Genomic DNA, 127,919 nt, shown 5'->3' with positions numbered 1-127,919 from the left:
CTTACTCCATCACAATTTCTATATATTGCAGGTTGACGTAAGAAATTAAATGAGAATTTGAGGGGAGTTTTGTGGAAGCTGCAAATGACACACAAAAAAGTTTAGAAACTCAGAAATGCATAAATGTATGGAGAGTATTATATAATGTCAACATATTTTATCTTTTGATATGCAAAATATACAAAATTTCTTTTTTAAAGTTAAAATAAGCTAAAAGTTAAGTTTGTGAAAAGAATGAGGAAATTAGGAGACAACACACAAAGGCTAGAAATGTAGAGATATCTTTAAAAGTTTAGTAACTCATAAATGCATATAAGATATTGTTAATACCTCATAAAAGAAAAAGAAAAGATTCAATCTTCTCCAGTACCAAGGGAAGGTTGAAAATATTTACTCATAATTTTTAGATCTCGGAGCACTCCACCCCTAACACCTCAATGTAGAAGGGATACTTGTAGTCTCTGCCTTAGTCCTTGGCAGAGATGATACATCTTCCCTTTTAGAGGTAAAATAGTCTCTATCCTCCCTCTTTTACATTACATCCCAGAGACTTCAGCTTCATTTCTTTTAGGAAAGTAAGCCTATATAAACCCCATATTTTATATCTTTATAAATCTTTTATTAACCCAAATTTTATATATCATACATTAATCTAGGGACAAAAACCTAACTTCCACCTCCTTTGGGGGGGGGGGGGGGAGGAGCCATTCATTCCTAGAGGTTTAATGCTAGCTTTACCCCCCTCAGAACAAAAGCTATCATTGGTAGGGGCCAACCTCCTTTGGTATACAAAATAGCAAATAGCCAGTCAAGCAGATCTTATAGACATTAAGCTTTCTTCAAACTTAATGCTTTCTGCTAGGAGAAAACACACCTTGGTTCCAGGCCTCCATCTGATTTGGTATTAAAAAATCCTAGTAAACTTCATCTAATTCCTTAATGTGAATCCTGTCGCCTCAAAGCCCCATTCAGAAGACACCGTTAAGGAAACACCACAAAGTCATGTATGAGGTAGTCTGGATTGTATTTATTTTTGCAATATCCTACCCCTCCTTCCCCAAGATAGATAGCATTGAAAGTTATGTTGACTCAGTGACCCATTTTTGCCAGACCTGCTTGCACTCAGGGTGGGGGAAGGTAACACAAAATTTGCAGCTTTTTTTTTTATTACCTGTTCTTTGTCCAATATCCTATCTATGGTGTTTGTACCCTTATCTGCAAATTGTCCTACACACTTGCTTCCTTGGAGAGGAACTGAGATGCAAGGGCCCAACCTCTTTTGTTCTATATGAATTGTCTTTATCTCTTTAGAAAGTTAGCCATGAAAGTTGGTCACTTGGAAGCTATTTGCTGATCTCTAGTTGTTGTCCTATAAACGCTTTGCTCCCTTGATCTGCTTATAATAAATTCCTTTTAGTGATTTTTTTGCCTAGAGTTTTGCCTAAGTAACATAGGCAAAAGCCTAAACAAAGAATTTTCCTTTCACCAATAAAGATTTATTGAGTATTTGCTATTTACTAGGCACTGGGGTAAGCACTGAGAACACAAATACAAACTAGGACAATTCCTATCCTCCAGGTGCTTGCATGTTTTTTTTTTTTAACCCTTACCTTCTGCCTTGGAGTATTGGCTCCAAGGCAGAAGAGGGGTAAGGGCTAGGCAATGGGGGTCAAGTGACTTGCCCAGGGTCACACAGCTGGGAAGTGTCTGAGGCCAAATTTGAACCTAGGACCTCCCTTCTCAATCCTGACTCTCAATCCACTGAGCTACCCAGCTTCCCCCGTGATGCTGATTCTTGACAATATTCTAGTGTATATTTGATGAACATTGACAAAAATAAATATAGATATTGTTTCTATCATGCAGCTTATAAGTTCTCTCATCCACTTTTGTGTCCTTGACAAATTTGATTAGCATAATATTTATGCCTTTATCCTTTCTTTATGGAATTTGAGTTTTTGCATAGTTGTAAAGAAATCTATTTTGGAATCACAGAAATGTCCATTTTCTAGGTATTTCTTTTTTTCTAGTTACTAGTTCCTTTGTTATAGAACTGTATGATTTGGTTTATGGGGCAGCTAGGTGTTATAGTGGATAGAGTGGTGGGCCTGGAGTCAGAAAGACCTTAGTTCAACTATGGCTGTAAAAACTTGCTAGCACTGTGACCCTGCACAAGTTACTTAATCCTGTTGGCTTCAGTTTCCTCATCTATAAAATGAGATAGAGAAGGACCATTCCAGTATATTTGCCAAGAAAAGCCCAAATGGGATCATGGAGAGTCAGACATGACTAAACATGATTGCTTTATCTTTGTTGAAGGCTAAGTTTTATTTTATTTCATAACATTTTATATTACACTGAAATCTGCATTGATTTCACTCATTTCCAGTTAGGTGGAAAAAAAATATTGTTGAAACTAACCACATCTTTTGATTTAATGATTCTCTTGCCAGAATTTTGTTCCATGTCTTTTAGAATCATTTGGAGTTAAAAAGTCTTGGGTTTGAGTTTATTTACTAGTTGCATGATCCCAGGCAAGTGACTTAAAAACTGAAAAACTTGTGGAAGAGGTGACACTTCAGAGGCAGAGATGAGGGAACACATTACAGGTATGGTACAGGTATGGTAAAGAGAGCTCTGGGCCTGGAGTCAGGAAGAACTGAATCCAAATCTAGCCTTAGGCACTTACTAGCTGTGTGATCTTGGTTAGGTCACTTAATCCTATTTGTTTCAGTTTTTTCATCTGTCAAATGAGCTGGAGAAGGAAATGGCAAACTACTCTAGTATCTTTGCTGAGAAAGTCACAAATGAGGTCTTGATGAGTCAATTATAAATGAAAAAACAAACAAACCAAAAACAAGAGAACAGCAACTGAATAGGTGGATGAGATAGCATGTTGAGTTCTGGGAACAACAAGTATTATGTTTTAGCTGGAAGGGAAGTGTTTGTGAAAGGCAGTAATTGTTTCAAGTAAGTTTGATCGAAGCTATATTGTTATATTCTTAAATAATAAGTCAAGAGTAAATATTCTCCTAAATTTTTTTTTCAAGTGGGGTGGGATGTGCTCTGACCTGTATATATTAATATAATATTGGGATATATGAATATAAAAAAGAGATGGAAACCCCTGAAACTGTATATATGTAGTAATAGCAGGAGTGATAGGGAATTTGATCTGAGGCACCTTTAATAAGCTGGTCATGTCCTCTGAGCCACCTTTATTTTTAAGGTATCAAATTTTACTTTATCTTCCCCCCCAATTACATGTAAAAAGTTTCTAACATTTTCCAAAGAATATTGTGTCTCAGATTCTCTCCCTCCCATTCTCTACTTCAAGCTCCTACTCCCATTGAGATGGCAAGCAATTTCATATAGATTTTACATGTACAATCATATAAAACATTTCCCCATATTAATCTTTTTGTGGAAGGAAACTCAAGTAGAAAATTAAGAAAGTGAAAAAAGTTTTCTTTGGTTTGGATTCAGACTCAGTTCTTTTTCTCTGGAAGTAAATAGCATATCATGAATCCATTGGAATAGTTTTAAATCATTTTGTTGCTGAGAATGGCTGTAATTCATAATTGTTCATTGTAAATTATTCCTGTCATTGTGTACAATGTTCTTCTGGTTCTGCTTATTTTACTCTGCTTCAGTTTGTCTTATCAGGTTTTTCTGATTTCTTTCTTGTCATTTCTTAAAACACAATAGTATTCCATCACAATCATATACTATAACTTAATCAGTCATTCCCCAATTGATGGCTATCTCCTCACTTTCCAAATCTTTGCTCCCCTTAAAAGAGTTGCTTTAAGTATTTTTGTATATATAGGTCCTTCCTGTGAATTTTAGATTTACTCCACTCTGCTTATTCTTTAGAATTCTAGCAATCAGGAATGTATACACCCCCACTTAAGGATTAACTGTAGGGGAGGATAGCCTATGACTGGCATGTGCTAGCAAGTGACAAATCAGAAAACAACTGATTGACCCTCTGAGTTGGCCTAAGCCAAGCTTAAACCACCATTGGTACATGTGAGACACATGAAGTGATGTAAAGAACTGCCTTTATATTTCTGGTCACTTCCTGTGAGAGGGGGCTTTTGGCAGCTTTTGGTGTCCTTTGAGGCTTTGGCAGACTTTGGCGGTGGAATTGACTGGGAGGAGCTCTGAATTGTGGTTCTAGGTGAGACTACTTCCCTGACCAGCCACATGGGGAGTGATAAGACTGTCTCCCCTTTCCCTTGACACTTCTGAAGGTTCCAGCCTCCAAGGAGGCCCCTCTTCTTGGAGGAGGCCTCCTAGCTGGAAGTCAAGCTAGATTTAATCTTCTGGGAAGGCCCCTTGGTTGAGGCCTCTGAACTCCCCCTGGATCAGGCCAGGCTAGAGCAGATCTTCTACCCCTTCCCTCTTTCTCCATCATTCTTAATTTTCTTCTTTCTATTGTAAATAAATCACCATAAAATTCTATTCTGACTTGAGTAATTCATTGAGATTTAGAATTTAATCCCTGGCAACCACTAATATAATATATCCAGTTTCAACCCTAAATGTTATCCTTAACATTCCCCCCTCCTTTTTTTTATCTCTTTGGGATACAAACCTAGTAATGATATTGCTGGATCAAAGAGTAAGTACTATTTTATAGCCCTTTGGGCATAGGTCCAAATTGTTTTCCTTAATGACTGAATCGGTTCACCACCCCCCCAACAGTGCACCATCTTTTCCATATCCCCTCCAAGTTTTGCCATTTTCTTTTTTTGTCATAATAGCTAATCTGATGGTACCTCAGAGTTGTTTTAAATTGCATTTCTCTAAGTAATAGTGAATTCTAGCATTTTTGCATAACTTTAGAGAGTTTTAATTGTTTTGTTTGAGGACTTCATATTCTTTGACTATTTATCAATTGGAGAATGATTTGTATTCTTATATATTCAACTCATTTCTTTATGTTTTTGAGAAATGAGATCTTTATTAGACACATAAAAAATTTGCTCCATTATGATTACTTTGTATAACTTTCCATCCTATTTGCCCCTGTTTAGTTTTGATACCTACCTCTTCCAATTTCCCCTCTTTTCTATTAGCCCTTCTCTTCTCTTATTCTGATGCTTATCCCCTTCTCCGATTTTTCTCTAGGGTAAATAGCTTTGCATTAGTTGTTAGCTTGGTGACTTCCTTCAATGGACAGATTTTCTCACCGTCATTAGCAGCCTGGTTCACATTTCCACTGCCACCTTCAGTTTTCTGAGGTGCATTCTCTGATTGCCCATTGTTCTTGCCCAAAACTAGATCTAGACCTATTTCCTTACTGAGTTGTTCAAACACTGCCTTAATCATCTTGTCTAAGTTGTTGTCAATGGCCATATGTCAATGGCCATAACCTTCTCTGCCTTAAGGGGAACCATGAATCTAAATATTTTCCTCACTTGGGTTAGAGTCTGCAGCCATAAAGATTATGTATACTTGTGCCAGGACTTGCCAGAGAACTAGTTCATTTTGAAATGGCAATTGTAAAACAGCCATTGTCAAGTTTCCTACATAATCCACAGACTCCACTACCATTTGAGTCAGTTTGCTGTAAAGAATATAGTAAACCCAAAAGCAAGCAATGGCTGCAATGATTACCACACCAAAAACTAATTGTTTGAACATATTTACTATCTTTCCTGCCTGTGGGATTGATGGGTACAGTCAGACTAAGGGTGCCAATTGAAATAGAAAATATGTAAACTGATGAAAACTGTTTCTTGTTGCAATGACTACTCTGGTTTATGACTAGAGAGAACTGCTAAGGGAATGAGAAATGCTGAGGGATACTGATACACAGAGATGCTGGTACACAGGGGACTGCTCTGGGGACTGCTCTGGGGTTCTGTCTACTGATCCCTATTGATGGCAGATGGATCAGTCTCTTTCCTAATCTCCTCCCCTCTTCACTCCCTCCCTTTTCCAACCCTCTCCTTCTTGCCTCCCTCACCTTCCAGTTCTTGAAGCCTTTGGCTTCTTCCCTCCCCCTGAGTGAACTACAAAGATGCTCTTTTCCTTTCCTCTTTCAAGTCAAGGAGTTTATTAGGATAACAGAATGGGAAACTGAGGTGAGAGGGATGAGGATGTTCCTAATCTAAAATGAGGAAGAATTTGAAGGTTTGAGAAAGTAGTCCAGTTAAAAACTGTGATTCTAAGACAGAGAAATGAAGGACAACAGCTGTTTAAAATCTTCTTTCTTCTTCTTCACAGTCAGCAAGGTCTCTCAGCTTAACTTCAGAGAAAAACAAAGTTCCAAGTCTCTCCTTCAGCCTGGTTTTCCTCCAACCCTTGATCAGTCAAATCTCAGAGAAAACAGAGGTTTCCCCTTGATCAGAGAACCCCCAAACCAAGTCAGCCCCACAAGGGTCTTTCAGCCAGGTTCAACCATCCCCTCCCCCTGGTCAGCTCAACTGCCAACTCCTGGGAACATTCCTTTGGAACCTTCTTCTTGATTGACAGGCAGGTCCCCAGCTTTGGTTCTTGTATCTTGGCTTACAAGTCCTCTCTCTCTCTCCATGCCTCTAACACAATACTCAATATGTATTCTTCCCACATTGAGCCAATTCTGATGAGAGTAAGGTTCTTTGGCATTACAGGAACCATCTCCCCATGTAGGGATCTGCACAATTTAACCTTGTTGAAGGTCTTTTGATTTCTCTTTCCAGATTTCCTTTTCATGTTCTTGAGTCTTATATTTAAGAGTCAAATTGTCCATTCAGCTTGTCTTTTCATCAGGAATATTTCAAAGTCTTTTGTTTCATTGAATATTCATTTTTTCCTCCTGAAGAATTATGCTCAGTTTTGCTAGGTAAGTGATTCTTGGTTGAAGTCCTAGCTCTTTTGTCCTCTGGAATATCATATTCTATGCTCTCTGCTCCTTTAATGTAGAAACTGCTAAGTCTTGTATTATCCTGACTGTGGCTCCATGATATTTGAATTGATTTTTCTTTTGGCTGCTTGCAATATTTTCTCCTTGACTTGGGGGTTCTGGAATTTGGCTGTAATATTCCTGGGAGTTATCCTTTTGGGATCTCTTTTATGAGGTGATTAGTGGAGTCTTTTAATTTCTGATTTGTTCTCTGATTCTAGAACATAAGGTCAGTTTTCCTTGATTTCTTGAAAGAAGATATCTAAGCTCTTTTTTTGATCTTTGCTTTCAGTTAGTTCAATAATTCTTACAGTTTTTCTCTTAGATTTATTTTTCCCATTAGGTCTGTCTGTCTTTCTTTCTTTCTTTCTTTCTTTCTTTCTTTCTTTCTTTCTTTCTTTCTTTCTTTCTTTCTTTCTTTCTTTCTTTCTTTCTTTCTTTCTTTCTTTCTTCCTTCCTTCCTTCCTTCCTTCCTTCCTTCCTTCCTTCCTTCCTTCCTTCCTTCCTTCCTTCCTTCCTTCCTTCCTTCCTTCCTTCCTTCCTTCCTTCCTTCCTTCCTTCTCCTCCTCCTCCTCCTCCTTGAATGAGCTTTTGTACCTCATTTTCTATTTGGCCAATTTTACTTTGTGAAAAGTTCTTTTCATTAGTAAAATTTTGTACTTCTTTCCCCAACGGGCCAATTCTATCTTTCAAGAGATTTTTCTTTTCAGTGCATTTTTGTAGACCCCACTGCCCCCCAACATTTGGACAATTCTGCTTTTTCAGAAGTTCTTCTCTTCTTTGGATTTTTGTAACTCCTTTACCAATAGATCTATTATTTTTTTAAGATCTTAATTTCTTCAGTATTTTGGGGGGCTTCCTGTATCATACTCATTTCTTTCCCCAATTTTTCTCCTACCTCTCTTATTTGAGTTTTAAAATCCTTTTAAAGCTCCTCTGTTAATTCTTTCTAGGCTTGAGAGCAATTTCTATTTTTCTTGGATGTAGTAATTTTTACTTTGTTGCATTCTTCTAAGTTTGTCTACCCTGTCACCAAAGTAATTGTGTATTTTGAGGGTTTTTTTTTTTGTAGTTGTTTGCCCATTTCCCTGCCTTTTTATTTTCTTTTAGTTTAGAACAAAAATTATTAAAGTTGGGCTCTATAAATATGGTGAAGGGAGTTGTTCCAAGCTCCACGTTCTTTGTGCAGCTGCCTTTAGAGCCTTCTATGAGGATCTATTTGCTTTCTCCCCCCCTCCCCCCCCCCCCACCATCTGTGGCTGAGGGTTCCTGAAAACTTCGGTGCTGCTTTGGCTATGACAGAAACTGTTGTCTTGATGGGCTCTGCCCTAATGCTTTCTTCCATCCCCACCCTGATGCACTAGATACTTTGTGGTGACCTCCTAAGTTGTTTAGGGCTGAAAAAATACTTCATTTTGTCTTTTTTGGGGGGGGTTATGCTACTTCAGAATTCATTTTGAGTACTTATAGCTTTTTGGAGGTAATTTTTTTTAAAACCCTTACCTTCTGCTTTGGCTCCAAGGCAGAAGAGGGGTAAGGGCTAGGAAATGGGGGTTAAGTGACTTGCCCAGGGTCACACAGCTGGGAAGTGTCTGAGGCCAAATTTGAACCTAGGACCTCCCTTCTCAATCCTGACTCTCAATCCACTGAGCTACCCAGCTGCCCTTGGAGGGTAATTTGGTAGAAATTAGATGGGTTCCTATACTTTCTCCACCATCTTGGCTCCACTCCCTGTCAAAAATCTATTTATTTAAAAATATATTTTATTTCCCAATTACATGTAATAACATTAAATATACATTTTAAGTTATAAGATCCAACTTGTTTCTTTCCTCTCCCCTCTATGAGATATTAAGCAATTGGGTTATACATATATGATCATGCAAAAAAGCCCAAACCCCAAAATAAAAGCATACAAAATAAAGTGAACAATAGTATGTTTCCATCTGGATTCAGACTCCTTCAGTTCATTCCTTGGGAGTGAATAATGTTCTTTGTCATAAGTCTGTCAAGATTGCCTTCCTCATTTATTTTTAATAGTAACTCTTCAACCTCTGGTTCCCAACAACCTATTCATTCTGGGATTGTAGGATGACTAAATTTACTGATGCATATTAATTCGAAATTAAGGTGCGGCATAGCTGCAGCCACCTTCGGCTGCAGGGTGGGGGCGCCCGCATGCGCACGGGGCCGGTGCGCGCGCTATCCGCACCGCTAGCGTGTGGGAAGGCGGAAGTACACGGTGACTTCTGGGTGAGCCTTGTGTAATTGGATCTGGTTCTAGGAGTATGGAGGAGGCCGAGCTCACTATGGCAGCTGACGCTGGAGGCGTTTCTCCTGCAGTCCCGTCGCTGGTGGATCGCTACTTCACCCGCTGGTACAAGGCTGGTAAGCCACTGAGGCTGGTGTGGGAGAGGTGCTTTGGCCTTCGAATCAAAGCGTTGGCCAGGGAGGAATAAGTTTTCTACCCGCGGTGCAAAGCGCAACAGATACCCAGATGCCAGGACCGGGCTCTCCCTGAAGTGGGCGGTGTTTTTACCGCCCCCGGAGCAATCACTCCACGCCTCAGATTTCAAGTCAAATACTGACCCCAAGAAGGATTTCCTCATTAAAAGTCATCCTACCTGGCAAAAGTCGCTATGGGTCTGGGGTGGGAACACCCTGCCTAATCTAGCTGCCGGGATGGTAGATGGGTCTAGGTGGCTTGTTTAAAACACTTGCAACCTTGACTGCATTTACTCCTTTCTCTAAGGCTGCCGCAAGCCCAGGTGGGCTTGAGAATGGCAGGGAAAGCCGCGGACTTTTCTATCCAGTCTCTCCCATCTTTGGTGGGAAAATGGTTTTATCAGAGCCATCGGATAACCTTCTATATGATACCTTATGTAAACATAAGGCTTACTGCTGCCTGCCTTCCAACTAGATAAGACAACAATCATCATGGGTTCTCTCCCAATCCAGCACCCTGTAGTAGGTGGGGGCCAGTCGAATGCCTAACTTGTAATGTGTGAGCATTTCTCTTCTGTGGAGTTAGCCACCATGTGGGGAGAATGAAAGAACATTTCCACCCCAGTCCGTAATATTCTTTATGAGAAGCATTTACTTTTTTAATATAAAGATTTTATTTTTTATTGTATTTTGGGAAGTTGGGAAGAGTAAGATATTCTACTATGCAGAATAGAAAATTTTATAGTGAAACCTGTTAACTTACCGGTTAACTTACGTGGGTTTTAAGATTGCCAGTTAAAATGATCACTTGTCTTTGAAACTATAGTTGGTTTCTCTAAGCAGACTTTAATATAATAGCAAGTATTAATTTAGCAACTATGTTTATGTGATAATACATGTATAACCCAGATCCAATTGCTTGCCAGCAACAAGATGGGGTAGGGAATCGGGGGAGGGAGGTAAGTTCGATCACATAACTTAGTAAAACTTATGTGGAAAGTTATTACATGTAATTAGTCAAAATAAAAAAAAAGGAAAAAATTAGCAATTGTGGATAAACTTATTTATTCTTCTGTACTTCCCAGATGTTAAGGGAAAGCCGGGTGAGGATCACTGTATTTTGCAGCACTCTAACAGGCAAGTGAATCTGAATTAAGTTATTTTAGTTACTGAAAAAATTTTATTACTTGAAAATAAGAATAATATTTATTTGTTTGTATTTATGTATTCTTTTAAGATTTACTAAATGTTCTTCTCAGAAAAACTTTTTGAAGCAAGCAGTACAATAGAATTCTTATTTTATAGTGGAGTAAAGTCAAGTGTCATGTTCAAGATGCCATGGGAGACCTAATATGTTTATGATCATTTTATTTCTATGTAGCATCATTCATTAATACCTCATCCAACTTGAAGCTTTTGAGTAAATAATTGCTCCACAAATCCCTAAATTATTGTAAAAGCCTTCAAGCAATTAACTTTGAATGCACAAAATTTACTTTCTTGGGAAATGATAAAAAAAAACAAATTCATTGAAAATAATCAAGCTTTTATTATACTACTTTTTGCCAGGCACTAGGCTATGCAAGGACTAGGTAAACTAGGATTTCCCTCAACTAATTTACATTATAATACAGAAGATATAAATATACATAGTATATAAAAAAAGAATACGAAGTATTTTGGAGACTTGCATATGGGGTGATCAGAAAAGAATTCTGTAGAAGGTGGTAGTTTAGCTGAGTCTTAAAGGAAAGTGGATTCTAAGAGAAGGTGAGGAGAGATGCTGGAAAAAGTGATATATTATTATTCTCTAGCTTTCCCTTTCCTAGTTTTAAAGCAAATTACTCTTCCTTCATATTAGTTATTTTATCTCCTACCCTATCTTAAATGTAGCCTATGACATTATTATAGTTTCCATGTAGGGATACAAAGACCAGTAAGAGCAGGATAGGGGCTTGTTGGTAGGTTTCTCAGGCATTGACACAAGCCTTGATATAGCTAGCATTTAGATTTCTCTTTCTGGGGCATTTCAGGGGAAGAATTCAGCTCAGTTCAAGTGCCTACATAAATCTTTTCCTGATATCTAGCAGCTAGTACGTTCTGCCCTACCAAAATATCTTGTAATTTATTTTGTTACTCCAGGTAGAATATAAGCTCTTTAAGGGTAGCAGCTTTTTAAAAATTAGTCTCTGTATCCCTATGGCAACTGCAACAAAGTCATAGGCTATATTTAAGATAGGGTAGGAGATGAAGTAACTAATATGAAGAAGAAAAAAGAATATATCACCTTTTCCAGCATTGTCCAGTAGTGAGAGGTCTCAGGAGAAGAAAATGGCAAACCACTGTAGGATCCTTGCCAAGAAAACTCCCATGGATAGCTCTGCAGTCACAAAGAGTTGGATACAGCTGAATGACTGAATAACAACAACCTGGTTATTTAAACAACTATCATGAAAATGGAGAAGTCAGTTAAAAAGCATTTATTAAAGCCCTTCTTATGTGCTACGTATTGGACTTAGTTCTAAGAATACAAAGAAATGCATGACAGTCCCTACTGTCAAGGAGCATTCCAATGGGAAGGTATATAAGTAACCAGGTACATACAAGCTATATAGAGTAGATGACAATAACTTAAAAGGGGAAAGTATTAACAGCTGGGGGAACATAAATGATTTTGAATTTGGACTTTGAGTTCATTCTTGAAGGAAGCTAAGACGTGGAAGTGAAGGAGGCAGAACATTCCAGGCATGGAAGTGAGCCAGTTGCATAGGGATAGAGGTGGAGTATCATGTTAGAGGAACTCCAAGTAGGCAAGTGTTGCTATTAGACTGGAGTTGCTATTAGACATGGAGTAGTGCATGGTGGGAAGTAAGATATAAGAAAAGTGGAAAAGTAGGAAGGATTCAGGTTTTGAAGAGCTTTACATGATAATCAGAAGAGTTTGCATTTGATCTCATAGGTAATAGAGAGGCACTGCAGCGCAATAAGCAAGTTAATATTGTCAGACCTATACTTCAGAAAAATCACCTTGTCAAGAACCTGAGGAGAAGAATTTTAAAGTAGGCAAGAAGGGAGCTTAGCAGTACCAGATTTCAAGCTATCCGCAGTAATCATCAAAATGATTTGGTACTGGTTAAAAAATAGAGGTCAGTCAGTGAAACAGATTTGATACAAAACACACAGAGCCCATTAGCCTACTGTTTGAAAAACCCAAAGATCACAGATAAAGATTAACTATTTGACAAAAACTGCTGAGAAAACTGGAAAGTAATCAGGTAGAAATTAGGTATAGGCTACTTTCTTCAAACATATATGACTTAGGCATGAAGGCTGATACCATAAACAAATTAGAGGATAAAGAAATTAACCTTTCAGATTTGTGGATAGGGAAAGAATGACCAAACAAGGGATAGAGAATATCACAGAGGATAAAACAAATACTTTTTATTGTATAAAATTGACAAGTCTATACACAAAACCAGTACAGTTAAAATGACTAATGCAGGTTAACTGGGAGGAAAATTTTTATAGCAAGTTTCTCTGATAAAGCTGTCATATCAAGCTATGCCCACTATATAAAGAATTGATTAGAACTTATTGCTCCCTGGTAGATAAATTTATGGTCAAAGGATATGAACATGTAGTTTTCAAAGGAAGAAATTCAGTTGGTGAACTTTAAAAAATACTCCAAATCTCTGAATTCAAATAAACTCTTTGGTTCTATATCATATATTAGATTGATAAGGATTATGAAAAAGGAAAATGACAGTTGTTGAAGGAGCTGTGTGGAAATAAATATATTATTGCACTTTTGGTAGAGCTTAGAATTGGTATAGCCATTCTGGAAAACAATTTGAAGCTATGCCCACAGAGTCACATCAGAATTGAGAAAAAGCCATTAAAGTCAGTAATTAAGAACTCATTGGGATCTTAGGAGAGAGCAGTTGCAATTGAATGATAAAACTGGAAGCAAGATTTCAGAGAACTTAGAAGAGAAAGGTAGGTAGTTTATCAGGCTACTGTATAAATACCCTTAAAATATCCAATTCCCTTTGCTTTAATTGTATTCATACATTTTTTGGTCAGGCAGTACCCTATATAGAGAATTGTGTTTTTTTTTGTTTTTAATTTTTTTTTAAACCCTTACCTTCTGTCTTGGAATCAATACTGTGTATTGGTTCCAAGGCAGAAGGGTGGTAAGGGCTAGGCATTGGGGATCAAGTGACTTGCCCAGGGTCACACAGCTAGGAAGTGTCTGAGGCTAGATTTGAACCTAGGACTTCCCGTCCCTAGGCCTGACACTCAAACCATTGAGCCACCCAGCTGCCCCCACCTATGTAGAGAATTGTTAACAAAATTAACAAATATTTTTCTAATTAATCCTTCAGTTTCTGTAAAAATGATGGTAAGAAGGGGCAGCTTGTTGACTCAGTGGCCCAGTGATGGAAAGTCCTGGGTTCAAATGTGTCCTCAGACACTTTCTACTTTTGTGACCCTGGGCAAGTCACTTCACCCTCATTGCCGAGTCCTTATCACTCTTCTCCCTTAAATCCAATACACAATATTGATTCTAAGATGGAAGGTAAGGTTTTGTTTTTTAATGATGCTAAGAGTGACTCAAGGTAAAAAAAAAGTGTATGTGTATTTCTGTTGTCATAGATCTGAGTGTATCATCATTTATAATAAGGAGATATTTGTATTACCTTGTTTTGTGAGAAATAGATGAGATACTATATATCAAACAATTTGTAAAAGTGTCATATATCAACTGTTATTATTTTACTTTCTCCCTTCTATCTTTTAGTAACCCTGTCCTCTCTGGTCCTATTCTATTAGCTATCGGGATTTAATCTGTTTTCTAACATTTTTGTATTGTCTTAGGAGCAGCAGTTTTCAATTTTGTTCGAAACATATTAATTTTACCTTCTTTTCCTTCACTCAGCAATAACCACAGGGGAATAGAAATCATTGCTTCTGGACCAAGTGTGTTGAGTAGATACAATGAAAACTCAGAGAAAATGTACTTGAAATGGTATTGGGTCATGGATGAGATTAACAAATTAAATAATTAACAATATTTCTTTATTATAGAATTTGTGTAATCACATTGGCAGAATCTCACCCACTTCTTCAAAATGGAAAAACAATTAAGAGTATTAACTACCAAATTAGTGCCAACTGTAGCCGACTTCAGAACAAAGTTTCTGGGAAGTTTAAGCGGGTATGGATACTTGTTCTTATAATTATCTATTTACCTTCTTACCATAATAGTAATATAAAAGTAAGTAGGTTTTGAGAGTAGATAGGGTTAAATGATAGATATCAAAAAACCCTTTCTGATAATATCAGGAAAATATTATCTGTACCAGTGTCATTCTTAGAGTATTGTCTATGGCTAACCCAAAATTATTTTTGTAAATGTCATAAAGTAGTATTTCTTGATGCCCTAGAATTTATAATTTAGTGGTATGCCTTTGGATTTAGAAATGAATAACTGGGGTTAGGGGGATAGGGAGAGAGGCATTAGGACTGGAGAGCATATTTCCAATCACGGCTAGTCAATATTCCTAGTTTTCCCATATAATCTTTGTGATTAGGGGGTGAATGCTTTTAGTGCTATATGGTGGGGTGATGTAGTACAACGTGCTAGCCAGCACCTTCAAGTCTTGCTGGGTTAGGCAGATTATCATTGCTTTGCTTATTTAACCAATTCTTGCAGTATTTATAAGATTTAGGCAACTTCTCTTGGGAATATTTTATAATTTGAGCAAAATCAATTTGTTTCCAGATTTTTAATACCACATTTTAAAAGCATTTATTAAACTTTTATTGTCACATACTTGTGAACTTAGTGGGCACACTGAGGAGTCAGTTACCCATGTTCATCCCTTCATTGTTTATTCATCTACCAGTCTAGCCAACTATGAACCCAATAAGCAATTTTTTCTAATCATATTTCATATATACAGGTATATGTACCTCAACTGCTTCCCTGGTTATATTTCATAATCCTGCTGAAAAATTCTCCAAGGATTGCTTCATGATACATTGAAGTATCTTAGCACAATAATTATGTTTCATGTGATATTTTGATGTTACTCATTTTAAAACAATTTCTAAATGATTGTAATTCAACAAAATATTTTTTAAAGGATGACAAGCATACATACATGGATGAGTTTCTCAAAAAGCTATATGACCTCAGGTCTTCCTCAAAGTTTGCTGAGGAAGCCCTTCTAAACTGTGACAGTTACAGTCTTCACTTTCTGATTTGTTTTAGTAAGAAAAAAGTTGAAACTAGGAAGCAAAATAAAAAAAAAATTTGTATAGTGTTATAAAACCCATCATGTCAAATTTCATATTTCACAGTAACTTTGATTTTTGTTCACTTTGAAAAATTTTTACTACAGAGTAGGCAGTGTTATAGTTCAGTTCACAAACATTAGAGATCTTTTAGGAGGCACTGTGCTAAGTGCTAAGGACAAAAAAGATGAAAAAACACAAGTATGGCATTTTATTGAAAAGTTAGGTATTAGGCTCTTGATCAGGGACTTAATCTTTATAACATTAAAAAAGAATGAAAATAAGATTTAATTTTTATTCCCTGCTCAGAGACCTTGAGTAGTTTCCTTTTGCCTGAAGGAGCCTAGGAATATGCCTTTGTTTCCAACCTTATTTTACAGGTACTCTTTCATACCCAGTATATACTCTAGCCAAACTGATCACTCACCATTTTTACATTTTTATCTTTCCCTTCCCCACTTCAGTATATTGGTCCCCTTCCTCAGTCTTGTCCTTTTTTTTTTTTAGTGGCTAGCTTCAGTCATTTCTTCCATAAATGCTGTAACTTCTAAAGATTAAGGTGCTGGCCAGTAGTCACATAATCAGCAGAGCCCAGATTAAAATTCAGGTACTTTGATGCCAAGACAATTGTGTATAAATATATTATCCTTCTCTTATTAGGTTGTAAACTCCTTGAGGGAAGAGACTCTAAAATTTCATCTTTGTGTATTTCTACCACCTAGTACAGTGCCTCACACATAGAAATCCTCAATAATTATTTATTAAATTGAATGATTTTCATTTACTGCTCTTAAGTTTTTCTAAGAATGTTATCTAGTCACAAATAAATAATATTTACATATTTTATCATATAAATAATTCACATTTATATACTTTAAGATTTACAAAGTTCTTAGTTTTAAATATCAGGACTGTTGGGGATAACTGGGTAGTTCAGTAGATTGAGAGCCAGGCCTAGAGACAGGAGGTCCTGGGTTCAAATTTGATCTCAGATATTTCCCAGCTCTGTGACCCTGGGCAAGTCACTTAACCCCCATTGCCTAGCCCTTCCCACTCTTCTGCCTTGGAACCAACACTCAGCATTGATTCTAAGACGGAAAGGGCCTAAAAACAAGTAAATAAATATCAAGACTGTTTATATGTTAAAGAAAGCTTAAAATATAAATAAAACTTTTTCTTTCTTTTATATCCAGGGGGCACAATTTCTAACAGAACTTGCACCTCTTTGTAGGATATCCTGTTCAGATGGAGAAGAATATACTGTGTCAAGGTCAGTTGTTTTGAAATAGAACTTGGGTTGGAAAAGGAAAGGAGGCAATTTTCAGTTAAAATCATCTTTTTTTTTTTTAACAGCTGTGTAAGAGGACGGTTGATGGAAGTAAATGAAAATATTCTAGATAAGCCATCCATTTTGCAGGAAAAGGTAGAAAAAGAAAGCTTTATTTGAAAATTTTGGTGGGGGCAGGGATTGTCATGTCTGCAACATCAGATTTTGGATTTGTTTTCTAGCCATCCACTGAGGGATATATTGCTGTTGTGCTGCCCAAATTTGAAGAAAGCAAGAGCATTACTGAGGGATTGTTGACACAAAAAGAATATGAAGAAATTGTCATGAAACGAATTAATAACAAATCAGAAACCTCTTGAAGACAAATGAAATCAAAAGAAACACATCTATATCTGTTAAAGTAACAACTGTGGTAGAGTACATGACTGAACAAGAAAGTATTGACAGGAATAACCCTCTTTTGACTGTGGGATGGCTCTGCTTCAGTTCCTGGCCATTTCAGTATTGGTGAACTTTGCTGGTCCATCTTTGATATATAATGCTTAGCTCATCTCCCCTCCTCCCTCTCCCAAGATGTTCTCTGCCCGGGTATGCTCCGTTTCTCCCTAGCTCTTCTCATTTACTTAAACACAACATAAACAATGGGGAAGCTGCAAATATTTCCCCCCAAATATTTTGTTCTTATTTGGGGTTCGCTTTGGTGGAACAAAAGACCCTTTTAGGCCTCTTCTTTTACCAATTTCATGAGAACATTTATATAAGGTAGTATACTTTGCCCAAGGACACTTTTTGACTTCCTGAGGAGTAGAGATTGAAAGTGAGAGGAGGCAGAAACTAGGCCCATGTTGGTGAACCTATGGAACGTGTGCTGGAGGGGGCTGCTCCCTTCTCTCTCCACCATACTTGAGGACGTTTTTCATATCACCCACCTCTCTGCCCAGCAGTCCAATGGGAGCACTTTCTCCCTCCTGTCTGGGGTAAGGGGGTGACTCACATGTGGCATGAGGGTGCAGTTTGGGCACTCGGTCTATAAAAGGTTCACAATCACTGAACGAGGCTGTCTTATCTTCATTTATTTTTTTTTGTTCAGACCTGTTATTTCATCAGTGTGAGAAGCTCTTGGTAAGGATCTTCTAAGAAAGCCACTTGGGGTTCCAAGAGATTTTAAGATTCCTTCCCAAGGGAAAATTGTATCAGAGACAGGACTTGAACTCTGGTCTTCCTGCTCCACGACTAACTCTTTGTTCAACATGCTGTTTCCTTTGTCATCTGATCTTCATTAAAGTTTTTTGTACCTCCTTCCCTCCCTTGTTTCTATTCTCCATTATGGCCAAGAGCTGAGGCACTCAGATTTGTGACTGCGAAAATGTGGGTTTGTTTCAATACTGTGAATTGCCAAAACTGTAAAGATAATTTTAGTGTCTTGATTTTTATCAAAAATAAGTGGACACCATGGGAAAAATTCCCAAATATGAAATACCCAAGTCAGCTGGGTTTTATGGAGATTTTAATTAATATGAATGAAGGAATTAAGGGAAGGGAGAGAGACAGAGTAAGAGAAAATAGTAGTTAAGAGAGACTAGTCAGTCTTTTATCCACTCACCACAAGATTTTGTCCCAAGCAAAATTCCAACTAAGTTCAGAGAGCTAGCTCCTCCACACTAACTCTAACACTCCAACTAAGAACTCCAACTCCAACTCCGAACTCTAATTCCCTCCAATTCAATAAGTCCCTTTCTTTTAAAGAAATTTTCTCGTGTCGCCTCCCCTAAATTTTCACATCTACCAATCATAGTAGATGGTTTCCCCAGGACTGACCATTCGTAGTTCACATCTTTTGTTATCACCTTCTCTGAGTAGACTAAAACTTCACACCTCTTGCCTTTTGTAAGTTGCTTGACCTTTTAGTGATTAACCTTTATAGGTACTTGGTACCCTTTTGTATTAGATCAAAAAATAGACCTAGCTTAAGGTTTTAGCTTCACTATGAGTTGGGGACTTTTCATTGTTCAGTAAGGAATTTTACAACTTTATCTTCTCCATAGGCACTGTCTGAGTATGGGTGGAGTTAAAATTCCCAATACATTCCTGATCAAGTACCTCCATTTGTTACAATAAGGGGATAGCTTAACCAAATCTTCTACGGTAGAGTCTGAGCAGTTTTTAAGATTCACAGATTCAAATATGTGAATTCTCAAATTGGTAGCAAAGGAGTGTTAGTGTAAATGAAAGTATTACGAAAAGTAAAAAGTGCTATCCAACATAGAATGTTTGATTATTTTTGAGGGTTCTTAACTGATGCCATTGGTTGAAGAAACTCCTTTTACAAATGCAGATCTGGAAGTAATTCTGCAGCCTAGAGTCCTAAAGTTCTTAAAGCGCCCTGAGAAGTTAAGTTATTTGCCTGGGGTTACAAAGCCTGTATTTGTTGATTTTGGTAACTTGAAACTAGTTCCCTATTCCACTCTGCTATGCTGCTTCTCACAGGTAAAAGAGAATAATTCAACATTTGAGCATTGATTGTATGGCTGCTATTTAAGGAGTGTAAAGCTCAGCTCTAGGCACACTAAGGTTTTTTAAAACACATATCCTGAGTAAATTTTTAGGGGAGAATATGTTATGAAATGAATTTAGTGAACTACATAATTTTAGAGCTTGGGAGGGGGCCTTAAAAATTATCTTCATCTGTAAAAGGTCATCTTCACAGAGGTCTTTCTTCATCTTTAGGCTTTTGGTTTCTTTTAAACAGATGAACATGAGGTTCAGATGGAAGAAATGACTTGTCCAAGATTATACAGTTGTCATATCTAGGACTAGCACTCAGATCCCTTGATTCTCTATAGTACCTTTTCTAGTGTATAGTAGAGGGAAGGTATGATGTTGAAATTGCTACACATTTTAGAAACACCTAAAGAGATTGGTGAGTGCTGGGAGCTGAGTTTGGGACTTGTTATATATGGAGGCATGGAAGAAAATCTAGAGTCTGGAAAAAGATGGTTGTAGGTATAGGTGAAGATGCTGTAGTTTGTAGAGTATTACAAAAATGACACAGCACTACAATACCCAGAATATAGATCTGGCTCCCATATCTGACATTTTTTGTTAGTTGCCAAATTTATTTTTTAATGGATTTTCTCTACAGAAGTGTATCTCCAGCTATAAAATGAAGGGCTCAGGCTATGAGGGAAAACATTTCACTTTACAACAAGTTCAGTTGGAACACATTTATTCCATTAAGTGATACCCGTAAACAATGATTTAATAATAACATAGGCATATTCCAAAATAAATGATTTCTAGAGATTTAAGGTATTGCAAAGCAGTAAGGAGTTTCCCAGAAATGAAACTGTTGCAAAAACATTTATGTATGGTACTAAAAACTGCAAACGTAAGCAGAACATCAAGTAGTATGTCAGAGGTAAGATCATCTTCAGAGCTGTTTCTTTGGATTGAACATTAAGACATTCTGAATAAATGGTTTTGATTCTTAAATAAACATTAGCAGTGATATGCATGCCCATTACAAAATCACACTGCAGTTAAAGTTTTGAAAACTACCATGACATTTATTAGATGCTAAGAATTACCACAAGTTTGATAATCTGAAATCTTTATGGGAAGAAAAAAAAAACCCAAACAAGTAGAAAGCGCCTAATTAATTTTCTCATAGCACTGAAGAATTTGAGGATTATTTGCTCTCTAAAAATGTCAGGTTTGCTATGTTATGTTCTAGAGATCTAACCCCGAAAGCTTCTACAGTTTTTTCATCCATACTGTCTTTAGTTGTAACTGTTTGCCATCTGCTTTCCATCCAGGGTTGAAGAGAATTTATACAATCATTTTCTGATTTGCACTGTAAAAGCAATTTTATAAAGTTAAATGTGGCATTTTTTGGAGTACAGTCAGTTCTGCTATAACACTTGTTTTGAAAATTCCAATTTGTTCCAATGCAATTGATATATTAGGGAAAAAACAATTTGAGCTCAACCCAAATTTTAAGTTTGCTTATATATGATTTCATCTTTGAGAAATGATGAGAACTCAAATAACTGCAACACTCACGACAGCATACAAAGCTGCAGCTCTTTGAACACCCATTTCCACAAACTTCTGGTCTTTGTCAAGATAAAGTACCATATTATATATATTCTAGTACTGTCAGAGCACCAATCACGCACCCTCTTATCCGATCCCCACCTCCTTCATGGCCAGAGCTTCCGTTCCTGGCATTAGATCCCATCCAGGTTGCCCCCTCACCTGTAGTTGTCTCATCTTTACTACAAGTCCAGCCCCCATGGGAATCCAGGGGGCATGCTGAGCAGCAGCCTGAGGCTACAGACACTTCTAATGTTTATTGTAGTATTTACCTATTTAACAGGTATATAATAATAATAAACTGTGCTACTGTTGGTAGTAGGCTTCTGTTTCCAATCTCCCCCATATGTCACTGATGAGGTTTTGGGGTGTGTTTCCCTTACCCCATTTTTCCTGGTTGCCCTGTGGTTTTGCATGATATGGTGATGTTTAGAACACATGTTACTTTACAGCAGAACTGACTATATTCTTTCTTTGAGTACAAAGATAAAGGTTACGGAAGAACCAACTCACCTTGTGCATCAGTTTATAGCAAACTGGGAGAAGTTGGGTCAATGTAGCCATGACAAATCTTGTTTTTAGAATACATTTGTCAACCTGTATTACAGAAAGACTCAATTTAATTTCCACACAGTTACATTTCTACATTAAGGAAATCATTATCTAAGGCAGGTAGAGGTAATGGGTGTGGGTACTTGACTAGAAAAGTTATTTGAACTCCATAGGCACTTTGATCCTAAATTCTAGATTCTAAAGAGCCTAGGGCAGCTCCTTTGCCCATAACATGAATTACATAGTTCTACAGTGACAGCAAAACTCTCTCTTCATTGAGGTATTAAGGTAATCTAGAGAACAGGACTCTCTCTTTTTTTAAACCCTTACCTTCCATCTTACAATCAATACTGTGTATTGGTTCCAAGGCAGAAGTGTGGTAAGGGCTAGGCAATGGGGGTTAAGTGACTTGCCCAGGGTCACACAGTTGGGAAGTGTCAGGCCATATCTGAACCCAGGACCTCCCCTCTCTGGGCCTGGTAATCAATTTACTGAGCCACCCAGGTGCCTCCTCTCCCTGCCTCCTCTCTTGAAATCTCTTCAAGATAATGAGCCTAGTTTTGATTGGGCAAATAACAGTAGGAGGACAATCTGGAAAGTGGCTAAATCGGAGCAGTTCCTTATTAATCTGAGTCAATCTGCTATAGCTTTTTTGTCATCAGTTATAACAAGAGAAAAGTTATTCTGGCAGCTGAGCCTTGGAGAAGAGAGGAATTGCCCTTCTGTGTGAAACCACAGAGGACTGTGCAGTCTATACTAATATAAACAGAAGAAAAAAAAACTATTCTATCTTTCTAGCTGAATAACCTAGCCCTTTTACCTTTGTAAATATTTTATTTTGAATGGGGGCCTTGGCTGTGAGTTGAAGCTGCTGACACAGAGGAATCAGCTTGTTTATTTCCAGTAGAAGCAAAAGCTTGTCATCATCTTTCAGCTGAAATGCAAATTAGGAAGTTAGAATAATCTCAATAAATGTTTCAATTTTTATACCTAATGCTGTATCTTCAAAATTTGGGGTATAAGTTATAATCTTCAGCAGACATTTACCTGTTTTGAGAAAGCCTGGAGAACTGAAGAAAGTTTTAAGCCCTCTGTAGCAAAAACCTGATGAAAGATGGAAAGATTATTTATTTTAAATCTCTTAACATATGTACTTAAGAACATTTTCCAATGAATAAATTATATTTAAATTCTCATAGTCTCAAAGTTTTAAAATTGTTGTAAATGACTAGGCACTACTATTTTTCCTATTAAAAACAGAAATAAGTAACAAAGAAGGTTAACCAATAACGTGAACATCTATTATTTTTTTTAATCACTTCTGAACACAATACGTTAGTTTGGATTATCAGTAGTTAATTGCATATTCAAAATCCACAGCAATACAGGCAGACCTTATAAAACTGTTTCAAAATAATATCGTTACATATTCTACCAAACCTCACCATATTTTTACAAAATCCTGGGGGAATATCATTTAACTGATTAACACAAAAAACATGATCAGAAATGATACTTGAATCCCAGGAGCACTAAACTGCTGGTATTTGTTTGCTTACCATTTGTAAAATGGTTCCTATTAAGCTAATTGCTCTTCTATAACATTTTATTGCCTGATTTTTGCAGAGAATCAGTGATAAGGTAAGCCTGCATAATAATATTGCCCTATTAATAAAAATAATACTATTGATCTATACAGAGGGCTTACAATTTGAATATATTTGTTATGATAGATTGGTATGTATTGCCCTTCCACCTTCCTATGGCAAATTATATAAAGGCTCACCAATGCATGGGCATGGCACAGAGAAAAGCTCCCTGGACCATATGGAGACCAGACAGCCTCATTTCCAACATGCTCTTAATAGTATTATAGAAAACTATATACACTGCTTCTGTGATTAAGTGTGACTGCAGAGGGTAGTAGTATCCATCTCAATGCTGTATCTTCAATGGATCTTTTAATTATTAACATTTTCTATTAAATGTTATAAAGTCTGCTTTTCATTGTCTTCCAAACCAGTCTGAACCACTTGAGTGGCCCAAAATAGGCCTAGCCTACTTGGAACAAGGGTGAACTCTGACCAACATTTAGTCTATAGGTTGCAGGAAATCCCAAGTAGCTAGCATGAAGAAATATTTATACTCTCTGGTACAGTATGTTCTTTCTCCTCATGTAGAGTTTTAAAGTGATTTAACTTTTCAGTTCTTCAAAAGAAAATGTTTTCTTAAGGAGAGGAACAAAGAGATTGTTTAAGGACTCTGTGTGGATTTCCTGTTTACCAACTCAAGGACCAGGGAAAGAGACCAATTTAGGATTTGGTGATCTTAGAAAAGAAGGGAATCTCTACCTCCTTAAGCTCCTTCGTTAACTAGGGTAATCCTAAAATGTAGATCAGAAACCTCCCTGCTAGATATTAAACTATACTGACTATGTAGCCAAGCTATGTATGATGACAATTAAGGACAACTGGAGGATAGTCTGATCATTACAGGACTGTTAAAATAACCAAAAAACCTAGTTACTAATGGGCTTTTCATCATTCTCCTTCATGTCTGTGTCACTGAGGCTGTTGATTATCTGTATTCCTTTTGTTTACTTTCCCTCTCAAATGTTACTTGGCTTTTGTGACATGCTACTCTGTTTGTTGTTTTTTTCCTTGACTACCTCCATGGCTGTCAGCCTCCTGCAGGCATTTGTTTACCTTGATCACTGCCATCTGATTTTCTCAAAAGACCCTTTTGATGCCACTTGCTTATTCAGAGCCCTTCCACAATTAACCGCTGAGTCAAGACTTTTTAGTAGTTAAGGCTCTTCATAATTTTGCTTCTTCAGTTTGACTTTCAAGCCTTATTTCTCCCTACTTTATGTGAACCTTATTTTCCAACCTTGATAAAAATAGCCTTGTTACTCCCAAGTATACTTGTGCTTTTCTCATTTCTGTGTCTTTGTTAATGACTGTTTCTTCCTACTGGAATGTTCTCACTTCCTATATCAACCTTTTAAAATCTCATCAATTCTCTGAGGTACAGTTCACAAACCACCTCTATGAAGTCTTCTCTGGTCATTTCGGTTGAATGCGATCTTAGATTGTAAGCTCTTTGATGACAGATGATGGTGGCTGTGTCTTAGTAACACCCACTTACAAAGAGCAATTTAAGAAATATTTGATGATCAAGTGGCTAAGCTGATATCAATGGGAAGCATGGTTCAAATAACTTAAATTTGTGGGGATATGGCTCAATGGTAATTCCATTTTTTATAAGGAATATTTTATGAACTATAGCTATAGTCATTGTGATCTTAATTGAGAATGGAGGACAATTTCCTCAAGAGAGCAAGACTTTTTAAGAGAAAGAAAAGATGAAGACTTCATCTTTCTCTTCAGGGAGCCTCTTAAAGGCAATCCCTATGTCAAGTTTGCCAGTCATTTTGACAGCAGAACCCCATCCAGATAAAGTGCTGAAGGGAAGATGGTTATTTAAGTTTAAAGGAAAGATAAGCTAGCAACTGAGGTGGAAATCTGATGTGCAAGCAAAAGGGGAGGAGGTTGGGTTCACTTGAAGTCCTCTTTGAGAATCTTAACACTACCCCTGCCCCCATCTCATTAGACAGTGGGCTAACTTTTTAGTTGATTGGGAAGTAGAAGTTTGAAATATTAATCAAAATAAGGCCAGGCTAGTCAAATGACAGGATCATCAAGAATTTTAGGAGGTTAGTATTAACCTTTCTCTGGTCTAATCTGTCATTCAGTCCACTCACTTCCTTTCCAAGACTATACTTTTTGCCCATTCTCTCCATTCTTTCTGCTATTACTTCAGCCAAGACCTTGACTCCTAGATGACTTCAAAAGACTGATTCTTTTTGGCTCTATTCTCTACTCATTCTAATTCATTTTATATGCTGCCTCCAGGACAATCTTTGTAAAACAGTGTATGCCTATCCAAACTTGTTCAGTACTCCCCAAATGTACTCCCTCTGTTAAGGCATTCCTTTTTCTTCCAAACCTCTTTCAAGTCTTTTCTCATACTATTTATTTCTTAATCTGTTTAAGACTCATCCATTCTACAAGGTTTATTTGCATCCTCACCTATCCAAGGAAGCGACTGGCATTAACTATTCTAATCCACAAATATTTCTGAACTCCAACAGTACTATTTTGCATTCTTTAGCACACTAATGGGAGCACAGAAAATGCTCAACCAACTAATGTATCTGCACATTATAGTTAGTGAAGTCTTCCTGGTGGGTATTTCTGTTGTTAGTTTTTTAAGATCTTAATAATGAGGGGAAGGCTAGGTAGTTCAGTGGATTGAGAGCCAGGCCTAGAGACAGGAAGTCCTGGTTCAAATCTGGCCTCAGACACTTTCAAGCTGTGTGACCCTGGGCAAGTCTTTCAACCCCTTTGAGAAGTCTTACTACTTTTCTACTATAGAATGAATGCATAGTATTTATTCCAAGATGGAAGGTGAGATTTCTTTAAATTAAAAAAAAAATCCCACTAGATAAGATCTGCACTTTCAGATAGATTATAAATTGTTTAATGAGGACTGTGTACAAAGAAGGAAAAGACTCGCTTTTGAATAAGCTTATGAAAAGCTCTGGATATGGGTAGTTGAAGAGGTAAAAATAGCATACATGTAAAATAGCTGCTCCCATTTGGGGATATAGGACCATAGATTGAGAGTAGGAAGGGACCTCAGAAGTCATCTAATCCAACTCTCATTTTCTGTAGATGAGGAGACTAAGTTTGCCTAGAGTTTAAGTGACTTGACCAAAGTTACCCAGGTAGGTAAGTATCAGAGCTGAAATTTGAAATAAAGATCTTTGGCTCCAAATCCAAGAGTCTTTGCATTGTGCTGTGAAGGATCAGGATCCCGTTTGCCATTGTAAATAATTTGGAGCTTTTAGGGAACTTGTAAATTCAGAAGTAAAGGAAGGGAAGAAGTTATGGAAAGCAAAACTACTTAGAGCACATGTTCTTAGCATGGTTTATGTGCAATGGACTCCTCTGGCTATCTGATGAAGCTTAAGGACCCCTCTCTGAATGTTTTAAAATGCATAAGATAAAATACATGGAATTACAAAAGAAACCAATTAGAGTGAAATTGTAATTTTTTTCCCCCCATCAAAATTCAAGCACTGCCTGGTTTAGAAAAATGGACTGTGGCAGGCATGGGAATATGGTAGTCTTGGCCTGCTTATGTGGCAGCCTCAGTTCCCCCCACTCTCCCTCCCCCACAAAAATCTTTTCACCACTGCCTAAAATTCATTTTGTTTTGCTGCCTGAATACCAATTAATATTCATGTATTAAAAAGCATTCTCTTGTTTCAAAAAATAAACTTCTGGAAGATAACTGAAGACCTGACTTAGCACTTAGAATAATATTAGTATTATAGATTAGATATATTATAGGTAAAAAAAAAATCTATACCCTATTTTATACACTCAAGAACAAAGTTTCTCTTGGCAAATATGCCCCAAATTCAAAAAATCTGACTTACAGCCCCTGGAACAAAACTTATTTGTAAATTAGGGGCTTACCTGTATAAATGCACGGGATTCTAAATGACAAGGAACACAGACAGATAAGTGCATTTGGATATCAAGTGAGGGAAAGAAAACGGGGGCACAATGATTAGTGTAGATTTGTGACAGAGAAGGGACTTGAAACATGGGCAGGGTTTGGACAGGTGGAGAAGGGAAGGCATTCTAGATGGGGAAAAGATGCGAACAAAAGTGTGAAGAATAAGTAGCGTGTTTGGGAAATAGTGAGTAGATTGGTCTGGATTCAGTTTGCATTTATTAAGTATGTGCTCTGTGCTAGACACTGTGCTTGGAAACAGCCTCAGCTCAGAGTTTTTGCATTCTGTTAGGGGTGTGTATACAAATAAGTACAGAAGAAACCAACTCATGTAGGAATTTGCTCTTAAGCAGAGGGTTCAAACTGGGCAGTGCTATAGATCAAAATAAAATGGGATAGGGTGGGTTAGGACAACATTAGCGAATGACTTGGCAGAGGTGTAATGAACACACTAAAAGACTAGAGGAAGGAAACTTGCCTGGAAATGTTTGTATCACTGAAAATCAAAGAAAAGGCCAAGTCTATCATGGAAAAATGGAAGGGGACTTTCTTGAGGAGTGATTAAGGAAAATCAATACATTTGGTTTTGGATGTGTTGGGTTTGAAGTGATAGAGAAGGACTTTTTAGGTAGAAATGTTGGATTAATAGTATTAGAATTTGGCAAAACCCTAAAGAAAACTCTGATAGAACTAGAGATTTGAGGGTCTTTGCTGTAGAGGAGCTAGTCAAAGCAGGATATAGATAAAAATCCCATTTAAGGAGGTATGGGTTGATCAAACTGAAGATAAATTCATACCAGAAGGCAATGTGAAATTATAATAAGAGATTAGGAGCTCTTTTTGTAGCTCTGCTACTAAAATATATACACTATGAAGTAAGTAGTTCAGTACCACCCGTTTTAAAGAAATGGAAACTGGGACTTAGTCTAACTGGCTTGCTCAGGGACGTACAGGTATGAAAAGTCAGAGCTGGGATTCAAAGTCAGGTTCTTCACAAAACTATTCTGCCTCTAACAAGTTGTGTCCATGAGCAAGCCACTCTACTTCTAGGACCTTCAGCTCCAAAATAATGAGCTGATGAAAAGTTTAGGCCCATACTCTAGGAAACTGCTTATTTGGGCCAGAGAAGGATAAATTTGCTGTTAAGGATTAGAATTAACTCCTTTTCTCTGATGTTTTATCAGAATGTTGAATATTGCAGAAAGGGGAAGAGCTAGGTTAGATAAAACAATAAAGCAATAAAGTCAGGTAGGAGGGCAGCCAACCTTACTGGGCAATTGCTTTGCCAAGAGGTATCAAGCACAAGTGGGGAAGATTTTATAATTTTCTTTAAAGGAAAACCAGATGAAATTCAACTATAATTGGATACAGCAGCAGTTCTTTACCTCTCATCGAGAGCGTTTCTAGAGTACCTGCTGGGCTTTCTTAGGCTTAACCGTTTGCATGAACAATCATGTATATATAGTTCTAAATCAAGTACATGATAACATTTAAGCTCTAAATGTATTTGAAGCTTATCTGATAAAATTCCAATTATAAAAATCAAGGTGTTAGGAGAATGAATCTTAAAGCAAGGATCAGAAACTTTATTATCAGGCCTTCTAGTGATAAAGTCCTTTATGCTATATGGTTGGTCTAAAAAACCATATGCATTAGAAATGGACAAGGCATCATTTGTCATAGATGCAAGAAGCCAATTGGCAGCCCATCATCTAGCATGAAAAACAGACAGATGATACTTTGTGGCATGACAGTATGACAGTACCTTTAACCCAGTCCAAAACTTCAGGACTAATAGAAAGTTGGGTCTAGTTCAAAGGAAACAACTTCTATGTAGCCTATTTTAAAAGTCAAGTCTAAAAGGGTTTATTTTCATTCTTCTGACTTTGTCAGTAGCTACCCCTCACTTCTTCAACCCAGCTAAGAATGTCTTATTTATTTATTTGTTTTTATAAAACACCTTACCTTCTGTCTTGGAATCAATACTATGTACTGGTTCCAAGGCAGAAAAGAGGTAAGGACTAGGTAATGGGGTTTAAGTGACTTGCCCAGGGTCACACAGGTAGGAAGTATCTGAGGTCAAATTTGAACCCAGGACCTCCTATCTCTGGGCCTGACTCAATCCACTGAACCACCCAGATGCCCCCTGCCCAAGAATGTCTTTAAGCCCAATGAAGTCTGGTTGTGAAGCAATGACTAAGCATTTATCTATTTATTCATTCATTCATTCATTCATTCTAAAACCATCTTGGAATCAATACTATATATTGGCTCCAAGGCAGAAGAGTGGTAAGGGATAGGCAATGGGGGTTAAGTGACTTGACCAGGGTCACACAGCTAGGAAGTGTCTGAGGCCAGAGTTGAACCTAGGACCTCCTATCTCTAGGCCTAGCTCTCAATCCACTGAGCTACCCAGCTGCTCCCAATGACTAAGCATTTATTGACTGAAGAGGCTTCCAGATAGAAAGATAATTCCAATTTTGGATTAAGGGAGAATGCTTTGGAATGGAGGACAGAGTGGTCCACTGGTTTGGTCTATCTATCTCGAGAATTTAGAAACTTTTTTTTTTAAACCCTTACCTTCTGTCTTGGAGAGTGGTAAGGGCTAGGCAATGGGGGTTAAGTGACTTGCCCAGGGTCACACAGCTGGGAAGTGTCTGAGGCCAAATTTGAACCTAGGACCTAGGACCTCCCATCTCTAGGCCTAGCTCTCAATCCACTGAGCTACCCAGCTGCCCCCATTCAGAAACTTTTGTATTAATTGGCAAAACCCATTGTTTCCTATCTATTATCCAAGGAATTTTCATCAATTATGCTGTTCAAAAATGCTTCACAGAAGACCACTATGAGATACTAGTCCTATATCCTCCCCTGAAGTGACAAGAGAACATAAATGTTACATATTCTTAGAGCAAAATATTATGTAGTAATATAAACTGGAGCATAGCATACCTCTACTTGATAAATTAAATCTTGAGTACTCTTCAACAGCCCTTCCCCCCTGAAATAAACAACATTAATTTTCAAAAAAGAAAAGTTACTACATGGAGACTGGTCTATTTCATATATTATTAATGCTCTCAATTATTATGTATGAATTGAAACCTCTAACTTTTAAAAATCTTAATGAATTGAGCAACAGAATTCTTGAGGTTAAATATACTATTTAAATACTAAAACCATATAATAAGTATACATTTTACATGAAAAAGTCAATCAAAAAATTCAGTGAAAACTATACCTGAGTTTTACACAAGCTATACTTACACCTTTCAAAAACTTCGGAGAAGAGAGATGTAGGTAATTAGCACCTTCATAATAATTGAACTCAAATTCAGACCCAGAGCTGCTTATTTCCTTGAGGCTTGGGGGTATTGGCACTAAAGGGTTAATTTTCAAAGGCAGGTGAATGTCATATAGCAAGGAAAGATAGAAAGCCAACCATAACTGAAGCTAGCCTCAAGGAAGAGGAAAAGTGAGATGTAGCCAGAGAAGCAAGAAAGTGAGAGGAGAAAGGAAGCAATGAATTAGATAGCACCATTCAGATAATTAAACTTCTGTTGAAGAACCTCATCCGGAAAATAGCCTAGAGAGCAAGTTGTTTCTTTTAGAGCTTGGCAGTTTAATTGCAAAGGACATCTGAGTCTTGTAAAGCAAAAATAGGTAGGAAGACTACCTTAAATAATATTTGTTTAGTCACCTATTACTGAATTTCTAACTCATTAAGCAGCTGGGACTAGAATCCAGACATTTTTTCAGAGTATTTAGGCATTAGAGCTGCCAAAAGAATAGGTCTGAAGCTCTTGTTTCAAGCAAGAATAGAGGACATAGGTAATTTTGCAGTTTGTGTGCTCATAGACTTAGGATTTAGAGAGGACCTTACTTTGGTCATCTGGTACTACCACATAATTTGACATTTGAGGAAATTAAGGCTAAGAAGGTTTTGTGTTTTTTTTGTTTTGTTTTTTTTTTAGTACTAAACACCTATGCAGGCCCAAAGTACAAATTGGCCTTTTTTCTAGAGTTAGAGCTGGATGAAGGCTGTATATTTTGTCAGGGATGATCAAATCTTCCTTTAAAAAAGTGAATGAAGAGCTTTGAGATGGGAACATAGGGAAAAAAGGAATCTCAATTCATGTTAGGCTGTGGGAGGGTAAAAAGAATATGATGCATAAAGGGAAGGACAGAAAGCCCCTTGATTTAGAGCTAAATATAAAATATAAAACTCTTTCCTTGGAAGAGGGAATTAAATCCTGTTAGGAGGAAACAACTTTTTGTGCTTCAAGGAATGAACTAGGGAGAAGGAAGAGAGGAAAAGATCACTGATGGTGGCCACTACATTCCTACTAAGGAATGCTGATGAACAATATAGAGGTTTGTTGTTATCCTGGGAAATGTGCCAGGGATCTATCAAAGAGTCTCTTGAAATTTGTCAAACCTTTTGGCCACTACCTTCTCTGTGGTGGCAAGTGATTCTACTAGGAACACACTAAAAAGTCTTTTCTAAGGATTTTTAAGTCCGAGGTGAAAAACAAAACAAAACAAAACAAAACAAAACAAAACAAAACCTGAAGGTCTTGGAGGCAGAGGTGATATTTTTTCCATTACTGACAACTGAAGGAATGGGTTCAGAAAAGAAGGCACCTTTGGGAAGTGAAATGCAGGCTAAGTTGCTACTGCATCATGTAAAATAGAATGTGGGCTCCTTGAACATGGAAACTGTTTCTTGCCTTTTTTTGTAACTCACTGCTTAGGATAGAAGTTGATACATAGTAAACATTTAATTAATTCCTAAAAAAAAAAAAGAAATGCAGGCTAAAAAGTTGGTGTGAGAAAAGAGAATTTCAGTTTTGGACCATCATTTAAAATACAAGATGTGCTCTTGATAAGGGATGGAGTATACCTAATAAAAGCTAGTAAAAATGTATTTTCCTAGTGTTTCAAATCAGAGTGAGGGAGCTTTAAACTGAAAACAGTGGAAGGGAGAAAATTGTCCATATATATTTGCCAAGTCAGATATCATAGAGTTCTTAGATGTAATGTAAGAATAATTTCAGGAGAGGACCAATAATTCATTGTAAGCAGTATCTAAAAAGAGAACTAGCAATAGAATTCATGGCTTCTGATGTTTCTATATAAATACACAGACAATGGGAAAGAAAGGGTAACTTAAAGATCCTAATCAAGGGAGGCAAAGTTGATTTCAAAGATATCACTTAATCTTGGTGGGATGAGTTTCTGGGCTAAAGTATGGCTATGTAAGAAGTATACTTTATTCCAAAAGAACAGAACAGACAAAAGAGGAGCAGGAATCCTAGTATACATTAAGAATATATACTCATGGTATTCTCTTATAACTATGACCAATATGGAAGCATGTCTTACATGAAAATACACATATAACCCTGATCAAATTGCTTATCATCTCTTGGGAGTAGGGAGGGAGGGAGACAATTTGGATCTTATAAGTTTGGAACATGCATGTTGCAAACTGTTATTATATATAATTGGGAAAATAAAATATAACATATATGTTTATATGTGTATATACATACACACATACTCATGGGGCAGCTAAGTGGTTCAGTGGATAGAGAGCCAGGATTGGAGACAGGAAATCCTGGGTTCAAATATGACCTCAGACGGACACTTCCTAGCTGTGTGACCTTGGGGAAGTTCCTTTTCACCCAATTGCCTAACCCTTACTGCTATTCTGCCTTGGAATCGATACCTAGTATTAATTCTAAGATAGAAAGTAGGTTTAAAAAAGTAAAGAATATAGACTCATGTGAAGAAATTCAGGGGAGACACAGTACTAGCCACATGGTTGAAGAGCAATAGGAGAACAATAGGAGAATGAATCTGTAGGTACCTGCTGGTAACCACAGAAGCAAGGCAAATGTAGTCTCTTTCGCAGCTGGTACTTCTGATGTTAGGCTATAAGAGTCGGTAGAAGAAATAGTTGGGCACTTGTGACCTAACCTCTCTATCTACTCGACCATAATAAGGACAAGTAACTGAAACTTGGAAGCTGTGGAATTTTCCAGAAGAAAAAAGCCTGAGGAAGACCCTGGAATTTTCTGCTTTTCTTTATTAACTTGTATGAGTGTGAGGCTCCAGGATCTACCTAGCAAAAGTTAACTCTCTATGTATATTCTTATTACCTGAAGTTATTATTACATATATCTTTCCTTTACTATTAACTGTCTAGGAAATAATCTGTTCTTGCTGTATCTGCTTCCTTACCATTCCTAATTTGTAAATTGTCTTCTGCTTCCTCTGTTTACTTGTATAGAGCTCTAGATTCTAGAGTTTAGAAAATTATAATTCCCAAATCCAAAGACCATTTCTAAGTCTTTGTCTTTTTTGACCATTCTGTAGCATTTAATACAGGTTTTTTTTGGGGGGGGAGGTATTTAATACCTCCCAAAATCTGCATCCCTCAGCATCCCTATTTCTGTTGATGCCATCATATTCTTTTGTCAAAGAGATCAAAATCTCAATCATCTTTCATTCTTCTCTTCTCCTCCACCTCACATCTGATCAGTTGTTAAATCTCTCCTCTCACATCTACTACTATTCACTACAACTAGTACAACCCTCACTTACAGTCTCCCAGCATCTTCTCAGTCCATCACACAGCTGTCAAAATAATCTTCCTGAGGCACAAGTCTGATGCCTCTTTTAAAAACTTCAGCAGTTGCTTATAATCTCATAAATATGAACTCCCTAGATTTGATTTTAATGCACTCCACAATGTGGTTCCAGCCTCCCTTTCCAGGCTTTCCCCTACATCATTCCACTTTACACTATCTGTTCTAATCAATCTGTATAGTCAAGCTATTCCCAAATCTTAGCATGCCACTATATATTCAGGAGGGCTATTACTAATGCCTGGAATATACTCCCTTTGGTTCTTTGCTTTTCTTTATACAAAAGTTAGTGATATTATCTTCCATTAAGCTTTTCTTTACCCCCCCAGCTGAAATCAATCTCTTCCTTTTCAAATTTTCACACAGTAGTTTGTACTAATCTCTTCTTTGCCCTAATCCTTAATACTTTCTATCTTTTGTCACTCTTATTTGGGTATGTCATAGTTCTGGAAATCAAATTTAATATCCTTAAGGGCCAGGCAATCTATTTTTTTCAAATGTGTATTTTCATGTACAGGTGGCATTCTTAAGCAGCTATGTGGCACAATAGAGCAAAGGGCTTGGAATCAGGGAGACAAAAGTTCAGATCCTACCCCAAGCCACTTACTAGCTATGTGACCTTAAGGCCACCATAATGATAAAATACAGGCAGTCATTTGATCTCTCTTTGCCTCAGTTTCCTCAGATGTAAAATGTGAATAATAACAGGTCCTCCTCTGCAGGGTTGTTAATTGTTAAGTGCTTAGCACATAGGCATCACAGAAATATTTTTCTCCAGTTTCCTTCCCTTCATGCCTAGCTAGTTTCTTGCACATAGAAAGCACTTAAGAAATGTTTGTTAGACTGTACTGGGGTCCTAAGAGAGTTAAGACTTGCTGTGATATGCTTCACTGCCCCCTAAATATGGCTGAGATGCCATATTCTTTGACCTAGAGATTCCAAGGAGGAATCACAAAAAAAGCTCTACCTACACTAATGTATCTATATCATCACTTTTGTGGTAGCAAAGGACTAGAAACAAAACAGATACTCAACTTTGCTCTCATTTATTAGGAAGAAGGAAGGGTTTCTAGGTAGGATGGAAGAAATAATATAGGCAAGAAGCCCAGAGAGAGGTTCTGAGGGGGTAAATGAGAATCAAATTCAATATCAAAAGGTTGCTAGGGGGCAGCTGGATGGCTCAATGGATTGAGAGCCAGGCCCAGAGATGGGAGATCCTGGGTTCAAATCTGGCCTCAGATACTTTCTAGCTGTGTGACCCTGGGCAAGTCACTTAACCCCCATTGCCTAGCCCTTACCTCTCTTCTGCCTTGGAAGCAATATACAGTATTGATTCTAAGATGGAAGGTAAGGGTTTAAAAAAAAAAAAGGTTGCCAAGCAGAAGAATGTAGGCAACTGATGAAAAAGTTTGATATCCCTGGAAATACAAAACAAATTATCATGGAAAATATCCCATATAACTCAGAACATAAGGACACTTGGGGAGTGTCATGTTTCTTTTCCAAAGAGGAAATATATTTATAATGGCTGACAACTTTCTACTAAGGCATATTGGGTATATGTATACAGACTTGCCAGCAAGTTTGGAAGATGTCTTCCTGGTATATGTATATATCAAAGGCTTAAAAGAGAATCCTAGTATTCCTAGTATTTTTTTTAAGATTCATCAGACTCACTATTTGCTACTCACTTCTGCTGATTTACATGCAAATGAATGATATCTCTGGGGAAAAAGCACCCTGCAATATTTCTCTAATGCTTTTGAAATTCTAGGTAGAACTTGGAGAGCATGTTGTATGTTTACTTGGTCATTCTGCTGGAAGAGAAAAAAATGTTGAAAATGTTGTAAGTGAACTAATGGTAACAAAGACAGTATCAAATAGAATTTTATACTTTGGACTAAATGCTGAAAAAATGATCTTCTGGGAAGAATGGAGCATACCTCACAAAGACTAGAAATAATGTGTTTTACAGAGATCCTACTCCCTAGTCAAGAAAACTCCATACTAAAATCTGAAGGAGAAGAAAAATGACAAGATAGAACTGAAAAGCAATACTTAAAGTCCCACAAGTATGATAATGAAAGAAATACTTTATAAGATGACACTCATATAAGAGAAAAGTGGGTTGGGAAAAATATCATGACATTTAATGCTTATACACTAATATATCTCAAAGGTCACCAGAAAAAAGTTAAATTTTAACACAAGGAGGTAATAAGACTTCATAGAAGAATCACTGACACTTGGGAGATTCTTGCCTGGAATATGGCATACATTACTTTGAATAAATGTGTAACTATTTCAAAATAAATATATCTAATAGAAAGGGAAGGGAAATAGCATTACATGTTAAAAAGGTATATGATATAAGAATACAAATACAAAATTCTTAACCATATGGCTCTAACCTTTCTAGCCGTATTCTTTTACTCCCTTTCACATACTCTTCAGTCTCATCAAACTGGCCTTATTGTTCCTCACATCTCCCCCTTTCTAGTTGTGCACAGGTGGTCCCCCGGTATTCCAAATTCATTCCCTTCTCACTTCTTCCTTTCAAATTCCTAGTTTTTTTCAAAGCTTAGCTGAAATGCTACCTCCTATCTATCTGATGCCTTTCCTGATCTCCTCAACTACTTGTATCCCCCTAACCTTTAAATTACCAAGTCTTTATTTTGTATACTTATATGTGTACTAGCCATCTCCCCCAAGCAAATGTAAGTTTAGTAAGAATGGGAACTTTCATTTTGTATTTTTACCTCTAGAGTCTAACACATGGTTGTGGACAATCCAATTTGTTGATGGTTTTGTTACAAATACCAGTAAATCTATAGAGTTGAAGTAAATAGAGAAAGCAAAATGATATTGTGTGGGAATATATTGTAGACAATCCATCTAAATGGAAGACAGGGAAGATGTTTTCCTAAAAATTATGAAACTGAAACAGTTATAAATGGAAATAAACTGAAATAGTCAACTGTGATAGAAGATTTCGACTGCTCTAAAGCAGAGCAGTAATCTACCCTGATGATTTCATTGGGGGGGGGGTAGAGGAAGCTGTTGGGGAACAGCTAATTGAATCTTAATATTGAACAAAATGAAATACTGATTACATGGAAGGTGAAGAATAAAAGGAGAGAATGACTATGTCATGTTGAAGTTTGTAATAATACAAGAAGGGAAATTAGGCACAGTCCAACTTGTACACTAAAATGTAAGAAAGCTGGCTCTGGGATGAAAAGGCAGGTATGACTCCATGGCCAAGCACACTTAAGGGAATACTCAAGACAGGAGCAGGATTCTTAAGAACAAAATTCTGACCTACAATTGTGAATAATGATTGTGAGAATTGTGATAATGATTGTAATAATTGTGAACTGTGAACTTGATAAAAATTTAAAAAGCATCTACAGAAAATAATGTGGTTGCACAAGAAGTTCTCTGATGAAATGATATTTTTAAAATATTGATGAGCTAAGAAGACATAACCAAAAACAAATACAAAAGAGTGGGAGGAACCTGTTAGAAAGTTTGTTTATGAAAGTTAGACAACAAAAAAATCTCTTTAAAAGTTGTATCCAGAGAAAGAAGAAAACAGTGGGCAGGGAATCATCGACAAGTATTTATTAAGTTTCTGTTCTGTGCTAGGCACTGAGGAAAAAAAAGAATGAAATCTCTGTTTAAAATGTGCTTACATTCTTATGTCAGAGGAAGAAAAATATATAGATATATAGCTCACACTTGTTTTCTTTGTTGAATAGAAGGATGTTAAAATTAGAAAGGGGAGAAAAAACATTGTAAAGAGGGACTAGAAACCTAAGGGGTTTCGATGGTAAGTGAATACCTGTTTTTAAAAATGAATTCAAGTCTCTAGGTCCAGGTTAACTATATTTTAGGGTACTATAAAGACATGCAAATTTGATCTAAGAATCATTGTGGATAATTTTTTAGAAATCATGAAGAGGTGCCAGATGACTAAAGATATGTTAATTTTTCTTAAATGTCTAAAGAAGGAAAAAAAGGGTATTGCTTAATATAGGTCCTAAGGAAAATTCTAGAATGCATTTTTTAGTAAAAGAGCACACATAAAAGTAGGTGTATAGAAAGGAAATGCAAGGTAGATATAATAATAATTATATTGTAAGACATATAAATCCTTAGAAGTGCAAAGTCTATACTTACATATATTCAATAACTCCTTATTTCACCACAGTTAGATAGAATTAGAATATGAATATTATATATTCACTGGATTTAATCATTGGCTAACAATTGGAATACTGGATAACATTTACTTCACCAGTCCTTATATATGCTTTCTTAATGACTGACTGTGTTTGCAGCACACTTGAAAGTTTTTTCTTTCATTCACTATAAAATTTTAATTACCAGCTCTTGATATCGACTTTCATATAATAGATAATAAAAATCATCATATTTATATTTTCTTAATATGGAAGATATTAGTTGGATCCAAGACATCAAAATAGTATTGTATTTACCTAGTAAATAAGTATATGGAATAGGCCATACTGGACATGTTCTGCCCATGTCGAACAATTTCATTCTCCTGGTTCTTCCATTTTTCAATTTCGCAGTCTACATCTGATGTAAGTAAACGAAGCTTAAGTCCAAGTTTTGCTATCTTTGCTTGTTCCTATTAATCATAAATTTTAACTTTTTGGTCATTGGCCTTTTAAAAAATTTTAAGGAGTACAAAATACAACAAAAATCTATAGGAAATAGTCTCACCTCAGAATCAAGCTTGGTTGGCTTTAATGACTTCAAGTTTGCGTTATTCTTCTGTTGTAATGAAAAAAAAGTTTAAGGTAATTTAAAAAATAGTATATTTGATCATAAAGAAATAAAATAGTCAATAAAAACATAAAAGTAAATTCATTCTTTAAAATAAGGTATTTACAATAAGATTTTAATGTCTGAAAAATGCTTTGAAATGATGACTTTTATGAAATTAGACCCATAACATTTTTTATATAATTCAAATTTTTCTCATTTTTATGAATTTGTAATTCAATTAATGAAATGCCTCTCTAAGAGCTTGCCTTCATTTAGTAAGTTAATTTTAATGGGATACCCTTCCAAATCTTATTTTCTGGATTATACTTGTATAAGAAACTCTGATATTCTAATATTGAATTTATGCAAAAGTTAAAGAAACATGTACATTTATAAAAGTATTACATTCCAAAAACTCCTTTCTCAGTAGATAATTTAGAATTTAAAATGTATATTTCCTAGAACAAATGATGATAAAGATTCTAGGATAGCCCACAAAAGCCTATTTAATCTATAGTGAATCTGAAATGCATTTTGGTCTCCTCAAAGATATTATTTCGAAGCCTTTTTGTTGTGTGGTGATGGTCCTGTGTTCTGGAAGGCTATACTAGTACAGTGTATGTTTTGCCAGGGCCTAACAAGTTGAAAAGGCTTTAAGTGTGGGCCCAAAGATAGATTAGTGTATGACTATTTTACTGGAACCAACCAGCCTATTTAGGTTAGAAAGTCTTACCACCAGACTGATGTTTCTTTAAAAAACTACAGCAACTCTTTAAGACAAGTTATTAATTTTTGGGAGACTGAGACCTCTGTTAGTAAACTAAATTCCTATCCTGCTGAAATTAAAGATTACTTAGATATTGAAGAACCTGAAGTATACAGATTTATAGAAAACAATTCCTATAAAACAAAACATAATGGAGAAATTGAATTAAGAGTTTTAGCTTGGAATCCCAGGAACCCACTAACTTCTCCCTAAAGGACCCTATTTTCCAAGGAATGGAAATAAGGACTCAGCTAGCTCCAAGTCACTGGTGGTGGCATCTATGATCTGGAATTGAGGGTTCCAGAAAGGGTGAGAGCTGGGAGAGGGAAGGCTCCAGGTGTTCAGGGGATGGAGATGTTGGTCCAGACCCTCAGAAACACTTTTTGCTTTCATGTTAACTTCATTACTGTCAGTAATATAATCTGTCTGGGCCTCAGCTTCTGTAAAATGAGGGAAGTTGGGCTAAGGGATCTTTATGGTCACTTCTGGCGCTAACATTTTATGTGTCTATGATTCTATTTTAAAGAAGGGAAGGTAAAAGATCGTGCATCATTCCATCATTTGGCAGCGGGCAAGAATAATGTGACTGTGGGGAAGAATGGCTCATAGCAGTGCCATAGGTAGGTGTAGATAATGAGCTCACACCAAGCTAGTTTGAAGGCTAAGAATTAAGCCTCTGGGACCAGGTGAGAAGGTGGGCAGCAGGTATGGGAACTTCTCTTACAAACTTCTCTGCCCCTCTCTATGAGCAAACCTGCAGTCAGAGACCAGAATTCGTAGTGTGAAGTTGAAAGTCGAAGGCTGACAGCCAATGACACACCTGATGCAGGATGATCCAGAAGTAGACAATACATTCCCCGCTATTCTGAGGCTCTTACTTGCATAGTGTACAAGAATCCCAAATAAAAAATATATATAAGAAAATGTACATGAGGAAATAGTTGATAAGAAAGAAGACAGAGATGGGAGAGAGGATAAAAATTTAGTGTTAAGGATAAAGAATAGCTAATGAAGGGAACTAGTTATCCACTTAGCTTCTTTTTATACAAATGGATAAACAATGAAAGGATATATAAGCTGAATATAACTGATGCAAATTTATATTGCCCCTTCCTCACTTATGAGATCAAGGGAATAGGATAGTTTTTATTTTGTAGAAAATAATATATGATTGTGATATATTCAGAAGGCATTAAAGACAAATAGACTTCTTATCCTGATCCTCTTGTCAAATATATTTTATTTTCATTTAGCACTTTTCTTCCAAATACAGCACTAATAACAATTACTTTTTTATGTCTTAGTAACAATTTTTGCTTCATGTCGTAGTAGCAATTCTATAACAGAAGGACAAGGGAGTTAAGTGACTTGCTCAGGGTTACACAGCCACGAAGTAGCTGAGGTCAAATTTGAATGCTAGTCCTCCTGACTTCAGGTCTGACACTCTATCCGTTGTGCTACCTAGCTGCCCTTTCACTAATAATTGTTAAATTTTGAGAATATTCTGAGAAGTCAAATTTTTAACATCATAGTTTAAAATACTGGTATCTTATTGTATGTTATTAGTGGTGATAGAAATTGTGCCTGTGATTTCATTTATATAGGGAAGTCCCAAGCAAGGAAACTCTCTCTTATCAAGACATATTAGTACATTCCCTACACTCTATAAAGTCTTAAAGTATTTTTGAGGCATTGAGGAATTAGGTGACTTGCCCAATGTCACCCTGCCAATATGGGTTTGAGGGGGAAAACAGATCTTCCTGGTTTCAAGGCTGACTCTTCCTATATTGAGACATTTTAAAAAAAAGACACCTAGGAATGGCAATTAATTGTCCAAGAGACTAAAGCAAAAGGGGTCAAATATGCAAAAACACTTTATAACACTTACCACTGGCTTTGAAAGGGAAAGATAGGCACGCTTCTCTCCTACAAGCAATATATATATATATATATTAGTAAACAAAATGATTTTATGAATGTAATGTTTCTCATTATTATGCTTTTATTATACAAACTGCTAAGAAAAGCTTACGTAGTAATGCTATATTCTTATCAATCACATGCATTTAGACACAAAGTTCTTTTATTTATGAACCTGGAATTTGAAAAGTTGTGCAACTCCACTTTCAATTTATATTAGCCAATCATTTAAGATGTATCCTGAGGAAAATGAAATACTCAAGTATATTTATCTTAACCTATAACTAGTTTACATTTCTTAAGTACATTTCGACCAAATCTCAAACTAAACTAGATGAATGTGGCAAGTGTGGATGGGTCATCAAAGTCCAAGTATTCTCAGTCAAACTCTTACACTGCCTATATTGAAAGATATAATAGTTTGCCTGATTCCATAGCCTCCTAATCATCATAGTTGAACTTAAGTATCAGTTTCAGTAGTTTCAGCCTCTCTTCAGACTTGAGAACTATTACTTGCCCTAGACAGAGGGAACATAAAGAATTATGAATGAGAAAGGTGGAATTATCTCACTAGTTCAGCATCATCCAGGCAATATTGTTGACTGTGGAAATAATACTTATCCCATACTTATCTTTACCCCTGTGAAAACGCTTACCTAAAAATTCACATTTTTGAGTGCCTGTCCCCAGACTAAATGACCCTCTTTCCCCATCCCTATCATTCACTCAGCCTGGCTTATTCTACTACCATCTGAGCTCTTGTATTGACAATATGGTATCACTTTGACCCTGCCAATTAAAAGTATTCCCTTAGAAACAACAAAATCATTGCTGAGTTGCTGTTAGTATATATATGGATAAGCAGGTGAATATTCCTAGTCATTAGAAGAGTATCCTTTGTCAGTCTATCTTTGTTTCTCTATTATTTCCCAAATACCTTTTAGTGCTTGTTTTCTCTACTATATATTTCTTCTTGAAGCTCCATTGTTCAGGTAATTTCAATTACTACAACTATGCAGATGACTCCCAAAATGGCTCTTCTGCTCATAGCTCAGCACCATGGAGGAAGCAGTTTGTACAAGATACCTTTGCAAATTTGGGTACTTTTTTTTAATTGTCATTTTCATCTTTACACCATCTGTTTTGTTTCCCTAGATAATAATAAGCTTATCAAAGATTATTTATTTTGCATCTTTCATAGTACCCAGTCCATTGAACCTGTACAATGAACCCAGTCCAATGCCCTGGACAAGAGAACTATACTCGAATAAATGATGCACTAATATTCTGGACTCAATGGCTCTACTTCCTCATTGCCTAGTCTTTTCTAAACTCCTCAGAATCTGGCTTCTATCACTCTACTAAACTGCTCTGTCAATGTCAGAATTCTTATCATATCCAATAGTCTTTTCTGTATTCATTCTCTAGCCATTGATCTCCCCTACTGCTTTAAAAATTTCCCATAGCTTTTATGTTCTATTCTGGTTCTCTTATTATGTCTCTAGCACTGATCCTTTGGCTCCTCTTATTTCTCATACCCCTAAACTGTGGATATTGCCTAAAGTTCATACCACAACCTTCTGTCTCTGCCTCTGTCTCCCCCCCACCCCCTTCCATCTTGGAATCAATACTGTGTTTTGGTTCTAAGGCAGAAGAGTAGTAAGGGCTAACCTAGGAAGTATCTGAGGCCAGATTTAAACCCAGAACTTCCCATCTGGACCTCTCAATCCATTGAGCCACCTACTTGTTCCCTATCAGCTTTAAACTATCTCTTTTATTTGTATTGAGTCCCTAATCTATCTTTTAAATCCTGATCTCTAGACTTGGACTTTAAACTGCCTAGAGAGAAGATTCTGTTCTCAGTCTCAACACACAAAATTCATGTCATTGTTTCCTTTTGCAAACTATCTGCCCTTCCCAATTTTCCCATTTCTGTTAACTATTTCATCTTTCTTCCTGTCACCCAGGCTCAAAATCAAGCCCTCCCACTAATTCATTCCTTATATTTATCACAATTTTTTTCTTTTGTGGTGTCTCTTGGATTCTTTCTTTACTTTCCTTACTTTCTCCTTATCACAGCCAGAACTCTGGTCTGATGATCTAGTCTAGTACCTTCACACTTCAATAAATCGAAGGGATTGCAGCAATAATCTAGAAAAACTCATGTATGAATAAATCCTATTTATAAAATACTAATACCAGAAGACCTTCAATAACAGATAACTTATTACCTCAGGAGACAACACATTCTAATTTTGAGCAGTTCTAATTATTAGGAAAAATGTTCTCAAATTGAGTTAAAACATGTTTTCCTGTAACGTATATTCCAGGCCAGGTAAAAAAAAAAAGGCTAATGTTTTTTCCACATGACCCCCTTCAAATATTGTAAACAAATCTTATTCCCTTTAAATCTCTTTCAGGAAAAATATCTCCAGTTCTTTAACTTAGTCAACAAGCATTTATTAAGCACTTAGTAGAGTTGTGATTTTGAAACCTCTCATTGTTGACCTCTTCAGGGTATATGTTAGCTTGTTAATACTTTTCCTAAATTATAACATCCAGAAATATTTCATAGGTGATCTGAACAAGACTAAGTAGGGCTATTGCCTCTCTGATACTAGACACTATATTTATTTAATGTAGCTTATTCTTTTGAGCAGGGAGACTAATACTCATTGAGCTTGCAGTATATGGAAAAAAGCCCAGAACTTTTTCATATTAACCATTGTTCTAGTCATGTTTTCTCTACTATGTGTTTACACAGCTAAGTTTTTGAACCTACATTTAGCATTTTATCTTGATTACATTTTGGTCCATCATATTTTGGAATCCTAATTCCTTCACCAAATGTATAGTGGACCATGAATATATATGAAAACACTGCACGATTCACTGAAGTAAGCCTGATGAGTCTAGTCACAGATTTAGAGACAGTTCTTTGACTAATTAGATTCAGAGACTAGAATTTTCATTATTATACATCCTATTAGTGACATCCTCTACTAGAGATTAGCAATCATAGATTGAAGGCAATACAGAGCATTTCATATAGAATCACAAATGCACTGCTGGAAGGGAATTTATAAGTCATCTAGTCCAACCTACTCATTTTACAGATCAGTAAAGTGGAGTAGGTAAACTGGAGATTTTAAGGAGCTTGCTTGGGGTTGTATAGCTAGTGTTAGAGGCAAGATCTGAGCCTTGCTCTTCTTCTAAGTCAAGCATTCAATCTCCTATGCCACTCTTCTCCACATTTCATCTTTAACTAGTGGCTTCCTTTAGGACTCACTTAAAATCCCATCTTCTACAGGAAGCCCTTCCCAATCCGTCTTCATTCAAATGCCTTCCCTTTCTTAAGTATTTCTTATTTTTCCTGTATATGGCTTATGTATACATGTTTATTTGCTTGTTGTCTCCCCCCATCAGATTGTGAACTCCTTGAGGACAGGGACTGTCTTTCCCCTCTTTTTGTATTCCCAGTGCTTAGGACAATGCCTGACATTTAGTAGATACCTAATAAATGTTTACTGACTGTCTCTTGTGGCAAGTATGAGGCAGGCTAAAACAGCAACTAGGTAGATAAATATACCGTGACTGTGTACATGTCATATTGAATCTTGTCTCTCCCATAAAACCCCATTTAGGATTTTTTTTTAACCCTTACCTTCCATCTTGGAATCAATACTGTATATTGGCTCCAAGGCAGAAGAGTGGTAAGGGCGGCAATGGGGGTTAAATGACTTGCCCAGGGTCACACAGCTGGGAAGTATCTGAGACCAGATCTGAACCCAGGACCTCCCATCTCTAGGTCTGGCTCTCAACCCACTGAGCCACCCAGCTGCCCCCTCCTATCTAGGATTTAATACATTTATCACATTTTTTTTCTTATGGGGTTCTTGACATAGGCCAAACTCCTTAGTCTGATATTATGGTAGTCTGAATGGAGAGCTGGCTTTGAAGTCAAGAGGACTTGGTCCCAAGCCTTGCCTCTGACAGGTACTTGTTGTGTGGAAATCCCTTAAATTCTCAGTGTTCCAGCAGTTCTCTAAGACTATGAGTTACCGATAATTGCTAACCAGCACTTATGCAGAGAGTTTCTATTGTGGGATTTCCCTACAATAATTAAAACAAAAGTCTGGTCAAAATATCAAACCAAACCATGCACGACAGCCCAAAATCCCCTCCGCCTTCTTGAATCTGTCCCATTCTTTCTCCCAATACGCTATGATCGGGCCATTTCTCTATTCAAAAGCCTTTACTGGTTTCTCATCTTTTGCAAACTAAAGAATACACTCCTTATCTGTGCACGCTGAGGTCCATTCTAGTCCTCCAGTTTCATTTCACACTAGTTCCCTTTATATTTTCTATGTTATACAAAAACTACCCATTGTCCTTCCTTCTGGACCTGCCCGCTCCCATCTTTGTGCTTTTGCTTAAGCTCTTTCTCATTATGGAAAAGTCTCATTCAAAAAAAAAAAAAATCTATTAAATGACCCTATGCAGAGACTTCTGGTAGGGACTGGGGAGACGAAGATTACAAAAATAAATAGTCCTTGCCTTCAAGAGACCTGGGCTGAGGGGTGAAGGAGAGAGATACTATGGGTATTCTGATGGGCACAAGGCAAGGGAGAGAATGACAGGGACAACTGAATCCAAAGAATGAGCCATGGGGAAATGTGAGGATCCCAATTAAATGGGTAGGAACGCTATGGAGGTCAGGTAAGGCTACTTGGAAGAGGGGTGCTAGAGGTGAGTCTGGAAGGAAAAAAAGAGATTCTGGCTGGCTGAGACAGGAAGAAGAGCATTCCAGGCATGGAAAATGGTCTATGTGAACACATAGAGGTAGGAGGCTACATTCTGAAGCTGGAGGAAGGGCTGGAATGTAGAATGTGTGAAGGGAAGTGATATAAAATAGATATGGAAAAGGAGGTTGGCACCAGATTACTGAGGGCCTTAAGTGAGGTTAAGCAATTTGCATTTCTCTCTTCACAGAATTTCTTGCATTTGTCTCTTCCTTTCCACTGGGCACCTACTGAAGTTGAGGTCCTCGTCCCCTCTTGCCTGGACGATTATAATAGCTCTCTAATTGATCTCCTTGTTTCAAGTCTCTTCTCACCCTAATCCATTCTCCACATGCTTGCTGAAGTGATATTCTTTTTTTTTTAAACCCTTACCTTATGTCTTAGAGTCAATATTGTATATTGGTTCCCATGCAGAAATGTGGTAAGGGCTAGGGAATGGAGGCAGAATGACTTGCCCAGGGTCACACAGCTAGAAAATGTTTGAGGCCACATTTGAACTTCCTTTCTCTAGACCTGGCTCTCAATCCATTGAGCCACCTAGCTGACCCTAGAAATAATATTCTTAATGCCTATTTCTGATCATGTCACTCCTTTATTTAATAATTTCAAGGAGTTTCCTATTAGTTTTATTAATAACCTCATCTTGGCATGTAAAATCCTTTACAATTTTGCTTCATTTTAATTTTCTGGCTATTATTCCACTTAATGAACTTTTTAGTTCAGTCAAATTAGTCTTTTTTGCTGTCCTCCAAACACATCTCCCTTTTGCATAGGACATCCTCCAAGCTTGAGATGCCCCATTGCCTCCTTCGAATCTTCCTTTCTCCAAAGTTCACCTCAAGTGACCCCATCTCCATGAATCCTTTCTTGGTTTTGATCTCCCAAGGTCCTAGTGCTTTTCCCACAAAAATCTGTATTTATTTTGCATACATTTATGTGTGTTTATATTGTATCTCTGAATAGAATTTAAGCTCTTTAAGGGAAGATTTTTTTTTATGTCTTTGTACTTCTAGTGCCCAATACAGAACTTGGGAAGCAGTGGATAATTCATAAATCCTTGTTGACTAACTCAAGTTTTTAGAAAGTGGAGTAATGTGGTCAGAATAATAACTCAGGAAAATTATTCTGTCAGTTGTGTGAAGGATGGGTCAGGGAAGGAAGATATTAGCAGTAAAGACATCCATTAGGAGACTTCTACAATCAAAAGTCCTGCTAGGAGGTGATAATCTGAATGTAAAGAAGGAGCTATTTGCAAGACATTTCATGGAGGTAGAACCTACAGATTTGGCAATAAATGGGATGTGGGGATATGGGGGAGGGAAGAGGCACAGATAATTGAGGAACTTGAGTGGCTGGCTACAAGGATAAAGTTAAAAAATGATACTTTTAAAAAACCTTTACCTTCTGTTTTATAATTAGTACTGTATATTGGTTCCAAGGCAGAAGAACTGTAAGGGTTAAATGACTTGCCCAGGGTCACACAGCTAGGAAATATCTGAGGCCAAATTTGAACCCAGGATCTTCCATCTCTAGGCTTGGCTCTCAATCCACTGACCCACCTAGTTGCCCCCAGCAGAAATAGTGAAGTAAAGTGACAGATTTAAAGGAAAAGATGATGAATTAAATTAAAATTTTGATATATGGAGTTTGAGTTGCTGGCAAGAAATCCAGATGGAGCTTTCAATCAGATAGTTGAATACGCATGACCGAAATTCAAAAGATAAATTAGATCTGGATACTTAGATCTATATCTCCATGAGCCTTGCCTATTAAAATTGCTTTCTCCCTTTAAGACCTGATTCTAATTTAGCCTCCAAATGTTTCTCAGATGATCTGGCTAAGTTGGATCTCACATCAATTTCTTTGCAGGCTCATTTATTCCTTAACCATTTTCCATTGTTTTTTTTTTAAGTTAAATTGAAAGAGTCATCTCTTCCATGAAGTCCTCTGTTATTCTCACCAACTCAATGTTATCTCCCCGTCTTCTGAACTACATAGAATTCTTTACTTCTTTAATACATTCATCATGTTTTATCTTGCATTATATATTTGTGTATATATTATGTTTCCTACTGAATTGCATATTCCTTGAGAAAAGAAATACTGTGGATAATTATTATATCCCCATCCAGAACATATATAGTGGTCATTTCCCAAGTGTTTGCTGAACTGAATGTTTCACAAATGATGACTTAAAGAAAAAAAAAATTTGGTTTTTGGTTCTTTAAGCAAACATATATAGCATTTTGGCAGCTAAGTGGGACAGTGGATAGAGTGTTATCTTCCTTACTTCAAATCTAGCCTTGGACATTTACTAACTGTGTGTCCCTGGGTAAAGCCACTTAACCTGTTTTCCTCAGTTCCTCATCTGAAAATGAGCTGGAGATAGAAAGGGCAAACCACTCCAGTATCTTTGCCTGGAAACCCCCAACCAAAATCACTAGGAATCAAACACGGCTGAACACCACCACCACAACATTCATATTGAGTGATCATTTAAAAACATGATAATTACATATGGTGAATAAATATAAATTCAATATGATCATGGTTTTATATGGCATTTTGTAATGATATGCTTCTAATAAGTGATACAAATAAGTTATACTAAGCAGGTTTTCCCCTAAGGAAAAAAACATGACAAAAACTACAATAACATATTTCTTCTAGCAAGTATAACAGACTAACTAGTGATGAAAAATAAACTTTGAGGTGAAATCAAAATGAAGAATCAAAATAATTTCTTATTTCATATCTTATGGTGCGATTCTATATGTTGTAAAAAATACCAATAAACTTACCAACCACAGGAAATATTCCAAGATTGTGTAGTCATCAGGTAAAGAGATTTCATCCAAGAGGAAGGACAGCAGTTCAAAAATCAAATAGCTATATTCACTACATTATGAAGTGTCTAGAATCCAAGCTAATAATACTAAATAAAGTATGCAATTGGTTCCAACAATAAAGGATAGTTATTAGAGAAAATTGGTAAAGCTGAATCTTAATAATAAAAGTGAAATTAATTTTAATAATTTCTACTAGTCAAGTAACAAAATAAAATTTCTACTTGATAATGCTTATGAAGATTTCAATTGCTTAAATACAAGAATAAATAATGCCTGAGATGAACATAACATTTAACACCATCATTTCTCATCAATTATACTGTATTTGATTTAGTAAAGATACAAAAGAATTCAAATCTATAATTTCTGAAAATTTACATATTTTAGTTTAATAGCTAACCTGAATGACAAAAGATAATTTATTTATATCTGATGATTTGAAACAAAAATGAAAAACATGACCAGAATTCTGACTTACCTCGTTTTCCTTCAAATACATCATTTATTTCTCTTAGTAATGTTGACATATCACTGATCTGAGATTCCCAAGCTTCACAAAACACATCTAGATTTTCTTTAGCAATCTTGCTAGATGGATGTAATGTCAAAGTTTCAGCAGCTGAAATTATCTGAAGAATACAAACTATACGTTAAGTAAATTTCAAAAAGTTCCCTCTCACTTTCTCATCTTTCATCTCTTCCCAATTATCTACAAATATGATTAGGTCTCCCTCAACCTCACAAAATCCTTATTTGATCATGCCATCCCCTCAAACTATAATCCCATTTTTTTCCTTTTTACTGACAACATCCTTTAAACACTTTGCCTCCAACTTCCTCGCTCCAACACTCTACTGAAACCTTCCTTATTCTCTGGTTGCCAGTGGTCTCTCACTTGATAAAATCTTGTAGTCTCTCCTCAGTTTTTGTTCTTCTTGATTTCCGATTAACTAGCCCAACTCCAGAATACTACTTTCTCTCTTGGTTTCCATGGTATTAGTTTCTCTTAGTTCGCTTCCTACCAGCACATCTGCTCTTTCTTTGCTGGCTTATATACTCTGTCTTTCACCCTTAGATATTTCCCAAGTTTGTTCTGGGTCCTTTTCTCTTCTTGTTCTATACAAGAAAGAATCCTTGGTGACCTCATTAACTTCCATGGCTTCAATTCTAACGCCACAATACATCATCCATTTAACATTCATCTTCTAGTCACATAATTACAACCATAGTTCAAACCCTAATTTTTTCTCACCTGGATAGTCTCCTAATTGGTCTTCCTGACTTCCAGTCTCTCCCCTTTCCAATCTGTCTACATAGCTGCCAAAATAATCTTCCTAAAGCACAGGTTTAACTACATGTCTCTTTTGCTCAAAAACTTTCAGTGATTTCTTATTATCTTTAGGATAAAATACAAATTTTCCAGCCTTACATCTAAGACCTTCCACAATCTGGTCTCAATCTACATTTTCAGCCTTATTTCATACTCCTTCCCTTCATGGACTCCATATTCTAGCCAGACTGGACTTCTCTGAACTTAACATTCCATCTCCTACCTCTGTCTTTATATAGGCTATTTCCATTGTTGGGAATGAACTTCTTCCTCATCTCTATCTTTCAGAATCTTTATCTTCCTTCAAGTATCAACTCAGTTCATGAGGCACCTTTTTTTTTTTTAATTTCTGCATCTTCTCCAGTGTTAGTATGTGCTCCCTTCTCAGATGAGCTTGTATTTACTTATCTGTGTATATGTTGGGTCCCTTTTGGGATAACAAGTTTTAGAAGGTAGGGGCTTTTTCTTAATATTCCCAGCATCTAGTCCAGTGCTTTGCAAACAGCAAGGACTTAACAAAAGTTTGTAGAACGGACTTACATATTTTCATTGTACTCAACTGTTAGAGTATCTTAAGGCTTAAACTGACTGGAATGCTTGAAGTAACCGAGGTAGACATGGCTAAGAACATGCTTAGGTCTGAATAATATCGCCTTGGAAATGCCATCAATCTTGAAATACAACTACTTAGAACAAAAATGGATAAAGAAAAGGTCATTTTTTGGATGGACTGTTTAAAAAATGAAAAGGTTTTGCAATCATACCTGTTGACCAGTAACCTGAAATGTCTCCTCTGCATGCATACAAGTAATTTCAAGGGGTTCTGTCCCTGATATATGTCTCAATAATCGACAACTCTAGAAAACAGCAACATTTTTATAGTTTAATTTACAAATATACATTCCAAATGGGGGTTAACATCTAGAACTGTGAGGATCTGGTTCAATTAAGTGTAAGTAAAAATAAATATCACTTATATAAGACTAAAAAAAAAACATTACAAAATAAATCCACGGCTATGTTCTAGACATTTGAGGTTGTTGGAATTTTTACAACAAAAATACAGAGATGCCATAGAAAAACACGATACTGAATTAAGAAAATGTTTTTACTATTTCCTGAGTACAAAATGGCAAAAGGTGATATTGACAAGTAATAAATTTTGTTAATACTGTAACTCACCTCAATAAGTTGTTCTTTCTGTTCAGATAGCTTACAGGTGTATTCTGCCAAAGCTTCTAAGTTTCCTTCTGCTCCAGTAATTTTTAATGCTTTCAAAACTGCATGATCTGTGTGGTGCTTTAGAAGATCTTTTGCAAGCAATGCTGCTGCACTGTGGAGCTTCATTTTTTGGAAAGATAGTGAGAGACAGACAGTAAGGCTCACTTATTAATAAGACCACTTATTAATATTTAAAAAACCAATTATATTAGTATTCCATTGAAACTTGAGGATCTGTGAAGAAGCTGTGGAAGAAAACTGGTAGAAAGTGGTATCTTGTGGTAAAACTAAATGTGTAACACTGTTGGCCCACCCAACTTCATATCATCTTCATTTTATTACCAATGAGCCCTTACATATTTCATATTCCAGCCAAAATACTGCCACAACTATCAAAGTCCATGAGATGTCCTGAAGGGTGCACTTGTTAAACACAGACAAGAATCCAATAAGGATGATGGCCAGAAGCCATCCAGGAGCCTTTTCACAACCTAAGGAGAGCTAATAGGAAAGGAGAGTTGACAAATTCTTTTGCTTCTCTTGGAAGAACTGATGATTGCCTCTAAGACCCAAAGGGGCATTTTACCAGTGATAGAGGAAGAATTTACTTCTATTTTTCTCAGTGTAAAGAATGAATCACAAGAGATGGTCCAATTGTGGAACAGGCAGGGATGCAGATGGAAGAGGGAAAGATATATTGGGAAATGACTATGTTATAAAAAATATAAGGCATCAATAAAACTTTCTTTAAAAGAAATTAATGAGAGATTTTGATTAAGACCCTGAGTTGAGATTTTTTAAGGGAATAGATCTATGATTTCATTGGTGTAGAGAACTCACAAGAAGATTTAAAGGTTTTGCCTCTACCAAAGCCAAGCTGCAACTGTCCTGCAAACTAAAGTCTTAGTTTCCCAAGGGACTAAATGATTTGTCTAATTCACAGAGCCATTATGGTATGAGAAAGACCTGACATCAATTCTTCTTGACTTATCAGCAAGTCTTTTATACACAATGCGATGATGTCTATTTATCTGGGAATAAACTTTAAAATTATGTTTTCATATTTTTAAAAAGTATGAACCACTATTTCTGGTGTCCAAAGATAGAGAGAAAAGGAGTTTGGTAAAGCCAAGTACCTGCTATCCCAGTACAAATCTAATTTGAGTCAAAAGTCTTAGTTACATACTATAGTAAATAAATGGAGAGCTTCAGGGATTTTAACATTTGGTAAAGTTGGCTGGGTCTCTAAACCTTACACAATCCAAAAGATTAAAGATAAATGACTAAACTCAAGCTTAAGGACTATAACAAAATATGATTTAGGCTTAGTGAGAAAGATAATTGATTATATCTTATTTTAAAATTGTGAAATCCATCTACTTTTTATGTATAGATATTATACATACATACACACATGGTATTTTAAAAAGAATTTTAAATATTTAATTTTATTAATTATTATCAATTATTATTATTAATTTAAATATTTAAAAGAATAATTATTATCCTTTGATTTAATAAACTGTTAAATGTCAGACACATAAATGAATGAAAAATCACATTAAATTCTATCTCAATTATCTAAGTTTTTGGAAAACTGAGTCATTTGGATTGTGATTGTAGCTCAGATATTTCTGTCCACTGGAGGCGGCTTGCCTGAGATGTAAGCAGAATACCACATTAGCAGTAAACAATCAACCTCATACTTATTAACTGGCACACCCAAACCTATATACTGATGGCAAATTTCACAGCAAGTTATTTGCCTTTTCAAGCCTCAGCACTCTGTTCTTTACTTTTCTTTAATAGTTAAAATCTTTAGTGACAATGGAATTATTTTTTAAAATAGACTTCCACGACTACAGAATCAAATATAATACTTCCTATCTTCCAGAGCAGGGAGATATTTTTTAATATTGAAAATGATAGAAGCAGAATTTTGAAAACAATGTTCACAACTCTGCAAGCAGGAATTAAAGCACAGTGTATTAAAAATTGTGACACTGCATATACATTTTAAAATCTAGAGTTGTGGTGCTCCCCCTTGTCAAACTCCCCCAACCCCATTTCTTGCAAAAAACAAAACAAAACAAAACACAAAACAGTAGCATCTCTAAATAAGCTTGCTGTTTTACTATTCAGGTTTTGGCAAATGGCAAGAATGTAGCTTTGTTTCTACAACTAAGATCATAAAATTTTAGAGCTTGGAAAGGATGTGAATGTTCATCTAGTCTATTCAACTCATTTTTAAGATTAGGAAACTGAAGCTCAAGGAGATTAATTGATTTGCTAAGGACGTACAGCTAGCTAGTGGTAGAGCTGGCAATTAGAACAGAAGTCTTATGATTCCCAAGATAATGCTTTTTTTTATTATACCATGCTGGTTCCATTAGGACCTCATTTTTTAAACTTAGTTATACGGCCCAGGTTAAACTGAGATAAATGTTACTTACCATAAATTTTAGAACTGGATGGAGCCTTAAAGGGCATCTCATACAACCCTTTCATTTTAAAGATGAGAAAACTGAGACCTCTAAATATTTCCTGATTTGCCCAAGGTCATGAATGTGGTAGATTCCCAAAGTATCATTATGAACCCCTTTCCTCTTACACTTTCTACTCTTCTCGACTGCCTCTCCTATGCTGTGCTGCAGATTTTTTTCCAGGAAAGTAAATGTAATTTGTATCCTTTGAGATTGCTTGGAAACTAATAACAATCCCTTTCAACCACACTGTGAGTTAGATGATATTTATTTAATACATTTAGGCATTTCCTGACTTTCCCCAACAAATTTCAAGACAAATCTAAATGATTTATTTTAAATATAGTATATATCATTCTATCCATTTTGAATTTTAGAAAATGTGAATTATTTATACTTTAATACAAAATCTTAAAGGCAGAAGGATCCTGAAAGGTCATCATTCAAGCATTTATTTATTAAAGGCCAACCATGTGTCAAGTATGGGGTGAGGCACTGGAGATATAAATATAAGTCACTTAGTTCAAACTATACCTGAACAATATTTCCCCTCTATAACATTTCCAATAAGGGATTACCTAGTTTCCATTTAATAATAAATTAATATAATGCTTTAAAGTTTACACATCTTTTTATATACATATCTCATTTCATACTCACAACTTCATGAAGTATTACTATGGTAATTATTATCCCAATTTTACAGATAAAGAAATTGAGGCTCAAAGAAGTTAAGCAATTTTCCAAGGATCATGTAGTATAAAGATTAGAGGTAAGATTCAAACCAAGCTCTTCCTGATTCCATATAGAGCATTCTATATGTTCTGCCATATTTTCTCTAATAAAAGATTTCCAGTGAGGAGGAATCCACTAAACTCCAAAGAAGCTAATTGCTACGAAGCTTCTCCTTATCTTGTTTAAATCTGTTACCCTACAATTTCTGTTGTTCCTGATTCTGCTTTATGAGATCAAGTAGAACAAGTGTAACCCCTTTTCCAAGGGACAGCCTTAACTCTTCTCTTCTCCAGATTAAATATTCCCATTATGACCTGATCTTGAGATCTTCCTTCACCCTTCTGGTTGCCCTGATCTGGATATACTCCACCTTGTTGATGTCCTTCATAAAATGTGATGGCTGCAATTGAATGCTCCAGCTGCACTCTGATTAGAGAAAAGGACAGCAGGACTCTCATCTCCCTGGATACTATGTCTTTCTTAATACAGCCCAAGACTGCATTAGTTTTTTTGATGATCATCATATTGTCAACTCATACAGAGTTCACTAGCCCCCCTCACATCTTTTTCACATGAACCACTAATTTTACGAGAACTTTCCCTATATTGTACTTGTGAAGCTATTTTTAAAAATTCAAGTATAAGATTTTTACATCTTATTTTACATCTATTCTTATTAAATTTTATCTCAATAGATACTGTCCAATAGCTACTGTGAGCTACAGAGGGGTTTTAAATCTGGAGTCCATCATGGATAGATGTCAGGGGGGTTCTGTGAACTTGAAACTTTTAATATTTTGATAATTTTTTCTTTTTTGAAATTAAATGAATTTTTATTACATTTTAAGTTCTGAGATATCTCTCTCCCACCTTCCCTACTCCACAATAGTGAAGGCACTATTTAACAAAGTTATATACATAACTCTGTGTGTGTGTGTGTGTGTGTGTGTGTGTGTGTATAAAACCATATTATGCATACTTCTATTTATCAGTTATTTCTCTGGAAGTGGATATTTACAGTTATACTTCAAACAATATTCCTATTGCTGTATACAACATTCTCTTGGTTCTGCTCATTTCACTCTTCATTATTTCATTCAAGTCTTTTTATGGTTTTTTTTTAAACCCTTACCTTCCATCTTGGAGTCAATACTGTGTATTGTCTCCAAGGCAGAAGAGTGGTAAGGGCTAGGCAATGAGGGTCAAGTGACTTGCCCAGGGTCACACAGCTGGGAAGTGTCTGAGAACAGATTTGAACCTAGGACCTCCCGCTTCTAGGCTTGGTTCTCAATCCACTGAGCTACCCAGCTGTCCCCTTTTCATGTTTTTCTAAAACCAATCTGCTCATCATTTCTTACAGCACAAACATATGCCACGACTTGTTTAACCATTACCCAATTGATGGGTTTACCACAATTCCCAATTCTTAATCATCACAAAGAGAGCTACTATAATTATTCTAAACATATAGGGTTTTTCTTTTGTTTTTCCCTGATCACTTTGGGAAACAAATCTGGTATTGTTGGGTCAAAGGTATACAAAGTTTTATAACTTTTTGGGCATCATTCCAGATTGCTCTTCAGAATGGTTGGATCAGCTCACAGTTCCACTAACAGTATTTTTCCATATCCGTTCAACATTTGTTATTTTTCCTTTCTATCATTTTAGCCAATGTGTTAGGTGTGAGATGATATCTGAGTTGTTTTAATTTGCATTTCCCTAATCAACAATGATTTAGAGCATTTTTTCATATTTGATTTTTTTCATCAAAAAACTGCCTGTTCAAATCTTTTGTCCACTTATCAATTAGGGAAAATAACAGTTTTTCAATAAAATCATTTAAAAAATAATACATTTTTGAATTTTGGTTTGTGTAGGCTTCAGTCTTTTCCTTTTCTTTAAATTTAAATTAAGACATTTGCCCTTCACCAGGCCTATCTATGACACCTCTCTCATTCTCCATGACTTAAAAAATCATTGATAGTGGCTCAGAAATCATTTGACCCTTCTTTTGGTATCCTGGGATGCAGTTCAGCTGAACTAGGTATCTTAAATTCATCGGAGTCCAATTCTCATCTGTAAAATGGGAAGAATAAAGGTACCTATCCCAAAGGAAATTGTGAGAATCAAATGAGATAATATAAGTTAGACGTTTGGTTTCTGTAGTCTTTAAAAACAATAATCTTTGGACTGGGAGTTGAAACCCACAGCAAGAAGTAACAGTAGTTGACTTTGATATATATAGTACACTAAGGTTTACAAATAATTTTATACAAATCATTATTTCATCAATCCTTACAACAACCTATTAAGAAAGTGCTATGTTGTTCTAATTTAACAGCTAATGTAAATGAGGATTTATAAAGTAGATTCTTGTTCAGATATGAGTTGGTCTAGAGGTGTAAGACTCGCCAGAGCAAAATTCCAGAATGAAGGATCAGTTTAAATTGAATTGGGAAATGCTTAAAAAAAAAACAACAAATGAAAATACAATACAATATAGATAATGTTAATTTGTGATTTTCTAAGGCAAATGAATGCTTCGGAGATCCTTTTCTATTTGAGTTTAACAACATAAGCTTAGATGACCTCAGAGTTATTTTTTGTACTCCCTCCCCCCTCCCCCTCCTTGAGTTTCCTTTCTTTCTTGCCCTAATGGATAAGATAGAATTCAGGATCCCACTGGATCTAGATGTTCTTCCCTCTCAGATTTGATTTCACTGAGAGTAAGGTTTAAGTAATACCACTTCACGCTCTCTTCCTCTCCTTCTCATATGAGAGTTCTTCCCCTCCCCTTCCCATATGTATCTTTATATGGGAAAGATTATTCTATTGATTCCCCCCCTATTTCTTGAAGTTAATCTTAGTATTATCGCGGTTCCCCCCTCCCTTTTCCTTTCTTTGCCCCAACTTTCCCCAAATCTTCTTAATGCCCCAATCTTTCCCTATGCATGTTTCTTCTAACTACTCTTATGATGATACAATTTATGAGAGTTACACAAAACATTTTCCCCACATATTAATATATTTAATTTGATGTAAATGTCGTCCTTATAGAAGAGAGTTTGACTTAAAGAAAAAGATAAGATTTATCTACTTTTCCCTTTCTTTCATATTTACTTTTTCATGTTTCTCTTGCTTTCTGTGCTTGGATATCGAACTTTCCACAGAGCTCTGGTCTTTTCTTAGCAAATGCTTGGAAATCTTCCATTTTGTTGAATGCCCATACTTTCCCCTGGAAGTATATAGTGTGTTAGCCGCTAAGTCGTGTGTGATCCTTATGGGAGCCCCCTTATATCTGAAGCTCTTCTTCTTGGCTCCTTGTAGGATTTTCTCCTTTACTTGGAAGCTCTTGAATTTGGCAATTACATTCCTAGGGGTTGTCTTTTGGGGATTTAGTATAGAAGGTGTTCTATGAATCCTTTCTATTTCTATTTTGCCCCCTTGCTCCAGAATGTGAGGGCAATTTTCTTTTATAATCTCCTGTAGAATAATATCCAGTTTGTTGTTTACCTCTGGTTTTTCTGGGAGACCGATAATTCGGAGATTTTCTCATCTCCCTCTGTTTTCCAGGTCCGTGACCTTCTCAGTGAGATATTTTATGTTTTCTTCTAATTCATTAATTTTTTGGGTTTGCTTTATTGATTCTTGCTGTTTTATCATCTCACTTTCTTCGAGGTGCTTAATTCTGGTCATTAGGGACTGGTTTTGCTTTTCAGCCTTGTCTGCCCTTCTATTGGATGCTTCGAGTTCTTTTTCCAATTGAGCATTCTTATCTGTCAGACAGCTGATCTCTTTCTCCCATTTTTCTTTCCAGGTTTCCATCTTTTGGATAAGTTCCAGTTTGAGATCTTCCAGAGCTTGTTGATAGTTTCCATTTTGGGAGGCGTGTTCTGAATTTTTTTAGATTTCCTCTTCATTCTCCTCTTTTCCTTGGGTACTTCCACCATAAAAGTTTTCAATAGTCACTTTTTTCCCCTTTCTTCCTGGAGGCTTGATTTTGGGCCATGTGAGCCATCCCTTTGGTGGTTTTATTCCCCTTTCCTTTTTGGTCTGGGATCTGGGTTATATGGGTGGTTTTTCTGTGAATTTAGGTTGCTTCAGACTAGTTCTTCCCAGCCTCCAAGGTTTCTTAGAGCGCTGGGTCCCTGATCACAGCCACACTGCCCAGGTGTTCAGCTCCACCCAGATAATCAGCGCGTGGTCCACCCCGGTGTTCAGCGCAGCCCGCCCCAAGTACAGCTCCGCTGGATTCTCCAGTGAAACCGCCCTGAGACGTTTTTTCCTGGCAGTCCCCAGATCCCAAGGACCCTGGAGTGCCCCCCCCCAGACAGAGACGTTCCCCACTCACTCGCTGTCCCGGTGAGCACTCAGGTAGCTCACTCTGGTTTAGTGGGGGAGGTGGGGTGGGGGAAGGGTGGCTCAGTTCACTTTTCTGTGCAAGCTTTTCCTTCTTATTTTAGTGTGGAAATGTTCAAGCCCCACGTACCTTTGCCTCTGTGGGGTACTGGGGAGTCCTTCTGTTCCTCCAAAAGTGATTTTATGCTCCTTTGATGTAGTCTATTTCGTTCGGTGCCGGGGAGAGGAAGCGTGTGGCGTCTAGATTGCAGCCATGATTACCCGGAAGTCCCCTCAGAGTTATTTTTTAACTGAAATTCTATGGTTTTATTATTTTTTTGTTAAAACTACCTAAAAAAACCCCTTAAGTTTGTAGTACATACTAGTATTTAGCTTATAACTACATAAATGAAGAATTAAAAGAGATTAAATTTCAAATGATACTTACCTCTCTTTTAAATTCATTTGTGCTCTGGATTATTTTTAATATAGCTAGTTCCAGATCTTCCATGATATTCTTTGTTTTCTTGCTTTGCTAAAATGAAGAAATATATTTCATATTCTCATTATCCCTCCAATCTAATAATAATATTGATTCTATGAAATATACATTTTTGGTTGAAATTCCTAATGTTGGAATCTAGTGTTTTATACTATGAATGTATAAATCCAACTTTATCTTCCCTCTTATAATAGTTTTTCCACCTGACTGCCCTATTTTATTAATGTCATCACCATCCATAATTACTCCAGTCACAAAGGCTCAAAATTTCAAAGTAATCTGACGGTTTTCTACTTCATGATTCTCCAGATTTATTCATTTACCAAATCCTGCCAGTTTTATCTACCACTCTAATTTAGGTTGTCTTCTTTTACCTGCACCATTGTAATACTCTTCTGACTGATATCCCTGTCTGTTGTCTCTCCTAAATGTAGGAATCCATCCAATCTACTGGTATTATATTAATCTTCTCAAAGCACACCTCTGCTATTATTATCTTGCTTAAAATTCTTCATTATTGATATTTTATCTATTAACTTACTTAAACACTAACATTCAGTAGAAAGAGCACTGACTTGGGAGTCAGGATACTTGAGTTCAAGCAACAGCTTCAAACAAGAACAGGGTGTTGGAAAAGTCTTAGTGCAACTGTACGGTTTTAAAGGAAAAGGAAATAGTTCTTCCTAAAAACCTGCCATGGCTTCATCAAATATAAGTGATGCCAAATTAGCCTATTTATCCAGGCCACTAAATTTATATCCTCACTCCTGAAGATATAAACTCTCTGGTCTCAAATGGGGTTCAAACTTGCAATCCTGGTAATGAAGTTTAATTTCTACATGACATAATACTTTAGGGGAAAAAAAACTAAAACTGTTATTTAGATTTTAATACAAAAGGTTCTTACTGCTTGCATCCATACTGAAATCAGGTGCTGCAATTCAATTTTCATTTGGTTCGATAGCTCCAAAATGTGTTCTCTGTGCTCATGGCTGGTGTAGGCAGAATCAGTAAAATCCTCTGTATGTTCCAAGATAAGTTTCAACATTGTTGAAAGATTTTCCTTAGACTGAAAATAAAGATTCTCTCGAAGAGCTTCAATGTTCATCTGAAAAGTAAAATTTATATTTCTATAAATCTTATGTAAATTTATATTTACTGAAAATATCAAATAATACTGACTAGTCCATTTTAAGTTTTTGCTATGTAACCTCAACTACCACTGCTACATCACTGCTACACAGAAAACCTTTTATTAGCTATCAACTTTTTTGATCCTTTTATTTCTTTTTTTCAATTAAGTTTATTTCTTTTTTAAATTAATTTAGAATATTTTTCCATGGTTCCATGATTCATGTTCTTTCCCTCCTCTCCTCCCACCCCCTCCCATAGACAACAAGCAAATCCACTGGGTTATAAATGTGTCACTGATTCAGACCTATTTCTGTATTATTAATATTTGCACTAGGGTGATAGTTTAGAGTCTACATCCCTAATCATATACTCATCGAACCATGAGTTATCACATTTGTCAAATAGTATTATAAACTTTTTTTCCTAAAAGCAATTCTGCCTTCTCCCAAACACTGAACAGATGAACTCATCTCTTACTTGAACTTCCCTAGTCTCTATCTTCACTCCTATGAATTCTTTATATGTACAGTATTTTATTTTTCCTCCTTTTAGTCTCAAAGGGGAAAATGATGCTTTCTTTTCCTAATCAAAGCTAACACATCTACCCTTCATGTCATCTTAAGGACATCCATTATGCTCTCTGGTACCTTGCTTCATCAGTCATCCTATGGCAGTGTGGCACAAAGGGTATTGGACTTTTGAGTCAAGAAGATCCTTGTTTCTAATCTCACCTCAGACACTTGCTATCTGTGTGACCCTCACCTATAATTTAATCTCTCTGTGCTTTGGTATCATCTCACTCTGTCTTTTAATTAATTCCTCATAGTACTGGAAGAAAAATCTTCTCTATGAACAGATCTGGCCATACATCTCCTCTGTTCAATAATCCCATTGGCTTCTAATTGTCTGCTAAGTACAGCATATTCTCCATTGTCTGATGATCAAAGAACCACCGGAGAATGGTACTTAACTACTTCTCTAGCTTTATTTTGTTATTCCCCTGCATGAATAGTAGTCTCTAAAATGTTCCCCATAGGAACCTATGCTTGCAATGTCCATCTTCCCTCTCATTGCTTGTTTTTGTTTTTAAACCCTTAATTTTCATCTTGGAATCAATCCTATGTATTGGTTCCAAGGCAGAAGAGTGGTAAGAGCTAGGCAATGGGGGTTAAATGATATGCCCAGGGACACACATCTAGAAAGTCTCATTACTTTTTGAATCCTCACTCAAGTCTCATAACTCAAATTAGTATTACCTCCATCATGAGGCTGCCCTGATACCGTCAAGTCAACTCTTCCCTTTTGCCTCTTCCCATCTCACATAACTCTTTATCTTGCACATTTCTAATACATGGTTGCATAGTTTTATATTATCAAAGTCAATGTATCATCTTCTTCCTTAATAAACTTTAAAAACTTCATGAGGGCAATCCAAACCTTTTGTTATCCTCCCAACTTGAAAGAATGCTCTATACCATTAGATGTCCTTAATAAGTGTTGGGTGAATTTATTGAAATAACCCAGATATTTATTATGTGAAAGACATTGTGGAAGGGGATAGAGATATGGCCTTAGAATTAGAAAGAATTGAATTTAAGTGCTAATTCTGATAAGTCTTGGCTCTACGATCCTGAACCAGTAATTGAACCTTTGACTCAGTGGTCCAGGCATCTCTTCAAGACTATAAGTTTCAGAAAAGACGATAACTTGCATTGATTAGAAGAAAACAAAGTCACAGCTCCAATTTTTATCCCTATTTATTGTGCTATTTGTTCATCATGCATAGTGGGAGAAAGATAAAGTCTTTGTTTTCAAAGAGCTTACAAATCTAGTAGGGTCAATAAGAATAAACCAAAATAAGTCTAACTTTAGTGGTAGGTAGCACATTTTAGTGGAAAGAACATGGAACTTAGACTATGTAGGTTTGAATCTCACTTCTATTTACTAGCTGTGAGGCATTGGACAAATATTTTAACTTTTTTGAACTTCAGTTTTTCTATCCACAAAACAGTAATAATAATATTTAAATGACCTCCACATAGGTTATTTCATGGGTCTGATGAGATAATATATGTAAATTATTTTATCACTTAAGTTTTATGTAAACATAAGCTATAATAATAATAATACGAAACTATTATCCTGTTTTACTTCAATGAATGCAATTAGGACCAACTGTTATAAGGTTTCTGAGGAAGAGTTTGGCTTAACACAAGGAAGAACTTCCTAAAGATTAGAGTTGTCAGGGGGCAGCTGGGTGCCTCAGTGGATTGAGAGCTGGGCCTAGAGACGGGAGGTCCTGGGTTCCAATCTGACCTCTGATACTTCCTAGCTGTGTGACTCTGGGCAAGTCATGCAACCCCCATTGCCTAGCCCTCTCTGCTCTCTGCCTTGGAATCAATATATAGTATTGATTCTAAAGTGGAAGGTAAGGGCTTAAAAAAAAAAGATACAAATCTAGCAAAGGTGGCCCATCGGTGAGGTTGGAATCTTGGTTTAGCAGTGTCATAAAGGAAAAGGGTATGACAATGTCAACGCTGGAGAATTTCAAGTCACTCTTGTGGTCAACACTCTTCCAGTAAAATCCAAGAGAAGGGCAGCTAGGTGGCGCAACGGATAGAGTGCAGGGCCTGAAGTCAGGAAGATTCATCTTCCCGAGTTCAAAACTGACCCAAACACTTGCTAGCTGTGTGACCCTGGTCAATGAGTCACTTAACCCTGTTTGTCTCAGTTTTCTCATGGAGCTAGAGAAGGAAATAGCAAGCTACTCTAGTATCTTTGCCAAGAAAATTCCAAATGGGGTCACAGAGTCATTTATAACTGAAACGACTAAACAACAAAAGTCCAAGGGAGTATTTCCTGATCTGGATCTAACCCTGGTTATTGAGAAGTCTACAAATGCCTACTATACATATACACGTATTTATATTCTTTATGATGAAAAGTGGTAATTAGGTTTTAATTGGACATTACTTGAGAAAAAAACAAATTCTCTTGAGTGCACGCTCACCAAACAATTAATTGATATTGTTTGCTGTTGAGATATTTACATTTTTACTTTATTTTTTAAGTGAAAAAAATGATAGTTCAATTTGCACTCAAGAGTTCATCAGTTCTCTCTGGAAGAAGATAACATTTTTTATTGAGTCCTTTGGAATTGTCTTGGATGATTTTATTGATAAGAGAAGCCAAATCTTTCACAGTTGATCCTTAATACAATATTGCTGTTATGGTGTACAGTGATCTCCTGGTTCTGCTCACTTTCCTCTGCATCAATTCATATAGATCTTCCCAGGTTTTTATGAAACCTTCCCCATCATCACTTCTTATAGCACAAAAGAATTCCATCACAATCATATATCTCAACTATATAAATTGAGATCCCCTCAATGCTCAATTCTTTGCCACTACAAAAAGAGATGTCCCCTAGGTCCATTTCCTATTGATTTGATCTTTTTGGGATACAGAACTAGTAGTGGTATTGTTGAGTCAAAAGGCATGCATCATTTTATAGCCTTTGGGGAATGGTTCCATTATTATTGTTGTTTAGACAAAATTCTTTATTTTACACATTCTTTAGCAGTCTTTCCAAATCACAACCAGAATCCGAGAGCCTCCACTGATTGGTATCACCACAGCCTCCAGGCCTTGCATTCTGACTCCAGCAGGTTAAGCATGTCCCTCTCCCACAAGCGGCCCTTCATGCTGCAATTGATGGACTAGCTCATGTTGTTCATGAACTCCATGTGCATCTGGGTACTGCCCAGAACCTTGGTGACCCAGGCCAACATGATGGGCTGCATACAGTCGGTGTTCATGATGGTGACAACCGAAAAAGGGAGAGAGGTGAGAGTTGCCCCTGCCAAGTAGAACAAGCATTAGCCTTGGCATAGCAGGTGGAACCAGGGGCTTGTGAGGTGGGGTGAGACCTGGGGCAGGTGTGGGGAGAAGTGGGGCAGTGTCTAAGGATGGGATTAGTATCCCTGGGTTCCCCTCATCCTTTATGGCCAGGCCAATTCTCGCTGTTTCAAAGAATGAAAACATTGATCTCTCTCTCCAAAATCCATCCTAGGAAAGAGATGAGAGAAAGGGAAGTAAAGCCAGCATCACTGAGGGCCAGGGTTGGGTTGTACCAGCTGGGGAAGGGAATAAATAAGTGAGGGAGGGATGAAGGTTATGGGGCCCAGAAGGCATTGCTGGCAACACCAGGGTTAGAGAAAACACCATCATAGTTCCATGTTCTCCATTTGGACAGCGAAAATGTGGTTTTCAAGACTGTGAATTGCCAAAACTGTAAAAATAATTTTAGTGTCTTGATTTAAATAAAAAATAAGTGGCTTCCATGGGAAAAATTCCCAAATATGAAATACCCAAGTCAGCTAGGTTTTATGGAGATTTTAATTAATACGAATGAAGGAATTAAGGGAAGGGAGAGAGACAGAGTAAGAGGAAATAATAGCCTTAAGAGAGACTAGTCAGTCTTTTATCCACTCACCACAAGATTTTGTCCCAAGCAAAAATCCAATTCTTCAGAGAGACCCTCCAATTCAGCTTCCAAAGCTGAACACCCTCCAGAAGCCTCAAGCTCCTTCCTTTTAAAGAAAATTTTCTCTTGTGTTACCTCCCCTAAATTTTCATGTCTACCAATCACAGTAGACACTTTTTCTAGGTCTGCCCATTCTTAGTTTTCACCGCTCTTTAGTTCTCACCTTCTCTGGGTAGATTATATCTTCTGAGTACTTCACATCTCTTTGCTAAACTTGCCCTTTGTAAGTTGCTTGACCTTTTAGTAATTTGACCTTCATAGGTACTTGGCACCCTTTTGTATTAGATCTAAAAATAGACCTAGCTTAAGGGCTTTTGCCTCACTATAAATATGGGTTGGGGACTTTTTCTCATCGTACCATCAGGAGTTTACAACTTTATCTTCCCCTAAAGTATGCCTAAGTATGGGTGGAGTATTGCTAGAGTTCCCACCTACATTCCTGACCAAGTACCTTCATTGTTTAAAATGGGGAATAGCCTTAACCAAATGTTCCAAGGTAGAGTCTGAGAAATTTTTAAGATTCACACCAGAATGGTTGGATCAGTTCACAACTCCACTAACAGTGTACTGGTGTCCTTATTTTTCGATAGCCCCTCTAGAATTTTTAATTTTCCTTTTTAGTCATCATCAGCCAATCTGATAGGTATGAGGCAGTACTTCAGAGTTGTTTTGATCTTCATTTTCTTATTCAATAATGATTTAGGGTATTTTTTCATATGATTATACATAGATAGCTTTGATTTCTTCTTCAATTCATACCCTTTGACAATTTATGGCTATTATTTTTAAGGGTATATTTCTGTTATTTTTATTAAAAAGGGAAAAAAACTATTCAGAAATCTTTTGACAAAGAGGCAATAAAGATTTGGCACTCAGAAAAGATGCTGGGGTAGAAAATCACAAATGTTTGAATCCAACGCTGTCACTCCCCAAACTCACAGCAGTCAGGAAAGGGGATTATTTGAGGGCACTGGGGAAATACATGCATGCAAATCTGACAAACTGTACAACTTGGAAACCCTATAAACATTATTAAAATCTAAAACTGTTTTTGCCATTTTATGAAGGCTTTTTTTTTTATCAAAAGGCCTGCTTTAGTGACATGCTAATTCCACCAGAAAATAAACACCTACAATCCCTCTACCCATTAGTAACATGATTAAATTGACCAGCCAACTCACTTTTTACCACCACCCCCTTCCAATTTATGTGTGCTTCATTTAATGTGTGCTTGTTAAAATTACAGCCACCACCAGGGGGTTCCTGCTGCCTTGTTTTTGCACAGGAAAGAGGGTGGTGAACAAACAACTACAAGCTGAAAAGATGGCCAGACACCAAAGCTGGCTTTTTTTTTTTGCCTCAATTCCTTTTCTAGCACTCCCTGCTTCTCATTATCCCTTCCCTCCTACCTCAGCCTTTCCTTGGCTTAAGGGTCAGTCTTTAATCCTGTTCTATATAACCCCCTCCCCAGCATACAAACACCCATACAGTTTTTTGTTTTTAAATTTAAATGTAAAAATACTATTCTGCTTTGGGTGAAAGGCAGATGGATGAGTGACTAGAAGGTTCTTTTTTTCTCTTTTCTTAAGGTTGATCAATCCCCATTGGTTCACACAGCTACCAACTATCTTTTGGCCAAGGGTTTCCCCCTCCAAGATCAAGGAAAATATAAAGATGTATGGCTCTTAGTTTTATAAATTTTACTTTGTTCCTTATATTAGGGAAATGAAGCCTTTATCAGAGAATCTGATATAAAGTTTTTAGATATTACTTCATTTTCTATGGCACTTTTTAGTGAAATGTAGTTTCCCTGATTATATCTTCCAGTTAGGTCTACTTTTGCTTTGTCTTTGTCTGAAATTATGATTGTTACCCTTATTCACATTCATAGTTATGACTACTGCATATTTCCCTACACTCCAGTTTCTTCTCTTTAGCTTTCTCTCTTACTTTTTATACTATTCCTCCTCCAAAGTCAGTTTTGCTTCTGACTACTGCCTCCTTAATCTGTTCTTCTTTTTACCATTTCCCCTTTCCCTTAGCCCTGTTCTCTCTTCCCTGTGGAGTAAAACAGACTTCCATATTCAATTGAATATGGTATTTTTCTTTGAGTCAACTCCAATGAGAGGTTAAAGCATTGCCTGCCACTCCCACCCCATTTTCCCCTCCAATGAAAAAGCTCTTGAGTGCCTCATTTATATGATAATTTCCCCACTTCTCTCAATGCATCCTTCTTTCTTACCCCTTCACTTTTTTTAAGATCATCCCAACATAATTGACTCATACCTATGTAGACTCCTTCTAACTGCACTAATAATGATAAAGGTCTTGAGAATTATATTCCCACACAGAAACAAAAACAGTTTAACCTTATTAAGTCCCTTATTATTTCTCTTTCATGTTCACTTTTTAATGCTTCTCTTGAAAGTCAAAATTTCTCTCTGTTTTTTTTCATCAGGAATACTTAGACACCCTCTATTTCATTAATTATCCATTTCCCCCATCCCTATATGCTCCACCCTTCCCCAAGCCAAAGGATTATACTCAGTTTTGATGGTAAGTTATTCTTAGTTGTAATTATGGTTCCTTTCCTTTTAAGAATTATCATGGGGGCAGCTGGGTAGCTCAGTGGATTGAGAGCTAGCCCTAGAGACGGGAAGTCCTAGGTTCAAATCTGGCCTCAGACACTTCCCAGCTGTGTGACCCTGGGCAAGTCACTTGACCCCCATTGCCTAGCCCTTACCACTCTTCTGCCTTGGAGCCAATACACAGTATTGACTCCAAGATGGAAGGTAAGGGTTTAAAAAAAAAAAAGAATTATCATATTCCAAACCCTCTGCTCCTTTAATGTGGAAGATGCTAAATCTTATCTAATCATTACTATGATTCCATGATATCTGAATGATTCCTTTCTGGTTGTTTGCAATATTTTCTCCTTGTCCTGGGAACTCTAGAATTCAACTTAAAATATTCCTGGGATTTTTCATTTTATGGTCTTTTTCAGGAGGTGATTGATATTCTTCTATTTCTATTTTATCCTGCAGATCCAAGATATTAGAGAAATTTTCCTTGATAATTTCTTGAAATATGATGCCTAGGTCATTTTTTCTTTACTGTGGCTTTCAGGTAGTCTAATAATTTTTAAATTATCTCTCCTTGATTTATTTCCCATGAAAGTTGATTTTTTTGATGAAATAGTTCACATTTTCTTCTATTTTTCCATCTTTTGATTTTGTTTTATTATTTCTTCTTGTCTCACAGAGTCATTAGCTTCCACTGGCCCAATTCTAAATTTTAAGAAATTATTTTTTCAGTCAGCTTTTGTTCCTCTTTTTCCCATATAACCAATTCTGATTTTTAAAAGTTCTTTTCTTTAGTGATTTTTTGTGCATCTTTTACCATTAGAATAATTCTCATTTTTAAAATATTATTTTCTCCAGTATTTTTTGTGTCTCTTTTACCAAGCTCTTAATTATATTTTCCTAATTGTCTTTCATCACTCTCATTTCTTTTCCTAATTTTGCCTTTGCCACTTATCTTTTTCTGACTTTCAGGAATTTTTATTGGGCTTGAGTTCAATTTGCATTTTTCTTTGAGGCTTTGTTTGGAGCTATTTTTGTGGTGTTGTTATCTTCTGAATTTGTGTCTTGATTGTCACTGCCACCACAGTAGTATTTTTTTTATCATCTAGTTCTTTTTTTGTTGTTTGACCATTTTTTCAACCTATTACTTGACATTAAAGAATTAATTTCCTTAAAAGATCTACCTAATAGGAAGGATGTGCCATAAGACAACTAGTTTCTGTTATCTTGTACATATTTTTTATTAAGTGAAAAAACTGGTATTTATTCATTAATCTATTGAATAATAATTTATTAAGTATTGTATCAAGGTCTATCCAATGCTAAACTGTAAGTAATTAATGACTCAAATATATAGCATTATTAAAAGGATATCCTTACTTAAAGAGATAGGTCTTACTACACTAATGTAAATGGAAAGAAAAAAGAAAGAAACCGAGTGCTACAAAATTAGAATGACCAAGAAGCTTGGGCCTGAAGAATAGAAGAAAAAATTCTTTGCAGAGTTGGGGGAAGGGAAGGGTATAGATATGGAATATTGCATTCACAGTCAGAAGGTATATGCTGCTTAGTGCTTTTTGCCCCTGCTCTCCCTACCTTCATTATAATAATGAATGGATGGCTCTGTATGGAGGTAGAGTAAGAGAAGGGGAGAATATATTTGGAAATGAAGGTGGTATAAAATGGACTGTTTCAGGATGAAGATTAAGATTGATAAAAATACTCTGAAACTTTCCAATACAACCAGGTTTCTATCCCTCCTATTGAATTCTAGGATACCTAGAATCCATCTATAATGGATACCTTCCATCTATAATGGCTAAAATATATGTACTGATAGATAAACTCTATGGATTGTCCTTTCAATTGCATATTATGGTTTAAATCAATGTTTCCTAGGGAAAACAGACTTTAAGAATATTGTTAGCTCTTGTTGAGATTGCAAAGAATGGGAGTGTCCACAAATTGGGAAATGGCTGAAGAAGATATGGTACATAAATGTGAGCGAATACTATTATGTTATAAGAACTAATGAAGGGGGGAAAAAAGATCATTTTCCTTGGAAGAAAGAGAAAACAAAAGAAATAATGAAGGGGATGATTTTTTTTTTAAACCCTTACCTTCCATCTTGGAGTCAATACTGTGTATTGACTCCAAGGCAGAAGAGTGGTAAGGGCTAGGCAATGGGGGTCAAGTGACTTGCCCAGGGTCACATAGCTGGAAAGTGTCTGAGGCCAGATTTGAACCTAGGATGTCCCGTCTCTAGGGCTGGTTCTCAATCCACTGAGCTACCCAGCTGCCCCCTGAAGGGGATGATTTTAAAGAAACCTGGAAATACTTGTATGAACTAAACCAGAGTAAAGTAAACAGAACCAAGAGAAGAATTTATATGACAATAATATAGTGAAGACAAAGAACACTGACAAAATAAATATCTCTAATTAGTATGATTCCAGAGGTCTAATAATGAAACATGCTATGTACCTCCTGCTAGAGAGGTGAAATACTCACAAGTAAAGAATGAGACATATATATGCATACATTTTGGAGGTGACTAACACAGAAATTTGTTTGGCTTGATTATATATGTTTGTAACAGAGGTTTTTATTTTTCTTTAATTATTAATGTGGGGGAATAGGAGGGAAGGAAGGCAAATTTTTGCTGATTGAAAAAATAAAATCCATTATAATTTACAAAATAAAATGAAAGGTCCTGTCACTATGGAAAAGTTTGAGAATCATCGATTCTCAATTAGCAATTTATCATCTACTTGGATTTTCTAACACTGTTAAGTTAAACTGTGGAGTGATTATGTAATTCATGCAGGAGACCCTTCAATGTAAGTATAATGAGGGTGTAACATCTTTTATAGAGACATATGAACAGAAAAGAAGGTGGTCTTATCATGTAGCAAGAGAAGAAGAATAACCAAAGACAGGTTTTGTGCTTCGCTGGTATTGATGCAAAGCCAAGAACTCATGGTGGACAAGAATCACCTATACTGGATTTGATCTACCCTGGGGAGCATAGCTTTCACATGAGTGAGATCACAGATTTATGGAAATGCATGCATAGAGCTCATACAAGCTGTTTCTTGGATAAAGGGTGGAGAGGCTTTCTGGGACAGTCCTCCAATATCTCTCCAATCCCTTCCTCTGCAGAGTTACCCATGTAATATTCCTAGAGCACAGGGCCTACCACGTCACTCTCTTGCTCAAAATGTTCTTCTTCTATAGTAACATTCTACAAAATGTTGATTTTCTACAGTAAATCAATTTTTCAAAAAAGTCAATTTAGTATGTCTTAATCACCACTAGCTAGGCTGAACCAACTGTGTGTTTAAGCTAACAGCATCAATGTATAAAACAGTGTGCCAGAGCAGGAGCTGGCCTTCCACTGGGGATTCTATGGATCATGCTCACTATCGCAGCCCAATTAAAAAATACGTCTTTGCCTAATGTAAAAGTTCTAACTATGGGTACATAATGGGGATAATGATGTCAAACAGAGAATGACTTTAACAGCTGTCATATACATACATATACTGCATCAGAGAATTAGAAAGTGGACAACTTTTTCATCAAAGAAAGAAATCCAAAAGTTACTTAGAACTCATAAAAGTGAGAATGTAGTCAAATAAAAATATAGATGTTTCCTATCTTTGTGAAGCTTCTATCCCAAAACACGAACCACAGATACTGATAGGAAGAGAAAATGGAAATGGAAAAACTATATTTCCTTCTTATGCTTACCTTAAATTCTTTTATGCCATTATATATACTGACAGATGATATTTCATTCTCTCCATTTGGTCTGCAGTCTGTTACGATTTCAATTACTTGCTCCAAAGCCAGTTTCATTCGGTGAAATACTCCTCCTTTATTTTTACGAGCTGATTCACAATTAGGATGCCTAAGACATGTCTTTAAAAAATGAACTTTCTTTTAGGTGAATGCTCATATAATATGGATAGAAACATATGAATTTTGTAATTAATGTTAGTAAAGCTGGTTTTCTAGTAAAATCTCCCAGTAGTGATAAGAGGAATTAAAGGACATGATACCAGAACACCAATGTAAGCAGCTCATTTATTAGCATTTAGGAGTTGCTCATATATATATATAAAGAATAAGCATGTGTGGCAGAGAGAGCTAAGGGTTAGGAGTTTTGAATTCAAGTCTTTTCACAGATACTTACTGAAAATTACCAGTTTCCTTATGTGTAAAATGGTGATGATAATTGCATAATATAACCCAAAGAATTGTTATAGGGAATCAGAATTTAACTATGTTTTTCATGTATCACACTTCTTATAATGAAGTTCACCTCTTTGAATGAAGTTTTTAAAATTTAAGATTTTTTAAGAGACATAAAAAGGAAAAATTATGTTAACTATCAGCATTTAAGTTCTCAATTCAGAAGTATTAAAACCACTAATTTTCATCTTACCTTTGAAGCTGTGAGAAGCATCATAGTACACTTCTCAAGAACTGCCCGAGCTGCTGCCATTTCTGCCTTTTTCTTTTCATCCTTCAAATCCTAAAATGGAATGAAAAAGAAATTACTAACATTTTTGAATAACAACCAAAGCAAATTCCATATCTAAAAAACTTCATTTAATTAAAAAAAAGGATTTAAGGATGTTGTAAACAAAAGAAATATAATTTTTAAAAATGCTTACCTTCCACCTTAGAATCAATTCTGTGTATTGGTTACAAGGCAGAAGAGTGGTAGTGGTTAGGCCAGTGATGATAAGTCTTTTAGAAGGGTGGGTGATATGAGAAATGTCCTTCGGTAAGAGGGAATGGAGCAGCCTGGCCCTGTGTTCCTCTGGTTTTCTAATAATGAACTGATGTGCTCAAAGAGAGGGCTTTGAGTGCCCCCTCTGGCATGCGAGCCATAGGTTTACTACCATGGGGAGAGGCAATGGGGATTAAGTAACTTTCCCAGGGACTGATAGTAAGGAAGTGCCTGAGGCTATATTTTAACCTAGGACCTCTTATCTCTAGACCTGGCTCTCAATCCATTGAGCAACCTAGTTGTGCCCCACCCCTACTGAAATATAAGTTTTTGAAAATTATCAACAGGTTGTGTTCCAAAACCTTTATTTTTAAGTTAGTTGACTGAAATCTGAATGTATTACTCAATAGAAGCAATGCTACAAACATTATTTGGCCAATGCCCCAGGGTTTATTTAATGACAACACTTCTTAAAAGAATTTGAACTAGTATGAACAACCTCAGGCCTGGAGAACTGATAAGATATACTTTTCTCTTCTGAGCAGAAAGGTAAACCTTAGGAATGAAGACTCTGATCAATACTGCCAGACATCAATGTTTTTGTTTATCTTATAAGAAAAGGTTCAGTGGGGAGGGATGCTTTAAGAGGAAATAATGGTGGTATATATAAACAAAAAGCAACACTGCTGACATACTGAATTTGCTATTCACTGTAATCATCTGGGCTTTTTCACAAACTTGTTGCTTAGCCATTTGTGAAGCTGATTTTTTTTTTTACCCTTCTCTCTTACAGAAGGTAAATTTCCTGCCTCTGGATCCTTCCAATATCCCAACTGCCACCTTTCCCTTTGAGACTTAATTCACTCCTAAGCCATGGTCTTGAACTAGTTCTCCCTTTTGGGGAATGGTATGATTCTCCCCAAACCTTCAGTCTCCTTTGATATCAGCAAGCAGGCAGACCTGATCTAAATGGTAACACTTTATTCTTGAGAACACACAGGGCAGGGAGAGTGAGAGTGTTGGGTGAGGAAAGTGGGAGTCAGGAATCCCTACAGATTAGCAACTGACCTCCCCCCCACAAATCCTGAGGGGTTCAGGCTGTCTGCCTGACCCTCCTTTTGTTCAGTTGTTGGGTTTGTTCTTCCTCCTAAGCTAATCTGGCTATGAGTTGAAGTTCAGGACAATTTTGGGGAAGAGAGATCTTCTCAGTGGACGATTTCCTATAAAGTCCCAGTCTACTTTTGTCTTTAGCTTGAACCAGAGAGATTTAGGGATTCACTGGAAGGTAGTCAGTATCCAGAGGGATTCTCTGTCTCAAGAGATCCTCCTCTCAGACCGTCTACTCCAGGAGAGAGCTGACCAGAAGTAAGCTGGCAATTTTTTGAATTCTCCCATCTCATCTGTTCCTTCCTGGAATCTTGAGTCTTCCTTGCCCTTCCCGCACTGGAGCTGTTTCTTTGCATTGCTGGATCTGATTTTTCTCTCCTTTTGTAACTTCTCTATTACACTTCAAAGTTAAAATTTTATATTTATTCCAATACATTTCTTCACATTCATTCCATTTATGTATCAAAAAAGATAACCACTAACAAGAAGAACTCAACCCCCTAACCTGGATTGCCAGAAGACATAGATTTTAAAGAAGGCAGGACAGAAATGGAGTGATATCATATCTTGGTATGGTGGATAGTTAACTGGCTCTGGAACCAGGAAGATCTGGGTTCAGGTCCATCCTCTGACATACACTAGCTATGTGAAACCCAGGTAACACTATGGTGCACAGAAACTACTGCCCAGCATGGATAGAAAGTTTCCTCATCCCTGTACCACAGGTACCTTCCTTCTCCTTGGTCTTAACCCAGAGAGGTTAACATGACAGTGAATAAAGAGCTGGCCTCAGAGTTGAAATGATTTGGTCAAATCCTACTTGTGACAAAAGCTAGCCCTGTGACCTTGGCTCAGAGAACTCTCTCAGGCTCTAAATTATAGAGAAGGAGCTGATCTGCAGTGGCAGGGGGAGTGTCCCCATGAGGAATCCTTTATGCCAATGAAATCCAGTCCAAAACTCAAATCCCACCTTATTAGCTTATTCAAAGGGACCCACGATTCTAGTTTGTCTGGATATTTCTGCCTTCTGATCCCATTAATCATCCATTGTGATATCTATTCCTCAAAGCTCCATATCCTTTGCAAATTTAGCAGCCATGCCATCAGTGCTCTCAACTAAGTAGTCACTGGTAAAAAATGAAGAGTCCAGGGGCCAGAGCTATTCCGGCTCTCTGCTTCCAAGTTGATATCCAACACAATCAACCCCTCCCCCCATACCCCCAGCCCTTATATTCTGTCTTAGAATCAATACTGTATAAGGGCTAGGCAATGGGAGTTAAGTGACTTGCCCAGGGTCACACAGCTAGGACGTGTCTGAGGCCATATTTGAAACCAGGATCTCCATCTCTAGGCCTGACTCTCAATCCACTGAACCTTCCAGCTGCCCAAACATGACCAACTTTTGAGTCCAATTAGTCAACTAGTTCCAAATGAATCAATCCCATCAACAAGCAATTATTAAACACATAATTCTAAAAGACTCTTACCTTCCATCTTAGAAGTCAGATATGCCAGATACTGAGTTGAGCACTGAGAATGCAAAGAAATGGCAGAAATTCGCTGCTCTCAAAGACTTTATACTTTAATTAGGGAGATAATAGGCATACACACATATATGTATATATACAAGGCATGTATACATATATGTATGTATACAAGATATGTAGAATAGATACAAGGTAACCTTAAAGGGGAAGGTATTTACAATAAAGGGATGGGAAGGGGCAAATTGGGAAAGGGCTTTATGTAAAAAGTGGTATTTTAGTTGAGTACTGAAAGAAGCCAGAAAATCTAAGAAACAGAGGTAAAGAGGAACAATGTTCTAGGTCTGGAGAAACATTCAGAAGATGGAGCATAATTTGTGAAGAATAGCAAATGGGTCAGTATGGCCAGACTATAAAATGTGTAGGAGGGAACAATATGTCAGAAGTGTGATAAAGTAGGAAGGGACCACTTGGACCGCAGCCCTCCCTCAAACCTCCAGGGATATAGTATCCTATAGCCCAAAGCTCTGGGTACCTTCCCAATTGGCTCCCCTGCTTCTAGTATGGCTCTACATTCATTGTCCATAGGAGAAATCCCTGTGAAGGAGCATGCTGTCTCAACTACCACCACGGCCAACTGCTACCTTCAGGCTGGAAAGCCCATGAGCCCAAGGTCAGCAGCACCCCTTGGGCTAAAGGCTCAGCATCTAGTCTACCTTCTGCAATCATGGTTCTGGGTAGCAACCCTTGGGAAGACAAGGCCTGGCAAATTCCTCTGCAGGTGCAAGAGCATCCATCTCCTCCATAGCCATTAGCAATAGCAACTGAAGAACCAGAAAACAGTTCTCACCACCAAAGTCTTTGGCATCTTCAAATGTTTCAGTCCATGTGGATTTATCAATGGAAATGACACTAAAGAAGATGTACTTGCTTTTCCCTGTGGATCATGGTGCTTTTCCATTAGTCTTAACAGTCAAAATCCCGTAGACTAATTTTTCTGTTTATGTCTGCAAGCACTTAACAATGCTTTATGCATAGGAGACACTAATAATTTTTTCATTCATTCATTCATACAAGCATGCTTTCATTCATTCACATTGTGGATACGTTTCCTTTTCATTGAGTGTCTTTCCACTCAAGTAATTCTTTATTCAGTCACCAAAGTGATTTTTCTAAAGTGCAGGTCTGACTATGTCACCACCCTACTCAATAAATTCCATTGGCTCTCTATCACCTCTAGAATCAAATACAAAATTCATTGGTGTCCAAAGCCACTCACAGGCTGTCCCCCCAGTCCCACATGCCTTTTTTAGCTTTCTCTTTTCTTACACTCCACCACATACTCTTTGATCAAGTAACATTGGCTTCTTTGCTGATCTCTGAAGAAGATGTTCCATCTCTCAGCTCCAGGCATTTTCTCTGTCTCTCATGGTTGGAGTGCTCTCTTTCCTCATCTCTGTTTCCTGGCTTCTCTGGCTTAAAGTCCCAGCTGAAATCCTGGCTTCTACAGGAGGCTTCTACAAAAATTCCTTTTAATTAATTTAACTTCCCTTTTGTTGATTACTTCCTGTCTGTTCTGTATGGAGCTTATTTGTACATATTCATATTCTGTCTCTCCCAGTAGACTATGATCTCCTTGAGGGTAAGAACTGTCTTTTCCCTTTCTTTTTCTCTCTATCCATTAGCATAGTACAAAATGCAAAACATGTAGAAGAAGGTGAGAAGAAATAAGGGGGAGAAGAGGTACTAAATGTATATGACATTTTCATTGAGTTCAGCTGAGAAGTGGAACAGAGATATAGGATGATAGCCAGTCTGGCCTGGAAGGATCAAGTATATATATATATATATATATATATATATATATATATATATATATATATATATATATACACACACATATATATATATATATGTGTGTGTGTGTGTATATGTATATATATATGTGTGTGTGTGTGTGTGTATATATATATGTATATATATATATGTGTGTGTGTGTGTGTGTGTATTTTTTTTCAGGATATTTGAGACATGACCATATTTATATACAGCAAAGAAGGACTCAGGAGATAGGCAGAGATTGAGGACTGAGAATTATGTGAAGAAGGGGATGTTGTTGAGGAGGCAATCTACTACAGAATATAGGAAGAGATGATATCAAGTATGCAGTATTATTGACTTCTCTCCATCTTATTCACAAGCATGGCATTAATGATTATATGCATTGTGCCAACATAATACCTTCATGGATTTGAAAAAGAAGTATTAGGAAAGGCATTGGGTCAGAAAGTTCCCTAATGAGGTGGTATCATAGATGTATGACTTTGTTGCTGATTCAAGTAAATTTCAGAGAAAAAGTAAAATGTGTTCTTTTGCATATTTGCCACTATTGTTTAGTAGTTTCAGTCATATCTGACTCTTTGTGACCCCAATAGGGGTTTTCTTGACAAAGATACTGGAATGGTTTGCCATTTCCTTTTCCAGCTCATTTAAAGATGAGGAAATGGAGGCAAACAGGGTTAAGTGACTTGCCTAGGGTCACACAGCCTACATAGGATCTGAGGTCAGATTTGAACTAGGAAGATTGGTCTTCCTGATTCTAAGCCAGTATTCTATCCACTGTGCCATCTAGCTGCCCCTTTTGCACATACAATGGATTTAATTATGAAGGAACTTCCTGAGTTACAAATATCTAACTTGTGGGCATCCAGATGTACAATACTTTGCCCATCTTTCCTAATCCATTCCTCTCCCACTCGTTCCCAAATTTCCCTGGCTAATGGTATGACTGATAGTCAAGTATAGGGATTTTTCTAAAAGTTTTGAATAGTACCCAGAGGTCCCCTTCTGAATGTCCACTAAACTATCCATCAAATCTTTTAAATTTAAAATTTCTTTTTATTTATGAACTTAACACACAGGAACCTTTTTTTTAAACAAAAGGACAAAAAAGGGGATTATAAAAGTCTAAGCTCTGAACTTTTCTGTTCTATACAATTTTTAAAAAGTTATTAAATTTAACATAATAAATGACAAAATTTCTATTTTGGGTCCTTTTTTGAACTTTTTCTTATATGTATTTTCATATGTTTTCCTGATTCCTTTTCCTTTCTATTTTTTTAAATTTCCATCAATTCTTTCTAACTCCCTGCTTCCATACAAATTAGTATATGTAAGTATAAGAATTCAATATATTGATCACATTTGAAAATATATACTTCATTCCTTCTATCCTCTAGTTCATCTACTTCTAATTAAAGCTACTTTTCCTCAAGTATGAGTAGTCAACAAAAATAAAAACTGTTTCTCATTCAATTTTTTACTGTTTTTAGTTATTAATTTTTTCACTGCAAACTAAAGTGTGTACTAGGTAGCTAGGTGGAGCAGCAGATAGAGTGCTGGACCTAGAGTCTGAAAGGCCAGAGGCCTCAAACACTCTTGCTTCAGCTACTTACTAGCTGTGTGATCTTAAACAATTACTTTACCTATATCAGATTCAATTTCCTCATCTATGAAATGAGGATAATAGTAAACATCTACCTCTAAGAGTTGTTGGAAAGATTAAATAAGATTTTTTTTATAAAATACTTTGCAAATATTAAAGCCAGCTATAATTAGCATTAATGATAATAAAAAGGATTCTAAACTCTTACAATTTTAATAATCACATTTCACATCTAATCCAATCTCTATCTGAACATGGATTCGTTACCAAATAAATATTTGATGAATGAACAACTTTGAAATGTATGGCATTTTGGATAATACTTTTCAGGCATCTGTGAACTGGCCTGGGTACCTAACAGTTATTTTTTAAAAAAATACTGTTCTTTTTGTTTTTGTTTTTACAGACAATTGTTACACATTCTTGTGGGAAAAACAAAGCACAGTGATTTGCCTCATCCTGACTCACCTATCAAAGACAGACTGTAATAAAGGCTTCTGATAAAATCTGGGTACATATGTCACTTAGAAAAGAACAAAATTTCATGTGAAAATATAAGTAAATTTTGCTTTTTTTACTATACATTTCTAAGGCTTGGAAAATACATACATTTTGTCTGTCTCCAGTTAGGTGTGCAAATTCTACCATTTCATTTCCAAACTGACTGAATATCTGCACAAACTCCTGAAAACTCTTCACATTTTCTAGTTGTTCCATAGTTGCAAGGACCTATAAAAGAAAACATAAATTAATAATCTTAATTGTCATTAGATTCATCTGTAAAACTCTAGAATTAATTTTTTTAAAAATTCAGATCTATAAAATTGATCAGGATAATCCTCCATCAAACTGAGTATTTCCCTAAATAAACTGATCACATGTTAGGGTGCTGGTCTCCAGATAAAGGCCACTGATGGGAAACAGGACACTTGTAGAGATCAGTTGCTGAGAGTCAGCCCTGCCTATGGAGTTTTTAAAGAGAGGGTAGCCACATTAAAAAACAAACAAGCAAACAAACAAAAACTCTTGCTTTCTGTATTAGAATCAATCCTAAGTATAATTCCAAGACAGAAGTGCAGTAAGGGCAAAGCAATTGGGGTTAAAGAGACTTTTAATCAAGGGTCACATGGCTAAAAAGTGTTTGAAGGCATATTTGAACCCAGATCCTCCTGACTCCAGTCTGGGGCTCTATCCTCTGTACTGCCCCTAAGGTAGTTCCATTTTGAGATAGTCAACTTGAGTCACTCTCATAATACAATGCCCTGGGGACATATCCATACACCTCTCCAATTTACACTCACCAATCAGGTGTTCCAGGGAACAACTACCCTGGATTTATGGTATTATGTAAGTATGCATAAGCTCCCACTGCTGCGTTTACCTTTAACAGTCAAAGGATACAATTAGTTTAAAGTAATAATATTTAAATGACATAGTAAGAAAGTAGTAACAAAATATCTTCCCCTGTAAACCTGGGGCACATCTCATATATATTTGGCACTATTAGGGAGAGATAAAACATAGCAGTCACAAATAGATGCATAGATATGGATCATGTATGGTCAGGATGCTGTGGAGAGAAGTACATATCTATCTCTCTCTCTCTCTCTCTCTCTCTATAATATATATATATATATATAGAGAGAGAGAGAGAGAGAATAGATATGGTCAAAGCATGTGTAAAGAGGGAAAACTTCAAGGCACTAATTTCTTCCCTCTGGCCTTAGCCTTATAGTCATTTCCAAATATTCCTCCAATAATTAGTGCTTGGTGGTTGTATCCATTTATAGCTTTTGCCAAAATTAGCATTTCATGAGTCTTTGTGCTCCAAGGAAGAATTTATTTGCCCCCCTTCTCCAAGAAAAAAAGACTTATCAGGAAACACGTCTCTTAAGAAGTTCCTGAACCCCTGAATTTAAGAACTCTTGAACTTAAACGTTAACCTGAGGTAACTCTCAAAGCTGATGCTGCCCTTGAAAATCTCTTTTCTCCATTAAAAAGCTAGATACGGAGATCATATTACCTAGAGAATTCAAAATCCCCTTCTTCTGCATGGAAGGTTGGGGTTCAGAAAGCAATGATCTTAAATTCCCCTCTTAGGCACAAGCTAGCATTTCTCCTGCAATCATGTTTCCTTACAAGACTCCATTGCCAATAAGTAAACTGCCCTCTGCCCCATACCTTACTGTGATGATGAACCGATGGCATGTGTGCCAAATTTGGCACACAGAGACCTCTCTATGGACATGTGCAGGCCCCTGGTTTGGCCAGCTGGGAACCTGGACTGCCCCCAAACACAGGGGGTGGGGAACTTGAGCCTCTCTCCAGGCAGAGTTCAGCCCTGGCTTGGCCAGTCTGCATCTCAGCCCCAGCCCCCAATGCAGGGGTGGGTCAGGGGGAAAGGCATGGGCACACAGTCGGGGAGGGGGGTGAGTGGGGCATGGCACAGGGTCCCTAAAAAGCTCTAAAAGGTTCACCATCACTGTACTGTACAAAAGTTGTAGTGAGTTCTCAAAATTTCATGCCTTCCTCAAGAGTTCATTTCCTCTTCTAAATCTGATGTCAAAAACTGACTCCTCAAGCTTACCAATTTAGAGTGAAATTAGTTTACTTTTTAGAAAGGTGATCAGGGACATGACTGGCCCTTATTCAGTCAGTTGCTAGAAATTCCCTATGTCCCATCAATTGCCTTCATTCTATATTATGTTATTGGGTTGTTTAGGTCAAATCTCCAATTTGATCAGGGACTTCTTTAATCTATTGCCTTTATAGTAGGGAAACTGGGACTAAAAACCAGGTTTCGTAACTCTCAGTTCAATGATCTTCTTTGTGCTTTTGAGGTTCAGAACTGGATACCCTAAAAAATTTTACACAGGAAATTTGTCTATCCATTCACTTTCCATGCAGGGGTTTCTATCATCTTGTGGAGGAAAATGGAGAATTTTTCTGGTTATTGTATCCTCAATGAATTCATAATTGGCAGTAAGATCAAACTTGCCCAATAAAATGAGAGTTTAAAGGTTATCTAGTCTAACTTCCTCATTTTTTAGATGAGACACAGAAGTTAATTGATTTGTCCAAAGTCACACTGAGAGTCAAGTTTAGATGTAAACACATAATCTGTATCCAAATCTAATGTTCTTTTAACTGTGCCATGCAGCCTTACATACTGCTTTCCTTTTATCCATGACCTAATCCCAATGTCTACAAAAGAATCCACTAATTTATGAAACTGAATCTCTCAGGTACCTAGAAGGGACTTAGATGAAAAATATTGTTCCATACCAAATATTAATATCTTTGAATCTGTAGTTACACCTCTTTGGTTTTACAGTGAGTTGTTATCGCCTTCTAGTACTCTAACAATCTGCTTGGAGACTTCCTCAAATGCTTCAGGGTTACCTACTGAGATTTTTTTTTTTCTTCAACGAGAACAAACCCCAAATATAAAAATGATCAAGTACACACTTGAAAAGTAAATGTTCAAGCCAAAAATTCTGGGAAGTCATTATGTATTTTTTTCTCTACCAAGAAGAAATGGATTGATCCTTATAAGATGAATCAAAAAAACTAACCCATTTACATAGGGTACAATAGATTTTTTTTTCCTGAAACAACAAATCTTATCAGTGCTTAAATTAAGTTTTCCCAAAATTATTGCCCACATTATGATTTAACTGAAAAAAGGTATTCTTTTTAAATGAATTCTAATTATACAATCATGCATCACAAAGTTCAAGTCAGTCCTTACTTGATTACTCCTAATCTCATAAAGTTATCTATTGTGGGGGCAGATACCTTCAAGTAGGCCATTAGAATTTTCCTGGCCTAAAGATAAGGTCTTTAGGAACATGCTTCATGCATTCTCTATGTCTCATCTAATTGCTATTGTAGAATAGAAACATAACTTTTTGGGACAGAGAACTTTTAGAAAAGTTACTTTTAAAGAATGACCATATCATTGTCAAATCTAGTACACTTCCAAATCATTATCTAACTAAATACTTACCAAGATTCGTGGCTCTTGTTTATTTTGCACAATTTAACTTAATAGTTTTCTATGTCTTTGGAACCCAAGATGAAAAGATATACTATGAATGGGAAAGGGGGCACCTCCCATATACACAAGGATATAGTATCTACATTTCTCTTGACCATCAGCAAGGGACCAACATTTTCCACAAAAATCCCACAAGTCTTACCAGAGGATCCATTTGCTATATAATAGTTTATGGAAAAAAAATCAAGTGTGTACCAACTTTCCACTTCCCAGGAAGCTGCTCTTAAATCAAATAAAGGCATATATTGTCCCAAGATCACCACTGTCTTCAATCCTTGTCAGCTTTATTACAACAGTAGGATGACAGGGAACTAGGATTATGCAAAACACTATAGTTAGCTCTCAGGAACATTTGATAAAGCTCCATCTGTCATACTGCATAGAATTAAGAAGCATTCTGAAACATTTATACCCAGACTTGTTTTTTGGTAGCACCATTAGGCATTGCTGGAATCAGCACTAATTCAGTGCTAATTTCCCAAAGGTTACAGGAAAAGTCAGTCCCTAAAATTCATTACACAGGCATAAAGTACTCTAGGTCTTTATAAATAAGAGTCTTATCTAGACACCTACCCCCAATTTCCCCTTGCCTCAGGTATGATCTGAATGGGAAAACCAGGGTTGTGGATTGTGGGTGGAGAAGGAAAGAATCAAATACTTATAAAGGGCATGACAAGTGCCCATGTTCCTGGGAATTTGCCTTATACTAATGGTCCTGGTTGAATCTTATGGTCCTTTCCCATTTTAAGCATAATAAAAATACCTCAGACTTGTGTATGGTTCAAGAACATGAAGAACTTTCATTTCATTTTCTTACCTGATTCTCCCAAGGAAAGGTAAACAATTTTTTGGGGGGGGGAGGTAGTCAATTTGGAAAGGTAGGCAAAATAGAGATTATTAGCTATATTTTAGAGATAAAAATTACATGCTATGGACCTAATAAAAATAGGACTTAAACCCAGATCTTCTAACTTTAAGCCCCATCTTCTACTATACATTGAGGCTTCCCTGCTAGGTCTAGGGAAAGCTCATTTTCTTACCTACCCAGCCTGGCCCTCAAAGTGACTCCTAATAGAGCAGGCCTCAATCTAGTTAGACCTGAAGAACCAAATTATGGGCCGAAAGGAAGATTAGGTTGTGGAATAGCAGGGTTAAGGCACAGAAAGAAGAGCAGAAAAAAATTTAGAAACAATCTATGAGGGAGAGAGGGAAGGAAGGAGAAGGGAAGAGGAGACAAGGAAAGGAGAGAGGGTGAAAGAAAGGAAAGGAGAGAAAAAGAAAGTGAGAAGGAAATTAATCTGGCTCAAAAAACCATTTATTAAGCACCTATCACGTACAAGACACTATGCTAGGGACTGAGGATACACACACACACAAAACAAACCAGTTTCTACCTTTAAGGAACTTAGGGGAATAAAATACATAGGTAAGAAAATACAGAGTAATTCAAAGTAATTTCAAGACAGAAGGAGTATATTGTAAACCTTAAAATTTCTTAGACTTATGAATGTTGGAAATTTCACCATTGGGAAATTTCATACTTGAAAAAAATTTCCTACTGATAGTAAGAACTCTATTGGAATGTGAAACTCCTTGGCATGGGAGGATCCTTCTCCTCCCTACTTAAGACTACTTTAGGACAGAAACCTTTTGCTAAACAATGGAAAGGGCTTTGACCTATGCTTAAGCATAGAACAGGAAGTTCTTTGAGTCATGATTGATTTTAGAATTGATACAATAGAGATACTTGAAATGACAGAACCAGGTCTTGGAAACTACAATCTCCACCCTACTCAGAGTAACAGGATTTAGGAAGGGCTGCAGCAAAGATCAAGATTTAATTATTTGAGAATATGACCTTCAACAGACATGTGCAAAGGAAACAGACCTCTGGGAGGTCCTGGGTTAAGCTAGAGCCACCATTGGCACAGGGGAGACATCGACAGTGTAAAAAATAGACTCGAATACAGGACTACAATCCCCATGAGCCTTTGCTCCACTTCCCCAGGATGCCTTGTAATCTCACCTGGGCCGAGATTGAGAAGGCATTTAAGCTGATTCAAAGGCTTTTGAGGGGTCTTGGCTCTTTTTGGACTTCCGTTTTGGAGCAGGCTCGTCTCTTGCGTGATGTGAGGTTATTTTGTCTAGGCCTCTGGCCTAGGCACATGTTTCTTACTTGTATATTCTTTAATCTTTAGCCTTTAATAAACCTCTAAAAAATATAATACTCCTTGCAGAGAGAAACTAATTTCTACCTGCCTCACTCTCCCCGTTTCCCCTAAATTTTAATCTTTACAACAGTTATTGGTAGATGTGAGAACTGAGGGGAGGGAACTTAAATTGTTGGCTTAAAAGATAGCGGGGTCTGAGGAGGTTTTGCTCTGAGGAGGTTTTTTGCTCTGAAGGAGGTCTGAGAGGAGAGAGGTCCTGGAGGGAGAGCTCCTGGAGAGGTCTTGAAGGAGGCTGTGGAAGGAGAACTCAGGAGGAGTCAGGAGAATTCTCTGGAAACATTTCTTGAAAGGAGGCTCTCTTGAAGGTGGAGCCTGAGGTTGGCATGAGAAGCCTTACCTAGAGAGATCTTGGGTGAGTGATAAAACCAACTGACTGATTTATCTCTTAGGACTGAGGTCTAGGCCTTATTGGCTTGAGACCCTTCATTCTTATTCCTTTCTTACTTTCTCTCTTTTTCTATTGATTAATCAGTGTATTATAAATTAAATTTCTCTATAAAACCCAGTTGGCTTGGGCATATTCATAAATTGGGAATATATTCCCTGGCGACCATCTTATATTTATGTAAACCCAAGACACAGTAGAAAACATATTTCAGCGGTCATAATTGTTATATATATTTCCCTTGCTCCCAAAACATTTTAATTATCACAGTTTATGGCTCCCACTCTCTACAACAATGTAATGCTCAAAACCATTTTAAATTGTTATAACAATATTTTGGGAAGAGGAAAGGCCTAATTTAGAAATGGCACCTGAGTTGAGCTTTGAAAGAAGTTTAAGATTCTAAAATGCAGAGCTGAAAAGGGAATGCTTTCTGAACATATGAGACCTTTTGTATGAAGGGGAGGAAGGAACAAAGGAGGAAAATACGGGAGAGAAAAGAAGTAAAAAAGGAAAGGAGAGAAGATGGATATCTATTTTGGGGGAAGGAAAGAGACAGACCCCACTGATAGTGTCTTCTTTTGTCCACATAGGATCACACAACTTTTAGAGCTAGAAAGGACCAGCTGGCCCAAATCCTTGGAAACCATCAATTTTTATTAATGAAAGCCAAGAGAAGTCCATTTAGTCAAATCACAATGAAGATTTTTACAGGAATGGGAGGGGCAGGGAGGAGAAGGACCACAGACCCTATTCACCAAACAAGAGACATTAGAACCAGAGGTTGATTGGATACTAGTTTGAGAACAAATCAATTTCACACAGAGTGAACTCACAACACCATTTCTCCCTAGAGAAGGCATAAGCTAAAACAACTAATAGATTCAAGAAGGTTCAGTGAAGTCATTGAATGACAGGGCTCATAACAAAGTGATCAATGGAAAGTTTTTTAAATTAGGAAACCATTTATTTTCTTTCCCTCCTACTCCTCCCCCTCCCATATTGGGGGTGTGTGTAATAAAACCCAAAACTAACATGCACAGTAAAGCCAAACAAATTCCCATATTGCTCATGCCTTTAAAAATGTATATCTCATCTGCATCTTGAGTTCTTCATTTTTCTGTCAGGAGACAGGTGGCATGGTTCACCGTCTTGGCCATAAAGAAAGTCAGGGGTTTTTGAGAAAATCCTAATATTGGTGGAAACAGTCTAACTCACCCCCAAAAACTCAAGATGCCCTTGAATGGGGCAAGTATGGGTCTGGCTCTTGGACATAGGAACTCTGGTATTTACTGGGGGCCAGATTTGAATTCTAGCTTTACCATTTACCACCTCTGTGATTTGTCCAAACAAGTCACTTCACCTCTGTTGGCCTCAACTTGCTTAACTGTAAAATATTGCTATCAAAGAAAAGAGTCCCTGCAGGTCATATATTGACTTAGAAAACCACATATGTGTACCAGCAGTCAGTCATTTATCACCAAAGAAAATATTAAGGATAACTGAATCTTCATCACAATGTTATATGTCTGTGGATCCCCACAAAGGGGATCCAGCTCAGTTGCTGGAGGGTATAGAGACCAGACAGATGTAACCTAGTTTACTCATTGGGACATGAATTTGGTTATTGACCCTAAAGAGGCCACCTACAATTCCTGAAGGCCAATTCTATCAGACCCAAAGAAGAAAAGATTAGAGTCATTTTGGGGGGGGGGGCTGCTTCCACCTTAGGATTTATTTATTTGAAGGTATTTAAGCTATTAGACAGGAGGAGGGCAGACTCAAAGGAAGAAAGGAAGGAGGGGATGGTGCTTGAAACAGGATCAATCCATCCCTGGTGACCCCTTTCTCTCTAATAGGGGGGTCCAAGCTGTAGAACCAAAAGGGGCAGAGGAGCTGTCAGTGCCAGGGTGTGATGGGCACATGTATGTTCAGCTCTACTGAGTGAGTGCCAAGGCCCCAAGATGTTTGTTGTGCTGTGGGGCACAGCTTTCCCTGCACAGGAGAGGAGGTTGTGACCACTATAGCCTATACCACAGGTTCCCAGGCCTTCAGCTCAGCTTTCTGCTGGAGTGGGGGCACACCAGCAGTGTCTATACCAATCCTGACCCCCTTCTGAGCACAAGAACCAAAGACTCCTCTCAGTCCATGGACCCTAAAGGGGAGAGAGGGACAGGAGACAAAACCGTGGACCCTTATTTATCTTCCTGATCTCCAAGGAAGAATTAGGGAGGGGTCTGGATTTACCCAGGTGCTTGACAGGGCCTTAGAGAAAGATCCATTCCAACTCCCATTTTCCTTCCAATATCAATCAAGACAAAGTCCCCAGAGAAGCAAGGTCTACAAGTCCGAGGAGCAGTGGGTAAAGTGCCAGCAGTGGCTAACGAAATGGACACTGGAACCATTAAAGTGAACTGCTCGGTACACCCACAGACCCATGAAGTTATCCAAGACAAAGAATTTGCAGGGAAAGGGAATAAGTAATAAATAATTAAAATGACTAAGTATGGTATAGTCGAAAGACTCTTGAACTTTGTGTGAAAGGACCTGGACTTGAACTCTAGCTTTTACCTCTGTGATTTGTCCAAACAAGTCACTTCACCTGTGGGCCTCAGCTTCCTCAACTGTGAAATGTGAATGTTGGACTAGATCAAAGAAAATAATTCCTGCTGGTCCATTCTGACTCAGAAAACCACTTATAAATGTGCTGTGCCCTATCACATATTTATTTATTTTGTTAAGTGTTTTCCAATTACATTTTAATCTGGTTCGGGTGGCCCTTGGAGTACTTCAGGCCACATGTTTTGATACCTGATTCTTCAGGTCCTCCTTAGCTCTAAATACTCTGATCCTAAGAAATCTTTCCTATCTCCATATGCAGACCATTTAACATAAGCATCTGGATATAACATAAGTTCCACAAAACTAAGGAATAAAGCAAAATTCAGTCACTTGCTTCAGGGTGATGCTCCAAATTCCCTGATGAAATTAACTTAGGCCAAAGAAAGTTAAATTGATTCTGTATCATTTTTTTATTGATCCTCTTTACATTTAACTGATTTTGTCCTCTGCCTAAGTCATAGTCTCTGAACTTAATGCAGAAATTGAGCTGGCTTGAAAATTTTGAAATTCCGTTCTCTATGAATCACTGTTCTTTTCTTTTGTCTCAATGAAATCCGCTATCCATGAAGAATGAGTGCAGACTTCAGGTAGCCGGGTCTACCTTTACACCACCAAGCTTCCTTTAAAGATGACTCATTTGTTATTATTTTGGACCTTGCAGGTGGCCTAGTGAACATTTTTTAGTTATAGGAGGGATTTACTGCTAGTCCCTCATTCCCAACTTCCAACCCAATATTGTTCCTCATGCCTTAACTCTCTAACCAATCATGTTGTCTTCATCCCCATAATGCTGCCGCCCTTGTAACCAACTGTATTCTTTGCCTGCGTACAAAGTTTTGTTCTGGTTTTCTGTACTCCTCAAAAACTACAAAAAGGGAGCTATCCTGCTCAAAGTTTTTACTAGACTGAGATAAGTCACTGACCCATTCTATTAACACGTAGCACTCCTATTAATAAAATGTTATCTTGCTCAGAAAAAACAAGTCTCAGTCTTCTTTTGTTGAATTTTCCTTGAGATGGATCTATTACTTACCTCCATATCCAACTCAGTACATCTAGACAAGAGATAATCTAGCAGGTTAGACTATTCAAAATGCTGTAGAAGAAATATTTTCTGAGAGGGGTTGCATTTGATCCTTGAAGTAAGTCCCTTTGAAATCTAGGATTCGATTGGTTGGCACAGTGGCAAGAACATTGAAGGTGGAGTCAGGACTTTGGTCAAATCCTGGTGTTTGTCTCTATTCGTGTGACTGAGTAGACCATACAAACTTTCCTGTGTTATTTTTCTCATTTGTAAAATGAGAAAGTCAGATTAGACAACCTTTGGGAACTAAATCTTATCATCTGTTGATCTTTTGTGTGAGTCTGTCACATCAGTTCTGGCTATTGCTTTTAGGGGAGCACCTATACACAATGAACATCTACTGGACCCAATAGCTTGGAAAGTTTTGAATCGATGAAAAAAGGACAGTCAATTTGCTAGCACTAAGCAAGACTCTTATTTTCCAAAAGCAACGAGAATTGGTTGGGCACCATCCAACTGATCATGATTCCTGCAAAACCTGACCACTAACTGTATATCCATTTTGTTGTGCAGCAGGCTGCCTTAACTTAATCAGCAAGTTTATACAACCTGACTTATTCAAGATTCACTTGGTGTTCCGGGTTTTCTTTTACAAACTGAAGGTGAACCGTAGAGGGTTCCAATGGATAGAAAGCCACAAAGACAATGGTTTCACTTATCATAATGTGATCAAGGCAAGGCAAACTTTCAGCAAAATTCTGTTGAACAAACTAGGAATACAAGTCCTTCTCCAAGTTCTATGATTATACTCTGCACATGTCATTTTATTCCCTCTTTGAGTACAAAGACATGAACCACAACCAACCAATTATGATTATCCATTAATATTTAGGAACCTAGTATGCACAAAATTTATCATAAATAAATGGTAACTATAGTTCCAAGTAAGATCAATTTTTGCTTTTGTCTTAAATAAAGTATTGATTCATTCAATACTTTTTTAAAAATAAGTTTTTAATGGATATTTTGTTTCTTATGTTACCATTAGTAACATCATCTTGCTCCTTCCAGAGTCATCCCATATGAAAAATAGAGGGGTTTTTTGGAGAGAAAAAAAAAAGTCAACACAACTGTCTGATATATTAATAAAGTCTGAAAAGATGTGTAACATGCAGGGCCTTCCCACATCCATTAAGGGTTAGGTTGGGGGTTTCTTCTTGTATCTCTTCATTTGAGTCCTACTTGATCTTGGTAATTTTATTACATTAAATTTTTTAAATTTAAATTTCTTAAGTCATGTTCTTTTCATTTACATTGTTGTAGTTCCTGTATATATTGTTTTCTTGGCTCTATTCCATTCTGCATCAGTTAATATGGATCATTTCATGCTTCTATGTATTCATCACACACATAATTTCTTATAGTACAGTTATATTCTATTACATTCATGTACCACAATTTGTTTAACCATTCCCAAATTGACAGGTATCTGCTTTGTTTACAATTTATGGCTATCTCAAAAAATGCTGGTGTAAGTATTTTAGAGCATATGGGGACTTTTTTCTCATCAATGGCTTCCTTGGGTATAAGCCCAGTAATGGAGCCTCTGATCCAAAGGGTATGGGCAATTTAATTATTTTATTTGCATAATTCCAAAATGGCCATAACATCTCACAGTTCTCTCAACAATGCATTAGAACACCTATCTTTCCACAACTCTTCCAACAATGACTGTTATCATTTTTTCTCTTTCTCTCTTTGTTTCTTTTTCTTTCTTTCCTTCTTTCATACCTAACCTTTATTAAGGAAATTTAATGGAAAGGTTTTTTTCCCTTTTTGACCACTTTTCTTTTTATCCTAGATGCACTAATGTTGTCTGTGCAGTTTCAGCTTTGTTTTTTCTTATTCTATAAAACATAGTATTGTTACTTTAATCTTTTTTTAAGGTGTCCCTGTTCCCACTGATTCTTTTCTCCTCACCCTGATCTCCTCATTTAATACCACTCTCCCTTTAGGATTTTATGGTTCCTTTTTCTTTCCTCCTTTTACCTGGTTACATAGTTCCTCTTCTTTTTTCTTTTCGGTTAGTTAGTAGATTCCCTCTTCTTATCTTCTCCTTCAGCTTGTCTAGTTCCTTGGTTTGGGAGTTTCATTTTTTTTGTGTGTGCCCCTTTCCAAAAGAGTGTGTGTGCCCCTTTCTCACTCTCATCATTATCCATATTTTCTGTTTACTCTAGTCTAGATGTTCATTCTCTGATTTATAACCCCTATAATTATCTGTTCTCTTTTTTCCCCTATATTCTTCATGCAATCAAAACTTCCTAGGTATTCCTTCTAGGCTCTGCCCTCTGGGTGCTTTCTGCCATTGCCTTATAAGGCTTGCCCCATGTATTCTCTTTTCATATTATACCTGGCTCCCAGAACAATGTCAGTTATTGCAGTATCAAAGAGGACATTGCCCCATGATAGGGCACCTCCTCGATCATGCCCCTGATTATGCAGCCCACCACTGACCCATACCTTCTCTTGTTTTGTTTCACAGTAAGCATATTGCTTTTAATGCTGTTGTTTTTTGCTTCTTTTTGAAGTTTTACTTCACTTCTGTGTATTTGCATTCTCTAGTTTCTTTAGTGAGGCTTGCTGTTAGAGATTCAAATTTTTAATTCTGTTCATTATTTTTGTTGTGAAAAACATAAATTCTGCTCTCCAAATTACTCATTTCTTTTTTAAACCACTTAGGAATAGCATGTTGTGATTTCATGTTCTCCTCAACTTTCACAGGGTCCTCTTTCATCAAATGTTAGATCACTCTTTATTCATAGATGCCTGAACTCATTTACCTGGAGGCCATGTTTATTTTTGCTATTACTGTTTCTCTTGTATTTATGTTTATGTTCAAGGTCTTTGAGTTTTTTCTTCCTGGCATACCTTCCTTGGTACATACTGTCTTTCTTCCCCTTTTATTTTCTTTATCACTCACTTCCTGACTCCCTCCCCTCTGACTTTGGCCTCCTTGGGGCTAGATCTCAAACTATCTTAGTCTCTTCCCACACTGGGCAATTCATGGATCACCAGCCTAGATCTCTGACCCAACTGACTTTCCGTTGATAAGAACTAGTCCCACCTGGATTCTGTGCTCTTTCCCTTAGACTTGGTAGAGTGCTGAATAGTCCCTTCATTCCTATGTACAAAATCCTACTCTAATGAACTGTCCTACTCCTTCTGTTCCTTAGTCCTGTACCCTGGTCAGAGCTTGTTTTCTCCAGCACCAGTAGTTCAGAGCCTGTTTTTCTTGGCATTTCCAGTTTAGAAAAGTGTAAGTGCTTGTGCTTCTGGGGTTACAACTCCCAAAAGGATTTTTCTCTTGAAGGGTTGTGGTTAACTCTGCCACCTAGCTGCCCCTGGGTTTTGTTTTGTTTTTTAAGCCTTCTTTTAGATTATGGGTGTCCTAGATTTTGAAAGCAGTTGAACTTGCTTTATCTTTGGTACATGATGTCAGTTTGGAGAGGTCTTGGGAGGTTGTCTAATGTCTAATCTGCCATCTTCTTGTTCATGTAACCAAGAAGTTTCATTCAATGTTTTCATAAACTATCAAAATGACCAGGTGTTTATTACACATTTAACTGGTCTTCAGCGTTTGTTCTCCATAACTTTAACAAACAGGCTTTGAAAAAGGTAAAGATACATTATACACATTTAAGGTATTACCATTTCTTCAAAAGAAAGCTTTTTTGTGTTTGAAAACTGAATTTCAGTTAAGGGTATTATGGAGGCTTGTTGAATGAAATATATTAAAAAAAATTTTTTTTAAACCCTTACCTTCCGTCTTGGAACCAATACTGTGTATTGGTTCCAAGACAGAAGAGTGGTAAGGGCTAGGCAATGGGGGTCAAGTGACTTACCCAGGGTCACACAGCTGGGAAGAGTCCAAGGCCAGATTTGAATCTAGGACCTCCTGCTGTCTCTAGATCTGGCTCTCAATCCACTGAGTTACCCAGCTGCCCCCTTGAATGAAATCTAATTGTTAAATTTTTAGTGTCTGCACTTGTACCTTAGAAATCAGCAAACACTTTAGAAAGTAACAGAGAAAAATTTTAGTAATATAGGTTAAAATGAAAAATATGCCATGCACAATTTTTTGAGAGTGAATAGTTAAAACATTTACCGGATCTCACCTGATTACCCCTGATCTCAGTACACCTTTTGTTATGGGACCCTATCCATTGTAGGAGTGTGGCTATTGTTCAATGAAGGGTTCACTAAACTATTATGATGACTGAACCACTACATCATGCCAAAAAACTGTTGTGCTAGTAAGAAAATTAATTTACTATATATTATGCTACATTATACAACATTAACTAGCTCTAGAAATCTTATTAAGAACCTTTATAGATATGTTTTTGGAAATAGTAGAAAAGTAAAATACCTTGTTTCTGGAAGTTATTATCTGTTTAATAACTATTTGGTCTGCCAGTAACAGCACTTTTGTCACAGAAGAAAGAAGTAATCTTGCAGCTTTTATAACTCCTGTTTTGTCTGTAAAAATTGTTATTTGTTCATCAGATTCTGCATTATTCAAGCTGGTCACATCTGTAAGTTCTGCAATTGTTTCTCCTGCCAAGAAAACCCAAATAAAAACAAAACTATTTTTAAAAAGGAAGCATATATTTAACATGTTTAAATAAGAGTCAGTTATATTATACTGTCCTAGGCATCATGGAGCTGTACATCTGCTCTACACTTAAAATAAAGATGATCAAAAAGTAAGCTGCAAAAGATGTTTTTAAAAGAGACTTTTAAAAGAAAGTTTCCAGGTGTTTATTTACTGGTTTCATTAACCATTTAGTATCAAAGATCACACTTCCTACACCTACAGGGGAGCCTAATAACTAATACTGATAAAGCTGCCCCACCAGCACCTCAAATTTAACATGTCCAAAACCAAACATCTTTCCCCTAAAGTTCATCTTAATTTTTGGCCTCCATATTTCTATAGTTCCAGAATTTACAATCTTCCATGTTGAAAAATTTGTGGTAAATGTGTCTCTTCTCCCTTTCTGACCTCTCCAATCTGATCAGCTGTTAAATTTTATGCCCCTAACATCTACTTCTTTCTTTCTAATTTCATTATACACATTCTAGTAATGCTCTCATTGGTATCCATGAGGATATTATAATATCAATTTGATTTATCTTCCCACTTCCAGTCTCTCTACCCTTCCTTTGACAAAGATCTGATTGTGTCACTCCTTTCCTCAAAACTCAATGGCTACTACTACTGAGTAAAGTTCAAATTCTTGACATTTGAGGCACACCACAGCATGATGTCACTTTACACTGCCAGACTTATACTATTCTCTTATAAGGAAGTAGTTTCCTCCCTCCATGGGACAGAGTCTGAAAGCAGAGGCTAGATGGTTATTTTTTAGATAGGATGTGGAAGGACATTCAGGAATGGATTAAATAAGAATCACTAGATGGCCTGACGTCTTATAACTGAGAGTGTGTGAAAATATGTAACACATTATTACCCTTACAGCATTGTGTTTCATTTCTTCTATTATTAATTTTTTTTTTCAAATAAACATCTGCCTCTCTCTTCCCACCCTCTCACCAACTAAGAAAACAAGACAATTAAACCCTATGTTACAAACATAGTCAAGAAAGGCAAATTCCTACATTGGTCATTCTCCACCTCTCCCACCCCAACTCAATTTGTATTCTAAAACTATCACTTCTCTATCAGGAAGTGGGTAGCATGCTTCATCATCTGGAATCACGGTTGTTCATTGTACTGATCAGAATTCCTAAGTCTTTCAAAATTCTTTGTCCTTACAATATTGTTGTTATTGTTCTCCCAGTTCTGTTTACTTCATTCTACATCAATTCACAGAAGTCTTCTCTAGTTTCTCTGAAATTATTACCTTCATCATTTCAGCACAATAGTATTCCATTCCATGCTAAATATGTATGTTTCTGTATATATATGCCACATATAGAAATATGCCATCTCTACATATGTCATGTCTATTTTTATACATTATCTATATATATACCATAACTTCTTCAATCATTCCCTAATCAAAAGGTAACTCCTCAGTTTCCAATTCTTTGCCACCACAAAAAGAGCTACTATAAATATTTTTGTGTGTATGAGTCCTTTCCTCTTTCTTTGATCCTTTTGGAGTAATGGACACCTGGTAGTAGTATAGCTAGGTCAAAGACTATATATACACAGTTTAATGGCTAGACCAGTTCACAGCTCTATCAATAGCACATTAATATTCTTGTTTTCCTATAGATGTTCTGGCATTTGACACTTTCCTCTTTTGGTCAACTCTGTCAATCTGATGGGTGGAAGCTATATACTCAGAGTTGTTTTAGTCTGCATTTTTCTAATTAAAAGTGATTTAAAGCATTTCTGATATGCTATTGATAGCTAGGATTTCTTTCCCTAAAAATTGTTCATGTTTTTTAGCCATTTATCAATTCTTATAAATTTGAATCAGTTTCTTATATCCTGAAAACTAGAACTTCATCAGAGAAATTTGCTGCAAAGACTTTCCCCCCAATTACCTGTTTCTTTTCTAAAATGGATTGTTTTGTTTCTGAAAACTTTAATTTTACATATTGAAAATTGTCCATTTTACTTTCTGTGATTTTCCCTATATCCTATTTAGACATGAATTCTTCTCTTATTTATATATCTGATAGGTAATTTCTTTCTTCCTTCAATTTTTAAGTCATGTACTCATTCAGAGTTTACCTTGATATACAGATTAGTCTATATTTAATTTCTATCAGACTGCTTTCTAATTTTCCTAATAGTTTTTGTCAAATAGTGAGTTTTTACCCCAAAAGGTTGGGATCTATTTAGGCTTATCAAACATTAGGTTACTGTGTTCAATTGCTTCTGTATATTGTGGTACCTTGTCTGTTCCATTGATCAATATACTTCTTAACTAGCACCAAAATATTTTGATGATTAATGCTTTATAGTATAATTTGAGATCTGGTACTACTAGACCCCCTTCCTTATTACTTTCTTTTAAATTAATTCTTTTAATTCCCTTTTGTTCCTTGAGATGAATTTATTATTTTTTCTACCTTTATAAAGTAATCATTTGGTAGTTTGATTGGTCTAGTACTGAATAAATACATTAATTTATGTAGTAGTCATTTTTATTATATTGGCTTAGCCTACCCATTACCAATGAATATTTCTCCAACTATTTACATCTGTTCTTGCAGACATTCTTATTCTCCTTGTGTTCTGTCTGTTTTTTCATCTAAGGTGTTGCTTGTATTTGTTCTGAAGTTACTCTTTTTTGTCTTAGGCTTCTTTTGACCTACAGTATTTCTTCCTTATGTTTAGTTCTGATCTTCTGATTAGTTCAATTTTCCTCTATATGGTTCTAGATCAACACTCAGGATCTTAAGCCAGCTTGAGCTGGCTTCCCTTTTGTGACCCTATCAGCTGTCTTTTTTTGTGTGTGCATGTATAGTTCTGGCCTAAATGGAAGAACTTTTTTCTGTTTCTCTTTGTTCTTCTGGAGTATGTGTGGGAGATCTGGGCAACTCTACAATCTTTCATTTTGCCAACTTAACCAGAAGTATGTATTATTCAGTTTCCACAGATGGTGTTTCTGGGTCACCTGATTGCTCATTCGGGCTGTGTGAGGATGTGGCAAGTGATGTGAAAGGGGTAATAGAAGAGGAAGATAGTGTTTTGGATCTCATTCCTTTGGCCAATACCTCTTCTAGGATGGAAAGGATATAGAAGGGGTCAGAATGGAGAGAAAGCCTCTGGACATCAAAGTGAAGATGTTTTTCAGTTGATGATTGAGAAACTGGAACTCAGGGGAGAGATTATGGGCAAAAGATAATATATATATAAATATATGCATATGTGGGTATACACATATATATGCATACTCATGCATGTGTGCATAGACATCATCTACAGAGAGGTCATTATGGGCACATATGCATATATATGTACACATGTACACAGTACATATATAATATGTGATATGTATGCATATGTCATCTGTATAGATATCATTAAACTTCTAGCAACTAAAGAATTTACCTAAAGAAAGGGCATTTAACAAGAATAAAAAGGTCCCAAACAGCTTTCAGTAACATCAACAGTTATGGGAATGATGGATGACTAGACAGGAATGGTACAAAAGAAAGCAGTATCATTAAAGTCAAGGAAAGAGAGGGTATCCAAAAGAAGGAAACAGTTAACAACATCAAAAGTTGTAGAGAGATAAAGATGAGTGCTAAGAGAAGACCAATGAATTTAGAAATCAAAAGTTCATTGGTTAAAAAATAGAAAAGAATAAAAAAAAGTTCATTGGTAATATATAAGAGAGAAGTTAAAATCAAATTATTAAGATCAGGAAATGAACAGATTGCTTTTATTAGAATTCTGGCTGTGGAAAGGAAAGATATAGTATTATTATTCAAGGGGATAAAAGGGTCAAGTGAAGATTTTTTTTAAAGTTGAGTAGAGAATATTTATAAATATTAAGGAAGAAACCAACAGATTTAGAGTGACTATAAAGAAATAAAAAGATGATTGAAGGGGCCAGCGCCCAGAAAAGACAGGAGGGCACATGTTCAAAAGACCAAGTAGCCAATTTAGAAGGTTACCTCTTTGTCAGAGACCAGAAAAAAGGATGAGAAGAAGAGGAATGAAGAATAAAGAAGGAATTTTAGATGAAAGTTATTTTCTCAGTAAAGAGATTTTTCCCCCCACTATGTTTCTGAGTAGGGTTTGAATAAATATAACTATTCCTTTAAAAGCAATAAACATTCATGCTAGGAGCATCTCTGGAAGTATCATGAGAGTAACATACACATATGCATATAACATTTATAACCTGTTACATGTATTTTTTCTATTTATGCTATCTATCTTTAGTAACTAAGAATTTTCTATCTGTGCAGCAATAACATTGGTATTATACCTCTCAAAAATGTAAATATTTACATACCTGCTTGTTTTGCTTCCATGCAAGCAATATTTATTTCTTCTTTCAAATCCCAATTTTCATTGGCTATAGCTTCCCCTACTGTAACAAATCTTCCAACTGCCAAGTTGACTGCTTGTCCCACTCGCTGAATAGCTTGCAAAGTCTTATCTGACCGTTTTGTTTTATCTTTATGATTAATAAGTGTAGTTATCTGTAAACATAAGAGAAAACTATTAGAATTATATATGAATTACTTAAAAAAAGTAAAATATATTTACCTAATTATAAAAATGACTAATTATAATTATTAGATAGAATAAGTTTTTTAATGGGTTACATTAAGCATTAGGTCATTACCAATAATATCACCTCATATCACACTTCAGGACTATAATTCTAACAAAATAAAACTGAAAGTTCACTCTGTAGACACATCCCCGTCTCTAGTGACTGCTTGGAACAATGAACTCTATTCAACCTTTTGCTGCTGTATCAATCAGTAATAACAAGTGTTAGGTGGGAGGTGGATCTTGCTGGAGGAAAGCTGGCTCATTACCTTCATAAAGCTCACAACTGTCATTACCAAATGCTGTCCTGAATTCCCAGTTTCTATGTTTTCCTTGAAACTCAAATTCCAACTCTTCCTGAGAGTTCCAAATTTGGCTTGCATAAGACAGAGCTATTTATTTTTTGTATACTTTTATATTTTACACATTTATGTGTTTCATCTTACTGTACCAGAAACAAAATACAAGTCACTTCCTGAGCCTCAGTTTCCTCATCTGCAAAATGAGAAGTTGGACTAGATGGCTTCTGAAGTCCCTTCCACCTCTATGTCTATAATCTTATAAGGAATAAGGAAAAATAACAAACATTTAATTCCTTCAAAGGCATAAGTGGCTTAAAGAGACTTAGGAAAATACATGTGACCAATCATTCTGGAGGGCAATTTGGAACTATGCCCAAAGGGCGATAAAAGACTGTCTGCCCTTTGATCCAGCCATAGCACTGCTGGGTTTGTACCCCAAAGATAATAAGGAAAAAGACTTGTACAAGAATATTCATAGCTGCGCTCTTTGTGGTGGCCAAAAATTGGAAAATGAGGGGATGCCCTTCAATTGGAGAATGGCTGAACACATTGTGGTATATGTTGGTGATGGAATACTATTGTGCTAAAAGGAATAATAAAGTGGAGGAATTCTATGGAGACTGGAACAACCTCCAGGAAGTGATACAGAGTGAAAGGAGCAGAACCAGGAAAACATTGTACACAGAGACTGATACACTGTGGTACAATCGAACGTAATGGACTTCTCCATTAGTGGCAACACAATGTCCTTGAACAATCTGCAGGGATCTAGAAGAAAAACACTATCCACAAGCAGAGGACAAACTGTGGAATTAAAAACACCAAGGAAAAGCAACTGTTTGACTACAGGGGTTGAGGGGATATGACTGAGGAGAGACTCTAAATGAACACTCTAATGCAAATACCAACAACATGGAAATGGGTTCTAATCAAGAACACATGTGATACCCAGTGGAATCGTGCGCTGGCTATGGGAGAGGTGGGAGGGGGGAGGAAAAGAAAATGATCTTTGTCTCTAATGAATAATGTTTGGAAATGATCAAATAAAATATTGTTTAAAAAAATACATGTGAAACCATGTTAAATGGAAAGTGAAAAATAATCAGTCTTTACATACTGTTTTTTAATTAAAAAAAGACATTAATTAATGATAGGAACAAAATTACAAAGGATGCAAATAGTTGATTTAGAGTCTTAGTTCCTGTAAAATTTTTTGTTAATAAGTAATAATAATAATAATAGGAAAGGCATTAAAACAACCTAAAACACTAACTATATTTCACTTTCAGATAGTTTTAAGTTATTTTAAACATTATTCATATGCATTTATTATTTGGCTTACTGTTATTTAGGCTCCATTTGGGTCTGAGTCCTTTGTTCATCTTTCCCCTCCTTATTACAGTTTTTATTTGTTATGGTCTCTAAAGGGATAAGGAATAGACATGGGATTTTATTAGTGTGGGAACTTCTAGATGAGGAAGCTCCTCTACAGCTGAGAGTTTTAGAGAGTGCAAAGAGTACTATGAGGAAAAGGGACTTGCCTAGGGTCATAAGTGGTACCTGAACAAAATTCTTCCAGGCTTCAAGGCCAGCTCTTCATCAATTGTGTAATACTGTCTCTCAAAGTCTATAAAATTTTTTACTTAATAATCCCATCTTTCTACATTTAATGATGTTAATTTTAACCTAACAGGATCAAATTTTATAGAGCTATCCATATTTTAAAATTGCTATACTCTATGTAATTTCTATTAAAAATTGTCAAAAGTTCATTATATCTAGTTTTTCAAAATTAAAAAAAATTTACAAAATTATAACTTGTTTCTCAAAATGGTCAGACCAATTTCCTTTTCTATTACCAGTGAACTTTAATATGCATATATATATCCACCAACACAGAATGTTTCTCATCTTTGTACATTTGTTAGGTGCCAACCTCAGAGTCCTTTTAATTTGTATTTCTTTTATTAGCAATTTTGAGCATTTCTTAGATGGTTATAGATAGCTTGCATTTCTTCTTTGGGGAACTGTTTGTTCATATCCCTTGACTGCTTATCTATTTGGAAATGTTTTTTAATAAAGTTCTTGATCTAACCTTCTTGCCTGACTTTAATATCATCTGTCTACAAAAGATATGAGAATTCATTTTCTAACAGTGAGAAGATCTAAAAATCAGATAACACTTTACTAACACTTTCCTTTGCAAGAAACTTCATCTTAAACTATATAACAGAATATAAATGCAAAGGCTCAAGCCAGTCTTTGTGCATTTAGAGGGAAAACCCCTCCAAAACTAGCCATGCTGTTTCTTGATTAGAAAAAAAAAATTCCAGGATGCAAAATGGAAATAAAACTTTGTCTGAGTTTCTGTTCATCAAGACAACATTAAAAACTGAAATTAGTTAAATTATATTGGTCTAATTAGATGTCACTTTGTATTTGTGTGATGCTGGTTATATCAATTTAGTGGGTATAAAACCCAAGTGTGGCAGTGTGTTTCAATAACTACTTTCATATACATTGTCCCTTTCCAGGAAATTTCATTTTGAGAATGATAGCAATATTTTGAAGTAGTCTATATTTGGACTAATTGTAAATGTATATCTTTCTAAAAAGAAACTAAATCCCTATAGACCCCACTAGAAGGTTCTGAGTTCAGCATTCAGGGAACATATTTTAGGAACACCTTTTCACAGAAAAAGCAAAAGAAATCACGAGAGGAAATTACTTGATTCAATTATATAGCTCTATCTTTGAAGTTTGTTCAGTTCAATCAGTAATTGCTAGTGTAGTAAGGATTAGCTCTTTGCTACAAACCAGGAGCAGGAGATCCTACAGGACAGAAGTAGGGCCAAGATTCCGGAGCTCTGAAGAAGGCAGTTCCTGCCTGACAGTTGTTTCTCTGGAGAAGAGAGGAAGGCTTTGAAGCTGCCAGGAGACTGAGACTTTCCTTCAAGCAAGTTTTCATCTTGTGGAAGTGGTAGAGAGAGTAGAGTGGTTAACACTCCACACAGGTGGACTATGTGAGTAAAGCCCTTTCTTTCTCCCCTTCTTGATACTCTGTGCTGCTACTGGTTTCTACTGGGACTTCTGCCAGACCCAAGAGGACATCAGTTTGTGAGACTTCCTTTGGCCTTTGTTCCCGTACCTACAAGTCCTCTCCTAATATTAAGTAGTAATTAAGGAGTTAATTAGAATAGTTACAGAAAGTAGTTAGTGGGGTTTAGTACTCTGACTTTGGGTTTAAGTTCAGATCTTCCCAATTCCCTTCCCTTAGCTTTAGTAAATGGTTAGTTAGTTATATTTATTGATTTATGGGGTATTATTCTATCTACTATTTCACTAGGCACCTACAATGTGCCAAGCACTTGCTAGACATTGGAGTTAGAAAGGCAAAAACAAAACAAAACATTTTCTCTTCTTAAGAAACCTATATACTGCTAAAGGTTCCAACCTGGGTGATTGGAAGAATAGTGTTGTCCTCAAAAGAAACAGGTAGGCTAGGTGGAAGTATCAAGTTAGAAGGATGATAATGAGTTCTTTGAAATTTGAACTGTCTAAAGGATATTCAAGTGGAAATTTCCAGTAAGCAGTGGGTGATGAGGGACTAGAGTTTGGGAGAAATTAGGGCTGGATATGTAGATTATAGATTTTGGCAGCAGAGCACAGTGCCTGATCTGTTAGACTTCGAATCAGTACAGCCTACATTTGAATTCAAGTTCATCTACTTACTGGCTGAATGACTCAATCCAAGTCTCAGTTTCTTATCTATAAGATCAGAATACTAACTGTAGTAACTTCATAGTTGTTAGAATCAAATAAGATAATGTATAGAAAGTTTTTCATACTTCAAAGCACCACAGAAATGCCAATTATAAGTCTGATCTGCATAGAGCTGATAACTGAACCCCCTAGCCTAGGATCTACCAGGGTTGTATACAAAGCCCTGGGGTATGCCCACACACAGGTGGATCCTGATCCAGAATAAGAATTTAAGAGCTTCTAGACACATGAGAAGAGTACCACAAGCAAAGTTACAAAAATGCAGATAGGACAGAATATCCAGGAGTAAGAAATCAGCCACAAATGCTTCATCATGGTTAAGAAGGAAAAGAAAAGTGTGACTTGATTTAGCAACTAAGAAATCTTGGAGATATCAATTTCAGTGGGGTGGCAGTGTTAAAAGTCAGACTGTAAAGAGTTGGAAAAACAAGCAGAATGTGATGAAGTAGAAGCAACACATAGTTTTTTCTAGGAGTTTTTCTAGGAAGGGAAAATAAAAAAATTATTTCTTGAGGAGATAGCAGGGTCAAATGAAGCTTTCAAAGAATGGGGGGAAATCTGAGCATATCTGTACTTAGGAAAGGAGTCAATGGATAAAGAAAGATTGAATATTTGAGAGGGGATCTGTACAGTCCCTTTCAGTTCTCTTTCTATGGTTCTATGATATAGAAGACAAAAATTCCTGGTTGAGAAAAGAAGAGATGAGATCAAGTAGATAAACAGAAGAATGGCTCTAGAAAAAGAGAAGGCACACAACTTCTTCCAAGACTGTTGCAAAACTAGAAAGAATGAAAGATAAATCTGAAAGGTCCCAAGGTGTAGATCTGGGGACAAGAGAGAGAGAGAGAGCTAACAATAGATGCCCCCATTTCTTTGATTTAATTCAATGTACTCTGATAGCTAAAAAAAATAAAACAAGATGTAAAATTGATTGCAGAGTCTGTATAGGTAAGAATCAATAATTCTTGACACTCTACAATGCCTTGCATATCACAGGGCTTAATAAATATTTGATGACTTGAAATGCTTATAGATTAATCAGATAAAACTGAAGAGGTCCTAAGGAAAGATTTTTTGCCATAAGGGTTTTTAATTTGTCTCAAGTGAAGAAACCTAGCCTTTCCACATGATTAACCTTAATGAATTGTATTACTATAATTCCCTTAGGATTGACACAAAGTACAATGTATTCTATCTTCAAAAAGAGAAATCCTTCATTATCCTCAAACAAATTAATCACCTCACCTTATTGAATCTTCTTTCAAAATCTATGTCTTATACCTTAGGGAGGTAAAGAGCAAAAAGAAGTATCCCACAAATACCAAAAACTCATAGCACTCTTCAGGGCAACAAAGAAGTAGAAGCAAAGTAGATGCTCATTAACTGGGGAATGGTTAAACAAATAGTGGGACATAAATGTTAGAACTGATGAATATGAAGAAGTCACAAACACATGGGGCAGACTTAAATGAATTGAATGAAAAACTAAGAAAACAACATATATTGCTGAAATAATGTAAATGGAAAGAAAAAAATGAAATGGAATATCATATAATCATAATGACCAAGTTTGGTCCCAGCAAGGAGATATGAAAATGTACCTCTCTCCTTCCTTAAAGAGCTAGAAAACTATAGGTATGGGCCACTGCACAAGGAAGTAGGATGGAATATATTTTGAAAAATAAGGTATTACAAAAATATGTCAATAATTTTAATATGAGAAATTAAATTTTACAAAATGGTTATAGTTTTTTTTAAACCCCTATGCAGGCTTTTCTCTTCAACATATAGCTGAACTGAATTTCCCAATATGTACAGAGGAGATTTAGAAATCATATTATACACATTAATTTGATTCTCATGACATCCTTATTGCCCCCATTTTAGAGATGAGGAAACAGGCTGAGAGAGGTTAAATAATTTGCCTAGGGTCACATAGCTGGGGTCTGAGACAAGATTCCAACTCAGGTTTTCCTGACTCCAAGTCTAATACTTATTCCATCCTGCTAGACTGAGTTGATAACAACTTAAGACTATTTTCAGAAATGATCTATCTTTATAGCTGATAGATAATATTTCTTGGGTAACTGATACTTTTTTGAAATTCATATCAAAATACAACTGCTAAATAAACATAAGCAGGAAGGGTCCCAGGGCATATATAATCTCATTTATGGTAACAGTAAGACCATACATTATTACTCCTTTTTCATCTATATCTAAAAGCTTGATACGAATTAAGTAAATTGGAAACATATATTCCTGCACTAAACAGGAAGGCAAATACTTACATTTAAATTGATAACATGATTTTATTATTTTTGACTTTGAGCATTCTCTTCAGTTTGACACCTAGAGCCATTCAAAAACTGGCTCCATGCTATCTTTCTGGAAAGAGGGAGATTTGGTATCATTTGGAAAAGCTGGGTTCAAATTTTCCTCAGCTTCCTGGAGAAGTCATTCTCTCAGCCTGTTTTCTTGTTTGTAAAATAGAATACACTTATCCTGGCTTCACTGTAACCTTGGTTTGTTTGTTTGTTTGTTTTTAAACCTAGATCTGTATTGGGAGTTACACTTATTGCAGCACACTATGGAATGAAAGGCAACCAACTGCAGCGCTGTGTTCTTTATTCTGGGCTCTGATTAGCTCAGTGACTATAGGTAATAAAAGTGTGGAAAAGCTTTGTAGGAGAATGGGAAGAGTTTATAAAATCTTAAATCTGTATATTTATTATTTATATTATATAATAAAATAAATATAAGATCACTACTTTGAGGATTTTCACCTATCATGGGGGTCTCTGGAACATAACTCTTGTGATAGTTGAAGGATCATTGTAATGACAGCATCATATAAAGGCTAATTATTATTTTCACTCATACTCTATGTTTTACCTAAACTGGCCTACTTACATGATGTATATTTTTCCACTTCTGTAACTGAACATAAACTGCCTATCTAATAGAATCTCTAGGTTTCTTTGAAATATAGCTCTTTCACAAAGGTTGGTGGGTACCATCTCCTACACAAAGCTTTTCTTGGCTCCTCCAGTTGACAAATTAATTCTTCCCCTACTCTAAAATTACTTTATATTTACTACATATATACTTTGTACTCTGTAATCTTTGTATATGTTTCCCTTTTGTTTGTTTGTTTTCAATCCACAATTCTTGGTATAAAGAAGATACTAAATAAATGCTTTTCTATAGACATCTCAGTAACTGCCTTTCTGCCCTGGGATTTTACTCTTCTCACTGGTAACTGCTTTTCCCAGAGCATTATTTCAGGAAAGCCTGTCATTTCGCAGAGGGATCATCAGAATCTTGAAAGCCTAACATTAGCCTGAAAAGTAGTCGGATTTGGTAAGTACTATTTCTTTTTAGCTAGTTTGATTTCAGAATTTCTTGCCTTCCAAGGCATGAGAAGTATTGTGCCAGTGGTCTGAGTTAATAATTAGGATTCTGAAGTCTAAAGGAAAATCCATTGCCATAGGCAAAGATATTCTGCAGAATCTTTACAATTATGCTGAATGGGCTTTGTATGACAGCTGCAACTGGAGGATTCTTATACTCAGAACCAATTGTTTACCCTGAAAGTTAACTCTACTTCCACACTTTGCTTAGGGTTATACATAGAAGAACTCATTTATACATAACCATGGGGTGGTCTTGTACTCATGCCTTGATGAATTATAGTTAAGGTACATTAAGGTATTCAAGACACTGCATTAGGTCATTTTAAATTTCTAGTGGTCATGGTTTTGATGTCATATTACCCTACAGCACAAGTATGAGACTTGCCCTGAGTCAAGTATTAGGGAGGAAAAGCTATCAGATATATCTACAGCTCCTAATCAGTTTTTAGGGACTGTAGTACTCATTATCATAGCTTTGTACCAAATCTGCCCATGTCCAGAACACAACAGTGGTGGCAAGTCAACCTACTTATTCCTCCATGCTTTATAGGTTGTTTTGCTTCTAGTATATTACATATTTCACTAGCACATATCAATCCAGATCAACCCTTTCATTCACCAGTTCTTCATTCATCTCCAGTGCTTGAAAGTCAGGCAAAGTTCATGATGAAGGGAAGATTTTAGAATTCTAGAATTAAATCAAATTAAATGGAAGGGTCAGAGACAGAATGACCATGCCTTAGATTCCAAAGAAAAACTCTAAATGCCAACACTTGATAGAGAACCCAAAACATCCTGGGCCTGAAGCATAGTGATACTCTGCAGCTGGGCTTCAAGGCCAAGAAAGGGAGATATACCTTTAAATACTTAAATAAATAAATAACTTTTTAAATACCTGTATTTAAAAAGTGTCATCCTATTGGGATACCAAGCAAACCAATCCCAGAATGCATTGAAATGCTTTTTCAGTTTGTGAACCAGAACTTCAACATTTGGCCTGAGATGAAAGGCCAAATGTTGGCTAAAATGTCTTCCTGGTATTTGATCAGGCCTCCATCAATTACTATGTCTAATATCTCCTGTTGATAAACCTTATATTTTAGTCACTTCCCACTTTGGATCTCCCTCACTTATTAGGCAAACACTAGTCCTTTTAGCTAATCCTAATCCTTGATCCACCCCATTCTGGGCAGGACAGATAGAACTGAAGGGTAGACACTGCTGGAAAAAGAAATGAATTGTATCAAATACATCAAAGTAAAGTTGACTGCATTTTTAAAGTACTCACCAATAATTAAGTAATCCTATCAGGCCAACTCATTTAGCTATTTATGGATGCATTTCACAGCAAGTGGCCTTGATGATCCAAAGTTATACAGTTTTGCTTAAAATTAAGTGTTCTCTAGAAGATATAAAAAGGTTTTTGGTTTTTTTTTTAATGGATAAAGATAGTTAACTGGTAATTCTTATCGTAAAAAGTGCTTAGGCAAAAGAATTCTTCTTGGATAATAGTTCATTATAGGGTTCCAATCAAGTAGAAAGAGGTATATCCTGACATTATTAATTGAATCTACAAAAATACATTAGCTTAAACAATATCACAGTTTAATTGTTTTCAATTTTGATTTTAAGTAAAAGAGATAATGTTTCCATATATATAGTAGAACACAAAAAGATTATAAGGATGTCCCAAGCTTTCACTTTAATATCTTAAAACTGCATCAAGACTTTTAGGATACCCCCTATATGAAATCTTAAAGGTCCATATAAAAATATAAATCTCCATAGTCATTTCTAGAACAAAAATGTTTTGGCAACAAATTCAAAGTAAAAAGGATAGTACTAACACCATGATATACTAGTTTATATCATCACTAACTGATCTGCATCTTAGTTGGTTTAAGATTATAGTCAAGGTTTTAGAGTGCTGGAATATGCTTTATTTATAATGATACCACTGTAAAAAAAATGACAATAGTTGTTGCAACATTATGTGGGGTATGCTTGTTACAAATGCTTGAAAAAATACCAAGTTTTTCTTCTTTGAAAAATAATAGCTCTAGAGCTGCAGGAAATGACCCCAGCTAAAAAAAGGTTGGCTGGTATGGGTGAGAATACAAGTCTAGTGCTGGAATTTTCACCAGCTCTTTCATTTTTTAAAAACATTTATTAAGTGGTACCACAAAGATGAATAATCTTAGAATAACAACTTGTACCACTGTGACTGTATAAAGTATAAAGCTTTCACTTCAACCAACAATAGAGAACAATTGCTTTGTAAGAACTTAAGTGAGTTTGATCATGAAATGACTGCAATCAAAGGCTCTGATATTAAAAATAGTCTAATAGTCATGGTAATTATCCATTCATTTAGGTTTTTAAATTCTAGAGCCCAGAGAGTGAAGTATCCAGACATTTCTCACATACTATCCAGAGAAAATGTCTTATCTCTCTCTTTACTGAGATAAATTTGCCATATCTTTTACTTTTGTACAAGATCAGTAAAAATGTTTATGCATTTACAAAGATCTTGAGGGGAAGAGGCAAAACTAGTTGAGAAAAAATTGCTGGTTACCCAAGGTCCCTCATATAAGACATGTGATAACTGCTTGCTAAATAGTTTGACACAGTATAATATGTATCTAATAAAATTCTTTATGTTGCTTTCCCCTTGCAATTAGCAATGCCTATTCATGCCTACCATCTACATCTCTATTGGTTTTTAGGTATCCATCAATATGAATTTACTGGACACTACAGTATCCCATATCTCATAGTCATATAAAGGTGCCAGAATGTTTGTAAATGAAAAGGTATTGATGGATATCAAGCAAAGGTATCCTCAGAACTTCCCAAATGAGAACCATAATCACTCAAAATACTTCATTCTAATTTTCTACATGGGAAAAACCAACCATATAAATAATGTTTATTTACTGGATTATGACACATAATTGAATGGTCACCCCACAGAGTTCCTTCTATACATCTTGGGCACTATGGATGAGCAATGAACCAGGTCCAGAACTAAAAAGAAGGGGAAAATAGGATTGAACTGCTTAGGGAAATTGCTAATACTGGTCTAAGCTTCTCCCTGAAAAATAGAAAAGGTCCATTAAAAAAAACAACATTTTTATAATGATATTTTGGATTATGAACCTAAGAAAATAAGACGGAAGACAGAGGTCAAGATGCCCAAGCTTTCTCAACTTTCCTTCTCTCTAAGAGAAAAAAGAATTCCTTCTTTCCCAAACTAATTTTAGCTCCCTAATCTCAATTTGACTTCTGCAACATTTATTAACCACCTAGTGTATATACAGGTTATTGCAAAGAAGAATCCTTTTGTGCTTCTTCCAGGGTTTTACCTCCTTCTCTCTGGCATATTAAGTATCTCCTCAGTCACCAGCAATTCCTCCCCCTCTTCCTTCCCTTTACTATGCTTCTAATTATAAGGCATATGGAAAATATTTTCCTTGATCTGCAGTTGTCCTGCATCACTCTCTCCCATCCTTTTTATATAAAAGAAAGTACATAATATCTGACAAATGAAGTCTGATTCACCAAAACTAGTCCCACAGTAGACTTTCCTATTTCTGTTAGGGGTTTTCAGATTTAAAAAACATGAATCAAATGAGATAACAAATATAAAGCACTTTGAAAACCTAAATTGCTACATTTAAGTACTTGATATTATTAAAACCCTGGCATCACACATTATATGACATCATTCACTAATCACTTTTTCCTGTCAAGTCTTTTAAAAAATATATATACATATATATTTATCTCACATCTGTCCCTTTCTCTCCATCCTAAAAAGTTATGTAATAGCAAACTGTTTACCCAAGGTCAACCATGGTTAATCAGTTTAAAAAAATAATTTCTTTAAAACCACTTTTAGCATGAATCCTTACCAAAAGATCTTTGAAAGTCTGAATAAGTCATTAATTCTCCTTGTCCACATACTTATTCGTCATTTTCAAAGAAACTTCAAAAATTAGAGTGCCACTATTTTCCCTTTCAAAAACTGCATTAATCTTACCCAACTGATTATCCCAGAATCAAAGAATATTAAATTATAAGGAAGTATAGAGATTATCTAGCCCTGACTGCTTCACAATTGGGTTGAGGGTATCTTTCAAGGAAGGAACATCCCTAATAGGTAGTCAACCAGTCTCTGCTTGTACATTTCCAATATGAGAAGCTTACTACTAGGTGAGGCAGCACAATTTATTGTTAGATAGCTCTGATTGTTAAAAATGTTGCTAAATTTGTGTTAAAAACACATACACATATTCTCAATCTTTCAGTAAGTTCTATACACTGGCCCTAGTTTTGTCTTGTAAAATAATAGATGGAAAATAATTTCTTTTACATGACAGCTTACATTTAGTCCACTTCTCTCAAACTTGTCCTTGATAACATTGTTCCAGACCCCTCAACATCTTAGTTGCTTTCCAAATTCAAAAGAGTTTGCTGATGTCTCTCCTGAAAGTATAAAACCCATCATGCTCTGTACTTGGAAGAAATTTAATACATTGAATTGAATTGAAATAGCCCAAGATCATATTACTTTTATTTTTAAATTCTTACCTCCTGTCTTAGAATATATACTAAATATCAGTTTAAGGCAGAGGAGTGGTAACAGTTAGGTATTTGGGATTTAGTGACTTGCCTAGAGTCACATAGCTAAAAAGTATCTGAGGCAAGATTTAAACCCAGGATCTCATCTCTAGCACTGAATCTCTATCCAGTGAGATACATTAATTTATATATTTTTTTCTTTTTTTTACAATATAATAATATAATATATAAAAAACAATAATATAATAACAAATTTCCACACAAGTGTTCCTAAATTATAAGATCTAACTTACTCTCCCTTCTCTTCCTCCTCCCATGCTGGCAGGTAATTTGATCTGGGTTCTGCATATATTACCAAGTAAAACATATTTCCATATTGCTCATTTTTGTGAGTAATCTTATAAAACCAAAACCCCTCCCCAAACATAAATTCAAATAAACAAGTGAATAATCTAATGCTTTCATTTGCATTCTAATTCCAACAGTTCTTTCTCTGGAGGTGGACAGCATTCTTTGTCATATGTATCTCAGAATCGCTCTGGATTGTTATACTGCTGAGAGTTGCTGAGTCTATCACAATTGATTATTCCACAATATTGCTGTTACAATGTACAGTGTTTTCCTGGTTCTGCTTATTTTATTCTGCATTGTTGTCTTTCCAGATCTTTCTGAAATCATCCTATTCATCATTCCTTAACTTACATTAGTTTTTAATAGGCAATTGCCTTTAAACTTTTGACTCACATTAAACTTGTATGAAGTCAGAAAAAACTCTTGGGTCTTTTCCCACATGAATTGTTATTAACATAACAGATGACAAAAATCAGCATTCGCAGGATCATAGAGTTGGAAGGAACCTTAGAGATCATACAGTCCAAGTCAGTAAACTGTGGCCTGAGGAGCAAATCTGGCCCTATCCCCTGTTTTGGTATGATCTGCTAGTTGAGTGATTTTTACACTTTAAAACATAGCATACCTTATTTAAAATGATAAAAACCATTCTTACCTCATGACCTCACCAAAAAAATCAGTGGCCAAACCCTTATTCAGGAGGACCCTCTCATTTTGCAGAGAAGGAAACTGAGACCCAGAACAGTAAAGTAACTGGCCCCAAATCAAGCTGCAGAAACAGAGAACCCAAATTCTCTGACTCCAAATTCAGCATTCTTCAAAATAATCTCAAAAAATCTCAAAACTGGGTCAAAACTTCAAAGATTAAATTTATCAGAGACTAATAACTAGTTTCAAAAAATTAATTGCAAAAATGTAGGAGAGCTTGAAGAGAATTTCTGTTTAAGAGTAGCCCAAGTTAAATTTATCTGGGCTTTTTAGTTGACCACAATTCAATACTAGCCAACAGTCTGATGTTACTACTTAAAAAAAAAGCCATCTTAGGGTTTAGAGGATAGGAAGCAATATGACCATTATATTCTGCACTGATCAAGCAATTTATAAAATATTAAGTTTAACTCTGGACACTACACTTTAAGAGAAACACTGACATACTTGACTTCATTCTGGAAAGGTGATATGAAAGGTCAAATATGTGAAAGAATAAGGATATTTGGCTTAAGGAAGAGATGCCAAAAAAAAAATTAAGGAAACACCTCCCAGAGTTCTTCCTATTCATGGTAATGATAAGAATATTATAAGAATATTTGGCATTTATGAAAAGTAGCATGGAATAAAGGGAGTGGTCATGGAGCCAAGAAGACTTGGATTCAACTCCTTAGGGCAAATAATTTCTCAGTGCCACATGCAGTTCTCTAGAATTATAAACTGGAAAAGTTGCTAATGATTTGCACTGATCTAAAGAGAGTTTCTACACCAGAAATCCTTGAACTCACAAGTCTGGGCAAAGGTAAAAATAAAATAAAATAAAATAAAATTGGTATATATATATACCTTTTAAGTTTACAAAGCACTTAACATACAAGTTTCAGTTAAGTCTTTGAGATAGACAATCATATCCACAATTTACAGCTATGGAAACTAAAGCTCAGGGGCTAAGTAATTTATTTACCCAGTAGCAGAGGCAGGATTTGAACACAAGTTTTCCTCATTTCTTGGTGGCCCCTTTTTCCATTATGCCATACTACTTCTCACAGGGTAGGTATTCAATAAATACCTGCTAAATAAATAGCTAGCTACCTTCAAATATCTGAAGGATTATCATTAAGAAGAGAAGGTTATTCAGTATTCCTCCAAAAGCAAAATTGGGAATAAGGGTGAAGGTTATAGGAAGGTAGGATAAGACTTTTCTAAGAATTAGAGCTGTTCCAACAATGAAAAAAGCTACTTTAATAATTAGCAGCAAGCCACTCCAATATCTTTGACAAGAAAACCACATGGACAGTGTGATCTATGGGGTCATGAAGAGTTGGATACAACTGAATGACTGAACAACAACAACAAATAATTAGTGAGCTTGTAAAGGCTAGATAACCAACTTTTAGGAATGCTACAGAAGAGATTCCTACTTTAGAAGGAGAGAGGTTGATCATATAACCTGAAAATACCTCCATGCCTTCAAAGGCCATATATATATACTCTGTTTACCCAATCAACATCACTTAATCAGTTATATATAAATATAATTTATATCATATCCTTTTATTATTGTTAGAAATAATAGAAACAACAATATATACTAACCAGCCAGGTCCCTAGTAGGGAAAGGGTGATAGTGGTGGTAGGGTTTGAGGTTGATGGGATTTTCTGAATTTGAGAAGTCTAAGCTGCTACAATTGGGCTAAAATCAATTGTTATCTATCCTAAGCCTGGTACTAATATGGTGAACTGGGAACTAAGGGCTAGCAATCTAAGGAGAGGTGACCCAGCCTAGATTGGAAAAATGGAGCAAGTTAAAGCTTCTGCACCAATAAGTATGTGGGCCCAGGTCTGTAAGTAGCTGCTGAACTTACAGTAGAGGTAAGAGAGGGAGACTCAATCTCAAAATAATAATAATGTTGATAACAATAGTACATACAAACACACTAACCAAAACTCCACAGAAATGTCAGAAAATCCAGTAGAAATATTTGACTAAGCACTCAATTCAAACACTTTCTTGCTTTATAAATCAACTGGAAATGGTGGAATGTCTATTAGTAGAAAGGCTTCTCTATATGCTGAACCTGCAGGCACACCATGAATGTAAAATGTAAAAAAAAAAAAGATGCATACATTCAGCATTCCCAAAATATCCAATATGGTAGAGATAAAAGAGTACTGACCTTGGAGGAAGAAAATTTGGGCTCAAATTTAACTCTCCTACTTATTACTTATTTGCTATTTGCACTCTCTGGGTCTCAGTTGCCACATCAATAAAATGAGTAGAGTTGGACTATATTTTTATTTTTTATTTTAAATTTTAGTTAATTAGATGATTTAGAATATTTTCCCATGGTTACAAGACTCATGTTCTTTCCCTCCCCTCCCCTCACCCTTTACCATGTCTGACGTACAATTCCACTGGGTTTAACATGTATCATTGATTAAGACCCATTTCCATATTATTATTTGCACTACAGTAATCATTTAGAGTCTACTTTCCCAGTCATAACCCCATCAACCAATATGATCAAGCAGTTGTTTTTCTTCTGTGTATCTTCCCTCAGTTCTTTCTCTGGCTGTGGATAGCATTCTCTCTCAACCTGAACAACCTCTGGGTTGTTCAGGATCATTGCATTCCTACTAGTAGAGAAGTCCATTACATTTGATTTTACCACAATGTGTCAGTCTCTGTGTACAATGTTCTCCTGGTTCTGCTCCTCTCACTCTGCATCAATTCCTGGAGGTCATTACAGTTCACATGGAATTCCTCCAGTTATTATTCCTTTGGGCAAAATAGTATTCTATCACCAATGGACACCACAATGTGTTCAGCCATTCCCCAATTGAAGGGCATCCCCTCTTTTCCAGTTTTTTACCACCACTAAGAGTACAGCTATAAATTTTTTTGTACAAGTCTTTTTCCTTATTATCTCTTTAAGGTACAAACACAGAAGTGGTATAGCTGGGTCAAAGGGCAGGAAATCTTTTAAAAACCTTTGGGCATAGTTCCAAATTGCCATCCAGAATGGTTGGATCAATCAACTCCACTGGCAATACATTAATTAGACTATATTTTTTAAAGCCACTTCCAACTCTCAGTCCTAAAATCTTAAGTCTTATGCCATGGTCAGTTTGACTATTTCCTATGCCTTTCTAAGGCTCTCATCCCATCTAATAATAATGCTTCAATTTGGAGTGGAGGGCTATGAGGAGGGGAAAATGTTACAAAGGTGCTTGGTTCTACTGATGTTCTTGCAACTTTGTCCCCTTCTAGTGCTGAGCTCATTTTTCCTTCCAAGATAAAGGAAAAGAGAGAACAAAAACCCTTCGAATCTAAAGTTCCTTCTTTTTTTTGCTTTTGATGAGCTAGGTATACAGTTGCTTGTGCCACAATAGCACCAGTTTTCATCTTTGCCACTTTTTTCATGCCACAACTCTCTCTCCCTACTGTGTTCATTTAGCTCTGTATTATCTATCTTCTACTAGGTTCTATTTCCCTCAGTTCTGCATCAGTGTTTCCATTTCTTATTACAGTCTCAAGTCTCTGTAAAGACTTATTTTAAGTCTAAATTTTGGCTATCCTGGAACATATCTACATTTTATAACACTGTTGCTGAAGCACTAACTGCTTTCTGTAATGCTTTGCCTGGTGTCCTACTTTCATGGAATCAATTCATGTCATTGGGGTGGGGTATGCCTGTACCAACTTGTTCCAAGTCTTGTTTTTCCAACAGTACTGCTGCTCTTGCTCCTAAGCATCTCCAGGCTATAATCCTTCTACTATTTTAATTTTCTTCAAATATTTAATTTTATCAAATCACCTCCCTGCTATCATTAGCTACATTATCATTACCTATATTAGCCACTATTTTTCTGTCAAATATACTCAACCAACAAGTCCTCCTTTTCATTCCAATCTAATATAATGAAGTCATAGTTTATGAACAGGAAAGATTAATGGGGGTTGGGGAAGAAGAATAAAGAGAAAACAGTAAGAATTGGCAAAAGAGAAATTTTGAGGTTTCAAGACTGGAGTTAGTGATAAAAGAAGGTGAAAGAATGGTGATACCAAGGACGACAAGTTTAAAATATTAATGGAACATTCTAGTACACTAAAAAGGACAGCATGAAAGGTCTAGGCTAAAGATGTAAATTAAAGAGAAATAATGGTATTTGGTATCAACTCAGTATGCAAAGTGAAAGGATAGGAATACTACAGTAGGTTTAAAATGTCAAAGGGAATCCAAGTAGACTAAAAAGACACTGTGAAAGGGCTAGGGTGATGATGTAAATTAGAGAGAAAAGTATTTGGTTATCTACTAAGTAAGCAGATGCAGCTTTGCTAGATTCCCTAAGGTACAAAGTGTAGGTTTAGAAGAGAAAGAACCAAGACTGTTTCTCTTGAGTTCAAAGGGAAAGTTTATGGGTTGAAAAAGAGAAGGAAAAGAAAGGAAAGAAGGGGGGGGAGGTTCAGGGAAATCTGAGAAGGGAGACAGCAGCACAACCTCTAGAAAGCTAAAAGTCTAAAGACTTTCAATAAACAAGGAATGTCAACACTAGCAAAGGCAGTAGTGAGGTCAAGACAGCTGATTAAGTATGAGACTTGGCCAAGAAGAAGTTATTAATGACTAGAGGCAATAGTTTCAAAGCCATAGTGAGGATGATAGCCAAACTGCAGAGATTTAAGGGGGGGGGGGGGAGAATAGTGAATAAATAAGAGGGATGGGTTGACAGTACCTTCTTTGGCAATGTTTATAAAATGTTCTAAAACTTTTTTTAAGACCAGGTATGATAACAGAAGTTTGGACAGACACACAAAGAGTTGAATTATTCTGAAATATTCAGAGTCCAAGGAAATATGTTTTTTTCAATAAGCAAAAAAGTGTAATGATGTTTAAATCTGAATTTTTAAAACATATTTACCCACATAACAAAGAGGTACTTCAAAATGTGGTTTCTTCCAGCCCATCCCACTCCACATTTTGCCCTCCGTTTCGCCTATTATGTAGATTTTCTTTTTAAAATCTAATCAACCAGTGAGGTGACCCCGAAATATATTTTCACTTTAAGGCGGCACCTTACACACCCAAACACACACACGGTCCCCTTTCTAAAGAATATACATTTCAAGCCATTGTAGTGCACCTAACAGGGTGATTACCATCTTTGGCAGGCGGTTTGCTGCCTGCCCTCTGGGCACACAAAGAGAAAGACAGAACTAACAAGATTTCACCACTTTCACTAACTCTGGACAGAAGATCCGGGAGACCCAGGCTTCCCCCTTTCCCACTACCCCCACCCCCCCACCTCGCACCTCCCTCCCTTCCGCTGCCGCCCGTGGCCCCCAGTGCGCCCGGCCGCACGGGCTGCTTGGGGCTGCCTGCCTTCCAGTCTCGCGCACTCGGGAGACCCAGAGGAAACTTTAGGGCTCAGCGTCCCCCCAACCCCCAGCCAACAGGACACCGCCCCCCACTCACCCATACAGGGTCTGGTTCTCCGAGACCGTTAAGAGGAGACGGGGGCTAGATGGACAAAAGTCACGCCAGCCTCCTCTGCTCCGCTTCTCCAGAGTTTGGGTAGGAATCGGGCGCCCCCGCGTCCTCTCCGACCCGCCGCCATAGCCCGTTGCTTCTTCTGTCTTCCTAGCCCCGGCCGGGTAGTCGCGGGACCAGGGCCGAGGAGACGTGGCCCCGAGGCCACACGCGGGTCAGCGAGTTGGGGGGGGGGGGGGGCCTAGACTCGCGCGGGGCGCGATCTTACCTGCGACACCAGCGGGAGAAGGGTCTGCTCCACCGAGCGAGTTTTGATCTCCAGTCCCGAGTCAAATCCAAAGCCCGGGAAGTTTAGCGAGGAAACCCCAAAGCTACAGCTACCACCGCTGCTGCCGGGAGAAGTGGCCATGGTGGTCTGCGACCGCGGAGAAGGCCCACAGCGCTCCCCAAATCGTACCACACTCTACCACAGCCCTAGCCGTCACACCGCAGCCGCCGCCACCCCAGGCGCCACCAAAGCCGCTGCGCCCCTCCTCCCGCCCCGCCCCCAGCCTGCCTCACGCCGTCCGCTCTCCGCAGCTGGGAGGGAAGTGGGGAGGGCTGGGGAGGAGCCCCGTGCGCGGGGTGAGGGGGCTGCCCCGGTAGAGGCGAGAAGTCCATCTAAACCCTCCTCCTCCTGCCACCGCGTGGCCTCCGGCTTACCTGCGCTAAAGGTCCTGGAGGCTGTGCGCACAAAAGGTGTCAAGGTCCCAGGTAAACCCTAGAGGTGGACTCGTTACACAGAGTTGGACCAACAGAACCAACCTCGGGGTGGTCCTGAGAGGTAAAGAAAGTAGAGATCAACAACTATTTACCCCGACCCTGAGCCAAGCTCTACCTGAAAAATATTTTCTGTGATACTCTTCTCTGGGTGTTTCCCAGAATGCCTCCGTTCACGTTTCAACATAGTTCCTTTTAATTTATTCCTGGGGAAATCATATCCTCTGGCTATTCAAATACCTTTGACATACACACTCTAACTGGGGGCTGAAGGAAAAGTTATTGATTTACTCTTCTAACAAATATTTGAGCTCCAAGGGGGTAGGGAAGGAAAGGGGAAAGAAGAGAGGAGAGGAGAGAAGGAAGGAAGGAGAGAGGAGAAAAGTAGGAAAAGGGAGAAAGGAAGGAAGGAGAAAAGGAAGAAAAGAAGGAAGGGAGAGAGGAAGGAGGGATGGAAAGAAAGTGGGAAGGAGAGAAGAAAAGATAGGGAGAGAAAGGAAGGAGGGAAGAAAAGATAGGGAAGGAAGAAATGAGAGAGAAGGATGGAAAGGAAGGAAAAGGAATGCTTACTTTTGTAGACTGGAATAATTCTTTCTTGAACGTGCTCATTAAAAAGGGACTTGATTCTATGAGATAGTTTTCCCTAATCTTCCTTTCTTTCCTCAGCCTTTCCCATTTCTTTTCATTCTTTTCTTAAGATCATCAAAATAAAACATAATGAATTTCGGACCTTGTCTAATTGGACTTTATATAATTTTTTTAAGGAGCTTGAGAAAAATTTATTTTCTGTATAAATTTTGATGATGATAGGGATCTGAGGGGACATATGTATCATCTCATATCTGATTGTAAAGCAGCTAATGCTTGTTTAGCCCTTTGTTATTGTTCATTCATATCAATTTTTTATGTTTCTCTTCACTCCTGTATTTGAACTTCAAAGTTTCTCCTCTACTGATCTCTTTATCAGGAAAGCTGGGAAATTCTCTTTCTTTAAAGATCCATACCCCACTCCCCTATAGCCTTATACACAGTTTTGCTGGGTAAATTATTCTTGGTGGTAAATTCATAATTCTTTGCCATCTGGAATATCATGTTTCAAGTTTTGCACTCCATTATAGTGATAGCTAATAAATTGTGTGTGATCCTGACTGTACTTGAATACTTTCTGGTTGTTGTCTGTATTTTTTTTTCCTTTTACCTGGTTTGACTGTCATGTTCCAAGGATTTTTAATTTTGATTTTTCTTTCAGAAGGTAACTGATGAATGCTTTCTATTTCTACTTTGCCATCTGGGAAGTTTTGGGATTTCCTTTTAAGACTTTCTAGGTTCTTTTTTTCTTCAATTATGACTTTTAGAGTCCATGTTTCTTAATTTTTTTCTTCTCAATCTGTTTTCTAGGGTTTTGCTATGATGTCATATATATATATAATATATATATAATTTTTTTCTTCTTGTTGCCTCATGGAATCACTGGCCTTTTTAAAAATTGATTTGAATTTTCAGGGAGTTCGTTGTTTGAGTAAGGTTTTGAACCTCTTGTGCCAAGCTGTTCATTCATCTTCCAATTCTTTCTTTTACAGTTTTTGTTTTTTTTCTATTTTTTTCTTCAAGTGCTCTCATTCCATTTATAAAAAACAAACATTTTTAAAACTCTTACTTCATCTCTTCTAGTAATTCTGGTTGAATTTGTGTCCCAATTGTGTTTTTCTCTGAAGCATTGTTTCAGAGATGTTTTGAAATTCTTATCTTTGTATTTTGAGCATCATTGCCATAAAATAGCGCATTATTATGGGATTCTTTTTTGTTTGCCCATTCTCCATGTGTACTTCTGGACTTCAGACCTAATAATAAGGCTAGGCTCTACCCCCACTTTTGGAGGAAAGATCTGGGATGGTCTTATTGCTGCTTTCTTGGGGTATTGAATGTTGTGTTATGCCACTGGAACAGAGCATTATGTGTAGGAATAATTTGATGGGTAGGGTAGGGATTAACATGTCAGGAAGAAGAGGTTGGATTTGATCCTGTAGGCAACAGGAAGCCATCATGGATCCTTGAACAGGGGACTCAGATTAAAAGACAAAAGTATGGCCTAAAGGTTCAGAGCAAGACATCCTTTAAATTGTACAAGCTGGATTCCCTATCTACACCACAAAACTATTATTGCCTACCTGCACTTAGTTTGTAGTCTTATAAATCTTCACTACTAATAATGAATTTTTTTTGTCTTCCTTATCTTTCTAAGCTTCTTAAACCTTATATTTCTCCATATACTCTATGATCCAGTTACACTGGCCTCCTTGTTGTTCCTCCTATATTCCACTCCACTCCATTTCCTTACTACCTATCTTTTCATTGGCTATTCCTTATGCCTGTAATTTTCTACCTCCTCACCTCCTTCTTGCTTACTTGACTTCCCTCAAGTCTCAACTAAAGTCACTTCTTCTTCAAGAAACCTTTCCCAATTCCCCTTAATGGTAAGGCCTTTCCACTGAGGTTACTTCTGTTAAGACTAGGAGCACTTAGAGAAAAGGGGCTAGTTTTTCCCATTTTTGGTAAATCTTGACTCTTAGTACACAGTCCCTTAAACATAGAAGGCACTTAATAATTGCTTGTTAATTTGAGTTGAAGTCAGAGACTGTATCTTACTGTTCTTTTATATCAACTATATAGTTATACCATAGCCACAAAAACAATAAACTCTATTCCTGTGAAAAGTATCAGGGAACTTATTCTAGTACAAGGTTTCTTTATCTTAGTAGAATACAAAAGTAAGCAACCAACAAATATTTATTAAATACTTACTATGTACCAGGCACAGAGGATACAAAGATAAAAATGAAACAATTGCTACCATCAGGAACATATTTGTTGTTCAGTCATGTCTGACTCTTAATGACTCTGTGGACTATATTGTCTGTGGGATTATCTTGGCAAAGATATTGGAGTGATTTGCCACTTCCTTCTCCAATAGATTAAAGCAAAGAGGTTTAAGTGATTTACCCAAAGTCACATAGCTAGTGAGTATCTGAAATGAAATTTGAATTCAGATCTTCCTGACTCCAGGCCCTGTGTTCTATCCACAGAGCCACCTTGCTGCCTCTAGGAATATATTACATTCTGTCATAAAGAGCTTGTTGTAAGATATTTCACTGACTATTTAGTCATTCATTATAGGTAATCAAGAATTGTGAAGAAAACTGTCTCTTCTGTTCAAAACTGTTCAGAACTGTTCTGCAAAAACTTTTCTGTTTCAACTCTATCTGATTTTATTTGGAATTATTAACACAAAGGTTTTCATGTCTGGTCCTTAGAAAAGTCAGACGTCCAAAGCACTGTTTGAACATTAAGGATTCTATCTTTTTTTTTTTTGTGGATGAACAACTAAGTTGTATTTTAAATATCAAAAGTTATTAAATAAAGATTACTCTGCTTTTTAAAAAACTTTTCTGTTTTGTTCAAATAGAATTAAAATGTTTAGAGGACAATCAAATGAAAACCTTTTTTAAGAATTGGGTCTCAGTTTCATTATCTATAAAATGAGGAGGTTGGACTAAATGGTTTCTAATGTCCTTTTTATCTATAATTTTATAATTCTGTATTCATGTTGAATTAATGAATCAGTTAATTAAATTAACACATTAGTTAAAATTACTTAAATTTAAAATTAAAAGCACATCTCTGGTAAGGTCTAGCTTATAAAATGGCAGAGCCTGATAAAAGAGTCTATTACTGTAAGTTAAGCTTTTGATGAAAAATGAGCTGTTTGACTTTGAAGGATGGTTGTCAGAGTAATCTTTTCTTGATTGGAAAAATGTCATCGTGGACTTTACAGTGACCCAGAGAAAGTTACATAATATAATCTTTCTCCATTTGGTTTGATTATAAAAAAGGAAAATAATAAAAACAATGATAATAAATACATTGCACTTACTAGGTTCTCAACACTGTGCTGAATGCTTTATAATTATTATTATTTCATTTGATCCTTATAAGAATCCTGTAAGGTAGATGCTCTTATTATTACTATTTTGTAACTCTGTAAGGTAGATTAATTTACAGAGGAAGAAACTGAAGTAGAAACCCTGAGTTCAAGAAAAGTTAGCTTAATTCAATACAATTTTAACAAACATTTATTAAGCACCTACCATGTATAAACCTGTGTTAGATGCTAGGAATGCAAAAAACAAAGAAAGAAAGAAAATCCCTGCCCTCAGGGAGTTTAAATTATCCTAGAGGAATGCAACATGTTGACAAATAGTAAATCTGGCTGCCTATCAAGGAGGCCATGAAGTGGCAGATGCTCTCCCAAGATTCTACTGACTGCTAAGGTCAAGAATTGTGTGAAGCTTTTTGGAATGATTCACAGTGAAATCTGTAAGAGAGGCACCAGAAGGAGAGGGCCAAAGAAGTGAATATGTCCAGAGATACTGGCCAACAGGCTTGTTTACCCCAGCTCTTTAAGCATTCAGAATGACAAAATGACTGCCCCTGCAGACTAGCTAGTGCTGGGGTGAAGTCGATGAAAAGCTCTAGAGCTGAACATACCAGATTTGATGAAACTAACAGTACAAAGTCATTTTACCTCCTTCTATTACACCAAACCATGGAGGAAGCTATTTTAAACAGGAAATGTATTCCCTGCCCATTCATTCAGAAACTTAGTTCTGGCTTTTATATTTCTTTTCATAAAAATATATTTTTTCAAATTAACATATGCCTTCTCTCCACCTTTCACCCCTCCAATGAGAAGGAAAAAAACAAAATCCTCTATTATAAACATGTATAGTCAAAGCAAAATAAATTTCTGAATTGGCCATGTTTGCTGTTAGGTGGTTCAGTGGATAGAGTGGCAGGCCTAGAGTAAGGAACACTTACTAGCTGTGGGACCATGGGCAAATTGTTTAATTTCTGTTTGCCTCAGTTTCCTCATCTATAAAATGGGGATAATACCTACCTAATAGGGTGGTTGTGAGGATCAATAGAAATAATTTATAAAGCAATTAGCACAGTGTTTTGCACATAATAGGCACTATATGAATGCTTATTTCCTCCCCTTCTCCCTTCCATATATGTCTCATTCTGTACATTGATTCCTTCACTTTTCTTTTAGGAAATAGTAGGTTACTATAGTGACTATATTTCCTAAGACTTTCAAAGCTGCTTGTCTTTACAATATAGTTATTAAATAGATTGTTCTGAACCAAAGGTTCAGCTCCCTTCACTCTTCATCAGTTAGTCAGTAAACTTGAATAGACATTAAACATTTATTAAATGCCTACTATGTGCCTGGCATTGTGCTAAGCACTGAAGATACAAAAAAAGATATAATACAGTTCCTGCCTTTAAGGAGGACACAATCTAATGAGGAAAGACAATACATTAAAAAAAAAGCTATCTTACAGAATGGTTTCTGAAGTTTCATGTTTCTGGAGATCATGAAATACAGAAGGTCAAGAGGGTGAGAATTGATGAAACAAATTCTCTGGTTGCCCTCCTCAAACAGAAGGTCTGAGGTGAGCTCCCAGGCTATAGCACCTCGTCCCTCTCCAACTAGTGGGAAGGAGGAACTCTAAAGGCAGAGGGTGCTAAGGAAGTGTGAGGTTCAAAATTGTTTCAATCTTGCTAAATGATGAGTTGTTTTAATTTTAGTTAAATAGTGATTTAGAGCATTTTTTCCATATGGCTATTGATAGATCAGGTTTCTTTCTTTGATATGTGCCTATTCATATCCTTTGAGTATGGGGAATTTCTCTTATTTTTATAAATTTGAATCTGTTCTCTACATATCTTAGAAATATGACTTTATTTTTAAACCCTTACCTTAAGTCTTGGAATCAATACTGTGTATTGGCTCCAAGGCAGAAGAGTGGTAAGGGCTAGACAACGGGGGTCAAGTGACTTGCCTAGTCACACAGCTTAGATGTGTCTGAGACCAGATTTGAACCTAGGACTTCCCATCTCTAGGTCTGGCTCTCAATCCACTGAACTACCCAGCTGCCCCCAGAAATATGACTTTTTTATCAGAGAAATTTGATTCAAAGATCCCCACCTCCCATTTACCTGCTTTCCTTCTACTATTATGTATATTGGTTTTATTTGTGCAAAATCTTTATTTTTACATTTAAAAAATTGTCTATTTAACCTTTTCAGCTAATGTATTTATAACAGATGATGCAGGCTATCCCTTTGATTTTTTTTTTGTCTCCCCCAACTGCCTTAAAAAAAAACCCTATGAGTTATTTCATAACTAGATTAGAAAAAAAAACAAATAGTAGGCTAACATTAGCATGTTTGGTGTTATTTTGGTGGCTGACCTGGAAAAGATGAATCTGAAATATGATCAGGAGTTCAATATATTCCCCCTTCTAGAGCTGCCTACAACAGTTTTCTAAGCCAGTGCATAGTAATAAGTAGGAGAAATGAAAGCAGAGAGAAAAGTGATAAATTTTCTTTACACAGTTTTTATTGCAAGCCAGAAGTTGATAATGAAGAGGGCGAGAAAAAATGTTTTGCCCATTTGAAATATCTCCTGGGTTCCTCTACCTCTTTTCTTCTATTTGTGCTACATATGAGGTATATCTGTGCTACATAGTAGAGGAAAAATCAAGGAAAAAAGTACTACCTTGGAGGATCATGGAGGAGGTGGCCCTTGAGTTATATCTTGAAAGAAAACAGATTTGGGGAGACAGATGAGAAAGGATGCCATTCTTGGCATATAGGGTGGCTTTCATGAATGCATGAAGGCAGGAAATGAAGTTTCTACTTTGAGGAACAGTAAGCAGGCTGATTTGGCTGGGATGGTGAGTTCATGAAGGTGAATGGTATGAAATAAAGCTATAAAGGTAAGTGGAATCAGATCATGGAAAGATCCTCTACTTGGAAGAGCCTAGAAACTGACTTCTGTGTTGGCTGAGACTTAATAAATGTCAGGCTAAGATGTCTGTATTTTATATATTAGAGGCAGGTGGGAGCCAATAAAGTATTCATGACTAGGAGGGTAATTTAGTAAGATTATTTATATTGGCAGCTAAATGGGGGATGGATTGGAGATGGAAGAGACTAGAAAATTGTTCCAGTCTGGGAGACAAATTAGGAGGCTGTTACAATAGCTTGAATGAAAGTTAAGATGTGTCTGAACTAGAATGGTGGCTGTATGGATCTGGGTATGAGAGATATGGATGCAGAATTGATAAAACTTGTGCGTGATAAGGAAAATCCAAGAATGAGAGATGACTACAAGGTTTAAAATTCATGTGATTAGGAGAATGGTGGTGTTTTCAATAGAAGGAGCAAAGTTTACAGGAAGAGGTACTGGTTGGGGATTAGGGAGATAATTTCAAGATTATTTTATCCATTTTGACGTGGGCCCTCATTGCATGGCAACCCTTTTACTCTTCCTGTCCCATTCCTCAAAGTAATCATTCCAAATTTCACTCTCTTCTTTTTTTCTTCTACTCCCTTATTCTCTCTTTCTATCACTGTCTCCCTTTCTCTGTCACTGTGTCTTTCTGTATCTTTCTGTCTCTCTCTGATTTTTATTTTTATTTATTTTTTTTAAATCCTTACCTTTTACCTTTAGAATCAATACTATGTATTGGTTCCAAGGCAGAAGAGTGGTAAGGGTTAGGCAATGGAGGTCAAGTGACTTGCCCAGGGTCACACAGCTAGGAAGTATTCTTTCTGATTTTTAGCTTCTCCTGTCCACTGATTTTTCTACTGCCTTCAAATATGTCCAGATTTTGCCCATTCTTAAAAAACCTTCATTGTATCCTGCTATCCTATGTCTCTCTTTTCTTCATAGTTAAACTCCAAGAAAGAAAAAAAAAATGTTTGCACTGGTTGCTTTTGCTATCTCATCTCCCATTCATTTTCCAGCTCCTTACAATTTGCCTTTCCTCCCCAGTGTTCTCTCCAAGGTCACTAATGATGTCTTTAATGCTAAATCCAATAGCCTTTTCTCTGTCCTCATCATAACCTCTCTGCAATGTCTGATGTCATTGACCACCTCCTCCTTCTACCCACACACACACTGTTTTTGTGATTCTGTTTTGTTATGGTTCTCTTCCTACCTGCCTGATTGATTCTTCTGTCTCTTTTGCAGCAGTATCATCCATGTCCCATCCCTCAGTCATAGTTGTACCCCAGCCTATCTCTTGAGTTCTCTCCTCTTTTCTCTTTACATTCTTTTATGGTGATTTCATTAGCTCTCATGGATTAAACCATCATTTCTATACTATATATCTAGCCCTTACTTCTCTGCTGAGTGAGCAGGACTTCATCTTTTGTTACTTACTAGATATGTCCATCTGAATTCTCTTAGGTTTCTCAAACTGAGCATGTCCAAAAACAGAACTCATTATCTTTCACTCTAAAACTACTTTCTCCATTTTTTCCTACTTACTAAGGGTGCCAACATTCTTCTAATCTATCAGGTTCACAAAATAGGGGTCAACCCTAACCTCTTACTCTCACTACCCTATTCTCATCCAGTCAGTTTAATCTTATGAATTCTAGCTCCTTTTGCATCCAGACCTTTCTTTCCACTCAAAGCACAACTAACAAAATTCAAACTTTATCACCTATTTCTTAGACTATTATAATCTCAAATGAAATAATAGTGGAAAAGTGTTTGGCACAGTGCCTCGAACATGATAAGTGCTATATAAATGTTTTTGTTATCCAGTTGTGTCTGACTCTTTGTGACCTCATTTGAGATTTTCTTGGCAAAGATACTGGGGTTATTTGCCATTTCCTTCTCCAGCTCATTTTATAGCTAAGGAAATGGAGGCAAATAGGATCAAGCAACTTGCCCACAGTCACTAACAGCTAGTAAGTGTCTGAGGTTGGATTTAAACTTAGGAAGCTGAATCTTCTAGGCTTTAGGTCTGGTACTCTATTCACTGTACCACCTAGGAAAAGTAAATTATAAGGTTCTAGGAAATGAAATAGTAATATGTAAATATATATGTTAGCTATTTATTGCTATTTTTGTTATCCTACTTGGTATCCCAACTTTTGGCTCACTCTAATCCATCTTTTATAAAGCTGCCAAATTTATATATCTAAAGCACAAAACTGATCATGTTACTCTTTTGCTCAAAAACCTCCAGTGGCTCTCTATTGCCTCAAGAATAAAATATAAACATCTATTTGGAATTTAAAGCCTTTCACAGTTTGGCTGCAGCCTATATTTCCAGGCTAATTGCACATTTTTGTCCCTCAGAGACTCTCTGATATAAACAAACTAGGCTGCATACTACTATAGCAAAAGCTTCTGGAGGGCAAGGATGGTTTTATTTTTGTCTTTGTATTCCATGCCCCTAACATGGTGCCTGCATATAGTAGGGGCTTAATAAATGTTTGTTGATTGATTTGCCTCATATAATAATAACTGGAATTTATATGCAAACTTTGTAGTTTGCAAAACACATTAAATAGGTTACCTCATTTGATCCTCACAGCAACTCTAGGAGGTAGATGTTAGGTCCCCATTTTGCAGTGAGGAACCTGAGGTAGAGAAAGGTTAAATGATTTGCTCAATCACACAACAATCAGTGTTGGATGCTGGATTTGAACTTGTCCTCTTAATTGCAGGAAACATTCTCTATTCACAATCACCTAGCTGCCTTCCCATTCTTTCTCTCACACAGGCTGTCTCTATTGCAGACAGGCTTTTCCAGTTCATCTTTGCCTTTAGGAGTCCCTAGCTCACTTCAAGTGCTAACTCCTTTTAGAGGCCTTTTAAAATTATCCCAGTTGTTACTGCTTTTTCATCACTTTGTATTTAGCCATATATATTGTGTGTTTACTCATCTATTTACTTATCATATTCTTTCCCACCAGCTGAATTTAAATTTCTAGTAACTCATAAGTAGGGTTCTTTGTTTTAAAATATCAAACTGGAAACAGAAAAAGCATGAAGAAAAAGCACTGAAGAAACAAACTCTCAGGTAAAAGCCAGGGCTTTTTTGGTCACATATGAAAGAAAGTAAAGGGTTTTCTCTTGGAGTAAAATTAAAACATCACTTTATTAAGTAATCATTGATTAAATTAAGCTAAATTAATCACTAGTCAATAAATTAAAGTTAAATTAAATATCAATTAAGTTATATTTTAAAATAATTTAAGTTAAATTAAGTAATAACTGATAATAGCTGAAGTTTGGTGTAAGAAAGTTCAAACTCTAAGGACTCCTTAGAGGATCTTCCTGTCTTCCATCTGTGCTACAACTGCTTGCCACCAGTAGCAAAACAACCACATCTTACTCTGGAAAGCAGCACATATTTTTATCTGTTAACCCTTATTCACTAACATCAAAAATGGTCCTTGAGA

The 127,919-nt window shown here is 36.6% G+C and overlaps 2 protein-coding genes across 8 annotated transcripts; one reads left to right on the top strand and one right to left on the bottom strand.

Annotated features, from left to right (window-relative positions):
* The first annotated feature begins 9,049 nt into the window (after positions 1 to 9,049).
* On the top strand, positions 9,050 to 18,233 carry ABITRAM (actin binding transcription modulator). The gene is made up of 6 exons (XM_001363969.4): positions 9,050 to 9,283; positions 10,426 to 10,477; positions 14,432 to 14,561; positions 16,837 to 16,913; positions 16,997 to 17,066; positions 17,153 to 18,233. Exons 1-6 carry the CDS (start codon positions 9,184 to 9,186, stop codon positions 17,288 to 17,290), a joined length of 567 nt encoding a protein of 188 aa, XP_001364006.1. The 5' UTR covers positions 9,050 to 9,183; the 3' UTR covers positions 17,291 to 18,233.
* A 1,907-nt stretch (positions 18,234 to 20,140) lies between these two features.
* Positions 20,141 to 117,502, bottom strand: CTNNAL1 (catenin alpha like 1). Of its 7 annotated transcripts, XM_056805889.1 has the most exons (22): positions 116,814 to 116,999; positions 110,084 to 110,184; positions 106,985 to 107,098; positions 99,840 to 99,918; positions 97,930 to 98,119; positions 93,351 to 93,538; positions 79,209 to 79,328; positions 72,273 to 72,362; positions 71,576 to 71,746; positions 60,468 to 60,668; positions 59,507 to 59,593; positions 51,464 to 51,622; positions 51,046 to 51,138; positions 49,430 to 49,580; positions 41,269 to 41,306; positions 38,570 to 38,620; positions 38,320 to 38,474; positions 30,117 to 30,165; positions 22,626 to 22,682; positions 22,399 to 22,512; positions 21,540 to 21,623; positions 20,141 to 20,784 (listed from the first exon to the last, which is right to left on the bottom strand). In XM_056805889.1, the coding sequence occupies exons 5-22, from the start codon at positions 97,946 to 97,948 to the stop codon at positions 20,620 to 20,622; spliced, it is 1,992 nt and encodes a 663-aa protein (XP_056661867.1). In that variant the 5' UTR covers positions 97,949 to 98,119; positions 99,840 to 99,918; positions 106,985 to 107,098; positions 110,084 to 110,184; positions 116,814 to 116,999; the 3' UTR covers positions 20,141 to 20,619. The 7 variants fall into 7 exon arrangements, with proteins under 7 accessions (XP_056661867.1, XP_056661870.1, XP_056661868.1 ...); XM_056805892.1 differs by lacking the exon at positions 99,840 to 99,918; XM_056805890.1 differs by lacking the exon at positions 110,084 to 110,184.
* Positions 117,503 to 127,919: the final 10,417 nt, after the last annotated feature.

Source organism: Monodelphis domestica, chromosome 7 (genome assembly GCF_027887165.1).
Source record: "Monodelphis domestica isolate mMonDom1 chromosome 7, mMonDom1.pri, whole genome shotgun sequence".
Classification (NCBI taxonomy): domain Eukaryota; kingdom Metazoa; phylum Chordata; class Mammalia; order Didelphimorphia; family Didelphidae; genus Monodelphis; species Monodelphis domestica.
The sequence above is the reverse complement of the archived record's forward strand: the minus strand, read 5'-3'. Positions and strand labels throughout refer to the sequence as shown.

Bases quoted from the DNA above. Each gene is read 5' to 3' on its own strand.
- ABITRAM (XM_001363969.4), top strand. From the start codon at position 9,184: ATGGAGGAGGCCGAGCTCACTATGGCAGCTGACGCTGGAGGCGTTTCT. The intron at 9,284-10,425 runs GTAAGCCACTGA...TGTACTTCCCAG, and splicing joins CACCCGCTGGTACAAGGCTG to ATGTTAAGGGAAAGCCGGGT. The intron at 17,067-17,152 runs GTAGAAAAAGAA...TTTGTTTTCTAG, and splicing joins CATCCATTTTGCAGGAAAAG to CCATCCACTGAGGGATATAT.
- CTNNAL1 (XM_007498978.3), bottom strand. From the start codon at position 117,237: ATGGCCACTTCTCCCGGCAGCAGCGGTGGTAGCTGTAGCTTTGGGGTT. The intron at 98,120-117,096 runs GTAAGATCGCGC...TTATGTTTACAG, and splicing joins TTCTCCCGCTGGTGTCGCAG to ATAACTACACTTATTAATCA. The intron at 21,624-22,398 runs GTAAAAGGGCTA...TCTGTAATACAG, and splicing joins AAAATAAAATATTTACAAAG to GTTGACAAATGTATTCTAAA.